The 144179-nt window shown below is 36.5% G+C and overlaps 6 protein-coding genes across 14 annotated transcripts; 3 read left to right on the top strand and 3 right to left on the bottom strand.

Annotated features, from left to right (window-relative positions):
- Nucleotides 1-26064: 26064 nt before the first annotated feature.
- Nucleotides 26065-55594, bottom strand: hnf4g (hepatocyte nuclear factor 4, gamma). 3 transcript variants are annotated; one of them, XM_062985548.1, is made up of 11 exons: nucleotides 55477-55594; nucleotides 46942-47106; nucleotides 42003-42171; nucleotides 39797-39891; nucleotides 36845-36951; nucleotides 35981-36136; nucleotides 35619-35706; nucleotides 35362-35514; nucleotides 29255-29491; nucleotides 28726-28848; nucleotides 26065-28602 (listed from the first exon to the last, which is right to left on the bottom strand). In XM_062985548.1, the coding sequence occupies exons 2-11, from the start codon at nucleotides 47066-47068 to the stop codon at nucleotides 28469-28471; spliced, it is 1389 nt and encodes a 462-aa protein (XP_062841618.1). In that variant the 5' UTR covers nucleotides 47069-47106; nucleotides 55477-55594; the 3' UTR covers nucleotides 26065-28468. The 3 variants fall into 3 exon arrangements, with proteins under 3 accessions (XP_062841618.1, XP_062841620.1, XP_062841621.1); XM_062985550.1 differs by lacking the exon at nucleotides 46942-47106 and adding an exon at nucleotides 42442-42551; XM_062985551.1 differs by lacking the exon at nucleotides 46942-47106 and having other exon boundaries at nucleotides 55477-55593.
- A 3430-nt stretch (nucleotides 55595-59024) lies between these two features.
- Nucleotides 59025-60038, bottom strand: LOC134300793 (probable G-protein coupled receptor 141). The gene has a single exon (XM_062985216.1). It carries the CDS (start codon nucleotides 60036-60038, stop codon nucleotides 59169-59171), a length of 870 nt encoding a protein of 289 aa, XP_062841286.1. The 3' UTR covers nucleotides 59025-59168.
- Nucleotides 60039-67371: 7333 nt separating this feature from the next.
- On the bottom strand, nucleotides 67372-102392 carry pign (phosphatidylinositol glycan anchor biosynthesis, class N). 4 transcript variants are annotated; one of them, XM_062985795.1, is made up of 29 exons: nucleotides 102211-102392; nucleotides 100716-100949; nucleotides 100401-100522; nucleotides 98471-98569; nucleotides 98263-98369; nucleotides 95979-96103; nucleotides 94478-94608; nucleotides 93412-93531; nucleotides 92800-92840; nucleotides 91700-91759; nucleotides 91522-91614; nucleotides 91366-91421; nucleotides 91174-91252; nucleotides 90903-91085; nucleotides 87247-87386; nucleotides 86396-86495; nucleotides 86208-86300; nucleotides 84136-84227; nucleotides 83885-83996; nucleotides 82954-83062; nucleotides 82764-82866; nucleotides 79925-80027; nucleotides 78881-78967; nucleotides 78717-78772; nucleotides 70086-70161; nucleotides 69823-69896; nucleotides 68500-68542; nucleotides 68360-68412; nucleotides 67372-67810 (listed from the first exon to the last, which is right to left on the bottom strand). In XM_062985795.1, exons 1-29 carry the CDS (start codon nucleotides 102219-102221, stop codon nucleotides 67687-67689), a joined length of 2826 nt encoding a protein of 941 aa, XP_062841865.1. In that variant the 5' UTR covers nucleotides 102222-102392; the 3' UTR covers nucleotides 67372-67686. The 4 variants fall into 4 exon arrangements, with proteins under 4 accessions (XP_062841865.1, XP_062841867.1, XP_062841868.1 ...); XM_062985797.1 differs by lacking the exons at nucleotides 100716-100949; nucleotides 102211-102392 and having other exon boundaries at nucleotides 98471-98523; nucleotides 100401-100471; XM_062985798.1 differs by lacking the exons at nucleotides 100716-100949; nucleotides 102211-102392 and having other exon boundaries at nucleotides 98471-98520; nucleotides 100401-100440.
- Nucleotides 102393-104986: 2594 nt separating this feature from the next.
- Nucleotides 104987-119515, top strand: cops5 (COP9 signalosome subunit 5). Its single transcript, XM_062985456.1, has 8 exons — nucleotides 104987-105313; nucleotides 105774-106008; nucleotides 107635-107763; nucleotides 108152-108217; nucleotides 108536-108621; nucleotides 110937-111048; nucleotides 111632-111780; nucleotides 119302-119515. Exons 1-8 carry the CDS (start codon nucleotides 105177-105179, stop codon nucleotides 119390-119392), a joined length of 1005 nt encoding a protein of 334 aa, XP_062841526.1. The 5' UTR covers nucleotides 104987-105176; the 3' UTR covers nucleotides 119393-119515.
- A 6521-nt stretch (nucleotides 119516-126036) lies between these two features.
- On the top strand, nucleotides 126037-136145 carry ppp1r42 (protein phosphatase 1, regulatory subunit 42). 4 transcript variants are annotated; one of them, XM_062985692.1, is made up of 9 exons: nucleotides 126037-126152; nucleotides 128543-128690; nucleotides 129522-129688; nucleotides 130646-130784; nucleotides 131065-131181; nucleotides 132964-133081; nucleotides 133316-133447; nucleotides 133738-133923; nucleotides 135457-136143. In XM_062985692.1, the coding sequence occupies exons 2-9, from the start codon at nucleotides 128562-128564 to the stop codon at nucleotides 135471-135473; spliced, it is 1005 nt and encodes a 334-aa protein (XP_062841762.1). In that variant the 5' UTR covers nucleotides 126037-126152; nucleotides 128543-128561; the 3' UTR covers nucleotides 135474-136143. The 4 variants fall into 4 exon arrangements, with proteins under 4 accessions (XP_062841762.1, XP_062841764.1, XP_062841763.1 ...); XM_062985691.1 differs by having other exon boundaries at nucleotides 126038-126152; nucleotides 135454-136140; XM_062985694.1 differs by lacking the exon at nucleotides 133738-133923 and having other exon boundaries at nucleotides 135454-136145.
- A 2765-nt stretch (nucleotides 136146-138910) lies between these two features.
- Nucleotides 138911-139765, top strand: LOC134301326 (transcription factor 24-like). Its single transcript, XM_062985987.1, has 2 exons — nucleotides 138911-139318; nucleotides 139480-139765. The coding sequence occupies exons 1-2, from the start codon at nucleotides 138917-138919 to the stop codon at nucleotides 139579-139581; spliced, it is 504 nt and encodes a 167-aa protein (XP_062842057.1). The 5' UTR covers nucleotides 138911-138916; the 3' UTR covers nucleotides 139582-139765.
- The last annotated feature ends 4414 nt before the right edge of the window (nucleotides 139766-144179 follow it).

Genomic DNA, 144179 nt, shown 5'->3' with positions numbered 1-144179 from the left:
CATCATGGTCTTGGGCTGCATGAGTGTTGCTGGCACTGGGGAGCTGCAGTTCATTGAGGGAAACATGAATTCCAACATGTACTGTGACATTCTGAAACAGAGCATGATCCCCTCCCTTCGAAAACTGGGCCTCATTGCAGTTTTCCAACAGGATAATGACCCCAAACACAACCTCCAAGATGACAACTGCCTTGCTGAGGAAGCTGAAGGTAAAGGTGATGGACTAAACCCAATTGAGCACCTGTGGCGCATCCTCAAGTGGAAGGTGGATGAGTTCAAGGTGTCTAACATCCACCAGCTCCGTGATGTCATCATGGAGGAGTGGAAGAGGATTCCAGTAGCAACCTGTGCAGCTCTGGTGAATTCCATGCCCAGGAGGGTTAAGGCAGTGATAATAATGGTGGTCACACAAAATATTGACACTTTAGGCACAATTTGGACATGTTCACTGTGGGGTGTACTCACTTATGTTGCCAGCCATTTAGACATTAATGGCTGTGTGTTGAGTTATTTTCAGAAGACAGTAAATCTACACTGCTATACAAGTTGTACACTGACTACTCTAAGTTATATCCAAGTTTCATGTCTATAGTGTCGTCCCATTAAAAGATATAATAAAATATTTGCAGAAATGTGAGGGGTGTACTCACTTTTGTGATACACTGTATATACAGTACAGGCCAAAAGTTTGGACACACCAGCCAAAAGTTTGGACACACCTTCTCTTCAATGTTTTTTCTTGATTATTTTTATTTTCTACATTGTAGATTAATACTGAAGACATCCAAACTATGAAGAATTATGTAGTGAACCAAAAAGTGTTAAACAAACCAGAATATGTTTTATATTTTACCAACTCTACCTCTGCACAACCCAACTGATGGTCTCAAACACATTAAAAAAGCAACAAATTCCAAAAATTAACTCTAGACAAGGCACAAACATTCATTGAAAACCGTACCAGGTGGAAACCTAATAAAGCTGGTTGAGAAAATTTCAAAGAGTGTGCAAATCTGTCATTAAAGCAAAAGATGGCTACTTTGAAGAATCTAAAATATAAAACATATTCTGGTTTGTTTAACACTTTTTTGTTTACTACATAATTCCATATGTGTTCCTTCATAGTTTGGATGTCTTTAGTATTAATCTACAATGTAGAAAATGTAAAAAAAATTAAGAAAAACCACAGGAATGAGAAGGTGTGTCCAAACTTTTGGCCTGTACTGTATATAAAAAAAATTTCACAGCAAAAATGTCAAATATGGCAAAATCAGGTAAAGATCACGTTAATTACTGAACCTTTCAGTCTTGGTCACAGTTTCTTTTTTTAAAGGCCTGTCATTCAGGAGTGGACAGACTTTCTGAATCTGGCTTTTCTCAACTGTAAATCCTGATATTATAGTCCTCCAGGTTTTGACTGTTTTACAGAGCCATTTAAATAAGAGAGCAGGGTGGAAAAGTGTGTCAAGGGTCTGTAACAGATGTCCAGTGGACTTTCCACTCTCCCTTTGGCTAATTTAGCACTATATTGAGCCTTCAGGGAGGATTGATGGTGCGAAAGGAGGGGCCTGCTCTCCTCCACATGAACAAGTCCCAAGAGGAAGCGGCCGCAACTTCCAACACTTTATTACTGGTCAATTTGGAGTCTTCTTTCACTTGGGTGACATGGCTTTGGAGATGTCACAGACTGGCCAATCAATACTTGAAGCTTAGTGGACTGAAGTGTCTGCCACCACAAATGGCAGCAGCTGTGGCCGCACTCACTCTTGACCTGTTTATCAGACGATAATTACTTGCGAAGTGCTCAACATTTGGCTCAGGCTGACCGAAGCACATTAATGAAGACACAAAAAACAAAGTCTTAAAGGTTTAAGTGATCAATCTTTTCCTGAGTCTGACCACTCCATTTAAAATTAAACTGAGATTAAAAACTATTATAGCTTAAGTTAATCATTATGCCCACTAAACATGGCTTATATCTGAACATGCAATTAAAGAATTATTTTGTTTTTACATTCATATATTAAAATTATAATTAGGAAGGAGGTAAGTTTCTTTGTATGACAGCTTTTGGCTGTAACAAGTGAAATGTGCGATTCCCTCCCTCAGAATTTCAAATCGACTGCTATCTCCTGATATTTCTTGCCTTATTTTCTCTGAATGAAGAGAACAAGCAGGCAGCAGTTGTTTTAGCGTCGACTGCCCATGGCTCGATGTTCTTGACTTGTGGTGCAGCAAGGTGCTCAGCATGTAAGCAAGCTAAAGCCCGCAAGCTAGAGAATGTATTGATCTCATGGATTTCCTCCAAAAGATGCGATAATGATACATCATGGCCAGATTTAGCTGAACAAACTGTTAGGGAAGTGTGAAACCAATTTTGAACAAAGAGACCAGCATTTTCAGTCATGATGCCCCAACAACAAGGGGGGAAAAAAATAAGACAGCATAAAACGCTCTTATCTACAAATAATTATTGTATTTGTGTCTAATTAAAGCATGTGCAGTATATAAATCTTGACACTGTAAGCATTTTATCCTATACAGATGCTCAATATAAATGAGACCCTTCTGATTTATATACTTAATAATGCCTTATTTAGATAAATCAGATCAGATTATCAGAGCAGAGCCATTTGTACTAAACAAACATGTCCATAAATTATCAATTTATTATTATTTATTATTATCAAATGTTATCATTATTTTATCTTTTTAAATAAAAGTGATGCTTTTTTTCTTTTAGGTTTTATTTTTAAGTGTATAAATTAAACAATTTTTACTGAAAGGAAAGTAACATTTGGGACATCAAAGATACCTACAACAATCGGTTACGTTATATGACACAATAAATGTGAGGCTTCTGAGTAAAGCAACTAAAAAAGAGTTTAACCTGTTGCCAGAAACTTACAACCAGCTGTTCTGTGGCTAGGGGCTGACTGGCACTCCTCTTTATATGAGAGGAATGTAATTCCTTAAATTCCTTCGATGATTTCTAAAGTTTTTTTTTTATTTAGTAAAATCTATAATAGTAAAATACAAATGACTCTACCTTAATATTGTAATAAAGTAAGGCTTTATAAGTATATAAATCAGAACGGTTTCATTTACATTGAGTGTCCGTATAAATTAGATTACATTAGATTAGATTCAACTTTATTGTCATTGTGCAGAGTACAAGTACAGAGCCAACGAAATGCAGTAGCATCTAACCAGAAGTGCAAGATAGAGATTATTTACATATAATACAGTAAAAAGTGCAGTAGTGACCAGATAAATAAAAATGAAGGTGCATATATTAAAAACAGTAACCAGAAAATGGTTGTACAGTGTATAGACTACTATATAATTACAAGGTGACTACAGTGGCTAAATCAATTAACTACAGTGGCTAAATGAATGATCTTAAATAGAAGAGAGTATATAAGTATAGTGGATAATATACAATATATACAGTACATACATTATTGTTGTGCTTGTGTGATTAGTGCAGTAGTGCCATGTGCAAATTTGCAAATACTGATATGTAAAGTCAGAATCTGTTGATGCATGCTCAATAATCCAGGTACACAAATCCACAAAGTTAAATCAGTTCATCTGGACACAAGTTTGTTGTAGAGATACGTTTCGTCACTCAATCCGAATGACTTCTTCAGACTGAAGAAGTCATTCGATTGAGTGACGAAACGTATCTCTACAACAAACTTGTGTCCAGATGAACTGATTCAACTTTGTGGACTGATATGTAAACAGATGAGATGAATCACTTAAAAAGTACAAAAGTTTAGTGCGATCCAGGGTTGAATATATATATATATATATATATATAATATAAATTATAAATAAATAGTCATAGCCCCACCGCTGCCAGGTTCCCACTGTTGACACTCGTTTGCTTGGATTGTATTTAGCCACAGTTCTAAGTTGCTTTGGATAAAAGTGTCCACTAAATGCCACAAATGTAAATGTCATTAATATTTCAGCAAGTTCCTCATTAATTAAGAAAGCTAAAATATTTATTTATTGTATTTGTTATGTATGCTGGTAATGACAGTGTGATTAAAAAATTTAACTTTGTGAATATAGACTACTCAGATTCAACATAGCTGAACATATAAACCGTATATGTAAAATCCTTCATCCATCTGGTGATACTGTAAGAAGTAGTGAAAAACTGTTTATTTAGATACAGTATATGTTTGTAATAGCTCTCTCGTTTACATAAGCAATGCAGCAAATAATTTCATAAAACATTAGACTTAATTAAAAAGATTATTTCTCTGTTCCACTCTAAAAATATTGCTATTATCCAGCATTAAATATAACAAACTCTTTCATTTTCACCCTAAATTTACGCATCTGTGCTGTAAGCTTCTTAGTATGCCAACATATTACATTTCTGTTAAGGCTCAAGTTTTTTTGTTTTTTATGAAATCCACAATCTACTTTCATATTCCTAGCTGATTAATTTCAGTGATTATTTTTAATTGGTTTCAGCATTAAATGTTCATATTAATTTCAACTACATTTTAATTACTTTGTCAGTTTGTTTTTTACTTTGAATAAAAACATATTTATCTCATCAGTCTGCACATTACAAGACATCAGATAAATAAATTAAATGGAAAAAAAAAATTTTAATAATATTTTATAATTAATTCTTAGTATCAGCAGTAAACATTACTTTATTTAGTAACACAGCCAATACTTAAAGACTGCATGATTCTAAATTAATATATTGCAAGTCTACACTTTTTCTTAAATATTACAAACAGTGTAGACTGGAATAAGAATACAGTAGCCGTCATAATTAAATGCAGGTGATGATTAGTTATTTTATATTACCATATTTGAAATACAATATGATTAAAAATTTATAATAAGTTAATGTATGCCTTATAATAAGCTGGTAATAAGCAAGAATACATTTTAATATAGATTGCTTTTGTAAAATAAATCTAATATTCAGTGTTAGTGTAACCACTTCATGCCAACAGAAAGATTAAATGTGACACATTACAAACAAACCTACAAAATGTCCTTTTATTGCTGGCTAAATTTATTCTTCTTTAAATTTTCTTGTTTCCTCTCTTACAGTGCGCCTGTTGTGATGGCAAGTGTGTACTGTTTTGTGATTTATTTATTTTTTATATATAAACACAAATGGAGAACAGCATGCTGAGAGTTCATTTTGGTGCTGTTATGGCCAAATCAAGATAACAACATATCTTCTCTTACAAAATGACCACAGCATGATACTGCCAGCCAAAATTAATTCCACCTTAGACTCAAGAAAAAGACTTTCAGCCTGTGACCTACTGAAAAAGCCTTGAATATGTATGACATTTACAATTCAGTCTTCCGAAGTTTGGGATTACACGGATAGAAATGTACATCAAATAAAAACATTTTTGCTGCAGCACCTCCCCAAGGCATTGGTATAATGTGTTTGCAGCAGTGTTACACATAGTACAATCGGCACATTTACAAATTTACAATACAAATTTTTATGTTTTAAAAAAGCAACAAACAACGTATTTTTAACAGTCCCAAACATTTGCTTAATTTAATAGTGTACATTTATACTTTCAAGTTTAAATTTTTAACATTAGGGATTGCAAAAACAAAAAGATCTGTGAAAAGTATAATGGTGTTCTTTACTACAATGAGACACCAGATTAATGAAAGTTAGTACATTAGTGTTTGATTAGGTCATTAAAATAAAATCTCCCTAAGTTCATAAAATAATTAACAGCCACTAATGAAGATTCCAAAAACAACAATATTAGAAAATGCATCACATGGTAATAAAAAAAAAAAAAAAGCAAGCCATAGGGTCACAGGGCATTCTTTATTCTGTCATCTCGATTAGACAGAGATGGTAAAGTTTCAGACGATGCCAATGCAAGTCCATCGTAATCATGAAAACATCACATGAAAACGTCTTTTACCATAAGCAAGCTCTGTATCATTAAAAAAAATAGAATTTTTAGCACATAATATTTAAAGGCTTGTGTAGCCATCTTAAAACATTATACATTTAAAAAATGTGAATTACACAGTAACATCTTGTAAAATGGATACCAGAATAATATTTTATGTTTAATAAAATCTTTTATATATATATATATATATATATAAAAGCTATGTCTGCTTTTAACTGCACAGAAAGAAAAGGGAAGCAAAGCTACAACCAAATACAAATTTCAGGTATCCACTGAGTACAGATTTCAGACCACAGCAGTGTCACGGGCACTTGACGTCTCTATTCAGTGTGTAATGTTGTAAATAATTGCAGACAATTAGCATCTTATTAATGATGCTGAAACAAAAGGCCAGCTCCCCTGGCACACATTTTCAGCTTGAGGAAAACAAAACCTTTCTGCTGTTGACAATATGCCATCTGTCTCCAAATCCACAGCCATAGTGAGGCCTCGCACGACACTAATATGACAAGTTGAAACATTAATCGCCCCCTTGGGCTGACATAATTACTACTTCATGTTAATCACCTAACAATTAGCAGCCATCAGTTCCGAGAGCAAATCAACGAATTAGCTGGAGTGATTCTCCCACATGTTCACTGCCATTCCACCCATTCAAAAGCAGCCCACCCTTTAGACTGACACCTTCTGTGCACACAAGAAGGATTCATTTGCACTTGTACCAATTAGGCACTCTAATATTCTTCAGTGAATTAAGAGACTCCTGCATCTTTTGATATTTTTCCTGTCCACTTTTAGAGCTGTAGCTTATACTGTATTGCAGTATTATATATGTATATATGTATATGTATATATAAAACAGTGGCTTAACTTGTATGTATGTATCTATGTATATATGTTATATTATATCTATGTATATAATATTCATTTATATATCATGTATATATTTATTAGTGTAAGATTTTATTAACAGGTTGGTTAGAATTGATAGCAGTCATTGTTTCTGCCTTCCCTTTCTTGCCATTTCAAAATGCCATTTGTCATGATATACATGAGACAATAAGATGTAATAACTTTAAAAATAATTATTACAAATTTCAAGCAAATGTTATCACATTAATATAATTATATTTATGCTAAGCTTGTTTAGGGTATGACATGTTGGTGTCATTTTTGAAACATAAAATGTAAATTCAAAGTCACTGCTTCATCACTCATGTAATGCTTTATTTGTTAATTATTTTTTATATTGCCACAGATATTACGCTCTACTTGGCCTCATCCTGCCCTTAATAATAAAAAATGAAATAAAATGTAAGCCTTATTACATGGCCATATCCACACACATGAACTAGCTTGAGGTGGCAGTGCTATACATCAGCAATATAGTCAGTATTCAGAGTGATGTATTACAGTCCTTATTCAGGACCCCAAGCATCCATATTTATGTCCAGCCAGTTTATTTCATTCGGTTGAATAATCAGTGGACGCCTGACAGGCAGGTGCTAGCTTTAACCGTGACACAGGTCCGATTTAAATGTCAACCTCAGCATCACCAAAAAGTACCTATGGCAATTACTGAAAGGTTTAATGGCATTCCTGTCTTGTTCTTAATTTGCTGAAATTGCAAAATCAATAGCTGCAGTTGTAGTCACCGCTTCTTGTTTTACTGCTTTAAGATAAAGTCTAAGGGAAGACTATCTTCACTTCCAATTTGCAATGTTCAATATCAAGGTGGCTCTTATCAGTGGATTTAAAAAGCAGTGGTTTGGCTCAACCGCAATGTTACACTCCAAAATGTCCACGACCAACTAGCACAACCAAGAACAGAAAACTGGTTAATATTATCTACTGGTTAAATAAAAAGTATGTATTGTTATTAACGATGACCAGAGACCTAATAAAAAAAAAAATTATTTTACAATTGTATTAGACAGGATTACACATAACTACATGTGACTGCAAAATATTACACACATACAGCAGTAGTTTTATTTTGTAAGTATTGATTTCATTCATTAAAATCATCATAATATGTTAGGAAACATTTACACTAAAGCTGTTTATTTAAATGTTTTATTTGAATGTTGCTTGACATAGCACTGTAAAATATTATTAGGCGTTAATATATTTTTGCTAATATTTATTGCAAAGAACTAGCATATGTGACTTTATTTACCAAAATTATTAGACCTACACACAGGTAGTCACAGTATACAAAAATCATACAGAAAAACAAACCCCTAACTTACTCATGTATGGCACTATAAACAGAGGCTGTGTCAATAGTGTGTGTGTGTGTGTGTGTGTGTGTGTGTGTTCAGCCTCCTTGTGTGCCTACAGACTCAGTCAGAACACAGCTGTTTTCAGTTCAAACACAACCTAAAAAGGTTACAAATATAAAGAGCACCGAGAGCTTGGTTTCCTCACTTCCTTCAGAGGATGAGGACGCATTCATCTGCCTGACTCTAAAGCCTACCTACAGAGATCAGCACACTATTTACCCCAAGTATTTTTGGTGTTATGCAAATAAAGCTCTTATGAACTGTGTTCATTTAGCCTGTTTTTAAAAAGACCCTCAGATGTTTTGGCTCAGCATGTGGACCACTAATCCATCTTAAACCCTCCTCGCTCTTAATCTCCCACTTTCATTAGCCAAGATGACCACAGAATCCCACCTTTATTTCTTTTTACTTTCTAATTGCATGTTGATCATATGTAAAAAAAAAAAAAAATTAATTAAAAAAAACTCCCTCTGAATTTTTCAGAGCTTTAAAAAGCAATCAGGGTGCTTGGCCGACTTTGCAGTTGATTGCAAAAATAATTGTACATGTTCCTGAAAAGATTAAAGAAAATTTAATCTGGATATTAAGAACATTATATGTCAAAGTAAAGGGTCAGAACTGGTACAGTTGGAACAGAAATGGATTAGGGTTAAAAAAATTACATAGATTTTTATAAAGCTTGTTTGTTATGACTACTCATTGTTTTCTTAAAACTAGTTTATGATGTCCAAACATTTCTTAATTATGTAACACAATAAAAAGATTCACGGTGGTAAAATTCAAGTGGTCATATTAAAAATACATTTTAGAATGCTGGTGTGATATGGCTGGGTGGATAAAATTACATTTTATAAACGCATGCCACAATGAATATTTACAGCTTTAAATCATAAACACAAGTTATCACAAGTTATCAATAATGCAAAAGTTCAAAAAATTACCCTTAAATTGTCACTTACATTTACCATATAAAAATGGACAAAAACGAATGCATTGTTTACAATTTCCTATCTTAAAATAACTGCTTAACAAAAATCCATTTCACACCTGAATTTCCAGCCTAAAAGAATGTTTGGACAAACACTGCCACCCACTGGTAACTAAAATGTTAAGTAATTATATTACACATTCGAAACAAGAAAACATGCAAATAGCCTGCATGTTAAGTAATACATCTCTCAAGCGCATAAAAGCACATACATGACATGCACATGACGACAAATAAACCCATATCAACAGCAAAATTCAACTGCAACCCAGGACAGCAGGATTAAACAGGTTTCAAACACAATACATAAAATGCAGATCTCTGTAAATACGTTGTGTGTGTGTGTGTGTGTGTGTGTGTGTGTATATATATATATATATATATATATATATATATAGTGTCATATGGAAGCAGTCTTTCAATCAGTGGGTGTAGTAATATTTTAAGAATAATCAAAGGATTATCCGCGAAAGAAGCAAACGAGTGTAAATGTGTTCCTCCACCCTGACTTCTTGATTACACTTAAGCCCATGTAGTTAGGTGCTTTCAATTTCCATATTCACACACACATACACACACACATTTAAAGGGGGTACAAAGGGGGGGCAGCAGCCAAATGTTGCCTGCACCTTTTATTAACATGTATGAAAGGCGCTAAAGGAAACCTACACCCTGTTTTCATTAGCCACATGTCATCTAAAGAAACACAGAAGACATCTTTTTTTTTTTTTTTTTTACCTATGAGTCTCGTGTTACAGTGTGCAGCTGGGCATCAAAAGCCACATACAGGCATATGGGTTTTTATTTAATTTATTTTCTTAACTCAAAATTTTGGCGAGGTCAAAAAACCTTACATGATCCAAAAATAATGCAGTTTATTAAAATTCTAATATTCTCTATATTTCTTGCCTTCAACAAAACATGATTTTATCAATTTTCACATCAGTTTTTGTAATAGTAATGCTGTTTTATTCTGAGCCAAGATATCCCATTTCAGCTGAAGTATCTATTTTAAAAAACCAAGCATATGCATGGTAGTTCACATTCCTCACTGATAATAAATAGTTATTTTGTATATTTTTTAACCATCTGTTTTCACTCAGCCCATTTGCAAATGTTTCTCACTATGGCTAAACAAAGAGGCTTCTTAAATTTTGTTTCATGCAAAAACAAAACCAGATGTTTCTCTTAAAAAAACATAGCATTTAATATTCTAACATTTTATTCACAAACCTATACATTCACTTGGTACTTTTCTGAAAAAAGTATAATTAGCTACATTTTACAACTAAAGTTTGAAGGTTTTAATTTACAGCAAATATCACTTTTTTTAAATGACAGCATAATAATGATTTTTTGTTTGTTTGTTTTTTTTAAAACCTTTTTACAAAAATATCTGGTATATAACTTATATCAAGCATACAGACACAAAAAATGGGCATCACCAGCCATTCCTATTTCAACTCCAAATTTATAACACAATCTTAAAACGCTGCTTGGTTGTTCTTGACAATTTCTGTACTATCAGCTGGCTGGCTGTGTTTGTTAAATCAGTTCGTCTGAAGAATAAGAGCCAGGGTTATTACTATGCAGAGTCCTCAGAAAAAAATGCCTCTGCTGGAGATTTAAACCAATCACCGCCCCAAAATACACGTCATCTCAACAACGAAGCCCCCGACTGCAAATTGCCTCACTTAATGACCACTGGACTGTATTTGTCTGGAGCATCACTCTTCCCTTCATGCAAATGCAAGCCCCATTCTGCCTGACCAATAGCCATGCGTGATGAAGCAATCCTGCCCCATGTGTGATTAAAGATGATGGATCTCCTCGATTGATAAAGAAAAAGCCCAGACCGGCCTGGCGTAAATTTGCACACCTTAAAACGTCAGCCTGCATGACACGCTCACGGTTATAAAAGAGAGAGAGAGAATTAACGTGGCAGAATTAAGCCGAGGGGAATATTGGGGCATCTGTTTAAAGCTGCTCCGACTTCTGTATATTACAACAGCCCTAACCCTTAACACCCCCCACCCCCTTTTTCTGAGCGTGGAATAGTGAGCTAGAACAAGACGTCCCTCATCAGGAACAGCACAGAATTACAAGTGCGTGGAAATTACTAAGCCAGCGCTCCCAGTCATGTCACACACTGAGAGTGAGGTAGCCCTGGATGGAAGAATAAGGAGCAAATGAAAAGATTTACTTGCACTGCAATTACAATGGGAAAGAGATAGGAGAATGAGAAGAATATGATATGATTCATGCAATGGTCGGACTCGACTGACAAATGACAAGACATTCAGAAATATATTTACCAGTGTTTCGGTCCTCTCAACCGCCATATTCACTGGGTGTGTGACTGTGAGTGAGTGTGTGTGAGCTTGAGCTAGCTTCCTCTTGGACCACTAAAGCAGAAGGGGGATAAGATGGTGGGGTGTGTGGAGAGTGTGGGGTGTGTGTACACAGCCGCGGCCCCCGAGATGTGTGACCCACGATGATGGTCGGGAGCCATTCGGTGACCTCCTGCCAGCCGGCCCCTTTCCAAATACCCCCCCATGATGATTAATTCACCCTGCCCTTCACACACTACAGGCTCAGAGATCTGTGCCTCCATGTGCTGCCCCCCCTCCACAACAAATTCTTTCCACATACCCCTTTACCATAGCACACACACACAAGCCATACTATTACACAATAACTCTCCCCTGAAACACACACATAACAACAGCTGTCTACTACAACACACACCAAAGCAAATACACATAAAGAGGTAATGCATGGCAGCAGACCTGACTAATGTAACTGACTGACTTCCATATTAAATTTTTTCAATGTCAGTACAAAGAAATCTTATATGCATTTTTATTTTACAATCAGATCCAATTACATTTTCATTTTTTTTCAGTGTTTTACCATTTTGTGTTGTTTACACTTGTAGACATTACATTAATGACAGAAATGGTAGTTACTCATTACACAAGATTCATCAGTTCACACAAGGTTATGTCGATCACAGTCATGGACAATTTAGTATCTCCAATTTACTTCACTTGTATGTCTTTGGACTGCGGGAGGAAACCAAAGCACTAGTAGTAAACCCACACGGACACGGGGAGAACATGCAAACTCCACACTGAAAGAATCCGGACCACCCACCTGGGGATCAAACCCAGGACCTTCTTGCTGTGAGGCGACAGCAAGAATACAGCAAGAATTCCTGTGAAAGCTTTACTGAGACAGCAGTTGCTGGATTTAGTAGGCAAATCTTTATTAAGTTATTAATTTGTATTAATTATGCTGCTACATTTTTAAGTTAAATGTTGATCTATATTATTTTAATATAATCATCTTTAATTATGCTGTTGCACCAGCATTTAGTAAAATTTTGGTTTTGGTAGTCACCCTGTATGTAGTAACTTGTCAGTGTTACTACATTTGCAAACAATTTATATTTAATAAAAAATAAAATTCTCTTACAGGAACAATGCAAAGGCATTTATCTTAATGCAAAAATTAAGCTGTACATAGTGGTTAGTTTTATTAGCTTTAACATGCTTGAAGAGAGCAACTGCTTTTATAATAATCAGATCAAGATCAGTATTAGCAAATGCTCCATATTAAAGTGAATTTGTAAATCCCCAGGCGTACATTGGCTTGTTTCTTCTCAATCACTGATGTATTAAGTACATGGTATTAAATGTATAGGTTTAAAAATATTTCAGGTTTTTTTTTCTTTCCACAGACTTTTGACACCATTTCCAAAATAAATGTGCTAAAATGTGCAAACTGAACCACTAAATCTTTTTTTTTTTTTTACTAAACATGAAACAAAAATAAAATTATTTTCTAACAGCCAAATTTGATGGTTGTAAAATGTAAATCTTTTTTTCTTTTTTAACCTGACACTGTGACATGAAATCTGGTCATGTTAAGGACAGAGATATGAATGTACACTGGACAGTACACTTCGATGAACGCTATGGCTTGGGGGCCACCAGTGGAGCCTCACAACTGCAGCCGTGACCATGATTTAGGGGTTCATGTGTCAAGCAGCAATATGACTTCTGGGGCTGTATGCCAGTTACTCGAACATTTACATTACCACTTTCAGATTTTTTAAATGGTTTTAATTAATTTAATTAAAAGCATGGTATTTGTAATATTAATATGATTTTAATAGCTTTTCAAGTTCAAAAGGAAACTAAGCAAAGGACATTATAAAGTCTCATGTTGGAAAATCATTTCACTCTCGTTTGTGTTTAGTAAAAGTAAAAATTATTTAAAAAAAATTCAATGGTTCAGTTTGACCCAAACAGAACAAAAAAAAAAAAAAAAAAAAAATTCGGTGTTACTTTTTAAAATGCTCTTAAACGATAGTCCTTTTAAACTTGTTGCTGAGCTCTTTTAATTTATTTTAAAGCTGAAGTCCAGTTTGTGGTGGAAAAGGCAGTTATAGCCATGGGACTCACTGAGTACACAGCATATTAACGTAGATGGCTGTTAGCCCAAGGCAGACAGAGCACATTCTTATAAAGGTCATGAATGTGGGCCATGCAGTCACATGGCCAAACTAACTTTGTAAATGTTATTGTACATGATGACCTGGGAGAAGTGAGCTCATAAGATCTCGAGTGACTCCAAGGTTCCTACGATGAAGGGAACTTTAGGATATGCTAAAAGGTTGTGTGTGTCAGCTTGAATGGGGTCAAATGGCAGGACCTGAAATCAATTCAGATAATCTTCTATGTGTTATCCAAATCTGATTAGATTTCAGAGTAAGTTTGCTATAAGGAGGTAATTACTGTAATTATTGAATAAGTGTTAAATTTGTCAGAGCATCTTTTAGTAAACCTTCTATAAACATTATCTGTATTCAGAAGCACAGTGTGCCTAAATCAAAAAAGAGTGATATAGCTGAGAGAAAGTTGTTAAAATGTATTAGTTTGGAAAGTGTTACAAAGTCATTTGTAAGGCTCTGGTGCCCCATTAAACCACAGTACATTATCCACAAATAAAGAAACATGAAACAGTGGTACTTTCTCATAGAAGTGACCAAAACACTGATATACAAATATAAGAAACATTTACAGTTAAAATTTCTTATTTTTAAGGGGTTGAAATATTTCTGATTGCAACTGTACCAAATAACACACAAACAAAGGTTAAAATTAAACCTAGGGACCCAGGACCCTGCAGTACTCACACTATTTGTTTCATTTTTTTCTAAATGATGATTTATATATTTAATATACTAAATTGCTAGTAAATAGAAATAATAATGGGTAAAATAGTGGTAAAATCTAATAATCAAATTCACTGAAAGAGAAAACACAAATGGTCTGTGTCTACCAACTTCAGAAACTGGAAATTTGAAAAGATTTTAAAAGTTGTGTTGTGTCATATTTAGCTTCAATTTAAAACATGAGGACTTTAGAATCCCCCTTAGCTGGGGACCTCTTCAGTAAAATAATGAGTCACAAGAACTTCTGTTGGTTAGAGAAAATTAAAGAAGGCAGAATTATTATGCTATTAATTTGTTCATATAAGAATGGTTAGAGTCAGTATCATATTTCGTTTATGTTTTCTTAAATTCCCTTACACTGTAGACATGCTAAAAAATACAAAAACATATGTGTAGTTTAATTCATTCATTCACTAATTTTGTAATCAGTGCAAGTGAATTAATTTACCTGAGTTTAAAGACAATAAGCGCTAAATATTAAAAGGACTTTCATTCTAACTGCATGATTGAAGCAACCCTGGACTTGGAAAATAATCATTATTTTAATTAAAAGAAGGTGACATTTACATATTTACATGTTTACTACACATGGACATGATAGGTCAGGAAGGTGGGGAGGTCAGAACACCAGTATGGGGATATCACTCTGACTAAGTAGACATAACCAAGGCCCCAATCAGATCCCATCTGTAGCATCCACATACGCACACGTCAGTGATTTACTATATGGAAAAGAATTGCCCTAGATCTTCATGATGATGCAGGGAAAGCAATATTGGAGGAGGTTAAGAAAATGAGATTAAGGAACAGGTCCCACAGACGAAAGCTCAAGACAGACAGATGCATTAGACTGATGAAAGTGTGGTGCTGATCAGAGTTTGGAGATGAACACTTGTTAAAAAAAGGCAGCAGAAATATAAAAATTGAGTAAAGGAGACTTGACAACAGCCGCAGTGTAATGAAAGCGCATTGTGTTGGGCTAGATTGTATGGAGGCACCTAATCAGATCTGGGATGGTAGAAGGGTGCTGGTGTCATTTGGCATTCTCTTTCCGCTATTGTCATGATGGAGCGGCCTAGGAGACCCGCACTGGATGATGAGTGTCTCGCACGTGAGGGGTGAGGGGAAGTTCATGCGTACGAATGAAGTCCATTTCTGAAGTGTGCGATGAGAGAGGAACACTGCCAGTGTTTTCAATTTACAGCTCAGCAAGATGAACGCATGTCTGGGAAAAAGAAAGGGAGGGAAAAAATTACACCGCCAACAAAGCTTCCTGCAGAGGTGGCCTAAAACATAAAAAGAATGTGCTGGGATGTCACCAGGAACATGCCAAGATGAATTGTCGGTTTGGGCTTCCTCTTTCAAATGCATTAGTCAAATTTTGTGGTCTGAAAGCCTTTCTGAATTTAGCTGTGCTGCCTGAAAAACAGCTCCATCAATTATGAACTGGATTCCCAACTGGAATCAAAGCCGGTAGTTCTACATACAGTGTGAGGGCCTGTTTCTATTTATTTGCTGATTTGAGACACAAACCAAGACTGGGTCATATTGCAGCCTCCTCCAACTCAGCACATGCCGACATACTGCCGCCTCAAATTACCCCAGGCATTCATGCAAGTCCAGAATAACCAATATCAACTCATTATCCTCTAGGTGAGCAGAAATATGATTGGTGGCAAATTAGGCTGTTACATCTCCACCAAGCTGAAATATGGGGCACAAATAAATGCAGTGGGGAAAAGTTACAGCAGGCTTTGACTTTATCAGGGAGCCATACTGGGCTCCAATCTCCCAGTGTCAGGTAGGTTATTTACCTCCTGAGCTCACGCTGCAGCATTGAAGCAGCAAGGGACAATCTGTCCCACAGACATGCCTGACAGTATGCCACACTGAATACACAAACACAGTTTAAAGTCTTCCTGTGCTCTCCCACAATGAGACATACACATGGCATTCTGTTTCCCATAGTGTAAAAAGCATGCATCTGAATGTTCAATTAGCATCACTGCTTATTGTAATGTAGAGACAGTAGGTACCAAAAGGACTCCCACCTCTATTAAAATAATGATGCATTATAAGTGTTTATTTGGTTTTAGGGTTGTGCATGCATACATTATTTAGGCCAATGGAATATGTACTCTTAGTATTACAATATCTAGACCTTTTAAACTATTGGTAACTTGGTAATACAATTATATTTGTACAAACATACAGATATATGCATATACAGTGTATCACAAAAGTGAGTACACCCCTCACATTTCTGCAGATATTTAAGTATATCTTTTCATGGGACAACACTGACAAAATGACACTTTGACACAATGAAAAGTAGTCTGTGTGCAGCTTATATAATAGTGTAAAGTTATTCTTCCCTCAAAATAACTCAATATACAGCCATTAATGTCTAAACCACCGGCAACAAAAGTGAGTACACCCCTAAGAGACTACACCCCTAAATGTCCAAATTGAGCACTGCTTGTCATTTTCCCTCCAAAATGTCATGTGATTTGTTAGTGTTACTAGGTCTCAGGTGTGCATAGGGAGCAGGTGTGTTCAATTTAGTAGTACAGCTCTCACACTCTCTCATACTGGTCACTGAAAGTTCCAACATGGCACCTCATGGCAAAGAACTCTCTGAGGATCTTAAAAGACGAATTGTTGCGCTACATGAAGATGGCCAAGGCTACAAGAAGATTGCCAACACCCTGAAACTGAGCTGCAGGATAGTGGCCAAGATCATCCAGCGTTTTAAAAGAGCAGGGTCCTCAGAACAGACCTCGCGTTGGTTGTTTAAAGAAGCTGAGTGCACGTGCTCAGCGTCACATCCAACTGCTGTCTTTGAAAGATAGGCGCAGGAGTGCTGTCAGCATTGCTGCAGAGATTGAAAAGGTGGGGGGGTCAGCCTGTCAGTGCTCAGACCATACGCCGCACACTACATCAAATTGGTCTGCATGGCTGTCACCCCAGAAGGAAGCCTCTTCTGAAGTCTCTACACAAGAAAGCCCGCAAACAGTTTGCTGAAGACATGTCAACAAAGGACATGGATTACTGGAACCTCTGATGAGACCAAGATTAATTTGTTTGGTTCAGATGGTCTCAAGCATATGTGGCGGCAATCAGGTGAGGAGTACAAAGATAAGTGTGTCATGCCTACAGTCAAGCATGGTGGTGGGAATGCCATGGTCTGGGGCTGCATGAGTGCAGCAGGTGTTGGGGAGTTACATTTTATTGAGGGACACATGAACTCCAATATGTACTGTGAAATACTGAAGCAGAGCATGATCCCCTCCCTCCGGAAACTGGGTCGCAGGGCAGTGTTCCAGCATGATAATGACCCCAAACACACCTCTAAGACGACCACTGCTTTATTGAAGAGGCTGAGGGTAAAGGTGATGGACTGGCCAAGCATGTCTCCAGACCTAAACCCAATAGAACATCTTTGGGGCATCCTCAAGCAGAAGGTGGAGGAGCGCAAAGTCTCGAATATCCGCCAGCTCCGTGATGTCGTCATGGAGGAGTGGAAAAGCATTCCAGTGGCAACCTGTGAAGCTCTGGTAAACTCCATGCCCAGGAGAGTTAAGGCAGTTCTGGGAAATAATGGTGGCCACACAAAATATTGACACTTCAGGAACTTTCACTTAGGGGTGTACTCACTTTTGTTGCCGGTGGTTTAGACATTAATGGCATTATATTGAGTTATTTTGAGGGATGAATAAATTTACACTGTTATATAAGCTGCACACAGACTACTTTTCATTGTGTCAAAGTGTCATTTTGTCAGTGTTGTCCCATGAAAAGATATACTTAAATATCTGCAGACATGTGAGGGGTGTACTCACTTTTGTGATACACTGTACATACATACATACATACATACATATGTACATACATACATAATATATAAGCAAATCAGGGCTAAGACTAGAGCTTTAATGTTTACTGTCTTTGCAATTGGAATAGAGAACTTAATACTATAACCTGTTTTACAGATTTTTATATTTTTCTGTTAAACTGTTCTTAATTTCAGCTATGTTTTAAATTGGAGTTACAGTGTTAATTAATATGTATTCACTGGGACCAGATTAATCAAAGCCTAACCATTACAACTGTATCACATAAAAAAATCGCTTTATTACATTCATAACTGCTTGGACCACCTTCAGCAGCAATGGCTAAAACTAACACTTTCTAAAATGTCACCTCTTTCAAATAACATTGCTTTTACTTCTCATAAACATGACCTTAGCCCTAAACTCAAAGATTTTTTCTTAAAATATTTTGTACAATTTATTCAGTTTTCTCCCATTTAGAGACAACATTTCTTTTCATTAAATCTCACATTTTACTGCAAGGTTTTAATCAGGTAAGACATGCACCAGGTGGAAAAAGGTTTAATATTATTCAAAGAAATAAATAGACCTATATGTCTTTGCCAACAAAAGCTATGCTGCGCTACTGGGGGCAATGGTGAATTGGAAATACATGTATAATGGGTGACAACTGTATAATCTTTACTCTTAATCTTACTTTTAATGTCAGGATGGTCCTTTGCCAGATAGACATTATTAATTTTTAATTGTTTGATACAAGAAATAACCCTTAAGTAGGGGATTTTTTTCCTTCCTAATCGTAATCATTTATTTAAAATAAATAAAAATAATAAACGTTAGTCAGGAAACAATATTTGACTGAAGGGTTTAAACACAATATTTGACTTAGCATCTCTAAACCTTATATAAAAAACTAACAAAGTTGAAAAAAAAACATCAATACTGGGGCTACAAGATTTTTGCCAACGAGATTTACTTTTGTATGCAGAAGCAAAACAAATGATCAAAAAGATGTGTAAAGACCGCAGGTTCCCTTTTTCAACCGACAAAGAGCGTTAAAGAAATTGCAGTCACTGTGAGCCTCTAGTGGCACCAACAGGCAGCAGCAGAGCACTGCAGGAACTACACAAACACTAAAATAAAAGTATGCCAGTGGGTCTTTGTTTGGGACACAATCTTGTTTTGTTTGTTTGATTTGGATTGTAACATCATGTTTTAATACTTTTTTTTTATCTTCAGACCGTGGGTGGAAACTCCCAGAGAAAACCCACGCAAAAAGGACCTGGACCACTCCACTTGGAAATTAAATCCAGGGCCTTCTTGCTGTAAAGCCACAGTGCTACCCACCAACCCACCATGGCAAACATTACAAGCTTTTTTGTTATGAAAGAAGATAAGAATCAATAAATGTTTTAACAATATTTTATTCTTTGTAAAAGCCAGTTATTCATTCATTCATTGTCCGGGAATCAAACCCTGTGCCGCCAGAAGCCAATTAAACATACTTTATTTGAGAACTCTACTTGAAAGGTTTATTAAATAACCAACATTATAATTAATTCTATGGTAGTATGATAGTCATGAAGTCTAATAAATAAGTCTAATACATAATTATTTCTTTAAACAAAGATCTTCAACACTATGTCACACAATTTGGTTATTAATAGAGAAAAATACAACCCCAAATAAGACAAAGTTGGGACAGTATTGAAAATGCAAATAAAAAAACTACATTTACTTTGACTTTTATTTTATTGCAGACAGTATGAACCCAATATACACTGATCAGCCATAACATTAAAACCACCTCATTGTTTCTACACTCACTGTCCATTTTATCAGCTTCACTTACCATATAGAAGCACTTTGTAGTTCTACAATTACTAACTGTAGTCCATATATTTATCTTCATGCTTTGTTAGCACCCTTTCATGCTGTTCTTCAATGGTCAGGACTCTCCCAGGACCACCACAAAGTAGGTATTATTTGGATAATTCTCAGCACTGCAGTGACAATGACATGGTGGTGGTGTGTTAGTGTGTGTTGTACTGGTATGAGTGGAGTTTTTAAATACCTGGTCCATGCACTGTTCACTCTATTAGACACTACTACCTAGTTGGTCCACCTTGTAGATGTAAAGTCAGAGACGATCGCTCATCTATTGCTGCTGTTTGAGTTGGTCATCTTCTAGACCTTCAGCAGTGGTCACAGGATGCTGTCAATGGAGCACTGTTGGCTGGATATTTTTAGTTGGTGGACTATTCTCAGTCCAGCAGGAACAGTGAGGTGTTTAAAAACTCCATCAGCGCTGCTGTGCCTGATCCACTCATACCAGCACAACACACCACCACCATGTCATGGTCTGCAGTGTTGAGAATGATCCACCACCCAAATAATACCTACCCTGTGGTGGTCTTGGGAGAGTTCTTACCATTGAAGAACAGGGTGAAAGCAGGTTAAAAAGTATGTAGAAAAACAGATGGACTACAGTCAGTAATTGTAGATCTACAAAGTACTTCTATGTGGTAAGTAGGGCTGATAAAATGGACAGTGAGTGTAGAAACAAGAAGGTGGTCATAATGTGATGCCTGATTGGTGTATTTCATAATTTGTCAGGTCAACTTCATTTCATTTGTTAATTTACATTGATTCCTTCATTTCAGGCACACTTAAAAGATGTTTTGGCACTGAGAGTACCAAGCGATAAAGTGTTTAATGTGTTATTATACACTGTAGACGGAGAAATATAAAAAATAAAAAATAACACATTTTTCTTACACATTTCTCACACACTGTTGACAAGCTGGAGATCCTCTGCCCATCTTCGCTCCTCAAAGACGCAGCCTTTCGTGGATACTGATTTTTTTTTAAATCACGATTACAATCACCTGTTTAAAACCACATCATCATTTTTTACTACAATACTAGCCCTTAATTGCTCCCATCCCAACTTTTTTAGGAATGTAATGCAGGCCTGAACTGCAGAAATTTAAGCTGACGAAAGATCTTGTAAATCATATGAATCACAGTCAAATTAAATCCTTACAGTAATGATGGTCAAGACACAGAGGGTGTCAATTCTGCAAAAAAGGAAAGAAAATAGATATGCTGATTCTAGCCACTCCACCTCGCTTACAGGCAGCTTATCAAGGCTTAATACCACACAGTCATATGAAGCTGCATGCTTGAAATGAGATGTGTGCCTCGAATACTAAGACTGTGTTTTGTGTACCAATAAGAGCATGCTGCACAGGACGTCTCTTCATTAGGCGGCACAGAATGCTCAGATCTCTTGCATGTCAAGCTTTACAGTTTAACCCCACGCAAGCCTCAACTCCATTATTTAGCTGATTGGAAGGGTATGCTGTGTTTATCTTACACCCGCTTTGCCTTTATGTGAACTTCCTGTTAGATACGCACAGTGTAAGAGGTAGGTGCTGTTGACTACATCTTTTTCGTTTCAAGATATTCTTTAATCTAAAAAACAGCACACACCAAACCTAAATACAGCTTCCCATGAATTTAGAGTCTTTGCTAGTCTAGGTTTAAAATGTTTACAATCTGTGCTCATCTAAAAGATAGCACCTTTCTGAATCGTGACATATTTGTTTTGTATTAGCAATCACAATACCTCTAATCCAGTGGTTCTCAAACTTTTTAGACCAAGTACCACCCATTATCAAACCAAAAGTTCCAAGTACCACCTATGTTTCTCATCACAGAACCACATATGGCACACATTAATTAGGTGTGTGTGTGTATATATTAGTGATGGGAATTATGGCTTCTTGAAGGGAGTCGGATCTTTTGGCTCGGTTCCTTCTAAAGAGCCGTTCAAAAAAATGGCTCTTCGTTCTTCGCTACTAGATAAACTATAAGACACCCCCATATTAATATCAAATTTTGCTACCTTGCCTTAAATGTATTCCTAATTCAAACAACACTTAAATGAGAAAAAAAGATTTATTTCAAAAGGGGAAAAAAAACACAGGGAAGAGACATACTGTGGTTGCATTTCATTAAGTTTCAGAAAAATCCTCTTTTGTGCAGAGATGTGACTGTTTGTTTCTGCTTTAAAACATAAGCACAATGAAATAAGTTTATTTCTCAATTATTTGTCATTATACTACTAGCTCTAGCTCTCTCTCTCTCTCTCTGTGTGTGTGTGTATGAGTATGCATGCGTGCGAGTGTGTGTTTATGTGTGTGGTGTTAGTGTATGTGAATGTAAGTGTGTGTGTGTGTGTGTGTGTGTGTGTCTCGCTCGCTCGCTCGCTCTCCATGATACTAAAAGTGCAGCTCTTATTACGAGTTATGATTAATTCCCTCTACTGATGCGAAGCTGAATGGGTGGATTACAGTCAATAAGAACTGTGCAGAAATAAAAGACTCGGTTCCCTTCGTTCATTTCAAAGATCCATTTCAATAGAATCGGATCGTTCACAAACGACTCATCACTAGTATATATGCAGTTACCACTGACCATTACAGTGAGTGCGCCTGTTTAGCGGAGTAGCCTTGTGATGTCAGGAACAAGGTCAGTGAGATTCAAACACAGATCTGGCTCTGACAAAAGCGTTTCGGAAATTTCGAGATGGAAACCGCGAACTCGAAGTATAGACGTAATGAAGTACGGTGGCTGCGTAACACATTCGTTTTAATTAAACTGATTTTATTAAAACAGAATTATAAGAACTTTGAAACAGATTTTATTAGTAATTTACACATTTTGTTTCATATTTTTTTTATTTATAATTATTAAATTATTTATTTTTTCGGTGCATACAATTACTTTTCCGAGATTATCTGGCGTACCACCTCGTGCTGCTTCACGTACCACCAGTGGTACGCGTACCACAGTTTGAGAACCACTGCTCTAATCAAATTAATAAGACATACCAAAAAGTAAAAATTCATGCTAGATTTCCATGGCACCAAGACTTTATCAGAAAATATTTTACAAACGACATACGCTTGGTTAGCATATTGTGGATAAAGTCAACTGTCAGTTGACTTTACACACTTACACAGTTTATTTTATACAAATAATTTACTGTAAATGTTGATATGTGAACTTTTAATGGTTTAAAAATGGTTAAATACCCCTGCTCAAAATTTAATACCATAGGCTGGTTACATATACAACACATTCTACACATTTTATTTTGCAATTACTGAAATAATGTACCATTGGGCAAAATGCAACAATACAACCCCAAATTAAACACCAACTTTCAAAAAAGTTGAGACAGGGGCATGGGGCATGTTTACCATTATGTTACATTACCTCTCCTTTTAACAATGTTCTGTAATCATTTAGAAACAGAGAACACCAACTGCTGTTGTTGCAAAAGTAGAATTTTATCCCTATTCTTGCACACGTTAGCCACTCAATAGCCTGAAGTTGTCAGCAGCGTTTCTGGATGTCGTCGACTTGCTTACAAAACAACAGCACATTTCATTAATAATTATTTAATACCCAGTTATAACAGCATCAGCTGTTTGGATGTTTTTACCATTTCACAGCGTTTCTGATTCTAATTTTATCAGTCCCTACTTTTTGGTATGTGTTGAAAAATCTATAAATGTAAAAAGGTCAAACATTTTAAAATCTTCATGTTGTTTTTAATACCTGTAAAAGACAGCTAACACGTGGCTGATTTCTGTTTTTATTTGTGTTTAACTTCTATTTTTTTGTTAGAGTTTATACACACTTTCCAAAAAAGTTAACAAGAAGCATTTGTAAAGTCAGGCTTTAAAGCTGAACAAGAGGGCACGGCTCACAATGGATCAAATTAAAAAATTTTACATTTACAAGTTGGTCAGTGAAAACATTAGAAATCTTTACTTTATACACAATTAATAAATGTTCCAAAAAAGTAACAAATAACAGATTCTTGTTTTCATTGCATGTTACAAAATGTCCCAATGTTTGGAGTTTGCATAATCCTTTTTTTAAAGACTTTTTTTGCAAACAATATTGCATCAAAAAAGATTTTCTTGAGTCTAAGTAAGTGATTAAAAACATAAATAAACAGAATTTATCCAAGCAAATTGAAATAACATTTTGTGAGAATAAAAACACGCATTAAAACAGTTAAAAGCAGGTTATGGGAGGGAAAAGAGAGGAGCCTGCATGGTGCAACTAAGCAATGAAGTGTTTTCTATTCATTAAATCATTTAATGATATTATGCATGGTAGAGGGAGAATTACGTAAATCCCTTCCAATCTTTCTTTGAGGGCAATCTGTTTTTTTTTTTTGACAAATTTGACAAATTGGAGATTCACTGTCCATCTTTGCTCCTTAAACACTTTTGTGAATACTGCTTTTGTTCCAAATCATGATTATAATCACTTGTTGACATGATGTGTTTGAAATCACATCACTATTTAGGTTTTTTTAAGTTTACCAGACAAAATCTGAAATATCTTGGGTTTATACTGTATGCAATAAAATAAAAGTAAATATAGTAGGTCAAACTAAAGAAACACTGCATTTTTTTATTTTCCATACTGTTTCTGTACTGTACTGTTTCTGACTTAGTAATAATAAAAAAAATAATAATAATATAACAACAACGTAATAAGAATAGCTTCTGGTGTTCTGATGAGTGGTACACAAAGAAATTCACAAAACCTAGGAGACCAATGTTATTCCAGTTTTCCGTTTTTGATTGATCTGGCAACAAACTATATGGCCTACTTTTTCTTCATATAAGGATTATAAAACACACTTTAAAAATTGAAGATAGGCATCATTTGTGTAGGGAGATAATGCCTACTTTATTTGCTTTAATTCACTGCCTACTACCTGATTAAATTATTAAAACACAGTCTTCTAATAATTTCAAAAAACTATAAAACAGTGTACATAACTCTATTACAGCCATACTTCAATTCTATGCAGATAAGCTGCAAATGTCTCTCCTCAGATTAATCACAGAAGTGCTTTGGTCACATGAATTTTCTGTTTCAGCTTGTTCTGAAAAAAAAACAGACATCAAGTTCTCTGTACCAGAGACGAAAATCACCATTGAGACTGTTATCAGCAAGACCAATATTTGTCATGGTATGTGGGTGCATTAGTGTCCACGGTATGGGTGATTTGCACGTGTGAAGGTACCATTAAAATAAAGGCATACACTGTATGGACAAAAGTTCTGGGACACTCATTCTAATTACTATTCATGTGTTTCAGCCACAACAATTGCTAACAGGTGTAATAATTTATATAAAGCAAATTATATGCTTCAGACTTTGCAGCAACAGTTAAGGGAAGACCCTTTCCTGTTCCAGCATAACTGTGTCCCTGTGCACAAGGTCTAGAAACACATGTAGAAAAACTTGGTTAAAAGAAACTCCCGTGGCCTGCAGAAAGCCCTGACCTCAGCCCATGTGAACACCTTGGAATGAACTGGAACATGTTCATGGAGCATGTTTACCATTATGTTACATTACCTCTCCTTTTAACAATGTTCTGTAATCATTTAGAAACAGAGAACACCAACTGCTGTTGTTGCAAAAGTAGAATTTTATCCCTATTCTTGCACACGTTAGCCACTCAATAGCCTGAAGTTGTCAGCAGCGTTTCTGGATGTCGTCGACTTGCTTACAAAACAACAGCACATTTCATTAATAATTATTTAATACCCAGTTATAACAGCATCAGCTGTTTGGATGTTTTTACCATTTCACAGCGTTTCTGATTCTAATTTTATCAGTCCCTACTTTTTGGTATGTGTTGAAAAATCTATAAATGTAAAAAGGTCAAACATTTTAAAATCTTCATGTTGTTTTTAATACCTGTAAAAGACAGCTAACACGTGGCTGATTTCTGTTTTTATTTGTGTTTAACTTCTATTTTTTTGTTAGAGTTTATACACACTTTCCAAAAAAGTTAACAAGAAGCATTTGTAAAGTCAGGCTTTAAAGCTGAACAAGAGGGCACGGCTCACAATGGATCAAATTAAAAATTTTTACATTTACAAGTTGGTCAGTGAAAACATTAGAAATCTTTACTTTATACACAATTAATAAATGTTCCAAAAAAGTAACAAATAACAGATTCTTGTTTTCATTGCATGTTACAAAATGTCCCAATGTTTGGAGTTTGCATAATCCTTTTTTTAAAGACTTTTTTTGCAAACAATATTGCATCAAAAAAGATTTTCTTGAGTCTAAGTAAGTGATTAAAAACATAAATAAACAGAATTTATCCAAGCAAATTGAAATAACATTTTGTGAGAATAAAAACACGCATTAAAACAGTTAAAAGCAGGTTATGGGAGGGAAAAGAGAAGAGCCTGCATGGTGCAACTAAGCAATGAAGTGTTTTCTATTCATTAAATCATTTAATGATATTATGCATGGTAGAGGGAGAATTACGTAAATCCCTTCCAATCTTTCTTTGAGGGCAATCTTTTTTTTTTTTTTGACAAATTTGACAAATTGGAGATTCACTGTCCATCTTTGCTCCTTAAACACTTTTGTGAATACTGCTTTTGTTCCAAATCATGATTATAATCACTTGTTGACATGATGTGTTTGAAATCACATCACTATTTAGGTTTTTTTAAGTTTACCAGACAAAATCTGAAATATCTTGGGTTTATACTGTATGCAATAAAATAAAAGTAAATATAGTAGGTCAAACTAAAGAAACACTGCATTTTTTTATTTTCCATACTGTTTCTGTACTGTACTGTTTCTGACTTAGTAATAATAAAAAAAATAATAATAATATAACAACAACGTAATAAGAATAGCTTCTGGTGTTCTGATGAGTGGTACACAAAGAAATTCACAAAACCTAGGAGACCAATGTTATTCCAGTTTTCCGTTTTTGATTGATCTGGCAACAAACTATATGGCCTACTTTTTCTTCATATAAGGATTATAAAACACACTTTAAAAATTGAAGATAGGCATCATTTGTGTAGGGAGATAATGCCTACTTTATTTGCTTTAATTCACTGCCTACTACCTGATTAAATTATTAAAACACAGTCTTCTAATAATTTCAAAAAACTATAAAACAGTGTACATAACTCTATTACAGCCATACTTCAATTCTATGCAGATAAGCTGCAAATGTCTCTCCTCAGATTAATCACAGAAGTGCTTTGGTCACATGAATTTTCTGTTTCAGCTTGTTCTGAAAAAAAAACAGACATCAAGTTCTCTGTACCAGAGACGAAAATCACCATTGAGACTGTTATCAGCAAGACCAATATTTGTCATGGTATGTGGGTGCATTAGTGTCCACGGTATGGGTGATTTGCACGTGTGAAGGTACCATTAAAATAAAGGCATACACTGTATGGACAAAAGTTCTGGGACACTCTTTCTAATTACTATTCATGTGTTTCAGCCACAACAATTGCTAACAGGTGTAATAATTTATATAAAGCAAATTATATGCTTCAGACTTTGCAGCAACAGTTAAGGGAAGACCCTTTCCTGTTCCAGCATAACTGTGTCCCTGTGCACAAGGTCTAGAAACACATGTAGAAAAACTTGGTTAAAAGAAACTCCCGTGGCCTGCAGAAAGCCCTGACCTCAGCCCATGTGAACACCTTGGAATGAACTGGAACATTGAGGTGCTCTTGACCAACACCACTGACCAGCCATTCAAATGCTTTTTCGACTGAACGGGCACAATTCCCACAAATATATTTTAAAGTCTCAAGAGAAGCCTTGTTGTTATAGAAGAAAAGACAATATGAATACATACTGAATACTGGGACATATAGTGTATATTTACATTGTAGAGCAAGGTATTTTGCCATCAAGGCAACATATTTTCCTGAAAAGTCCAATAATTTAATTACTAATGAACAAAAAAGAACACTTAAAGAAATCATTAAAATCCCAAGACTGCTTAAAATACATATTTCTTAAATGAGCATGTAAACTTTTTTTTAAACTTTTAACAAATATAGTGTCTTTGAAATACATAAACATATTTGCCATGAATCTTCACCAAAGTCTGTTGAAAATATCTTTTTCACTTAAATGTCACATAACATCTCTGGTCCTAACATTGTCTAAAAGATTTCATAATATATTGACAAATCTAATGTACAAGTTAGATTTTTTCTTGTGACATTTGTATGTCTACAAACATACTGAGCTATAGCCATATATAGCTGACCATTAAAAGGATACAGTTTTAGAACCTAATGGTTTGGCTCAGGAGAGGGTCTGTTGGATCCAGGTTGTGCTGCCATTGAAATAATGGGACTGGAAGAGGCGTTATGGGGCTCCTGGTTCTGAATCTGAAGAGGAGATGGGATTGGGATGTCTGGAGAAGCTGGAAAAATAAGCAAAAAGACCACAAACTTAGATTGTTGCTGTATGGTAATTACAGCAACGATCACTTTTAATATTTTCCAGTTAAACTAACATGATCAAATGACATGTGTGATGATCTTACCTATCTGCTGTGCATGCACAGGCCCTGAAATGGCGCTGATGACCACTGTGTGACCTGTGACTGGATCCTGGGCAAGCTGAGGTTGACTGTGGGCATGGAAGTAAGGCTGATCTGTGGACAGACCTGTGAGGCAATCAATGCTAGATATTAATAAGAAAAGACATACTAAATTAAGGCTTATTTCTATTCCTATTGAGGTGATGACAACAACATAACGAGCACTGGCTGTTTACAAAGTAGAAGGGATTTGCGAACAAAAAAATTAACAACGTTTAACTTGGAGAACATGTAATTCCTCACAGACAGTAAAGAAAGACAAGTCTCCAAGATGTTGCTGTCTGGCACCCATGGCACCCATTCTACTAGCTGTGTTACCATGCTGCCCATTTTGTCATCTATAATCTGCTAGCATGAAACTAAAACGGCATGCTCTTAATAGGTAAGCTTACCAGGTTTCTTTAAAAATTACACTTACAGTAATACCTTGTTTTACCACATTTTTAAATAAATTGCCCAAATACTCACTCACCTCCTAGCAGCATCTCATGTAGCAGGTTATCAATCTTGGCCAGGCCAAAGAGCTTGATAAACTGAAGCTGTTCAATCATCTGCCAGGTGATGCTCTGCAGTGTGGGCAAAAGCAACAGTAACTCACCAAACCGCCCACGGCAGTCATACTGACGGTCGTTGATGTAGTCCTCCAGATTCATCTGAACCTGGTACCTCAAAGTCTTTATCTTTGAGGACTCTCTCAGGCTCTTGGCATCTAAAAATCATACACGGGATTTAAATTAGTTGAAGGAGAGTACAGGTACTAGACATGCCTGGCTGCAGTTCAAGTCTATCTGTCATTGAACATGTATGGTATATTTTATAGTGCAATATATCAAGAAAGAATGAAATATCAGTTTTACAAATTGATGTCTTTGGTTTACGATTACAGAACATGCTGTAAAGGTAAGGTGGTAATAATGATGAACATGGTGGTAAAAAATGCCACGGTCCCAAACTTTCTGGAAGGTATTGCAGCCCTTAGTTTTAGACCCATTGACTTTTTGCTAAATTTATTGTGTTTTAGATTTTATTTTGAATGGGTTTTTTGGAAATTAATCTCTTATTTACAAAAGTATTTAGCCCCTTTTCAATATGTTTTGGCAGCAACTACAGGTGCAAGTCTTTTTAGATATGTTTGTACAAGCTTCGCACAACTGTGTTTGGGCAGTTCATCCCATTCTTATTGGGAGAGCCTCTCAAGTCTAGACTTTGTCTGGGCCACTTAAGGACATATAAAAATTAGACTTAAAGCTACTCTAGTGTTGTTTTGGCAGTAAAGGGAAAAACCTTTACCCCAGCCTGAGTTAATGTGCACACAAGAGGTTTTTTTCAAAGATGTCTCAGTATTTGGCAGCATCAATCAGATTCCTTTCCCTGGCTTATAGCATGATGCTACTGTAACATACGGTTCCTTTTGGTTACCATGTTTCTAAACACACTGTTTTTGTTTTGGTCTCATGCCCCCTTTGTCTCCACCCCTTTCCACTCATTGGTTTTCTTGTTCATTTCCAACTGCTGTTCCTCATTAGGTAATCATTGGTTAGTGTATTTACACAGTTTGTGTCTGCATTTCGGTCATGACCATGATTCTGACCATGTCTTTCTGCCTTCTGACTTTGTCTGTAATTTTAACTGTGTTTGTTTTTTTTCCAGCTATTCCTGTGGTTGTTGCTGTTTGTAAATCTTCCTCCTGTTACAGTCTGTGTTCTTGCCCTGGTTTCTGTCCATGATCCTGTCTTGCTCCTATTTGCTCTAGTCTTTAGACTTGCCCGTTGTCTTGTGTATATACCTGTATGTCTTTGTAGATAGCCTCAGCTTGGCATTAGCATAGGGATTAGCACTTTCTGTGTTCTCTTTGAGAACCTCTTGCCAGTCTCTTTGTACTGTAGTTAGCATTCACGTTAGTATTGGTTTAGTGAGTTCTTGTTTTCTTTTCTGAATTTCTGCTCAGACTTTTTAGACCTACTTCTTGTTCATTGTGTATTCCTATGTGCATTGTTCCTCTCTTGTATATTGTCCTAAAATTTATTCCATTGTTTAATAATCTAAGAACTGTCTAAACTTTTCTTTATTGTTTTAAGAATGATAGAGTGCAAGAATTGTCTGAGTTCCTTGAGTTGATCTAAGAAATGTACAGTGGGGCCAAAAAGTATTTAGTCAGCCACTGATTGTGCAAGTTCTCCTACTTAGAAAGATGAGAGAGGTCTGTAATTTTCATCATAGGTACACTTCAACTATGAGAGACAAAACGAGAAAAAAAATCCAGGAAATCACATTGTAGGATTTTTAAAGAATTTATTTGTAAATTATGGTGGAAAATAAGTATTTGGTCAATAACAAAAGTTCAACTCAATACTTTGTAACATAACCTTTGTTGGCGATGACAGAGGTCAAACGTTTCCTGTAAGTCTTCACCAGGTTTGCACACACTGTAGCTGGTATTTTGGCCCATTCCTCCATGCAGATCTCCTCTAGAGCAGTGATGTTTTGGGGCTATCACTGGGCAACACGGACTCCACAAATTTTCTATGGGGTTGAGATCTGGAGACTGGCTAGGTCACTCCAGGACCTTGAAATGCTTTTTACGGAGCCACTCCTTCGTTGCCCGAGCGGTGTGTTTGGGATCATTGTTATGCTGGAAGACCTAGCCACGTTCCATCTTCAATGCTCTCACTGATGGAAGGAGGTTTTGGCTTAAAATCTCACGTTCATTCTTCCCTTAACACGGATCAGTCGTCCTGTCCTCTTTGCAGAAAAACAGCCCCAAAGCATGATGTTTCCACCCCCATGCTTCACAGTAGGTATGGTGTGCAACTCAGCATTCTTCTTCCTCCAAACATGACGAGTTGAGTTTTTACCAAAAAGTTCCATTTTGGTTTCATCTGACCACATGATATTCTCCCAATCCTCTTCTGGATCATCCATAAGCTCTCTGGCAAACTTCAGACAGGCCTGAACATGTACTGGCTTAAGCAGGGGGACACGCCTGGCACTGCAGGATTTGAGTCCCTCTCGGCGTAGTGTGTTACTGATGGTAGCCTTTGTACTTTGGTCCCAGCTCTCTGCAGGTCATTCATCAGGTCCCTCCGTGTAGTTCTGGGATTTTTGCTCACCGTTCTCATGATCATTTTGACCCCACGGGATGAGATCTTGACCCCAAGGGAGATTATCAATGGTCTTGTATGTCTTCCATTTTCTTACAATTGCTCCCACAGTTGATTTATTCACACCAACCTGCTTGCCTATTGTAGATTCACTCTTCCCAGCCTGGTGCAGGTCTACAATTTTCTTCCTGGTGTCCTTCGACAGCTCTTTGGTCTTGGCCATGCTTGAGTTTGGAGTCTGACTGTTTGAGGCTGTGGACAGGTGTCTTTTATACAGATAACGAGGTCAAACAGGTGCCATTAATACAGGTAACGAGTGGAGGACAGAAGAGCTTCTTAAAGAAGAAGTTACAGGTCTGTGAGAGCCAGAAATCTTGCTTGTTTGTTATTGACCAAAAACTTATTTTCCACCATAATTTACTAATAAATTCTTTAAAAATCCTGTGATTTCCTGGATTTTTTTTTCTCATTTTGTCTCTCATAGTTGAAGTGTACCTATGATGAAAATTACAGACCTCTCTCATCTTTCTAAGTAGGAGAACTTGCACAATCAGTGGCTGACTAAATACTTTTTGGCCCCACTGTATAATCTAATCTATTATCTAAGTTTACCTTTGTTGTTCTAGGAATGATTGAGTCAAAGAATAGTCCAAGAATTACCTTGTTGTTCATTGTTTATCTTATCTAAGAATTGTCTGAGTTTGTGCCCAGTCAGTCCCCTTGTCATCCTGCAGACTTTAGTCGGCTCCCCAGGGTCCTTGCCACAGCAGACTTCAGTTTGCTTTCTGGGGGTCTCGCCACCACAGATTACAGTCGGCTCTCTGAAGGTCTTATTACCACAGACTTCAGGTGGCTCTCCAGAACTCCTGTCATGTCCTGATGGCTTTCCAGAACTACTGCTGTGTTCAGGCAGCTCCTCAGACTCTTTGCTGTTTCCTAGACCCTGAGCCATCCCTGACCAGCTCCTTGGCCCTGTTCTGTCCTCTGTTGGCACTTCAGCCTTCCATCAGACCAAGTAATGTTGAGTTTGCCCCCCAGGGTCAGGACCTCCACCCTTAACAGTTTGTGCATGTCAGGATTTAACACTTAAACATAAACTGTAACATGGGGAACTGTAACATTCAGTTTCTGCTTGTCACTCTGTTCTTGAACTCACTGTTTTTGTTGTAGTCTCATGTCTTCTTTGTCTCCGGCCCTTACCTCTCATTGGTCTCCTTGTTCATTTCCCATAGATGTACCTTTTTTGTTAATCATTGGTTAGTGTATTTAGCGCCTCCTGTGTTTTATTCAGGTTGTCTGTGAGCTCCAATCATATCCCTGATTCTGACCATGTCTTTCTGACTTTGTCCATGATTCTGCTGTTCCTTTGGTTCTTGTTTTTTGTAAAAAATGCTCTTGTTCCACTCTGTGTCTCTGCCCTGGTTTCTGTCCATAATCCTGTCTTGCTTCTCCTCTTCTTTAGCCTTGTTCCTTTTCTTCTGTATCTATGTCTTTGTAGTTAGCCTTAGCTTAGCGTTTCCATAGGGTTTAGCACTTGTGTGTTTAGAGTTTGTGTTTAGATTATTATAGGGACCTCTTGCCAGTCTCTTTGTAGTTAGCATTAGCTTTGGGTTAGTTCAGTGCATTCCTGTTTGCTTGTCTATATTTCTGCTTGGTCTCTTTGTCCTCGTGTTACCCTGCTTTCTGTTCCTATGTGCATTGTTCCTCTATGTTGCGGGCGGCACGGTAGCACTGTCGCTTTACAGTAAGAAGGTCCGGGGTTCCATCCCCAGGTGGGGTTTCCTCCTGGAGCTCCGGTTTCCAAAGTACAGTTTAAAAGACATTCAAGTGAGGTGAATTGAAGATACAAAATTGTCTGTGATTGAGTTTGACATTAAATTCGTAAACTGATGAATCTTGTATAACGAGTAAATACCTGTTCTGTCAGGAATGTAGCCAAAAGTGTGTAAAACATGAAGTTAAAATTTTAATAAACAAATAAATAAATTCCCCTATGTTGCATACTGTCCTAAGAATTATTCCAGTTATTGGTTGTTTAGTAATCTAAGAATTGTCTGAGGTTTTTCCTTGCTGTTCCAATAATTATTAAGTCTAAGAGTATTATAAGAATTATCTGATTTATTCACTGTTTATCTAATCTAAGAATTGTGTTTCTCCTTGGATCATCTTTGTTTTTCATCTCGTGTGTAGTTGTTTTTCTGATTTTTTTTCCCTTTTTTCCCTTTTTGTGACAGCTGTCTTACTGTAGGTATGGTGTTAGCAAGGTAATGAGCAGTGCCTGTTTTTTACAAAACATATTGCTTACTCTCCTGCTCCAAGATTTTTCATCTTATCAGACCAGAGAATCTTTTCCTCATGTTTCCAGTTTACATGCCATTTGGCAAACTCCCTTCTTGCTTAAATATGCCATTTACTCAACAGTGGCAACTACTGTACATTCAAATTGCTATAGGTGGACCCCAACTGAGTTCTGGACACAGCTCAAAGATAATTAAAGCAAACAGTGGAGGTCCACAGAAAAGGGTCTGAATAAGTTTGTAAGTAAGAGATTTGTTTTTGATTGGTAATACATTTTCAAAAATCTTAAACATATTTTTTACATGTCATAGGTGATTAAAAGGTGATGGGTAAAAATGAATCCTATTCCAATTAAAACTCAAAACCACAACCAAAAGTGTACAAAAAGTCAAGCAATCGCAATATTTTCTAAATCCAGAGTGCATGTTTTTTGTAATTTTAAATAAGGTTTTTGCAATTTTCTGCTGCTAGTTTGACTCCATGCCTTTTAGCTCTTTCCACAAATGTTCAATAGGATTCAGATCAGGACTCATAGTAGGCAACTTCTATTTTTCCCCATCCTTTCTTGGGTGCTTTGCATGCTTTGTCATTATCCTGCTGGACGACCCATGACCTGCAACAGTGGCCACTCAGTCCCTTAGGCAGCAAAACAACTTCAAAACATTATCCTGGATATTTCTTAACTATTCAACCAATCTATCTGTTCAATTTTGGGCCAGCTTGAGCCTGTGACCATGTCCAGACCATATCCAAATGATCACCAATCAGTAATTAACTTAATTACTGATTATATAATTATGAATTATAATTTTCTGAGGGTAACAATAGATTTGCCCAAACTGTGTCAATATCTTTGAAGAATGAGCAATCCATTTAAATTCAATGTTTTAAACTTTTTCTTGTGCAAAGGAAAGAAGAGAAAATAAATGTTTTGGTTTTAAGAACCTTTGGTAGCAAATTTGTATATTAATTCTGTGTATACAAAAAAGTCTGTTTACTGGTTTTGTCTTCTTTCCTGTTTTCAATTTAAAATATGTAAAAAATTTGCAAATCATTGCTGCCTGTGTTTATTTAAATTGTACGATCACACAGTTTTTTTGGAATTTTGGAATTGGGTTGGTACATTTATTTGTTGGCTTTGTGTTCCTACATACAAATACCTTTGTATTCACACACATACCAGGGTCGAAGAAAACAATGGCTTTTAAAGCTGCATATTCATTATCATCAATTTGGATGTCTTGGAAGGGTAAGACCAATTCATCCAGAACACGGTTAGCCACTTTGCTAATCTCTGCCTCAGGACTGTTTCTGTGAATAATAAAGCCATTACCTGTGGAAAAAGCAATTAGACATATTTGTGATTGTGGCTAATTGGCACATACTGGGGCTTTAAAAACTTGATCCTGACCAATATTCAATTTAATCAATAGTCACCGAGCAGCAAGATGTCTTTGTATGGCATTGACCTCTTGGCAAGTCCAAGCAGAAGATGTTCCCCGGCATGCGCTCGTAATAAACTGACCTACAGAATTGAAACAGTTAGAAAACTGCCTGAACATTTAGTTCATTTCAAAAAACAATCATTCAAGAAGTCTGCAATACATATGTTAAATCAATACAATAACAATGAATCAAAAATACAAAAATTCTCCACAAAACACACAGCCCAAATAGTAAGCTGAATGCAGGGATAAATTGAGTCAGTCATGTGAATAGCAAATATTGAGCTCAAGCCTAAAGGGCCTGCAATTTAAGCCAAGTGCCTCCCCAATTAGCACTGGCAGTTTGGCCATTACCTGGTCATCAAGAGGCAGTTCGCCGAAGGCCGGGATATATTTAGCCCATTCTACCAGAGCAAGCAGCTGTTGCTTTATAGACTCGCACACGTCCAATATGGTAGCTGATTTCTTCTCTGAGATAATGGTGGAGCTTGCCGGTCTGGCAACACTAATCTACACAAAGAGGAAGTTAGCACATTAAAAGCATTTATTATTACACAAGCTGTTGCCTTGCAAAGTAAACCTTAATAAGTAGTCATGCGGATGATTGGAAATGTTGATGACATTAACTGATGCTCGAGCAGAGACTTAATTCAAAATTACAGATGCAGTCTCTTATCATGATCATCAACCGAGCATAACTAAAATGTTCTAGAGAGGTTTTGTTCTAATGAGAGTTCTTCTTTAATCAGCTTTAAGGACAATTAGAGTCTGTTGGGAATGTCACAGACGGACTGTGTGACTTTCTTATTAAACTTAAATAGCTTAATGGCCAGAAATATGTGGACATCCAAACATAACATTCATATACCATTGTTATATGCCACTGTCATTTCAAACTATGGTTATTAATATGTAGTTTGTCTTTATTTGCTGCTATTTTAGCATCCAATCTGTTAGTAAAGCTTTCTTGTAGGTTTTGAAACATGGCTGTGGGGAATTAAACGCTTGTAATTTTAAAGAAATTTTTAAGGTGAGGTTTTGACATTGAGCAATAAGTCTAGGGCTCACCCTAGTACACTATATGTTTATGGACAATATTAGAAATTATGTACATATACTTTAGGTCAAGTAAAGTTGTTTCCGCTGTAATAACCATAAACTTAGGAACACATGTTAATGTACAACATAAAAGGCATATCTGTACAATGAGAAGCCAACCTGTTGTGAAAGTGACTCTGCCTGTGCCAGTATAGTTATAGGTGGAAGGTCATGTGAGTCAGGTACACTTCTTCTGGAGCTGATACGATCCCTTTCATTTTGCACAGCTGCATAACACACAAAATGTGTCCCGGATTAGCCTAATTAATAACCATGCATTTACATTTTCGACTTACAGAAGTGCTTCCACAGTAATAATTTTCCCACTCTAGTTTAAGTAGACAACAGTCCAGGGGTACAAATATTGCTCAGTTTAAGTGCTCAGTAAAGAGGTGGGTCTTTAATCATCTTTTGAAGACAGTGAGAGACTGAAATGTATGAAGGGTGGGTGGAGGATCAAGACAAGCAAGAATAGTGACTTGAAGGTTGCAGGGTACAGACCATGCTACCAAAGCATGCAGAGAAACAGAAGAAACAGATGGACTACAGTTAGTAACTGTAGAACTACAAAGTGCTTCTATATGGTAAGTGGAGCTGATAAAATGGACAGTAAATGTAGAAACAAGGAGGTAGTTTTAATGTTATGGCTGATCAATATATATATATATATATATATATATATATTCTCCACTATATAGAAGCACTTTGTAGTCCTACAATTACTGACTGTAGCCCATATATTTAACTACATACATTTTTAGCCAACTTTCACCATGTTCTTCAAAAATAGATCCATTCAAGAATGATTCACCACCTAAATAATACCTGCTCTGTGGTGGCCCTGTGGGGGTCCTGACCATTGAAGAACAGGGTGAAAGCAAGCCAAAGAGGGATGCAGAGAACTATTTCAGTCAGCATTCAGTCAGTAATTGTAGAACTACGAAGTGCTCCTATATGGTAAGTGGAGCTGATAAAATGGACAGTGAGTGTAGAAACAAGGAGGTGGTCATAATGTTACGCAAGCGCAGTGAGGCAGTTAGTCACCATTAGCTGTCAGCATCTCTTTGGATGATATTGTTGTTGGTCTACCAGTAAGCATCCCATACGTGACATCTTGGCAACTACAAACTTAGTGCACAGGTAGGAGAGGAAAAAAGAAAAAAAAAAGAAAGGAACATGCCAAAACAAAAATATGTCTATGCAGGTATGTAAAATGAAATATTTCACATGTGAGACAAATCATCAGCCACCACCCTGTTTGTAGTGGATCCCACATAAACCTAAAAATACTGTACTGATATTACCAATGTAAGTATAAAGAAATGGCCAAATTTAGTAGCAGCGAGTAAAAGGGGGGCTACATGACACTGCTTTTATATTTTTGAGAGAACGTTGGCAGTCCAAATGCCAAAGTTACAAGATGGACCAAGTTCATTTGTAAGCAGTGCAACAGAAGTAAAAAAAATTACAAAAAAAACTTAACTCTTACAAAAAAATTTGACAGCCATACCCAAAAACCTATGCATTTCACAGTGCATAGTTGGTAGAGGGAACTCAGAAATCAGTCCAACTTTTTCCTTGATTGGTCTGACCTGATCTTGACCTATGTCTTTATCAAGAAACGGTACCAAACGGTAGCTTTTCCAAATTTACATTTACCTAGGTTTAGAGTATGAGTGTGAAAAGTGTGAAAATGTGATCTTGCCAAGTTCGTGAATAAATACTCACATCATCCAGATATGCCTTACAATCTCAGGCTGAGCATAAGGTTGGGTTAATCAGACATTAAAACCAGGACCTGGTTAATCAGACATTGAATTCCGCCACAGAAGGCCATTACTGTATGCTGCAGAAATGCAGCAGGTGTGACAAAGGCAGAAATATCTGAACTTGGCTAAACCTATGCTATCAACACATTCAGCAATACAAGGAGAAAGAAAATAAGTTAGCCTAGGTAATGGTAATTAATTTCCTGTAGTCTGTACGAAAACAGTATTTTCAGCTTTAGGAATTAGCAGACAAGGTGAACTCAATGTGCTTGAATTTAGAGTGGCAACACCACTGTCTAACAGATGTATAAGTGCTCACTTTGTTGGATTACCCATTTATGCATGTTGTTTAATAGATGGGTGATCCTGTACATCCATCCATCTAATATGCGAGTTTAACGAGGAATGTCTGAAAACAGTTCTTTAAATTAATTGAAAAGAGAAACTAAATCATGAGATTCACGTTTAGTGCGACATGACAACAAAGACAGCAGATTGACCAAAATCAGAAAGTTTGAGAGACGACCATGAGAAATAGATAAATCATGGACTAGGAGGTCATCATCAACTGCACACGAGTCCAAAGAACCTCAAGACAGTACAGGGACAGGTAATACTGAAGCGGCAGGGGCGTAAAACAAAAAATTTGAACCATTAAAAGTAACCTGTTACGACACAGATTTCAGCATGCTGAGAACCTTTGCCAGGTCATTTGGGTGAGTATATACTTTAATTTAGACAAGAAATAAATATGTGCACTTTTGTCACTTTTACCTTTTACTTACAGATAATTTCAAGTATTAGAGAAAGTATAATGTTATAATATAGTATAGTATATAATAAAGTATATACTATACTAAAGTATAGTATATAATAAAGTATAATGTTTTACAAGTTGAAAAAAAGCAAAAAGTGAACATAATTTCCAGTACAAAATAGTGTAACTGCATAACCTTCACAGCATGTTTGCTTTTCATTCTGAATCTTAGGAAAACTAGTCTGAACAAGAAACTGGGGAGGGTAAAACTTTAACCCATCGCCATCTTTAACAACATGCATGCACGGAAAGTGAGGTAGAAAGCACATGATCACCCGTCATAAAAGCACAAGTCAAGGTTATCCATACAATAAGTCACACATTCCTTGTGTATCCAGTGCTTGTTTTTATGGTTAACCTGCTTCAGTGCTAACTCTTTTTACAGTGCTGTTTCTCTTTTTTGTTTATCGCTGTCAAATTGGCACACTTCTTCATTAAATTTTTTATTTTTAGATGTCAGATACTTATCGTGAAATTTTATTATACCTTCTTTCCTCATTCCAGCCCGGAAGCATTTGTGAAGTCTGCAGAAACGGCACTGATTCCTCTTGTCTTTGTCAATAACACACTGACGACTGAACCTGTTATAAAAATATTTTAAATATATAAGACAATTTTGAACACCAAGACCAATGGATTAAACAAGTTAAATAAGATGTGTGGGCTTTAGGTATAAAAGCTGAAGCCACACTGGGCATTTATAGATGACATTGGACACCTCTGAATTTTAGGGTGTGATTACCCTGAAGGTTGTGATGCCCAAACAGTAATGTTTTCCAAATTAAAAAGTGAGTGGAAGTGGAAGTAGTCAGACAGACTCTATTATAAATAGATAAATATTTATTTTGCTTTTCTTCTATTTTTGCTAATTTGTCACATTTAAATGTTTCAGAACTTCTTATTTTAATACAAAAAAAGGGCAACACAAGAAAACACAAAATTCTGCTATTAATTGATCATTCCATTTATTGAAGATAAAGGTTTATTTAAAACCTATATCAGCTATGTTTAAAAAAAAGTAAACCTAAACCTAATAGCTGGTTGTTCCACACTTAGCTGTGACAGCTAGAACCAAATGTTTCCAATAACTTGTGACGAGCCTTTGACATTGCTGTGGAGGATTTTTGACAAAATCTTCTTTGCAGAAGTGATGTAATTCAGCTACGTTGGAGGGTTTGAGCATGATTTTGAGCAAAAGGGCCATGATGGTCTTGCCACAACATCTAAATGATATTCAAATCAGGGCTTTAAGTCAGCCAGTCCAAAACCTTCATTTTGTTTATTTTGAGCCATTCAGAGGTGGATTTGCTTGTGTGCTTGGAATCATTGTCCTGCTGCATAGCTCAACTGACGAGTGGACATTCTCCTTCAGGAATAGAAATTCATGGTTGCAGAAGAAGAAAAAAGACCCAAAGCACCACTACCATGCTTTACTCTGGGTATGGTGCTCTTTTGATGAGACACAGTGTTGTTTTAGCACCAAACATACTTTTCGGAATTATGGCCAAAAGCCAATTATGTCACTCCCAGTAAGAATCTCAGCATCTTCATCACTGCCACCTCCAGCTCTCTCTCTCCTGTCTTTTAGACAGTGCCACTGCCTCCAAGCCATATAACAGCCTCACAACTGTTTTGAAAACTTTCCTTTTTACTCTGGCAGACACCCTGACACTTTTTGCCACCCTACCTTCACTTTCTTCTTCTCTACCACACTCTCAATTACTTTGTACATTCAACCATAAGTATTTAACCTCATCTACCTTTATCACCTCAACTCCGCAACTTAATCACTCTCATTCCTCTCATTTATGCACATGCACATGTACAGCAAAAAAACATAGAAAATAAATGATGTAGTATTTAAAGTAGCAGAATAGTTTTTTTATTTGGGTTACAAGATGATTAAACCATTGGGAACTCAAAAGGGTGTTCCATCGAGAACTGAGGGTTGGTTAAAGATCTAAACAGAAGAGAGAATATCCTGGAGAAACATTATCCATATGGTTGCTAGGTGTCGGAATCGACTTGATGGTTCTTAATAACAATGATCGCCAGCTGATTACAAGCTTGACAATATCATGGACATCTCTAAATAGGAGTCTAAAGAAACCTGCTCTAATTGTGGGAAGGATTCTAGCCAATCTTCAGTACATGTGGGCATAACTAAATTTACACAGTGGTGATTGACTTACATTACATTTACTGGACAAATTTTTTTAAACCAATCCAAGCAACTTAGATTTAAAGACCTTGCTCAAGGGCCCAACAGTGGCAACCAGGCAATCATCAGCCTCTAAATTACTAGTCCAGTAGCCCTTTCATGTATATCAAACAAAGCATGTTAGCCCTCACTCAGGTTGGCAACAAAGAAACTGGAAAATCAATTTAAACTGCCTGTGTTTACTGTCTGTAAAGAGTTGTGCATGTTTTCTGCATGCAATGGTACTCCATTTTTCTCACAAAACCACGCAAAATGTGAAATGCCTACTCTTTAGGGATGGATTCTTGGCCTGTTCCAATTAATAAGAGGCAGGTAATCCGTAAAATAGTTGATAGCTGGTATGCGTATATTTATACATTTGACTCCTTAATTTCTTTTTAAGGGTCTTGACTAAATAACACCACACATAAAATATTCTTAACACAAGGATGTGATATGGGTTAACAGTTTTAGTGATGGAGAATCTTCCACCTGCATGAGTAGATATGGCTTTTTCTGATGCTTCTGCGAAAAAATCCCTTGCAGCCATCACAGCTGGATGCTCCGTAATGCTTCCCTGTGGCCTTGTCCCCGCAGATAGCACAGTTGGAGCTCATATCACTATCCCCCTGGCTGATGCTGGGCTCTGTTGGCATGCTTTCTGAAGATCACACAGCAAACAGCAACCATCACTTCACATACATCAGTAGGCCACTTTACATTTAAAACAACTTACATGTTGGTGTATTGTTAGCACTGACAAGTTCAGAGATGGTTGGGTGGTTAAACAATGAGTTCAAAAAACAGCTTGTGTGTTTTGCCAGTACTAAAAACCCCATGACTTCATTTGTTTGGACCCACAGATCCACAATTACCAGCCTAATATATTCCACCAAAATTGAAATCAGTTGAAACCAGGAGTCCACTTTACCTTCAACAGCTAAGCAAGTCATCTAAATAGGGACCAGTTAGCAGAGCCTTGAGGTTAGCAGTGTCTGTTAAGCATCTATCACACCTCAGCCTGTCCTGCTGTCTCTCAATCTGGTAATGAGATGACAAAAAAGTTCTGCATAAGTGAACAAAGGGTGCTCGGCTCTCTGTTTCACAACCCTCTTGTGAAATCAGGATCGGCATCCCTCTGTTCACCTTCAGACAGGAGAGGAATCAATCATTCCTTTGTGCATCCAAAATCATAACAATTCAACAAAATAATTCCAGCAGGGGTACCAAAGTCTTTTATGCATCTGGGCTCAATGAAATCTGTCTTTAATGCAGAACAGACTTAATTAGGATTTAGCCTGCATGTTTTATCTCACAGACACATATTCAATGTAGTTTGACATCCAGTCATTGAATTTTGATGCACTGAAAGTCATCTCTTTCACTTCACCATATTCCCAATCTGATCCTTCCTTGTTTGAGAATAAAACGATTAAAAATGAATACCACCCATAAAAGCAGGTTTACCATGTCAGTTAGTTTCTGACTGTTTATAGAGTTCATTACATTGAATGCTCTCAGTTTTAAGAAAAAGCAGTAGATGGTGGCAACAGCAAATGTAAATCAATGTAAAAACTATCCAAAATGTACAAAAGTCTTGTACCTTGTAAGCACATACATGCACATTTACAAATACAAACACAAATCGATACACATATTGGCAAATCACATATTTAAAATGAACAAATAATAAAGAAAAAGGGTGCTGAGGTGGCGCAGCAGTCTAATGCTAAGTTCACACTACACAACTTGATCTCTTGTAATCGGTAGTCTTTTAAGTCGTTGTGGTTTACACACTACACAATTGGTCGGCAACAGGGGGTCACACAGTACATAATCGTTCACCAGGAGAAATCCCAAACTACATTTTGCACAAAAACACACGCAAGAATTGACAAGGGGTATAATGATACCATGTTCAAAAATGCATGTTAACCCAATACATTTACAACTTCTCCCCTGAGTTTCCCCTCTGTATCCTGAGTTCTCTTTGGCTGGAGGTCGACACCACACATACTGCCAGTCACATTTATTTATTTATTTATTTATTTATTTATTTATTTATTTATTTATTTATTTATTTATTTATTTATTTATTTATTTATGTATTTATTTATTTATTTATTTATGTATGTATGTATGTATGTATGTATGTATGTATTTATTTATTTATTTATTTATTTATTTATTTAATTTATTTATTTATTTATTTATTAGGATTTTAACATCATGTTTTACACACTTTGGTTACATTGATGACAGAACAGGTAGTTACTCGATACACAAGATTCATCAATTCACAGGTCTTTGGAGTGTGGTAGGAAATTGGAAACACAAGCAGAACATGCAAACTCCACACAGAAAGGACCTGGATCGCCCCACCTGGGGACTGAACCTAGGACCTTCTTGCTGTAAGGTGACAGTGCTACCCACCGCCCCTGCCAGTCACAACCTGATTTGCAACACTTTTCACACTATGTGATTTTTCAGTCGCCGACAGGTCCACAGTGAACAGCGAGCGATCGGTACAGTTCACATAGCGATCGAGAGATGATTTTCGAGCCCTGAGCGAACGCAGAGGTCATAGCATTTATATACAGTATCTCACAAAAGTGAGTACACCCCACAGTGAACATGTCCAAATTGTGCCCAAAGTGTCAATATTTTGTTTGACCACCATTATTATCTAGCACTGCCTTAACCCTCTTGGGCATGGAATTCACCAGAGCTGCACAGATTGCTACTGGAATCCTCTTCCACTCCTCCATGATGACATCACAGAGCTGGTGGATGTTAGACACCTTGAACTCCTCCACCTTCCACTTGAGGATGCCCCACAGGTGCTCAATTGGGTTTAGTCCATCACCTTTACCTTCAGCTTCCTCAGCAAGGCAGCTGTCATTTTGGAGGTGTGTTTGTGGTCTTTATCGTGTTGGAAAACTGCCATGCGGCCAAGTTTTTGAAGGGAGGGGATCATGCTCTGCTTCAGAATGTCACAGTACATGTTGGAATTCATGTTTCCCTCAATGAACCGCAGCTCCCCAGTGCCGGCAGCACTCATGCAGCCTAACACCACCATGCTTGACTGTAGGCAAGAGCCAATTGTCTTGGTACTCCTTACCAGGGTGCCGCCACACATGCTGGACACCATCTGAGCCAAACAGGTTTATCTTGGTCTCGTCAGACCACAGGGCATTTCAGTAATCCATGTTCTTGGACTGCTTGTCTTCAGCAAACTGTTTGCGGGTTTTCTTGTGCGTCACCTTCCTTCTGGGATGACGACCATGCAGACCGAGCTGATGCAGTGTGCGGCGTATGGTCTGAGCACTGACAGGCTGACCTCCCACTTCTTTAACAGCAATGCTGGCAGCACTCATGTGTCTATTTTTTAAAGCCAACCTCTGGATATGACGCTGAACACGTGGACTCAACTTCTTTGGTCGACCCGGGCGAAGCCTGTTCTGAGTGGAACCTGTCCTGAAAAACTGCTGTATGACCATGGCCACCGTGCTGTAGCTCAGTTTAGGGTGTTAGCAATCTTCTCATAGCCTAGGCCATCTTTGTGGAGAGCAACAATTCTATTTCTCACATCCTCAGAGAGTTCTTTGCCATGAGGTGCCATGTTGAATATCCAGTGGCTAGTATGAGAGAATTGTACCCAAAACACCAAATTTTACAGCCCTGCTCCCCATTCACACCTAGGACCTTGACACATGACACCAGGGAGGGACAACGACACATTTGGGCACAATTTGGACATGTTCACTGTGGGGTGTACTCACGCCAGCTATTTAGACATTAATGGCTGTGTGTTGAGTTATTTTCAGAAGACAGTAAATCTACACTGCTATACAAGCTGTACACTGACTACTCTAAGTTATATCCAAGTTTAATTTCTATAGTGTTTTCCCATGAAAAGATATAATAAAATATTTGCAAAAATGTGAGGGGTGTACTCACTTTTGTGAGATACTGTATATGTTGGGACTAAATGAAATAAATGTTTTTTTTCAAGTAACTATATATATTAGGTCTCCTTATTTAAAGTGTTAAACTGTGATGACATGTTTTTAAATACTTATGTTTGGGTTATTTTATTACCACTATCATTATCTGAGAAAGTGGATGCCCTGTGCCAAACTGTATAGATAACTTCCAATCTAGTTAATGACAAACAAGTAGCTTATATAAAAAAAAGTCATCACGCTATGACTCCTCACAAACATACAAGTGAATAATGCAGGACAAAGGGTGTTTAAAATCTAACCTTTATCTAACCTAAAATTTGAGACATACAACATAAATGGTAAAAATACCATACAATCTTGGTAAATCATTTTATCACTATTGCAGTAGACATTCTCATTTCTATAAAGTGGTTATGTAGCATTATGCAACTTCTCGTTGAATTTTAAGCTAATGTAAAAGACATCCATTGTTGTTGGCTTATAATTTGCTTTTAAAGCTGATGGAAAGCAGTCATTACATTTTTCAACATCTATCAGATCTGATGATTGATAAATGAATCCTGCCAAGATGCCTCACATACAGTACATACTCAGACTGTGCTAATAAAGTTCAATTGTTAAAGACATGTACAGTTATTATTATTATTATTGTTATTATTATTATATAATATAAAGTAAAATACAAAAAAATAAAAAATATATATAAATTTATTAAAATGTATATTATTATTATTATTATTATTATTATTATTAATAATAATAATAATAATAATAATAAAACAATTAAAAAATAAATAATTGTGGCAACAGTTTGGTGAAGTTCCAGCAGGACTGTGCTCCTATGCACAAAACAAGGTCCATTAAAACATAGTTTGCTAACAAAGAGCCCTGACCGACAGTATGAATTGCCTTAAAAATGCTCATTTGACTAAAAGGGTACAAATTCCTACAGACACACTCAAAGTTCTTTTGAAAAGCCATTTCAAAAAGGGCAAAGCTGTTATAGCCTCAGAGTGGTGAAAAGACTCTTTTGAGGGTAATTTGTTGTTTTTTATACGACAAAATCTGCTGAGTTATAATATATTAAAAATTAATAATTAGGTAAAGTTTTTGATATCCTTCAACTTCATTACATTGCATTGGAAGAAAAATAACACTATTCCTGTTTTTTGGGCACTTTACCAGTAACTAAATTCATTTTGCGTTTAAGCTCACCTTTCAGTCGAGTTTTTTGCCTCATAGTCCATGATCGTGGACAGTGTCACCTGTGCAGATATTATCCTAAACTGCTTAGACAGTGACTAAAGAATAGTATGAAATTCAGGTCCCCCAGACTACACAACAAGTTGCACCAATGTGCTGACCTCTGTCATTTACAAAACGAATCTAAAAAAAAGACCTATTTACAGACCAGATAAAAGATTTGGGTACAAAAATTAATATTATGTTGTCATGTAACTCACCTACGCTACACAGCATGTCAGTATTCTCAAAGCCCAGCATGCTGTAGGTCAGATCCAGGCCCTCACAATAATTAGCTACATCCATGTTCAGAAAAGATTTTGATTCAGGAACTGAAGGAAACTTCATCCCTGCTTAGCTTTTTTCGTACTGAAACAGGACAGTGCCTATTAAAAAGAATGTTTAGAGTTACCTAAGGGTGTCCATTACTCCAGAGTGCTGATTTGTCCTTCACTAAAGGAGGAGCCTTGTTAAAAACTCCTTACACAATAAATTATATGCTGAACTTATCTGCCCTGTTATCCAAAATTTATCAGAAGGATGAGGAGATAAATCTAGTTATATTGAGCTATTTGAGAGCTACAGTTTAATCTAATCTACAGAAAGTTTAATCTAATCTACAGAACACTGTCATTTACATAATGATGGAATAAACAGAGTGGAAGAATTCAGCATTAGCTATTTTAGGATTTGTATTTGTATTACACTACACAGTTTAACTTATTTGACTTCACAAATGTGTAATATCATAATGAGTCATAGTGTTCAAATCTGTTCAATAAATATAAAAAAAAATAGCTGTATCATAGATTTTAGTGTAGTACTACTCGCACACCATATAATGAGAAGATAAGTCCACACCTGTTACTGAAAATCAAGCATACTTTCATGCAATCTTAACACAGACTGACAGACTGAGACTGGCAGAAAACTGTAAGTGCTGTTATAACACTACATTATCAGACATGTAAAGGTCTAGGAACAAAAACATCTCAGCCTTAAGGTGTTACAGTTGCAGTTAAAATTATCCAACCCACTTTGCAAACTAGGGTTTTTTGTTTTTTTGCAAAATTTACAAACCAGCTGTTTGCAATACAACCCCAAATAAAATAAAAAGTTGGGACAGCATGGAAATCGCAAATAATAAAAAACACAGAGTTTCTTACATTTACTTTGACTTTTTTTTCATTGCAGACAGGATGAACCTGAGATATTTCATGTTTTGTCTGGTCAGCTTTATTTCATTTATTAATAAACATCCATTTCTGCATTTCAGGCCTGCAACACATTCCCAGAAAAGCTGGGACAGTAAAGCATTTACCACTTTGTAATGTTGCCATTCCTTTTCACCACACTTAAAAGATGTTCTGGCACTGAGGATATCAAGCAATTTAGTGTTTCAGGTTTTATTTTGTCCCATTCTTCCCATGTCTTAAGATGTGCAACAGTACGGGGTCGTCGTTGTCGCACTTTTCATTTCAAAATTCTCCACACATTCTCTATTGGGGACAGGTCAGGACTGCAGGCAGGCCAGTCCAGTACCCGTACCCTCTTCTTTCGCAGCCATGCCTTTGTAATGTGTGCAGCATGTGGTTTTGCATTGTCTCGTTGAAAAATGCATGGATGTCCCTGGAAAAGATGACGTCTTGAAGGCAGCAGATGTTGCTCTAAAATCTCAATGTACTTTTCTGCATTGATACCTTTGCCAAGGGCACTGACACAGCCCCATACCATAATAGACCCTGGCTTTTGGACTTGTTGCTGATAACAGTCTGGATAACAGACCTTTCCTCTTTGGTCCAGAGCACACAGCATCCATTTTTTCCAATATTTACATTTACATTTTACATTTACATTTTTAGCATTTAGCAGACGCTCTTATCCAGAGCGACTTACAGAAGTGCTTCTATAGTGAACATTTCATTTCTCAAGTTTAGGAAAACAACAGTCAAAGAACACAAATCTGCTAAAACCTGTTAGAACCAAAGTGCTGCTTTTTTTTTTTTTTTTTTTTTTTTTTTTTTTTTTTTTTTTTAAATGGAAATTTAAAGACCTGGAGTGCTGATTTATCTGACCACAATACATGTTTCCACTGTGTGATGGTCCATCCTAGATGCCTTCGAGCCCAGAGAAGTTGGCACTATTTTACATTTACATTTTACATTTACATTTTTAGCATTTAGCAGACGCTCTTATCCAGAGCGACTTACAGAAGTGCTTCTATAGTGAACATTTCATTTCTCAAGTTTAGGAAAACAACAGTCAAAGAACACAAATCTGCTAAAACCTGTTAGAACCAAAGTGCTGCTTTTTTTTTTTTTTTTTTTTTTTTTTTTTTTTTTTTTTTTTAAATGGAAATTTAAAGACCTGGAGTGCTGATTTATCTGACCACAATACATGTTTCCACTGTGTGATGGTCCATCCTAGATGCCTTCGAGCCCAGAGAAGTTGGCACTATTTTGGACATGGTTAACATAAGGCTTCCTTTTTTGCACAGTAAAGTTTTAAGTGGCATTTGTGAATGTGACTCCATATTGCAGTGCTTGACAAAGGTTTGCCAAAGTAATCCCTTAACCATGTGGTTATATCAGCTATTGTTGAGTGACAGTTCTTGATGCAGTGCCATCTGAGAGATGGAAGATCTCGGGCGTTCAGCTTAAGCTTGCACTCTTGGTCTTTACACCAATGAAATTCTTCCCGATTCCTTGAATTGTTTAATGATATTATGTACTGTAGAGGGAGAAATATGCAAATCCCATTTAATCTTTCTTTGAGGTACGTTGTTTTTAAACATTTCAATAATTTTCTCACGCAAACCAGAGATCCTTGGCCATGTTTGCTCATCAAAGACTTAGCCTTTCCTGAATGCTGCTTTTGTACCAAGCCATAATTACAATCACCTGTTGACATTACCTGTTTGGAATTACATCATTATTTAGTTTTATCACCTCATTACTGGCCCTAAATTGTCCCCTGTCCCAACTTTTTTTGGAATGTGTTGCAGGTCTGAAATACAGGAATGGATGTTTATTAATAAATGAAATTAAGTTGAGCAGACAAAACATGAAATGTCTTGGGTTCAAACTGTCTGCATTTAAATAAAAGTCAACGTAAATGTAAGGAACACAGCATTTTTATTTTATTTGCATTTTCCATACTGACCCAGCTTTTTCTGATTTGGGGTTGTACATCACTCAAGTGAACAATTTAACTAACCAACTAAGTTGTTTCTCTAAATTCAAAACAAAATGCCACTTTTAACTATACTGCAGTCTCAAAATATTCTATCCCTTCATGACAAATGTCTTTAGTTTTTAGTAAAGCACTTTTTTGCTGTTTTTACCTGCTGCAGATGTTATGCATAGCCAGATGCCAGCTTCTGGCAGGGTTTTCTGAAGAATCTTAGCCCATTTCTCATGGGCAATTAACTCCTCCAAGATTTTCTATAGGTTTTAAGTCAGACGAGTATAACTTATTGTTGCATATTTGTCACACTAATATGGTTCAGATCATTAAACTATTTTTGATATTAGACAAAGATTGTCCAAGTAAACTAAATTTTTTTTAAAGGATGATTTCATTTACTGAAAGACAAATGCTGTTTCAGCATCTTAGCCCTACCTGACCCTAATGCAGCAAACCTGACCCTGTTTAGCCCTACCTAACCCTAATGCAGCAAACCACAGTAAGAGCGATTATCCACAAGGTAGAAAACCTTTAACAGTACTGGTTGGCCTACTTAAATTTCCCCAAGAACGCACTGACGACACATCCAGAAGGTCACAAAAGAACCCAGCTGAACATTTTAAAAAATTGCAGGTCTCACTTGCTGTAGTTTGGGACAATGCCACAGCATTTAAATGCACAGGATTTTAAAAAAATATTTGTTTTGGTCAAATACAGGATGGCATACTACCATTCAACCATAATGAATCATGGAAGATCATAACTCATTTAAATTGATCTTTAGTGGGCCCAGGCTGACACAATAAAGAATGTATGTTGTCAAACAGTTCTCACAGGAATAATAACTAAATTATATTAAACACAAATTAACATGGTCACTGTACCACTGTACTTTATCTAAACACTTTTTCAATATGTAATTTTTTGTACTTCAGCTTAACACTCAAAACCAGCTATAAATATTTTAAACTGCATTTGCACAATTTTTTTCTTACTAAATATAACTGAGCCAAGACATGTCTGGCATTCAATGGTTGATTCCTGGGCTAATGTCAATGCCTAATGTAAGGTTTTTTCCATCATAAAGCTTATTGTTAAATAAACAACTTAAGAGAGTGACCATATTAACATAACAGTTAGGCATTACAGTACATCGTAAAACCTTAATATTTTGGAAGGCTGTGGCAAAGGCAGTGTGTTGCAAAGTTCCCCATACCGTTTGTAATCATGTGCAATAACAGCAAATTGCACTTTAGAAAGATTATTTTGGTTTCTAATAACCATGCCATGTTACTGTGTTGAGTTAAAAATTACAAATTAAAGATTTTTTGAGCAAAGTACAGACAATAATATTTAAACCACATCAGCAGTTCTATATAACATTATATAAAAACTTAAAGCGGTTTTAGTGAAATGTTAGGGATAAAATCATAAAAAGAGGTGAGAAATATGTACATTACTTGTAATCTAGCTTGACTAATATTGCATGTTAGCATAAACCAAGCATGTCGTTGTTGAATTAATTTTACATTATTTTCCAAACTATGATTTTTTAAACATTATATAGCTAAGAAAATATTTCTAAACAGCTTTAGGTTCTATGAAGGAAGTTATACTTTAACCAAACAATGAAAAAGCAATTCATTTTAAAAAAGAGGAAGTATTCTGGATTCCTACACAACCCTATTCAATTCACATCCTTAGATCCCAGTTACTACATTAGTTAGAGATAGATAGATAGATAGATAGATAGATAGATAGATAGATAGATAGATAGATAGATAGATAGATAGATAGATAGATAGATAGATAGATAGATAGATAGATAGATAGATAGATAGATACTTTATTGATCCCGAAGGAAATTAAAGCCCCAGTAGCATAATACAACAAATAATTAACAGTACAAAACAAAACAAAAGCAAACAGAAAAGTAAAAATAGAACCGAGTCTTTCTTGTGATTAACATAAAATGAATAACTGGTAACTGTAATGATGCATGAGGTATATTGCTAGTGTAAAAATTGAATAGTAATTAAATTATTAAATTATTAAATAGTAAAGTGACATGTGACAATATTGCACAATGAGGCCAATATAGCCAAATATATACATACACATATACACCCATATACATACATATACACACATGCAAATACATACACATATATACTCATGTACACATATGCAAATACATACACACATATATACATACATATATATACTGTATATACACCTGCACATGCACACAAGTGCATACAAGTGCATACAAGTACGTACACACATGGCTACACTAGAAACCCTCACTCTTTAGCTACAGTCAGCCGTCCCTACCTGGTGGAGTTGTAGAGCCTAATGGCTCTGGGTACGAATGACTTTCTAAGCCTGTCCGTGGAGCAGCTCTGAGACAGCAGCCTGTCACTAAACATGCTCCTCTGTTTAATAATCACTGTATACAGTGGGTGACTGACATTGTCCATGATAGAATAGAGTTTACACAGTGTCCTCTTTTCTGCCACTGTTACCAGTGGTTCCAGTTCAATGCCTACCACTGCACCAGCTCGTCTAATCAGTTTGTCCAGTCTTGCTTCGTCTTTCTTTTTAATGCTGCCACCCCAGCACAGCACCGCATAAAAAAGAACACTGGCTACAACAGATTGGTAGAACATATTCAGGAGTTTGTTGCATACATTAAAGGACCTTAACCTTCTAAGAAAATAGAGCTCTGTCCCTTTTTGTATAGAGTGTCAGTATTCACTGACCAGTCCAGTTTGTCATCCAGTTGCACCCCTAGGTATCTGTAGCTCCTGACAACTTTCACAGCATTCCCTTCGATGGATACTGGTTGCGTTAGTTCATTAGAAGGATGGATTGATGGATGGATGGATGGATGGATGGATGGATGGTCAATCAATTAGATTGGGGTGAACTGAAATGTCACCAGTGAGTCAGGCCTTCTTGTCCAATATCTGTGCCTGACCTTAAAAATGCTTTTTGACTAAATTGGCAAAAATTCCCACAGACACACTCCAATTCCCTGGGAATAGGGAAAAACTCCATATTATTGGCCATTGTTTTGGAAAGGGATGTGGCCATATACAGTGGGGAAAATAAGTATTTGATCCCCTGCTGATTTTGTAATTTTACCCCCTTACAAAGACTTGAACAGTCTATAATTTTTATGGAAGGTTTATTTTAACAAAGAGAGACAGAATATCAACAAAAAATCCAGAAAAAAAACATTAAATAAAAGTTATAAATTAATTTGTATTTAATTAAGGGAAATAAGTATTTGTATTTATAATAAGTATACAAACCAGCAAGAATTCTGACCCCCACAGACCGGTTATGTGCACAAAAGGCACACAAATTAGTCCTGTCCCTGTATAAAAGACTCCTGTCACAGAATCAGTTTCTTCCATTCAAATCTCTCGACCACCATGGGCAAGACCAAAGAGCTATCAAAGGACGTCAGGGATAAGATTGTAGACCTGCACAAGGCTGGAATGGGCTACAAGACCATCAGCAAGAAGCTTGGTGAGAAAGAGACCACTGTTGGTACGATCATTCGAAAATGGAAGAAATACAAGATCACAGTCAATCACCCTCACTCTGGAGCTCCATGCAAGATCTCACCTGGTGGGGTAAGAATGATTCTGAGAAAGGTGAGGTCAGTCCAGAATTACACGGGAGGAGCTTGTCAATGATCTCAAGGGAGCTGGGAGCAGAGAAATGCTGGATATGACCCCAAGAACACCATCCCCACCGGGCATTTCTTTGCCTCCAAACACGGCGAGTGGAGTTGATGCCAAAGAGCTCAATTTTGGTCTCATCTGACCATATCACATTCTCCCAAGCTTTCTCTGAATCATTCAGGTGTTCATTGGCAAACTTCAGACGGGCCTGTACATGAGTATGCCTTCTTGAGCAAAGGGACTTTGCGGGCACTGCAGGATCTCAATCCATTACGGTGAAGTGTGTTACTAATGGTTTTCTTGGTGACTGTGCTCCCAGCTCCCTTGAGATCATTGACAAGCTCCTCCCGTGTAATTCTGGACTGACCTCACCTTTCTCAGAATCATTCTTACCCCACCAGGTGAGATCTTGCATGGAGCTCCAGAGTGAGGGTGATTGACTGTGATCTTGTATTTCTTCCATTTTCGAATTATCGCACCAACAGTGGTCTCTTTCTCACCAAGCTTCTTGCTGATGGTCTTGTAGCCTATTCCAGCCTTGTGCAGGTCTACAATCTTGTCCCTGATGTCCTTTGATAGCTCTTTGGTCTTGCCCATGGTGGTCGAGAGATTTGAATGGAAGAAACTGATTCTGTGACAGGAGTCTTTTATACAGGGACAGGACTAATTTGTGTGCCTCATGGGTACATAACCGGTCTGTGGGGGTCAGAATTCTTGCTGGTTGGTAGGGGATCAAATACTTATTTCCCTTAATTAAATACAAATTAATTTATAACTTTTATTTAATGTGTTTTTTTCTGGATTTTTTGTTGATATTCTGTCTCTCTCTGTTAAAATAAACCTTCCATAAAAATTATAGACTGTTCAAGTCTTTGTAAGGGGGTACATTTACAAAATCAGCAGGGGATCAAATACTTATTTCCCCCACTGTAGTGTATTTACCTACATGAATCAATAAATGAATAATTTCTTAATATATGTAATAGTGTGTACTAATAGACAATTTGTAAAGCTGGGTGAAAGTTAAATTGGGTTATTAAAAAAAAAAATTCAATTAGTAAACAAGAAAAATCATACTGTATTTGACATACTATACAACTGGCCATTAGGCTAATTTTGTCACACTAAAATCCCTGGTGCTTTTTGAAGAAAAATATATATATATATTGTCAAAACATTTAAACTTGCTTTTAAACACGTTTACACTTAAATAACTTGTAGCCATTTGGCTGCTTTTCTTGTTCAAACCTTTTTTTGGTCCATACAGAAAACAAAGATTAAATTACTTTTATTGTCTAAGGTTAATTACATTTACTGTTCATACAAAAAAACAGTACATTATTATATTCACACATTTTGTCTGCAATTTCATATTTAAAGATTATGCATAACGGTTTCAAAGCTCTTTACAACAAAATATCCAAATAAAATGAGTATTTACATCATTAAAGCAGTAAATGTACCCTATATATATTATATCTTGCTACTAGCCTGCTTTTGTCAAGCTGACCTACACTAAGGTCAATATAAAGTCACTACTTATTTTAGTACATCAGCATTTTCTTACAAGAATTTGCTACATGATTTAGACATAGCAGAATATTTTTGGTACACATTATAGGCATCAAATATCCCACTTTGACGTACTTACTACATAGTACATTAGGTAAAGTGGGACATAACAATATGAAATGACGAATGACCGCTGCTCATGTCACAAAGTCCAAAGGCTAACACACTGCACTCATCAACTTATAAGCATGTTCCTGTTTAGCTTAATCTTACTCACTCATTAAAAACAATGTACAAATAATAACAACACAGTTTCCATCTGCCCCTTATATCATGCCTCAGACAAAAAACATCAGCTCTTACCTTTTTCCCAGCCAGTAACAACTTTTCATTGAAAGGACAACTTCTAGTTATCTTGTCAGCAACTGTAGAACTGTGGACATGTTTATGGTTCGTTTGGTAAAACTCAGGGCAATCTGGGACAGACTTGGTGGTGTCAGACCAGCCTCATTAGATCGATTTACTAAACAAACTGAAAGCAGGGTGGAGATGTTAAACAGTAACTAGGCTCAATAAAAAAGCAGCAAAAAAAATGAATAGGTGGCATGTGTATGTGTGAATGAGCGTGTGGTTGTATTTAGGATATTCAAAGAAATTATACATAAATTAAAAACACTTCTTTTGCATCTATTTGTGCAGATATGATCATTTCTAAATTTGCTGGCTTTGAAAAAAATAAAAAATATTTTAGGAGATATATATTAGTTGCTTTAATTTGAGCTAGCACGTTGTGGCAGCAGCCCAGCAAACAACAACTATGCAGGGTAGAGAATGTGTTCTGTGTGTAGCTAGAAATGGTTGAAATAAGTATGTTGATTAAAGTTGGGTAGTAACAAATATGGTATGTTATGTTTATTTATTTACCTACTGGTAAATGGTAAAACATTGCAGATCACAAAATTGAATGAAGTATGAAGGTTTTTACAATGTTGAGCCAAATACACAAAGTGGCATACAACCACTAAATGTGTTTTATTTCAACTTTCTAACTACATCCATACAATATTTACACATTCATTCACTGTCGGTTTTACCACTGCTTTATCTTATTTAGGGTTGTGTGGATCCAATTCACTGTGGGAAGGCAGAAAACTCCCCAGACAGGTTGTCCATAACAGGGCAAAAGAGCATACACACATTCAGACACACACGCACACACACCCAAGGGGACTTTTAGTATCTCCAGTTAACCTGACTGCATGTCTTTGAACTGTGGGAGGGAACCAAAGCACCTGGAGAAAACCCACACAGACACAGGGAGAACATGCAAACTCCATACAGCTGGGAATTGAACCCAAGACCTTCTTGTTGTGAGGCAGCAGTGCTACCCATTGAGCCACCATGCCACCCTCTATACAATATTGGCAAATACAGTGGCAATAGCATGAACAACTTTTTAATGCCAGGAGGGAATTTTAAATTGAGGGAATTCTGTATTTTTGTTCACAATCCTTTTGTCATTTTGTTGCTCAATTAGTAATTACCACACATAAACTAAGAAATGTCTGAATTGTATGTAGGGAGATCAAATGTGCAAATGGTTTTAAGCAAAAATACAAAATTCTTTATTTTTTCTAAAAAGTTATCTTTCAAAAATATTATCCATGCCCCACCTGGCATTAAAACATGGCTTTCTCAACAAACACAAGCACATGGTCAAGTGAATCTGGGCTTTCAACATGGAAGGACAAAAACAGTTGACAGAGCAAACTCCAAGCCATGGGGTCAAAGGAATCATCTGCAGACCTCAGAAACAGGATTGTGTCAAGGCATAGATCTGGAGAAGGGTACAGAAAAATTCCTTCTTCCTAGACTTGGCCGCTCGGCCAAACTGAGCAATCGGGGAAGACAGGCCTTGGCCATGGAGGTGAGCAGGAACCCGAGGGTCACTCTGACAGAGCTCCAGAGTAGATCAACCATCCAGGCAGCACTCCACAAATCACGCCTTTATGGTAGTGGCCAGACAGAAGCCACTCCTTAGTAAAAGGCACATGACAGCCGAGTTTGCCAAAAGGCATCTAGAGGGCTCTCAAACCATGAGAAACAAGATTCTCTGGTCTGATGAAACCAAAATGTAACTTTTTGGCCTGAATACCAAGTGTCACGTCTGGAGGAAACCAGGCACCGTTCATTACCTGGCTAACGCCATCCCTACACTGAAGCATGGTGGTGGCAGCATTATAATGTGGGGATGTTTTTCAACAGCTGGACTGGGGTGACTAGTCCTGATAGAGGGAAAGATGAATGCAGCGAAGTACACCGAGATCCTTGAAGAAAACCCCAGACACAGGTAAATGGGTTGGGAAAACTCACAACCAATTCTGTGGTCATGGGAAATTGGGATCAAAACACAGATAAGAATTGTCACTGAATGTTCTAGTTTACATTCAACCATTAAGGTAGGCTGTGCTGTGTAGTGTAGCTTTCATTTATTCTATCATTTAATTTATGAGTGTTATTTAATGACTGCCATGAAATGTGGCACTTATTTTAAAAAACTTCATAAAATCTAAGATTTTTGAAAAAGGAGGTCGTGAAATTAAGTACCTTTTCCCGTGAATTTAGTGCCTTATTTATAATCAAATAATAAATTCATAATTTTTTCTTTTAGGTGTAATGGCCTAATGGACAAAACTATTTGGCATTTAAGATTCCCATAATTGTTTCCATACAAATGGTGACATTGTTTAATTATATATGTTTTAATTATATATGCTTTTCATCCCCATGTGTTCTAAAATGCTATGGAAAGCACCATTGTATTGCAGATACAGTTAGATACAGCAGAGGGAGCCAAATCCTTAAATTGAATTGTTAGTGGTCTCCTATTTTATTTTTTAAAATCCTGTTTAAAGTGTAGTTTTAAAATAAACGTCGTCGACCGTTTTTACATTTAGGTTTTTTGTTTAACAAATGTCATCAATATGTTTTTATTTAGAAAATTTATTAAATACTTGTTTTCTGAAACGTGCTCTAAAGTTGATTGGTTTTAAAAGGTTGTTGTGGTTTGAAAATCATGTTTAGCTAATTTAGCTAATTTCAGTGTTTGATGGACATGCACCAAAACCACTGGGTTTCGTTAAACACAGACAATAGAAAATGATAATTGCACAGGATTTTTTTTCATCAACCGCTTTTCCTCAGGAAAAGCATATTAACTCATTGACATGGCCAGCAAACAGTCCAGATCTCAGGGCAATTAAAAATGTATAGCACAAATTTGCATTTTGTTTGATGATTACATAATTTTACTCAACACTGAGTGAGTAAAAACATTGAGTGAAAAAAATCTATTAAAAATGTGGGTATTTGTTTGTGGTATGTTTCACAAAGTCAGATTGTTCAGCTACACAAAAAATAGTTTTGTGTAATTTCTGTGATTTGTTTATTTGCTTGGAAGTAAATTAAGTTCGGTGAACATACTGCTAGCATGGTGATTTCATAATTTCATAATCCTATAATGATCCACTTAGTGGTAAAAAGTGTACTGAATATAATAAAAAAAACGGAATTTTTATTTTTTTATTTGTTAAGAATGTTTTAACAAATGTAAATGCAATGTGTGTTGATTAAGTGACATGGATTGAATACATATGCACAAAAAATACACAACTTTTTTACACAGTGTACAAATTCCACCAAAACAACCAACCTCTACCATACCAAAGAGGGAAATCTAACCAACAAAAAGAGAAAGTAAACTAACATACATCAATGAAATTCAAACAAATTATGAACACAAAATCAAGTCAAGATTTTTTGCTCAAATTGTAATTACATAATTCTATGCAAATTTATAAAAGCTGCAGAAATGTGTAATATAAGTCTGTATTTAAGGCTATACACAAGAAGGCCCTTCATAATCAAAGCACAGTTTTTGATGCTCACTTTGATCGAGAAAACTTTAAAAACCATGCCATCCAGTAAACTAACAATTGCTCTCCCCTCTCTGAAATAATTAGGCAGTTGACTGCAAAGAGCAGCATATCCAGCTGTTAAAACCCACACCTCTGACATATTCCCCTCCCTGCGAAAACAAGCAACATGTCAAAGCAGGTGAAGGTTGTAATGGCCAAAAACACCTCATTATCCTGCTCTAATTTAGAAGGGTTTTTTAGGTAGTACATCCGGAACAGGTGATACGGCACTAAGCAAATGAAGATGATAAGGGCAAGGCTGACATTCTTCATCTGGGCCCAGAACTCCTGCTGTCCAAATAAAGCTGGTCCGTGCTTCTTGATCATTGAGTACTGAATGATTGCAAGTACACAGCTCACAATAAAGGACACTAGGACTGTAATACTCGACAGAACAATGTTAGACCAATAAACATCTACATTTCCTGTTTCATTTCCAAACTTGAAGCAGACATTTGGCGTGATGGTATTATTGCCATAATTAGATAGGATGATGGGAGCAACAATTAGCAGGACAAGCCAGATCACAATGCTGACTGCCACAGCATGAAGATTACGGTGGAACTCTATTTGCTCTGCTTTCTTATAGTAATGCAGAAAAGCAATGATAAAGATGATGACATAGATGATAAATACCACATGCATGTGAAGGTGAATCATGGCACTGACCAATTTACAAACAAGTTCAGATAGATTCCAGCAGTTTTTAAAGTAATAGTGGATGCGAAATGGAACAGAGACCAGGAAGATAAAGTGAGCTATAATCAGGTTCACAAAGGCGATGGTGGTCCATGAATGCATGTTTGATTTCAGCACTCCAAACATAAGACCTAGACCCACACTGCCCCCAACAAGCACCACAGTGTAGATGATGACCAAGGCAATCCGATAGGGTGACTTTGCAAAGGGTTCGGTGGTGTTGTTGAGCAGCGTAGCACTGCATGACATAGTGGTTCCTAAAGAGAGGGTGAGAAAATACATTACACATGAAACAGCCCAAACTCTTTCAATGATTTCTGCAACTGTTCTTTTTGTGACTTTTGTTTTATTTTGTTTATTATTTTGCACATATTTCTACATTTTTATTCACTTCCTCTTTTTGCATATCGGCCACACTAATTATACTTAGACTTTCATACAAAATGCCATACAGTCATGACCAAAATATATGTGTGTCTGTGTGTGTGTGTGTGTGTGTGTGTCTATCTATCTATCTATCTATCTATCTATCTATCTATCTATCTATCTATCTATCTATCTATCTATCTATCTATCTATCTATCTATCTATCTATCTATCTATAGACAAAAGATTTAAATAATGAGATGTTTCTTTAATTTGTACTAAAATATAGAAATAACTCCAGTTTATCCTACCAGTTTAAATGGAGAAATGTAAGAAGTGTTTTAATCCATTTGTTGTTGCTTTTTAAAGGTTGCCCAAGTTTTTGTGCATTTTTGGTTTGCACACCCTCAGACAATTTGTTGCACTTATATTTCTCTACGCTCAGTGTGGTATGTGCAGTCAAAAAGATCACATTCCTTTGTCTAAACTGGTCTCAATAAACATTAAATTAAATTAAACAAAATTAAATAAACATTTTAAAAAATAGTTTTTAGAAACGTTGACCTCATCTTCTTTGCTTTAAATAGCCTTTAAGCATTAAACTCTGGAGTGGTCCGGGTCTTTTCGGTGGAGTTTGCATCTCCCCATTTTTGTGTGGGTTTCTTCTTGGTGCTCCAGTATTCTCCCACAGTTCATAAACATGCAGTCGGGTTAATTGGAGCTCATAAAGTCCACCTAGGTATGAGTGTGTGTGTGTGTGTGTGTGTGTGTCTGCCCTGTGATAGACCGCCAAATTGTAAGGGTTGTGTACCCACTGCAACCCATGGTAGGATAAAGCGGTGGTAAAACAGACTATAAATTAAGTATATGGGCAGTGATAGCTCAGTGGTTAAGGTACTGGACTAGTAAACAGAAGGTTGCCGGTTCAAACCCCGCCACCACCAAGTTACCACTGTTGGGTCCCTGAGCAAGGCCCTTAACCCTCAATTGCTCATCGTGTTCCGCTCATTGTGTAAGTCGCTTTGGATAAAAGCGTCTGCTAAATGCTGTAAATGTATATGTAAACTTTTGACTTTAGCTGTATTTGTAAGAGATGACTAAATATTTAGCAATTAGTGACAGATTATTGGCTTCCACAATAAGTGCATCTGTGATTTGTTAATTGTCTTAAAACTACATTTAACAAACACAAGTAAAAAGAAAATATGTCCAGTGTTTTCACTGCTTAACTTTTTTGTATTTTAAAATTTTATGCCTGCAACAAAAGTTGGGACTGAGGCAAAATAAGCATTGGTGAATTGGTAACAGGTCATAGAATCATGACTGGGTATAAAAAAAGGATCCAAAGACTCAGTCTGTAAAAGCAATTTTGAGCCGTGCCTTACCACTGTGTTTTCAACATCATATGAGAATTGTAGATCAGTTTAAAAAAAACATTTTTCCAGTGTAAATATTTTAGGTCTTTCACCATTTACTTAATATCTTTATAATATTGTAAAAAGATTCAGGGAATTTGGAGAAAAAACTCAGTTCTTGTAAGACAAGAATGGAAACCACTACTAAATGGGTGTGACCTTTGAACCTTTAGACAACACTGTGTAAGAAACCGTCATGCTACTGTGAAAAATATAGTCACATGGGCTCAGGAGTACTTCAGAAAACCATTGACACCTAACACAACCTGTCACTACATCATGAAACACAACCTAAAACGACTAAGAACACAAACTGAAACTATAACAAAAAGAAAACACCACTAATCTCCGTCAACTGTCAAGGTGACATCTTTTGAGCACTGATGACTGTTGAGCTACTGAAGTTTCATATCAAGCAAAAACAGAGAAAATTCTTACAAAACTGCAAGTTAGTGTCCACAGTTCCCAAACCATTAGAAAATCCACATTATGAATATAAACCCACAAAATTTATGAATCCACATTCATAAAAAAAAAAGATGATACAGTGGTGTTCAAAAAAATAGCAGTCCAACACCATTAACCTGATAAATCACTGTTGTAAGTAGAAAATATATTTCTACATTGCAAATAATTCACTTGAAAGTGTAGTAGAGTAATGAAAACAAAACAAACCCAACAATTAGGACATGCATGCCGCTCATTCTGAGTAATCGAAGCATTGATTGAAAGGGGTTTGTTCAAAATAACAGCAGTAAGGAGTTCAATTGGTGAAGTCACTCATTCTGCAGAAGAACGGGTGTCCATTTTGGCCCTTATTTAAGGTAGGAGGGAGCAAATGTTGCACAGGTTGGTCATAGCGCATTTCCTTCTGAAATATTGGGTAAAAAGGATTGTTCCAGATATTGTTCTGATGAACAGCGTACTTTGATTAAAAAGTTGATTGTAGAGGGAAAAACATACAGAGAAGTGCAGCAAATTATTGGCTGCTCAGCTAAAATGATCTCAAATGCCTTGAAGTGAAAACCAAAACCTGAAAGATGCGGAGGGAAGTGTGGAACTACTGTTCAAAAGGATCAAAGAATAGCCAAAATGGCAAATACTCAGCCAATGATCACCTCCAGATTGATCAAGGAACATCTGAAGTTACCAGTGAGTACAGAAGATGATTAGGTGAAGCCAATTTACCAACAAGAACTCCTTGCAAAGTTCCGTTGTTAAGAAAAAGACATGTCCTGAATGGGTTCACATTTGCCAAGGAACACATTGACTGGTCCAAAGAGAAATGGCTCAACATTTGTGGACTGGTGAAAGCAAAATTTTTCTTTTTTGGTCTAGTGGCCGTAGACAGTATGTCAGACGACCCCCTGAGCACTGAATTCAAGCCAAAGTTCACTGTGAAGACAGTAAAGCATGGTGGTACAAAATGATGATATGGGGATGTTTTTCATACCATGGTGTTACGCCTATTTATCACATACGAGGGATCATGGATCAGTTTAAATATATCAGAATACTTGAGATCATGTTGCCTTATGTCGAAGAAGAAATGTCCTTAAAATGGGTGTTTCAACATGACAATGACCCAAAACATCTTGGTTACAGACAAACAAGATTGAGGTAATAAAGTGACCAGCCCAATCCCATAGAGAACTTGTGGGCTGACGTCTGAAACGCGTTTTTTTGAGGCAAAACCCAAAAATGCAGAAGAACTGCTGAATTTAGTCTAATCATCCTGGACTGGAATACCTGTTCAGATGTGGCAGAAGTTGGTCGACTCCATGCAACACAGATCTCGGAAACAATTGTTATGCCACTAAATATTAGTTCAGTAATTTAAAGTAAAGTAAAACCTCAAACATTTTTAGTTTATACATACATTTTTATAGAGTTTTTAAAGAAAAATGCTGGCACTGCTATTTTTTTGAACAGCCTAATATTCATTTTTCTTAATTTTCTGTAAAGGATTAACACAAACTGGCTAAATTTTGTTAATGTTTTGATTTAGAATTGAAAGTGTAGTATTTTCAGTGCATTTGCATTTATGGAAATAAAAGTTATAATGATTTTGTGCTTTATTCACTTTTTTAAATCACTGCTATTTTTTTGAACACCACTGTAGAACACGGCAAACACATCTGTGTCCTAACTTTTTCGGGAGCGTTTTGCAGGCAACAAATTCAAAATATGTTTTTATTTACAAAATACAATGTGGTTGATCAGTGAAAATATTGCAAATCTTTGAACTTTTGTTATTCAAATAAAGATTCAAGACAGTTAACAAATTACAGATTCTTCTTTTTTACACTATGTTTCATTTTAATGTTTTACCACCACTTTATTCTGGTCAGAGTTGTTGTGGGTCCAGTTTCCCCAGAATCACAGTGCACAATGTGGTAACACACCCCAGACAGGATGCTAATCTATTGTGGGGCCTATCATGCCGTCATACAATAATCTGTCACTAATGGCTAAATATTTAGTCATATCTTTCGAATACAGCTTAAGTCAAACGTTTACATATACTTCCAATTATAGTCTGTTTTACTGCCGCTTTGTCCCACTAAGGGTCACAGTGGGTACAATACACAGGGCGAAAGGCAGGAAACACCCTGTACCTGTGCATCACAGGGTAGACACACACACACACACACACACACAAACACACACACACACAAACAAGGTGGACTTTATGAGCTCCAGTCAACCCGACTGAGTGTTTTTGGACTGTGGGAGAATACCAGAGCACCAGGATGAAACCCACACAGATGCAGATGCAAACTCCACAGAAAAGACCTGGACCAGGTAATTACCAACTGACAAACAACTCAACAAAGTTATTTGTTGTTGGGATACAGCTACTTCAATTTTAAGAAATGTTTTAAGATCATTTTTTTTAAATAAAATCCTGTGAGAAGGTTCTGTACAAACTAACCAGACATCTTGGACCTAATAATATCTTGCAAAATTCATGCAAAGTGTGTAGTCATTTCCACCCTATGTGCTGTGGTTAAGCTACTCGCACTTTACAGAAGCACACACCACATTTTATACAATTCTATTTATTTCACTATGCTAGTAATTATTTTCTAAACCAACCTATTTTAGCAGATTCACAATACAAATGCAATAATTCTGGTTATCAAATGTAGTAAAATTTAGATATTTACCATTATCAATACAGAAGCTGGGGTGAATAAACAGCACAAGAGGAAGTAGAACTACGAGCTGGTCTCTCAGTCCCATCTTCACTTGCATAAGGAACTGCAATGCTGCCAGCAAGTGCAGATGTAAGCAAATGAATGAGGTGGAAGTGTCTAAGAACAGTTATTGCTTGTCATTCAAGCACAAACTTTTTTTTCACATCCTTTATAGCGTTGGATTCAAATCATGCTGTAATTATTGCAGAGATAAACCACAACAATTTAATTTAGTGCAATGATTATTTAAAATAAAAGTTGGGTAATACTACATACTCTAGAGTGGATATGAAAAAAACCTTTACACCTCTGTTACAATGCCAGGTTTTTGTAATGTAAAAATGAGATGAAGATTAATCATGTAGTACTTTTTCTACCTTAAATTAAATTTAAAAAACAAAATGAAACTTTTAGGAGGGAAACAAATCACAATAATGTGGATGCATAAAAATGCACACCCTTAAACTAATACTTGAAACATTGTATTCTTTTTCTCCTTTTGTGTAGGAGCCTATCAGCATGGAACAATCTTTGCCCACTGTCCCTTGCATCTTCTGTGCACAGTCCTCTTCAGGTCACAACACAAATTTTCACTTGGATTCAAGTCTGGGCTCTCACTGGGCTATTCCAAAAATTTGGTCTACTTCTTGTAAAAGCCATTTTGTTGTTCTTGTACTGAAAAGTGAAATTCTTGACTTAGTTGGAACTGTTCATAATTGCCTCCTCCTCGACTGAATCCCCAGTTACAGCTAAAGAAAAACCGACCCAAAGCATAATGCTTCAGTTTCATGTAATTTAATATCCTTCTTAAATACTTGTTTTCAAATAGATGTTTGGTATATTTCTGCAAAGTATATTAAATTACTGTTTATGTGTGTGTGTGTGTGTGTGTGTGTGTGTGTGTGAAGTTTATCAGTGAAAAAAACCCACTGGAAAACCTTTCTTTCTACTTTTGTCAGTTAAATAAAGATACATTTTCTACTTTTGTCAGTTAAATAAAGATACATTTTCAAATCAAATATTCTTTTTTGTTGCATTTCACAAAATGTTTAAACTTTTCTGGAAATAGACTTTGTTCACATTTAGAGTATTGTTAAGTATTGCTGACCTCTGCCATTGGCATTCTGGCTGCATCTCACATTGAATACAATTGTAATACAGTGTGTTTAAGTATCAGTGCGTTTTAATGCACTATTAAGTGCCTTAATTCATGGTTAGAGACAAAACTACCAAGATATGAGTTTAATAAGGTTAAAAGCTACTTCTCCACTATTTTTTGTTGCAAATGCAAAAAAACGTTGCACTATACATTTTTTAAGACAGGCAATGTTGTGCATATATTTGTTAAATGCAGTATAAAAGCAATTATTGTCATGTAGGCAGAGGAAAAGGATGTGGGAAATACCAGTGAAGTAAAACAATTCAAACTAAGTGAGCTGAAGTACATAACCAAAAGTGTTCAGTGGACCATCACACAAATTAATTGCAATAAAGACTAATAGACTTTAAAGCCTATCCATATATTTTGGTTAAATTGTAAACTGTATGTGAAACGCTTTAGCATACACAAGTAAATATATTTTACACATCGTGGAGTAATAAAATAAAAGTGGTAAATAAAGGCAAAAGACTTTTTATTGGAAACAAATCCAAATTTCAAATTTGGAATTTCCACCTTTCCATAAATATATTCATATACATGTCATATTAAAATGACAATTTTTCTTCTGATCTTAAAATCATTACTAATAAACAATAAAGTAGTATCATACTATAACTTATTGATTTTTTTTATTATAAACAATATGAACCCCGAGGCATGAACCACCAATAATTTGAATCATATTAGTGAAACAACTACATTATATGCACCAATTTAAAATAACCCTTTTACCAATACATTACAAAATACAATTTAAAGAGACATGTCATATACTTAACATAATACATATAATCAAACACTTTATCCTCACCATAGACTACTTTGACACTAATTTATTTTATACAGAGTATTCAAACCAATGTGCACTTTATTGTGTAGTGGCCAGATCTGGACTGGGGACACTGTAAAAACATGTTTTATAGTTTTGTTAAAAAAAAAAACTACTAATTGTCATCAGATGCCTTCTCTCTGCTTTTAATCATCCTTCAGATGTGTCCAGAACTCAAGTAAAGTCCATCAGTAGCAAGTTGAGTTGATTGCACATAGTTTGGAAAGGTACACTCCTGGTTCTATAAGGGCCCACAACTGACACTGAACTGTCAGCACAGAAACCAAGCTACAAATTTCAAGTAATCACCTATGGATATATTGCTATCAAATTGTGGCAATGTTCAGAAATTTTGGATGTGGAGTCTCTCTGGTCTTTTCAGCCTCACAAAATACTTAGACAGTGGATTGACTAGTCTAAAACTCCACATGCCTTGCATTAAGTGTTCCTGGGTGTCTCCACACCCACTGCAACCTTGAACATGATCAAGAGGTCACTGAAAATGAATAATTTTTTTTTCTTTATGTGCTTGACAACTGGAACACATCTGTTCCTATGACAAAACCAGTAAAAAAAATAACATGTTAAAAAAAAGTCCAGTTTAACTGCATTTGTCCTTGATCTGAAACATATTTATGTATCAAATTCATACAAATAGATAAAACACTAATATCTTTCTGTAGGATTTAAAATGTTTTTTCCCCCAGAGTACAGCAGGTCAACTGCTCTTTCAAGTAAAGTTTCCATGACCAGCACTTGCATCCCAACCCCTCATTTGCTTAAAACTTGAGTCAATTTCCAATGGTTACAGCTGTAGACAACAAGTTTACCACTGCTCTCACAAATTTGTCAAGTTAGTCTGGTTTTTGTTTTGTAACGCTAAATATACAGTAAAAAAAATTTTACTGCTTCAGTAAATCAGTCCTTATTTAAAGTGCACTTTCACATTTTGACCGAACAGAATTCTCTTGGAGGTGAGGATGTGTGTCAACACACTTAGCAGCATCAGGAAGATGGTCATGGACATGACAATCACGTAGTGACTAATGCTGGAAACAATGCAACAAAAAATGTTAGATAATATCTTTACACAGTTCTTTTAATAAAAAACATTGATAAAACTATTAAATATAAACTATGGACATATATAGCATACATTTCATTAAGAGGGACCATTTGTAAAAGTGGGACATAGGCTTTTCAGATATATTTTCATTCTTAAAAGCAAATTTTCCCTAAGCATAGAAATAGTCAATTTCAAATCCAGGATTGCTAGTGGTGTCTAACCATGGGGTCACAAATTATACGTTTTAGAAAAATCAATAAACCTTCTAAATTACAATGTAAAAATGCCATTTTTAAAAAGATTGTGCCCCCAAAGCAATTTATGGACATCAAGTTGTATTTGTAAAGCCTGAAATGATAAATATCATTGCTTAATGAACTAGCTGAAAATGTTCTCAACATTTTCTGATGTAAATAGGCATTAAAGAAGTTTAATCTTAAGTATTATGTAAAATTATGCAACATCCTAGTAAGATTAAAATATTGTGTTATTACAAATGTGTCCAACTATTAATGTTTAGCCTAGAACAAACCTTGTTCCTATGTCAAGCCAACTTCCATAGTCTTTAACCAGAAAAAAGAAGTGCTAGAAAAGGAAAGAAATCTATTTAGTGCTTAAGGTTTTAATTTAAAGGACAGAATGCTAATGTTATTTTCTCTCTTCTGAACCTACCAGTGCCATTAAATCAGAGATGACCAGCACGATGAGAAAAAGGCTGAAACAAAAATAAATAAACAAATAAAAAGATATAAATAAACATAAGAATTAACAAAGTGATACAGGTACTGACATGCTCAAAAATGTGTTACAGTTGGTTTCTTCTCTATAGAGAGGATGATTTTCCAGACCAAACAATCTTAATCGTTAAGCACCTTCACAATTGACAACTGAACCAACAATGAGCTACCTTGACGGATAACATCCATGTTTTACTAACACCTTAAAAATAGCATTTTTGACCTTTAAGGAAAAAAAGAAAAAACCCGTCAGGGACTGAATTAATTTTTAAGATACTTTGTAACAGATGCTCCATCCTATCTTTTTCAAAAAGGTCACTCCTGGTTGAATAAAGTGAAGATCTAAGTAAAAAATAGATGTGTTATACTGTTTATATATGAGCTCCAGATCTATAAAACTGCTACATCATCATAGGCTGCACATATTAATTAATGCCTAGTTCACGCAACATGACTTCCGCCCTGATTTTCGTTCGCCGACCAGTCGGCGCTAGATTTGCCGGCTCAGGAGTAACTCGGTGTTCGCTTGGCGATCGAAACTCGGCTCTCAATCGCTATGTGTGAACAACTCGATTGAATTTCTATTATGTCCGATATCTGAATCTGAGTTGCCCGTCTGGCAATGAGTGCTATGTCGAACAGCCAATGAGACCGCAAGATACGGGGGTAAGGGGAAACACAGGGGAGGCATTGTAAAAAGGTGGTACAGGGGCATAATATAGTTTATATCAGAATACATTGGCACACACACAGGTTTTACAGTATTTCTGACCTTATTGTTCTCTACAAAACATCAACGTTGTATTGCAAAAAAATATTTATTAACCTCCAACTCATTATAGAACAATCCATGCCAAAGCCACTCAGATTCATTTATTTTTTTCTCCTTGATTTTACACTGCACATCAGCACACAAACTTTGATCGCTTGCTACTTGATGACGTGCATTTTTGGACGTGGTATCATTAAATCTTTCGCCAGTTCTCGCGTTTGTTTTCGTGACAAAACATAGTTTGGGAGACCAGAGAAGCTCGCCTGCGATTCCAGTTCGTGATAGATCGGGTAGTGTGAAACCCCCTATTGCCGATCAGTCGTGTAGTGTGAAATACACACCGACTTGAAACACTCCTGATTACAGGAGATCCAGTTGTGTAGTGTGAACTGAACAGCTACCTGACGACTTGGAAAGTCATGTAGTGTGAACTTGGCATAAGAGCGGCAGAAAATCAGGAAGAATATTAAATCAGAATCTGTGTACCTTCGTGAGGAAAGCCGCGTTGACACTTGAACACTTTCAAATGTGCACATAACTATTATGAATGGGATCAGAACCTGAAAAACAAGCAATGTGGGAATTGTTTAAAAAATTGAAACGTGTCCAAGTTCATTACAAAGTACTGCTTTTTGTTTCTCACAGTAACCCCAAAGAAAACTTGTCCAAAAATGCAGACTCACAATTTTTTGGACAAAGTTATTCTTAGACTTTGATCTTTGTGAGATGTGTATGTGTATGTCTAGTACCTTCCACATTAAGAGGCCACCCATTAAGAACGGATTGAAGACTGTTAGAAAGCAGTATACAGAGGCTGGGTCAAAACTGTACATTAAAAAAAAAAAAATTTTTAACCGTTACGTATTTATTTTATATTCCATACACACACATACACACAGAGTGATTGATTGATTGATTGATTATATATATATGAGAGAGAGAGAGAGAGAGAGAGAGAGAGAGACTGTTGGGTCCCTGAGCAAGGCCCTTAACCCTCAATTGCTCATCGTGTTCCGCTCATTGTGTAAGTCGCTTTGGATAAAAGCGTCTGCTAAATGCTAAAAATGTAAATATATATACATACATATATACACACAGTCATGCCAAAAAGTTAGGACGCCCCATGAGAACCTTTGTCTTTTTGAAAATATTTAAACATATGAACATTTGAGCTTCAATTAAACAGTATTGAGAGATGGAGCTTATACCATTAAACAAAAAAACTGAAAAAATACTTTGAAACAAGTTGTAAAATGTAATGAACAAAAATGGATTGTGAGGAAAAAGTTAGGACACCTTATGTCTAATAGCTGGTGTTTCCCCCTTTGGCTGAAATAACCTCAATTAGACATTTCCTATAACCATCTACTAGTCTCTGACATTGACTGGGAGAAAGTTTTTCCCACTCCTCCATGCAGAATTTCTTCAGCTCTGTGAGGTTTGAGGGGTTTCTTGCATGCACAGCCCATTTCAAATCACCCCACAGCATCTCAATATGATTAAGATCCGGGCTTTGACTTGGCCATTCCAGAACTCTCCATTTCTTTCTTTTGAGCCATTCCTTGATGGATTTACAACTTGTGTTTAAAAGTAATTGTAAATTTTTGTTTAATGATATAAGCTTAATCTCTCAGTTTTCATGGGGTGTCCTAACTTTTTCACATGACTGTATATATATTGTTTTTTTTGTTTTTTTTTGAACACCACTATATATACACAGTGAAGAAAATAAGTATTTGATCCCCTGCTGATTTTGTAAGTTTACCCCCTTACAAAGACTTGAACAGTCTATAATTTTTATGGAAGGTTTATTTTAACAGAGAGAGACAGAATATCAACAAAAAATCCAGAAAAACTAACATTAAATAAAGGTTATAAATTAATTTTTATTTAATTAAGGGAAATAAGTATTTGATCCCCTACCAACCAGCAAGAATTCTGACCCCCACAGACCGGTTATGTGCCCATGAGGCACACATATTAGTCCTGTCCCTGTATAAAAGACACCTGTCACAGAATCAGTTTCTTCCATTCAAATCTCTCGACCACCATGGGCATGACCAAAGAGCTATCAAAGGACATCAGGGACAAGACTGTAGACCTGCACAAGGCTGGAATGGGCTACAAGACCATCAGCAAGAAGCTTGGTGAGAAAGAAACCACTGTTGGGTCATATCCAGCATATCTCTGCTCCCAGCTCCCTTGAGATCATTGACAAGCTCCTCCCGTGTAATTCTGGGCTGACCTCACCTTTCTCAGAATCATTCTTACCCCACAAGGTGAGATCTTGCATGGAGCTCCAGAGCGAGGGTGATTGACTGTGATCTTGTATTTCTTCCATTTTCGAATTATCGTGACAACAGTGGTCTCTTTCTCACCAAGCTTCTTGCTGATGGTCTTGTAGCCCATCCCAGCCTTGTGCAGGTCTACAATCTTGTCCCTGACGTCCTTTGATAGCTCTTTGGTCTTGCCCTTGGCAGTCGAGTGATTTGAATGGAAGAAACTGATTCTGTGACAGGTGTCTTTTATACAGGGACAGGACTAATTTGTGTGCCTCATGGGCACATAAACGGTCTGTGGGGGTCAGAATTCTTGCTGGTTGGTAGGGGATCAAATACTTATTTCCCTTAATTAAATACAAATTAATTTATAACCTTTATTTTCTGGATTTTTTGTTGATAGTCTCCCTCTGTTAAAATAAACCTTCCATAAAAATTATAGACTGTTCAAGTCTTTATAAAGGGGTAAACTTACAAAATCAGCAGGGGATCAAATACTTATTTTCCCCACTGTATATACAGTATATATATATATATATATATATATATATATATATATATATACAGTGTATCACAAAAGTGAGTACACCCCTCACATTTCTGCAGATATTTAAGTATATCTTTTCATGGGACAACACTGACAAAATGACACTTTGACACAATGAAAAGTAGTCTGTGTGCAGCTTATATAACAGTGTAAATTTATTCTTCCCTCAAAATAACTCAATATACAGCCATTAATGTCTAAACCACCGGCAACAAAAGTGAGTACACCCCTTAGTGAAAGTTCCTAAAGTGTCAATATTTTGTGTGGCCACCATTATTTCCCAGAACTGCCTTAACTCTCCTGGGCATGGAGTTTACCAGAGCTTCACAGGTTGCCACTGGAATGCTTTTCCACTCCTCCATGACGACATCACGGAGCTGGCGGATATTCGAGACTTTGCGCTCCTCCACCTCCCGCTTGAGGATGCCCCAAAGATGTTCTATTGGGTTTAGGTCTGGAGACATGCTTGGTTAGTCCATCACCTTTACCCTCAGCCTCTTCAATAAAGCAGTGGTCGTCTTAGAGGTGTGTTTGGGGTCATTATCATGCTGGAACACTGCCCTGCGACGCAGTTTCCGGAGGGAGGGGATCATGCTCTGCTTCAGTATTTCACAGTACATATTGGAGTTCATGTGTCCCTCAATGAAATGTAACTCCCCAACACCTGCTGCACTCATGCAGCCCCAGACCATGGCATTCCCACCACCATGCTTGACTGTAGGCATGACACACTTATCTTTGTACTCCTCACCTGATTGCCGCCACACATGCTTGAGACCATCTGAACCAAACAAATTAATCTTGGTCTCATCAGACCATAGGACATCGTTCCAGTAATCCAAGTCCTTTGTTGACATGTCTTCAGCAAACTGTTTGCGGGCTTTCTTGTGTAGAGACTTCAGAAGAGGCTTCCTTCTGGGGTGACAGCCATGCAGACCAATTTGATGTAGTGTGCGGCGTATGGTCTGAGCACTGACAGGCTGACCGCCCACCTTTTCAATCTCTGCAGCAATGCTGACAGCACTCCTGCGCCTATCTTTCAAAGACAGCAGTTGGATGTGACGCTGAGCACGTGCACTCAGCTTCTTTGGACGACCAACGCGAGGTCTGTTCTGAGTGGACCCTGCTCTTTTAAAACGCTGGATGATCTTGGCCACTGTGCTGCAGCTCAGTTTCAGGGTGTTGGCAATCTTCTTGTAGCCTTGGCCATCTTCATGTAGCGCAACAATTCGTCTTTTAAGATCCTCAGAGAGTTCTTTGCCATGAGGTGCCATGTTGGAACTTTCAGTGACCAGTATGAGAGAGTGTGAGAGCTGTACTACACACCTGCTCCCTATGCACACCTGAGACCTAGTAACACTAACAAATCACATGACATTTTGGAGGGAAAATGACAAGCAGTGCTCAATTTGGACATTTATGGGTGTAGTCTCTTAGGGGTGTACTCACTTTTGTTGCCGGTGGTTTAGACATTAATGGCTGTATATTGAGTTATTTTGAGGCAAGAATAAATTTACACTGTTATATAAGCTGCACACAGACTACTTTTCATTGTGTCAAAGTGTCATTTTGTCAGTGTTGTCCCATGAAAAGATATACTTAAATATCTGCAGAAATGTGAGGGGTGTACTCACTTTTGTGATACACTGTACATACAGTGGTGTCCAAAAAAATAGCAGTCACACATCATTAAAAAAAAGCGATAGCAAAACATTTACTTGAAAGTGTAGTAGAGTAATGAAAACGAAACAAACCCAACAATTAACACATGCATGCTGCTCTAAGTAATCGAAACATTGATTGAAAGGGGCTTGTTCAAAATAATAGCAGTGAGAAGTTCAATTGGTGACGGCATTCTGCAGAAGAACGGGTGTAAATTTTGGCCCTTATTTAAGGTAGGAGGGTGGCAAATGTTGCACATGTTGGTCATAGCGCATTTCCTTCTGAAATACTGGGTAAAATGGGTTGTTCCAGACATTTTTCTGATGAACAGCATACTCTGATTAAAAAGTTGTTTGTAGAGGGAAAAACACAGAGAAGACATGTCCTGAATGGGTTAAAATTTGCCAAGGAACACATTAATTGTTCTTTTTGGGTCTAGTAGCCGTAGACAGTATGTCAGACGACCCCCGAGCACTAAATTCAAGCCAAAGTACACTGTGAAGACAGTAAAGCATGGTGGTACAAAATGATGATATATATCAGAATACTTGAGATCATCATGTTGCCCTATGTCGAAAAAAAATGTCCTTAAAATGGGTGTTTCAACATGACAATGACCCAAAACATCTTGGTTACAGACAAACAAGATTGAGGTAATCAATCCCATAGAGAACTGGTGGGCTGATATCTAAAACATGTTTATTTGAGGCAAAACTGAAAATTGCAGAAGAACTGTGGAATGTAGTCTAATCATCCTGGACTGGAATACCTGTTCAGAGAAGTTGGTCAACTCCATGCAACACAGATCTCGAAAACAATTGTTATGCCACTAAATATTAGTTCAGTAATTCAAAGTAAAGTGAAACCTCAAACATTTTGTTCAGTTTATACTTTTTCTGAGTTTTTAAAGAAAAATGCTGGCACTGCTATTTTTTTGAACAGCCTAATATTCATTTTTCTTAACTTTCTGTAAAGGAATAACACAAACTGGCTAAATTTTGTTAATGTTTTGATTTATAATTTAAGTTTAGTATAGTAGTGTAGTATTTTCAGTGCATTTGCATTTATGCAAATAAAAGTTATTAAACGATTTTGCGCTTTATTCACTTTTTAAAAATCACTGCTATTTTTTTGAACACCACTGTATATATATAATTACTGATCTGTTTCTCTGCATGCTTTGTTACCCCCCTTTCATGCTGTTCTTCAATGGTCAGGACTCTACCAGGACCACCCCAGATCAGGTATTATTTGGGTGGTGGATCATTCTCAGCACTGCAGTGATACTGACATGGTGGTGGTGTGTTAGTGTGTGTTGTGCTGGTATGAGTGGCAGCAGTGCTGATGGAGTTTTTAAACATCTCACTGTCACTGCTGGACTGAGAATAGTCCACCAACCAAAGATATCCAGCCAACAACACCCATGGGCAGCATCATGTGACTACAGATGAAGGTCTAGAAGATGACCATCTCAAACAGCAGCAAAAGATGAGCGATCGTCTCTGACTTTACGTCTACAAGGTGGACCAACTAGGTAGGAGTGCCTAATAGAGTGGACAGTGGTATTTAAAAACTCCAGCAGCGCTGCTGTGTCTAATCCACTCATACCAGCACAACACACACTAACACACCACCGCCATGTCATTGTCACTGCAGTGCTGAGAATGATCCACCACCTAAATAATACTTACTCTGTGGTGGTCCTGTAGAGGTCCTGACCATTGAGGAACAGGGTGAAAGCAGGCTAAAAAAGTATGTAGAGAAACAGATGGACTACTGTCAGTAATTGTAGAACTACAAAGTGTCTCTATATGGTAACTGGAGCTGATAAAAGGGACAGTGAGTGTAGAAACAAGGAGGTATATATACAGTACACAGTCAAGCAGGAAAGTTTGCACACCCCTTTCACCTTCTCCACGTTTTATTACATTACATAAATAGAATAAAACATTACAAAAATATAATAGATTGAGTTTATTTTTTGTCACAAAATTCTACACAAAATTTACCTGTGGTAAATTCAATTGATTGGACATGACTGGGGATTGCCCACACCTGCCTACATAAGGTCCCACAGTTGATAATGCATATCAGAGCCAAGTCATGGGATCAAAGGAATTATCTGCAGACCTCAGAAACAGGATTGTGTCAAGGCATAGATCTGGAGAAGGATACAGAAAAATTGCTGCAGCTTTACAGGTCCCAAAGAGCACAGTGGCCACCATCATTTAAAAATGAAATAAGTTTGGAACTAGGGCTGGGTGGTATATATCGAATATATTCAATATTACTTTTTACACAATGTTGAAAATGACCATATTTAATATATCGAGTATGCATAGAATACACGTTACCCTTTGAGAACATTTAAAACAGAGCACAAAAGCGCTGCGTGGAATGTTTCCTCCGCGTATGAGCAGGTGGGCATGTGCACGCACACACATGCAAACTGAATCACTGAGTCAAAAACGACTCTTTTCAAACAAATTATTCATTAGAATCGAATCAGGGAGCTGTGCTCTTATCTATGGTAAAGATTCATTCGTTATGCTAACTCAATTTCATTATGATGTCGTGCGTAAACAACTTAATGAATCAGTTCATTTGTTAGAGATTCAGTTGTATAAACCAATCAGATCTCTCTCTTCATTGGTTGTGGTACAAGTGACAGTTTAGTGAATAAACTAACAGTTTCAGCTTTTTACCGCAAAAGCTGAGAGAATAAATTATCTAAAACGGTTTTCATTAGTTAGGTGGACAAATACAGTTAAAATTGTATTTATATATTCTGGAAATATTCTGGAAACATACAAGATGGCCTCCAAGAAGAAATAAAGTGGGTTATATCCCTAATATAACAAACTGATAAATATTTGGTCTCAATTTGAAGAAGAGAAGCTCAGGTAGTTATAGATATACTTTATTTGTCATATACACATATACAGGTGTACAGTACAATGAAATTCTTTCTTTGCATATCCCAGCTTGTTTTGGGAGCTGGGGACAGAGCGCAGGGTCAGCCACCTTACGGCACAGACAGGGTTAAGGGTCTTGCTTAAGGACCCAACAGTGGCTGCATAGCAGAGCCTGGATCAGGTAAGCAGCGGTTAAGATTTTATGCTGCTGTGTGGTTGATCTGGGTCTCGGTTCTGCTGTTTACCATGCGCTTTCACTTTGCAATAATAGCAAAGCATTATCGAACATGAAATGTTTTCGGGATTTTTTTGATGCTCATTTATTAGAAGTAAATTAGACAGCATAAATGTGATTGTGAGATTCTGATGGTTTGTTTAATAGTCAATATGTATATATAATATTAATATTGTCAATATTAATACAAATACAACCTTCATCGTACTTTAAGTACAAATGTAAGTTAACATTACATTGTATTGTATATTGCCACTTCTCAAAAGCATATCGAGATATGACTTTTTTTGTCATATCGCACAGCCCTATTTGGAACCACCAAAAATCTTCCTAGACTTGACTGCCCGGCCAAACTGAGCGATCGGGGAAGACGGGCCTTGGCCAGGGAGGTGAGCAGGAACCCGAGGGTCACTCTGACAGAGCTCCAGGATATCCTTATGGAGATAAGAGAACCTATCAGAAGATCAACCATCCAGGCAGCACTCCACAAATCACGCCTTTATGGTAGAGTGGCCAGATGGAAGCCACTCCTTAGTACAAGGCACATGACAGCCCACTTGGAGTTTGCCAAAAGGCACCTAGAGGATTCTCAAACCATGAGAAGCAAGATTTTCTGGTCTGATAAAACCAAAATTAAACTTTTTGGCATGAATACCAAGCGTCACCTCTGGAGGAAACCAGGCATCACTCATCACCTGGCTAATGCCATCCCTACAGTAAAGCATGGCGGTGGCAGCATCATGATGTGGGGATGTTTTTGTTTTTTTTGCAGCAGGACCGGGACAGCTAGTCCTGATAGAGGGAAAGATGAATGCAGCAAAGTACACCAAGATCCTTGAAGAAAACCTCAGACTGGGGCGAAGGTTTACCAACATGACAACGACCCGAAGCACACAGCCAAGAGAACAAAGGAGTGGCTTCGGAGAAAGTCTGTGAATGTCCTTGAGTGGCCCAGCCAGAGCCCAGACCTAAATCCAATCAAACATTTGTGGAAGGAGCTGAAAATGGCTGTGTACCGATGCTCCCTTCCAACCTGAAGGAGCTTGCAAAGATATGCCAAGTGGACTAGGCAAAAATGTCCAGAAACAAGTGTGAAAAGCTCATAGCTTCCTTCCCAAGGCGCCTTGAGGCTGTAATTGCTGCCTCAACCAAGTATTAGGCTACTTGTGTGTACAGATATGTAACCCCTAAATAAGCGATTCCTGTCAGTAAAATAACATTGCATATTGTATGTGCACATTGTATGTTTGAGGCAAAAAAAGAACAGAACTCAATCTATTATGCAATGAGTCTGTAAATAAATAAATAAAACGTGGAGAAGGTGAAAGGGGTGTGCAGACTTTCCGGTTTTAAAAAATGTGTATATATGTATATACACACACTCGCATGGACAGACAGACAGACAGACAGACAGACAGACAGACAGACAGACAGACAGACAGACAGACAGACAGACAGACAGATAACATAGCTAGATAGATAGCTAGATAGATAGGTAGCTAGATAGATAGATTAGATAGATAGATAGATAGATAGATAGATAGATAGATAGATAGATAGATAGATAGATAGATAGATAGATAGATAGATAGATAGATATGATTAAACTTTAATGGCAGGTAGGATAAAATAAAGCTTGGTTTGTCAGCTCCACTGTTTGGGGCCTGTAATTACCCATCAAGTCAGTTTATAAATGTTATATTTGCATATATTCATTTCAAGCCTTAGGCACATCAGTTTACCTGTTAATAGAAGCAATATTTCCTGTGCCAAAGAAGGCAATTATTATGAAGAATACCTGGTGCAAAGTGTTAAGGCAAGTACAAGTCTAGATTTCATCAAAACTCTTTATATTTAATGCAGTGCTTGTTTGAAATGCAATAAGTGGTAAATATTGCAAGGATACAAAAAAGTATGATCTTCGGATGTCTTCTAAATTCAGCTGCCTGATTCTCGTCAAGTCGATATTTTCAACAAAATCAATGTCTGAAAGCTGCAAAAGCATTTGGTATTATTATGATCAACTTATTAAGCACATGAAACGTTATTTAGTAAAACTGTACTAAATAACATTTTAATCCTTATATATCCTTATTATATATACTGGTTTGGCTATTTTGTAAAACATCAAGAACATTTGAACATTAGCTTTAAAAAAGTTGAAACATATGACATATAACAGCCTAAGAAAAGTGGACCAATGACATTGTAGCAACTGTACAATGTAGGAAAACACCTAACTGTATTTTTTTGACTGCTATTTAGTGACGTCATGCACTAACTAATTTATGCATTAATACAAATTCTTGGGAGTTGACTTTTTTACCTGCTAAAATCAGACGATTCATGGGTCCAGTTTTCGTTCTTTCAGGCTTTTTTAAACAATTTTGAGTCAAATGAAAGTAATTTTCATAAAACTTAGTCATTACATCGGCTTTTCTGTAATTAGTAAAGTGCCAAGTGCATTTATTGCAGATAGCTTGAGTGAAAGCTAAACAATCTTCAAGCTTTAACTGACACATTACAATAAGCAAAAATAATTAGTACAATTAATGTTTACTATTTTTTTTTTTTTTTTTTACAGTTAAGAAGCAGCCTTACAACTGCATAGAGGCTGCTGTCCAATGTAGTGTGCTCATAAAAAGAAGATCAGTGTAAACAGCAAATTTAGCTAATGGTGCAATTATTATCCTATTTTATTTGAAGTTGATGTTGAAAACAACAGTCAGGTGTTCAATAGTAATGATATTTGCATTTTTAATGAATGATTTTTAATGAATGATTTTTTTTCCCCTTAAGTAGTTAAACTATTTTCTTAAAACACACTGCTGACTGCAAATTTATTTAAAGTATATTGTACCACAAGACAATATTACTAATAAAAACATTATTAAGCCTAATATGAAATAATATATAAAGTAAATGAAGGAGAAAACCACAACTGTGTTACCTCTGTCCTGTTAGACAGTCTATGTGTGTCTGTGGTTTCCTGCTCCATGCCAATCCACACAAACATCAACCATGACAGTATGGGAGGAAAAAGGGCCTCATACCTTTACAAAACACAAAGCAAACCACTGCAGTTAGTAAGGCCTACCACATCGTCTGACTGAGCTATTTGTAGGTATCCTGTAACCTACAAAGGTGTCCTGTAGGTCAGCAGAAGCCACTCTCGTCTCACATTGTTAAACATCCTGTTTTAAAAAGTATTACATTAAAGTGAGCTCTATGTGATTTTTCAGCTATAACAGCCACTCTTCGGAGAGGGCTTCTTACAAGACTTAATATGTCTGTGGAAATTTGTGCCCATTCAGGAAAAGAGCATTTGTATGGCTGGACACTGATGTTAGTCAAGAAAGCCTCAATTTATGTTCCAGATCCTTCCAAAGCTGGGGCTAAAGCAGGGGCCAAAATGGAGCTTAAGACAGGGCTCTGTGCAGGCCACTTGAGTTTTCTTTGAACCAAGCTTTTCTACACGTCTTTATAAACCTTGCTTGTGCACAAGGGTACAGTCATGCTGGAACAGGATAATGCTTCCCTAAACTGTTAGCAACTGCTTTTGCAAACATAAGAAGGGGTGTCCAAATACTTTTGTCCAAATAGTATACCTTCTGGGGGTGCCTTCCCTATAACCAGTGGTACTCATACCACAGCAGAAAATACTGCTCCAATGTGTTCTCTTAGTCCAATGCTTAAGTAGCCCAAAAATCTAACCAAGTCAAGTAGAGTAAATAGCCTTATGATATGCCGTGGTGTTTTGGTGTTTTAATTTGGTTATCACTGTTATTTTAACAGCAACAACTAAAATGGGGCTTTGTCAATAGCGATCTAATAAAGCTTATGTTATTTCGTCACTGTAGTGCAGTACAAACATACAGCTTTGTTAGGGCAGGGCTATTTCAGGCTGACTTCCCTTATACAACTCCCATCTCAACCACAGTCAGCACAATGTGACTGTTGAAACATGGCAAGCAAGTGTGAATGAAAAGTCTATTAGCATGGAACATCTTGACCTGCCAATCTATGCCTTCTGTTACTTGCAAAAGCGCTTCAAATCCATCAGACTGCATCTCCTGTGCCAAGCCCCATTCAGGTCCCCACACAGTTCTGGGCTCTGGCTAGGCCATTCCAAAACGTTGATCTTCCTCTTGTAAAGCCATTCTATTGTTGATGTAAAGGTATGCCATTGTCATGCTAAAAGGTGAAATTCCTCTTTATCTTTAGCATTTTTAGCAGATGCTTGAAGGTTTTGTGCTAAAATTGACTGATATTTGGTAATGTTCATAATTTCATACCTCTTGACTAAAGCCCCAAAGCATAATGCTGCTACCACCACGCTTAACTGTGGGATGGTGTTCTTTTGGTGATATGCAGTTGTTCTTTCGCCCAACAAACCTTTTGGAATTATGGATAAAAGGGTTCATCTTGGTCTCATTAGACCATATACTTTTTCCACATGCTTTTGGCAGACATGATGCAAGTTTTTGCAAAGTGTAGCCAAGCTTTGTTATTTTTCTTTGTAAGAAAATACCTCAATCTTGTCATCCTACCCCTCAGCCCAGGCAAATGAAAAATATGCTGGATACAGTACTTGTCAGAAATTCATGCAGCTCCTTTAATGTTGCTGTAGGCCTCTTGTTAGCCTTTAAGACTAATTTTCCTCTTGTCATATAAATTTGAGGGATGTTAAGTTATTGGTAACATTACTGTTGTACCACATTTTATCCACTGTATCCCATGGTGTATGTAATTCCTTGTATTTTTTTTTACTCTTCTCCTAACTGATACCTTTTAACAATGAGATTCCTTTTATATTTTGTAAGCTCTGGACCTTTTGCTGTAAAACACAACTAAGTAAATCTCAGGAAAATCCTACTAGATCAGCTGGGTTAACTAGTCACTAAAATGAATGACAGTTGTGTGTTTGAATGTGACTGGTATATTCTGAGCACAGCCACATTCCCAATTATAAGAGAATGGGCACAATTATGTAACCATGTTAATGTCATTTAGATTTTTATCTTTCCCCTCTCAACAATTTCAGCTGGTTTTTCAATTGAATTGCACAGAATATAGGTGACATTAACTAAATAAATCTGAAATGATCTTGGTCTGATATTTTCCATCACAAAAACCTGCCATTTTAATAGGGGTGTGTATGCTTTTTATAGACACTGTAGCTGTCACTGACTAGCAAAGACCTGACCATATTGTATGACCAACTTTCTATGTACTGTCGTGCCATGGCTTCAAGTTTGACTTTCTGTTCCAAGAATTATAAAAAGCTTGTAGCAGGTGGAAAGGCTTCTGCTTTTAGAGTACATTTTTCACAAAATCAATTTCAAGAATCTTACTTATCATACTTACTTCAAATTTACTTAACATAGGTGTTTAATTTATTTATTTAAAGTAATAAATTAAAGTATTAATTTAAGTAAAAAGTCAGCTATAACTGTGTAAATTTAAAGTGCAAAGCTAAATTAAATAGCCATTTGTAGTTACATCTATTGGGTAACACACTTTGTTAAGCTACAACTTTAACCCTGTGATCTTTGAGAAAATACTTCTCAACTAGATGCTTTGTAGCAGTAATGCTGGAGTTTGCTTTTTAATGAAACAAGGTTGCTTTTGTCATAAATTTTAGTTTTTTATATTTTACTGTGCATAACTTTGTTGTATTTGTAATTACATTATTGTGACAGGTGCTATAAAAATTATACATTGAGTTTCACTCTTTTTACTCTTCACAGTATAGGGAAATGTAGCATTCCCCAAAATATATAGCTTACCCCGTGCTGAGAAGAAGGTACACAGAAATGAGGGACATGAGAATACTCAGCAACCTATGGTGGAGTTTGGTGGAACTCAGCAGAGGCACAAAAAATGATGAAACTATAAGACAAGAAAAAAGGGCAGTCAGATGTCAAATGAAAAAGCAAATAGCAGATAAAAATATATAAAAATGAAGATGTATCTAACCAAGAGTGGACCAGCTGATGAGCTGATTGAAGAGCGGCAGACCTTGCTTAAGCTGCAGACTGAAGTGTGTGCTAGCCAGCACATAAACACACAATGCCACCTGTAGCATCTGCACTCATAACAAGGTTTATACCATGGATATGAAAAAGTAATTTCTAATTGGTCTAATATATTGAGACACCTGTAATATATTAAAGAGCGTAAATATTGCTTAATGCTTATTTTATTAATGCTGTAATCAGCTTCATCCTGGTCAGAGTTTTGTCCCAACACAATTTAGAAACACTTAATGTTTTCTAAAATATACTTTGGGCAAGACACCAGTCCATCAGGAGGCATTACACATTCAATAATTCACATGCGTACCGACAAGGGCCAATTTAACAAAGTAAATCAAACGTCTGCAAGTTTTAGGGATGTGACATGCAAAACTTCTGACAGAGAGATTGGAAGCAAATCGAGCAAAATCGTATTTGAAAATGCCACTCCAACATTCAAATTAGCACAGCAAATCTGAGACACATCAGTGCCACATCAGTACAATAGTCTCTACATTTGATTATAGAATATATTGTCATACCACACTTGGTCTGTGCTGGTATAGGAAATAAATAGTATGCATAAAATAGTATGCAAATTAGAGTTTTAAGATTTTATAAATATAAAATAATAATAATAAAACATGTTGACATTTTGTATAACATTGAAGGTTAGTTATCAAGTATAATGTACTGATTAGAACATTACAAGCAGTACAGCAGTTGGATTTCTATATAGATAACCAAGCACATCTGACAACAAGTTTATACAAATAAGAAAAGTCCAAACATTACACAATCTAGCTGCAAAAGCAATAAAATGGTCAAGTGTATATCTGGTCTTAGAAATGTAGTAGTGCTGGTGATACTGTAAAGATGAAACATAAAATAACCTGGCCAAGAAACAGCCACCTATCTCTTCTATGAAGGCATCCATGTCTGTGTGTTGGGCAAATGTATAAAATTGAGAGTGTTACAGAGAGTGTTACAGCTCCAGCACACAACCTGCACCCAAAGAAAGACAACAAACACACATAAAAAAAAATTAATAAATGCATGACTTAATAAAAGACAAAAATACAAAAATTATGTTTATATGTAAGATAAAGTAATTTTGTGTGATAAGTTATTACTGTGGTCCTACACATAATTGGTGTTGGGCTCTCTTCCAACAACTGGCAGAAGTGGAAACACTGCCAAACACAGGCAGCTCAACACCCAGCTTAATGATCTGCACTAAAACACAGTAACACAACAGAAAAAGCACAGTTTAACACCTTTTTAACCTACATGTGGCCAAAAAACTGTTTAAATTATGTAGCACAGTAGATTAAATCAATGTGGTTGCCACAAGAGAGTAGTTTTCCAAAGACTGCAAAATGCATATTATGTTAATATGAGTAAAAATTCCTTGCTTTTTTAACCTAGCCATTCAGGGTGTGGGTATCAGTACCAGGACAACAAGGCCACACCACATTTGAGATTCAAGTATGAAATTTAGTTAAGCCACCAAACTAGCTTGCCATCTACCTGGTCAAAAGAAAAGAAAGTGGGAAGGCAGTGCCATAAAAAGTATTTAGCATGTTTGGAAACCTTTTAAATGATTTCAAATTATCATTAAAATGCATTTAATGCTTGAAAGCCTTCTAATGTGGATAAATTCTACAAAAAAAAAGTACAGCAATGTAAATGACTAATCTTTAGTCATCAGATGAGTTTGGTTGCAGTTGTTGCTGCTAAAGGTGGCACAACAATGAATTAAGTTTTAAAAAGTGGCATAATTTTTTTTGTCATTAAATTACATTTATGGCCAGACAGTTGAATTTTTTATCAGACGAGAGGACATTTCTCCAAAAAGTATGTTCCAAAGTACATTTATCTCTAGGAGAACAAACATCCTTCTATAAAAGGTATGATGGCTGCAGGGTCCCATGTCCTGGCTTATTTCTTTTGACTTTCCCATGATGTCAAGCAAAAAGGCAAGGAACGGCATGAAGGTAGGCCTTAAAATAATGCCAGGACCTTCAATTAACTAAAATAATGCAGATTAGCCTACCATAAGCTTCAAATGCCATATTATCATTTTCTGGAATTCCAAGCTATTTAAAGGCACAATTAACTTGGTGTATGAAAAGGTGTGATTCAATGGAATTGTAATACAGTGGATTATAAGTAAAATTATCTGTTTGTAAACATTTGTTGGAAAAATTGATTGTGTCAACTTGCTAACACTATAGTTGGTTGACATGCAGTCTGTGGAGGGGATGACTTCAACCTAGGTGTATGTGAACTTATGACTAACTGTAAAACCATTTAGCTTTACAAATATGCAAACAAAAAGGAAACGCAGCAAAAGGTGGCAGCAAACACTTTTCACAGCACTGTCAGCAAGAAAACCCAAACTATCACTTTATACTAGGGTTGTAACGATACACTACCCACGATGTGATGTGTGGCAGTTGTAGCCTAGTGGTTAAGGTACTGGACTAGTAATCAAAAAAAGGTTGCTGGTTCAAGCCCCGCCACTTCCAGGTTGCCACTGTTAGGCCCTTGAGCAAGGCCCTTAACACACAATTGCTTAGACAATATACTGTCACAGTACTGTAAGTCGCTTTAGATGATAGCGTCTGCTAAATGCCGAAAATGTAAATGCGATTCACGATACTGGGTTCACGATAGGATTTTTCCCGATTTTTTAAACTGAAATTGAAGACAAATTATGTATTAAGTTTCCTTTTATTATTTTTCTTAAAAAAAGAAAATAAAATACTGTATTTGTAAATATCTTTTATTTATCTAAATAATGAATGCCCTTTTATTTCTGAGGTAGCTACAAACTATGCAAAACAATTTTGAATTAAGCCCACTTTGGCTGAAAAACCCCGAATCTGGCAACCAGGTGTATAGCGCCAGTGATATCAACCAGGCGAGGTGTATAGCGCCAGTGCCCTCTGCTGTTTAAAGTGAATATCGATTCATTTTACATGTCAAATCGATTTGAATTGTGGAATTTTTTAATCGGTTATTAACTGTCTTGTGGTGCATCATTACATCCCTAGTTTATACTAAGTGACAAGTTGTCTAAATTATTTAAAAAAAAATACAAGAAAACAAATTAACTGCTGTAACGTGTGGCACGGTCCAGAGCCCAGCAACACAATCAAGAACACCAGTACAGAAACCCACATGTTTGAACAGAAATCTCCAATGTCTTACCCTGGCTTTTGTATGAAAACCTGAGACAACAGGCCACAGTGCTAAAGCTATCAGTCCCAGAGTCAATGTAGCTCGATAGAAAAAACTTGCAACCTACAAAAAGAGTAATGAACAGATTAGTAATAACATATATTAAGAAATGTCTATATATCTTTTCAGGCATATAATATCAGTTCTGTCCCACTTACCAGCAGTTCTACCCCAAATGTAACTAAAACCATATAGCCAAGGCATTTGGTAAGTGTCAGGAAAGGAACAGACTTTATAAGTCCAACAAGGATGCCAAACCTGAAATCAAGAGTATTAACAAATCAACAAAAATAATAGCTTTCATGTATTTACCCACCCAAAGAGCTGTCTTAGTTCTCCATGTAGCACAAATTTTAAAGAAAAATAGCCTTCCAACAGTTCTTAAATGCAACCTTCACAAATGTTGAACAAATTGAACAAAACTTACATGTTTAAATAAACAGGTGAAGCTAAAAGTTAGCATACACTTGTAAGGAACGTATGTTATGGCATTTTGATTTGTATGATTTTCTCAACAGTTTTTCTTTTTAGGAACCTTTGTGAATAAAAATTGTCATAAATTCAGAAGAAAAGAAAGAAGACCAGTCTTTAAAATTAGCCTTCAGAAAGACTTTTGTAGTCAGATGAAATAAAGCTTGGTTTATTTGAGTGTTCTGGCATGACAGGACAACTACCCAAAACTCACTTCAAAAGGGTTCAAAAAGGGTAAATTCAGGCTAAAATGAAGCATTGTTAAATGAAACAATTGAAGACTGTCAATACTTGCACTTGGGTGGCACAGTACTCAATCAAGCCAGCCCACCAGGGTTTGAGTCTAAGCTATGCTACTGGCCTGATCAAACATTACATCATCATAACTGCAGTATAAAATTACAGAGGCAGATGTTGAACACTAAGGAGGTAAATTGAAATTAAATGAGTAATTTAACAGAATAGTTTATGACTTTTTATTACAGAAACACTGTGTGTACACTGAGGAAGGGGCTGACAAGGCAAAATACTGACTCACTCTTTAAAGACTGCATACCACACAGCAACAGGCAGAAGGCAGTAGATGTAGTAGGTAAAGGAACTGGCCTGAAGAAGCAGAAAGAGAGAGACTACCAGGCCCAAACACACAAAAACTCTTCTCAGATGTCTTCCTGCCACCTTAAATAACACAGGAAACAGAGCAGACAGGTGACTAAGTACTTGTTTTAAAATAGATCCTGTAAAAAAAAAAGAAAAAAAAAGCCTCACACAATTGTAGTTGAACTATGGCTGGGCAATATGACTAAAAAACCCATATCTAGATATGCTTTAGAGGGGTGGCGATATATACTATACAATAAAAAAAACTTGTAAAAGCAATGTATAATGTTAAACAATCAGTATTTATTTTTAACACCAAAAAGGGCATGATGTATAGCTGTACTTTTCAAACTGTTATCTAAGTTATATTTAAAATGATAATAATAATAAGACAATTGCACACCCAACATACAACTTGTAACTTAAGTAAGGTCGGTTGCTTCCAACATACAAAACAATTTGTACATAAATAAAGATATCAAAAACAGTGTGCAATATAAAATGGAAAGACAGGGAAAGCAAACTGCAAAAGATAATGTTTAAGATGATGAAATGCATTAGTCATGCTGCTACCTTTAGTTGCAATGTTTTTTCTTCATAATTTGCACGAAACTTTACTATGTTGCGTATCATCTGGAAACCCAACCATTTCCACACAACCGACCCATGCACGGTCATTTTTAATTAGATCTTCACTACAGTTTCGTTTTTCTCCATTGCTGACTGACATCAGTTATCAGTTATTTATTTCTAAACATTGCAGTAGGTTCTTCAGGGAAACATTAAGGCAACACGGTGAAAACGTTGAGCCATGTGTTAGCGAAGGAAAACACATGGCTCCAGTGACAACATGAACAAATGAAGTAGACCTGAGTGCACGTGATAAATGTGGTGTGCTAGTGTGTCTGTGTGTATGCGTGCACATGCACGCCCGCACGCCCGCTTGCTCGCTCATGCGCAAGAGTGCGCTGCACCGTTTTTTAAGCTGTTTTAAACCCTAATTTGAACAACTTCTGCATTATTACTACTCTCAAATATATGATTAAAACTGCACACTTTCCACAAACTTGTGCAAATACTTGAGGCAAAATCAGGGCATTTTGTAAAATGCAATCAAATTATAAAAAAAAAAAAAAAAACCTTTAGTTATCTCGGTACAAAAGTATGATTACCAACGTTTTCAAAAAAATACCAAATCCAATATACACCTTTGCATCATTGGTTTGTTTGTTAGGATTTTAAACCTATAAAAGTTTTTTGTACATTTGTCAGTTAATAAAGGTTCAACAGAATTAACACACCACAAGTTCCTGTTTTACTGCATTTTACAAAATGTCCCAGCTTTTCTGAAAACAGGGCTTGTATCTGACAATATGCCAGCAATGTTAACAATATTAACTCACTGGCCACTTGAGTAAGAACATTATACTAATACTGCTTTCAGAATAGCCATGTTGCTTTGTGGCATCGTTTCAACAGTGTTGAAAAAATCTATCTATTTATATGATATCATATGAATAAAACCAGTTTGATATGGCTCAGTGTGTGCCAAGAAAACATTTCTTACCTCAATGCATCACCACTGTGAACATATTTATGCCACATTATGATCCTAACATTTATCATTGCAGATTCATCAGAGCAGGCTAAATTATTTTTAATTTGTACCCACTGTAGTCTCAAAGTACTATTCTTGACTGACAGAGTGAAAGCCGATGTAATTTTTTTGCCATTTAAGCCCATCTGCCTCAAGGTTTGATGTGTTTGCATATTTTTGCTTACTACCATTGTGCAGTGTGGACATTTCAAATAGCACAGGTTTTGCCAGCTTCAACCAGCATCACAATTCTCATCAGACCATCAATGTACAACCCCAAATCAGAAAAAGTTGGGACAGTATGGAAAATGCAAATAAAATAAAAATGCAGTCAATTTACTTTGACTTTTGATTTCTACATTTCAGGCCTTCAACACATTCCAAAAAAATTGGCACAGGGGCAATTTAGGCTTAGTAATGAGGTGAAAAGATAAATAATGATGTGATTCCAAACAGGTGATGTCAACAGGTGATTGTAATCATGGTTTGGTACAAAAGCAGCATCCAGGAAAGGCTGAGTCTTTGATGAGCAAACATGGCCAGAGCAAACATTTCTCCAGTTTGCATGAGAAAATTATTGAAATGTTTAAAAACTGCATACCTCAAAGAAAGATTGGATGGGATTTGCATATTTCTCCCTCTATAGTGCAAAATATCATTAAACAATTCAAGGAATCGGGAGGAAATTCAGTGCGTAAAGGCCAAGGGCGCAAGCTTAAGCTGAACGCCCGTGATCTTCCATCTCTCAGATGGCACTGCATCAAGAACCACTACGCAACAATAGCTGATATAACTACATGGGCAAGGAATTACTTTGGCAAACCTTTGTCAAGCACTACAATATGGAGTTACATGCACAAATGCCACTTAAAACTTTCCTGTGCAAAAAAGAAGCCTTATGTTAACCATGTCCAGAAGCAGTGCCAACTTCTCTGGGCTCTGAGGCATCTAAAATGGACCATCACACAGTGGAAACGTGTATTGGGGTCAGATGTCTTTTTGGAAAAAATGGACGCTGTGTGCTCCGAACCAGAGACGAAAAGAACCATCTAGACTGTTATCAGCAACAAGTCCAAAAGCCAGGGTCTGTCATGGTATGAGGCTGTGTCAGTGCCCTTGGCAAATGTAATTTACATTTCTGTGATGGCAGCATTAATGCAGAAGTACATTGAGATCCTAGAGCAACATATGCTACCTTCAATATGTCATCTTTTCCAGGGACTTCAATGCATTTTTCAAGAAGACAATGCAAAACCACATGCAGCACACATTACAAAGGCATGGCTGCAAAAGAAGAGGATACAGGCACTGGACTGACCTGCCTGCAGTCCTGACCTGCCCGCAATAGAAAATGTGTGGAGAATTCTGAAATGAAAAATGCGACAACGACGACCCTGTACTGTTGCACATCAGTTGCACAAGACGTGTCTGTAAAAAGAATAAGATAAAATAAAACCTGAAACACTAAATCGCTTGGTATCCTTGGTGCTAAAACTTCTTTAAGTGTGGTGAAAAGGAATAGCAACATTACAAAGTGGTAAATGCTTTACTGTCCCAACTTTTTTGGGAATGTGTTGCAGGCCTGAAATGCAGGAATGGATGTTTATTAATAAATGAAATTAAACTGACCAGACAAAACATGAAATATCTCAGGTACATACTGTCTGCAATGAAATAAAAGTAAATGTAAGAAACGATTATGTAACGTAAGTGTATGTGTACGTAAGAAACGAAATGTATGTGTTTTTTATTATTTGTACTTTCTATGCTGTCCCAACTTTTTCTGATTTGGGGTTGTATTTATAGCAAAGGAAATAGCAAATGGTCTAACTAATTATCTTATGGCTAAATGAAAGTGAGCTACCATGTATACATAGTTTTAAACAATATAAGTGAATATAGATGTGATGTTTAGATGCCCAAATTTTGATCTGACAGTGTATACTTGTACGTACTAGTAACATTTACATAGAGCGGTGTCCTATATATTTCCTTACCATATTTATACCTGTAGAAGACTTGTGCAAACTAGCATGGGTCCTCAGGATGACCAGAATTACATAGGACGTCCAACCAATAAAGCCCAAGGCAACACTGCAGCCTAGGAAAAAGCGATCGTAGGTGTGGTAGTAGGACAAGCCTTCCATTGCTTGACCTATTAAATCCTCACATTGATTAATCTAAGGAAAAATTGTTTAGATTTAAAGGTTTCAACATTTGTAACAACTGGGTCAGACTGGGTAAGTAACTTTGCTGTTTGGTACTCACAGCTTCATCAAAATGCCCTTTTTGGATAAGCAACCTTGCATGAATCACAAACTCCATTAAATCAGAATCTGTCAAAGGTCTAAACATTGTAAAAGAAGCAGTAAGAACCCCATCATATACAAGCATTATTTGATTTGTTTTTCTATTATTTTTTTATTATTTCTATTATTTTCATATCACAAAGTACTATACTTGTATGGTGTGAAGAAAAAAGATAAGGTGGTTTTCTTTTTCTGGGTCATCTTTATCTTTAACAGAATAAACATGATTACAGTTGTCATTACATTACAATTCATTACAATAATTAGTCTGACAAAATTATTCTTTAGTGAAAAATAAGGAACTAACCTTAAATTGCTCCAGAATTTGAATAGCATTTGCATACATACACTCAGCTTTGAAGTGCTGACTGTTATTGAGGTAGTCTAAAGGCAGAAGACCCTGCAAATCAACCCACCAGATAAAAAAGGAGAAAGACACAAAAACAAAAAAGATTGTTTTCATTTTGTATTGACTTTAATCTTACCACAGAGTTGAGTGGAATGGGAACCCCAATAAGAGATGACATGAGCGGTGCAATGTCAGCCTGTGTTTATTCAAAACATAATTAACAGGGAAACAAAAAAATAAAGATTAACGTTTATAATCATCATATTGTAATGAAAAAAAATTGCCCCCCTTTTACTTTTTTTCACTAAATGGTTTCATCATAGAAAGACAGGGAGAACATAAGAAGACGAAAAACACAAATTTTAGATAAACTATTAATTATTAAAAAATATGGGTTATGGCACCCATATCACACATTAAATGTTTTTGCTCTCCCAAACTTAATAACTGATTGTGTCACCTTTAGCACCAACAACTGTTACCAAATGCTTCTGATACAAGCAAGTTCTTTTCTTAAATCTTGGATGAGTCACTGATGCCTTCTTGGGGAAATTACTTACATTTACATTTTTGGCATTTAGCAGACGCTTTTATCCAAAGCGACTTACAGTATACAGTCCAAGCAATTGAGGGTTAAGGGCCTTGCTCAAGGGCCCAACAGTGGCAACCTGGCAGTGGTGGGGTTTGAACCAGCGACCTTCTGCTTACTAGTCCAGTACCTTAACCACTAGGCTATAACTGCCTTTACTTATCCACACAAGGTCAACTACTGATGCTTAACTTTCATTTAAAAAAGTAAAAGATAATTTCATAAGTGTATTTTCTGTTTACTTAGGTTGTCTTTTGGCTCTCAGGTGGTACAGTGGTCTAATGCGTTAACCTACCACCTCTAAGATTTAAGTTCTAATTATAAGCAACTGCCCGCATGTTGGAGGAATGCGTGTCAGTCTCAACTCACCTTGGCAGGTGCATGGGTGGTGCAAGGGGCAACGGTAAAAACCTCTCAAAATATTTACTTCTCTTTAGGTTAATTTAAATTACATGCAAATTGTTTTATAAAATGACAGATGTTTATAATTCTACCACCTGTGAGCCCACTCCACAAGAATGTGGAGTGAAGTGCACCCATTGACCCCAATTACACTGGCTGCATAATAGTCAATGGTCAAAAGAGATAATAATAGAAAATCGATTATAAAAAAGATAAAGATAAATTATGTAATATAAAAAGCCTACCTGGTTTACGTCAACTCTTCTGTAGGTCTCCAGTCCCCATTCTAAGATATTTAAAAGCAAGAAAGTTACTGTCAGTCCTCTGTCTATAATAAAGTAAATTCACTGTACAAACACATAATAAAATTACTTTAATAATGACTTAAAAATCGTTAAAGGGAAAATTAAGTGAAATATCAGATGACTAAATATTTGGCTTCTCAGTAAATTGATAGTACACCACCATTAAGGCTTTGAAACAAAGTGGCACAGCTGTAACAGTTGATGCTGTACAGCACAAGAGTGTTATTTCTCTCCTATAGTTGAGGTTTGTGAAGAGTTTGCCATGTTCTTCTCATACCTGTGTGGGTTTACAACCACTTCACAAAAACATGCACAAGGTGAGTGTATGTTGCTGAACAATAAATTGGCATCCTGCCCTGAATGTATTTCTACCTTGAGCTTAATGTTTCCGGGTGCCTGACTTATTGCTACCCTTGACTATCAAGACCTATCTGCATTATTTGATTTCACTTCTGGGAAAGATATATTAAATCAATATCTGTATTGGGTGATACTTTGATCTTTAATAAACATTATGTGCATAGCAAACATTATTTTGTTTAGTTAACACACCTTTAAGGTAGTTGTCATTATAATGTTGAAAAATAGAGGCTTTCTGTGCTGTCTGTACTCCAGCCCCCCACACCACAAGAGGAGTGAGGGTCTCTGAGGGATGACTGGCTCCATGAGACCCTAAAAACAAAAAAGAAAGAAACACACATACATGTGATTTTTTCAATGCAGTCAGTTCAACACACTGATAATAGCAGATATTTAGTTATCAAAATGAACAAGTAGTCTATTGGATCCAGTAGTTAGCCAAACTCCACCGATGAGATTTAAAAACTTGTGAAAAGCGCTCATTGGAGAGTAATAGCTGTTAAAGTCTCAAAGTGGGGGCACATTTTAAGACACATGGTTTTGGAATAGAAGACATCCGACCAGCTCATGGTCATTTACTTTTGGACATATGGTGTATGATTCTAATTGATTGTTTTTAAAGCAACATCTATTTTATAGCAACTTGCTTTTTTTTGATGCTTTGTATATTTTAATTTAATCTTAAAAATCTCATAAATTTTTAATCTTAAAAAATGAATATTTAAAAAAAAAGTGAAACCTTGTTTGGGAGGCAAAGCTTTCTATACACTAATATGACAGCCACTGTCTGGTCAGGTACTCAACAGACATAGCTGTCAATGTCTAAGGAAGGGAAGGCCAAAATAGAGGTAACCTTCTTGCCATTGCAACAGCATGCCTATTACCCTGGTTGAGGTGCCAGCATGAGACATGCAGAGACATGTTCCTCCATGCTTGTAGGGCTTTCCTTAGAAATCAGCCACAGTCCGGTGAAAAAAGGGCCCAGCAGCTTCATATATGTCGAAGGAGGCATACATTAGCCTGTGGCTCCTTGGCCAGAATGGGTGTCATGCATGTGGTAGAGGATGCAAGCATAATGGAGAATGGGATTTAGAGCAGAAAATAAAAGAACAACTTCAGTTCAACTTCTACTTAGTTTATTATAATGTTATTACTATATATATTATTATTATTATTGTAGGAATATGAATAAACAGCACAATACACTATCCCTGTATGTACAGTGATGGCAGCAACACAGGTTTGATATAGACCTTACCCCAGTTTGTCATGCCATGATCAGCAGTGAAAACATATGCGGTTCTGCCATCGTTTCCATAAAACTCGTCCAACACAGAAACAATCTCAGCCACTCCATTATCAACCAGGGCAATGTTATCAAGATACTCCCTAAAAAAGACAAAAATAAAAAAGGGTTAGCATCGTTATTTTTTCCTATTTTTGCCCAACAAACAACTTTAAGATTATTTGGAATATAAATCACGAGCCAGGCTTCCTAAATCAATGACTAACCTCACAAATGCTCTTTGGACTAAATAGGATCCCCATGATATTCAAAATCTTGTGGAAAGTGTTTATTGGAGAGTAATGGCTGTTAAAAGGGCCCAGCAGCTTCCTAAGAGGAGGCATACACTAGTCTGTGGTGCTAATTGGCCAGTGTGTGTGTATTGCATGAGATGGAGGATGCAAGCATAATGGAAAATATTTGAGGAAATTTTGTACTGCAGCTGCAGAATGCTTCAAAACATACCTTAATGCTTTGCAACCACTATATGAAGTCCAAAAAAGATCAAGGAGGGCTGACTGCCATGGGTTTTCCTCTGCAGCCACTTGACTTAAAACTCTATCATTTAATTATGTTAAAATTGAAACCAGAGGTGCCAAGCATTCAGTAATATCACAGTATGTTTGGCATGTTGTAAAACGGCAGGGAGCAAAGGCCAGTTTGAGTAATAAAAATAGAATACTAAAATTCATGTAAATCTTGCAAACATGCAACATAAAAATACAAACCAGAAGCATTTTCATTAGTGGTCTGTTTTTTTGGCCCCACTGTGTATGTCATTTGCTCTTTCCCAATTTCGTCTATTTTCACATAATTGTTGCACTAATATAATATTACATTTACCTCTTTTAAAGAGATACCTTAATCTTAAAAGTAAGGTTTTGGAGTGACCCGAATTTCATTGAGATGCTGTGGCAAGACCTTAAACAGGCAGTTTGTGTTCAAAAACCCTTCAGTTTGGTCAAATTAAAACAATTTTGCAAAAAGATGGGGCCAAAATACCTTTACAGCAATATAACTCTACTCTCTCTACGGGAAGAGAAAGCCAGACATTAATTTTATGCAAAATGTTGAATAGAATAGAATGTTTTTATTAGTCATATACAGGTGTACAGTAGAATGAAATTCGGCACCCCTGGAGCAGAGACGGTTAAGGGTCTTGCTCAAGGGCCCAACAGTGGCTGAAGTGCAGAGCTGGGATTTGAGTTCTCAACTTTTCGATTCATAGTCAAAAGCTCTACCCACTGAGCGCCCACTGTCCCTTAATTTTACAGAGTTATTTGGGCCTAAACTCATCTTAAATTAAATAAAAGACAGTGGAAGCATATTCTGTTGACAGATGAGTGCACAGTTCTACCTGCGCAAACAGAAGATATATGAATAGAAAAGGTATTAGAAGTCTTTGTAAGTAGAGGAGGGGTAATGAATTGACCGAGCTCAGTACAACCTCAACTCCCGTAGACAAAGGACTTACTTCGACATGGGTCGGTGAGCATGTCCGTTGGTATCAATTCCCAGAAGATGAAGAAAAAACACAATCTGATCTTCGTGCAGTTTAGACATGAGAGTTTGATTGTCTTTTGCTGAGCTAAAAAAGGACTGGATGAAAAGGAAAAAAAACACTCTTGAATATTAGCCACTCATACTGTCTGTATATTTTGCACAATGGTTACAGTGTAAATAAATGCACTTGCTATATAAATACCCACATGATCAGTATTTAGCATCTTAATACATGCTGAGCAATAACCTCTTTTTTCTGTACCCAGTTCTTTGATTGGGTTGGGAAAGCCCAAACTGATTTTAGAAAAACACTCATAGAAGCTGAATAAATTTTGGGTTATTCACAGCAGCTGTAAAGTGACATATTAAGACATGTGCACATTAAGAACAGAAGTGATGTGGTGGAAAAATAACATCTGAAATTTGTGACAAGGTCATGACTAGCAAAATTATCTTAATTGATTACAAGCAAAAACGTGTCAAAGATTACCAAAAAAAAGTTTAGAAACATTTCTCCACTCACAAGTGATACGGATTTAATAATTTATCTTTATAAGTTTCTTTGTCTTTATGCATAAAGGGCAAGACCAAAATACTGTTTTGAATGCTTGTGACCATTTATCCCTCAAATGGCACTGCATTAAAAATCAAAATGCATTTGTAATGTTCAATAGCCAGCTTCCGTAACATCACTGAGAGGCGATGGGGTTACTTGTAATGGCATGGGTAACATGTAAAAAGAATGTTAATGCTGATGTTAATGAGGAACTGCAGTGCTTGGTGGCACTATATCATGCAAGATACGCAAACAAAGACTGTCCGATTGACATTAAATTTGGCATAGTTCTTCTGTGTCAAATCCTCCTTCAGGTTCTATGCTACTGGCATCATATCTGGAAAGATAAGGCCCCTAAGTCGTGCAGACATGAAGTACGTCAGCAGGTAGTAGAACCCGCCCACCCAGCCCCACTACTCAAATGCTCAAGCTCAGTCAGATTTGTCTAATGGTGACACCATAGTGTGGCGTCAAGCTTTGATGTCCACATTACCTACCCTGTACAAAATTATTTTCCCATGATTACTTGTCTCATGCCCTATATAGCTGCGCCCACTCAGATTATGAGCTTAATTGCATAATCTGCAAATTCACACACATTTCTGAGAATTTTCTGCTAGAATTTCTATACAGTGCTGTTGCCAGATGCCAATAAAACATGGGTAGAGCAAGCCAATCATAAAGCACACACATATTTAGCTCTAACTTAACTAACTAAAACTTCAGAGCCACATAGTATAGGGTATAAATATGGTGTAACTGCTATGCTAGGTGGGGCTTTAATATGCAAAATAATGTAACGCAAAAAGGATTGTCCAATTAACACTGGCATAGTGGGGCCGTGTCACATCCTCTTTTGGAAATGGTCGAATACTCACGTATTGGGCTACATAGGGTTAATTTGTGCTTGAACTCGGAAATTTACAGTTGTGGCATATATTTATACTTCTTATTTGTTTGGAAATTAAAGTGGATTTTTTGCCCATGTCTGCTGTATACAAAACAGAGCTGCTCAACAGTTTGTGGTCGCCGTTGTCTGATTTTCCTCTTAATGATGCACCGTACATTTTCAAAAGTGGACAGATATACACTGCATGCAGGCCAGACAAGAACAAACACTCAATGTCTACAAAAGCCACACTGTTATAACTCATGCAAAACAAGGCCTGGCATTCCAGTATACCAATATAAGCCTATGCATTAATGGCATCTTCACATCTATGCAGATCACATATGCCATGGCCAAATGACATCACAGATTATATCTGTCTTTTCCAAAAACAAGCTGAAACATGAACTCATCCAACCACAGAACAGGTTTTTACTATCTTTCTGTCCATCTCAAATGACTTTGGGCCAGGAAAAGCTCTTTGGATAATACAGTTTTAAGTTGCATTTCTTGATGCAGCGATGGGCTGACTGTGGTAAGAGACAATGATTTTGCAAAGTACTCCTAAGCCTATGAGGTTGGCTCCATTATGTTCTACTGCTTTTCATATTTACAAAATACAAATAGGTTTGTCAGTGAAAATACTGAAAATGTTTTGTTTGTACTTTTTATCAGGTAAATAAATGTTCCAGTCATTGAACAAATTACATTTTTTAGTTTTTATTGCATTTTTTAAAAAGTGTCTCATCTATTCTAGGAATTGAAATGGTCTATCAGTTAAGAATCCACTACCATAGTATACAGACATACCTTTACTTCAGTGAACACCCAGGTATCCAGTTTGGAGGCGTCAGCGGAGGCAAAATCCTCCATTTCAGCAGGATAGGTGTTTGTGTACATATGGTCTCTACTAGCCCCTAAAATGAATTAAAAAAAAAAAAATGTTTTAGAGAAACAGTCATAATACAGGGCTGCCAAATTTCATTCTGACTGTGTGTGCACATTGTTTTGTCCTTACCTTTAGCAAACATGGGTAGGATGTCAGGGCTTCCCCAGCTCCATGTGTACCTGCTTTCATTAAACACAGAGTCAAATTCAACTGGATTCTCCTTCCAGCCTGTATACACAAAGGGTCAAAAGGGTCCAATTATTCTCACACCCAAAACTAGTCATTTTTAAAAATTATTTACTACCAACCAATAATAGATTTAGTATAACTATGCCTAGAATTCTGTAGCACATTTAAGAATAAAATAAGTAAAGCCACAAAAATTGTTGGCTGTGTCCTACTAGAATTAAAAAAGTCACTTTTTGTTTAATTTGTTTTGTGCAGTTTAATTATGATTTAAGACCAGTTAAATATAAATAAAAATAGCAATTAAAAGAAAATGAAAAAATCCTCTCAATGAAAACATTTTTATAGAAAACTGCAGGTGAGTAATTGAAATAGGTCTTATCATGATTATTACACAAACCTCATTTTAGAAAGGGTTAGAGTACTTTTTTATAAAATGCAATACAATCAAGATATATTGATTTGTTATTTCTCCAACCATTTTTGGGAAAAAAACCAAAGAAATTACTTTTTATGTTTTGGCTGACCAATTTGATTATGTTTTGTAAATATATGCAACTTTTGAATTTGATGCCTGCTGGGATGGAGCAAAATAAAAGTGAAAACTTTATAGAATATAAAAAAAGGATCCACCAAAGGCTCAGACTTTGCAAGCAAAGATGGGTCGTGGTTCACCACTTTGTGACAGACTTCATAAGTGAAATCAGTTCAAAAAGAACATTTTCAATGCAATTCTGCAAACAATTTAGATATTGTAACATCTGCCTTACATAATATTGTGAAAAGAGTTCAGATAAATCTTAAATCTGTTAAATGCTCTCAGTTAGCACTGACTCTCAAACTGGCCATTGTAATCAATATAGCCACAGAAGCTTGAGTTTACTCAGAAAACCGATGCACTTTATTGCTGCATTAAGAAAGCTGTACAGTGGGAACGTGTGTTGTAGTCAGACAAGCATGAGCTTGTTTTTGTGAAAGATGAACGTCAATTTCTTTGTGCCAAAGATGAAAAGGACCATCCAGACTGTTAGCAGTAAAAGATGCAAAAGCCTACATCTGTCATGGTATGGGGGTAACTTGCATATGTGTTAAAGTACAATTGACACAAAGGAGTGTATTGGGATTTTAGAAAGACATATTTTAGAGACATGCTTTCTTTTTCCTTTGTCACTTAAACATTCAACAGAATGAACAATTTATAGATTCTTACTTTTATTACATTTTACAAAATGTCCAAACTTTCCGGTAATGGGGTTTGTATAAGAAGTACTATGCATACTGTGTTTGACAGATATTTTCGTTTTGTGCTATTTTAATGGAATTTGAAAATCGATTCATTAAGTCTGGGTGGGCTTTACAATATTGTTATGAAAAGAAAATGGTCTCCTGCTGTCTGACAATTTACAAATACAGTGTTCTGGAATGCCTTACATCTAATAAGAGGGGTTTTCTCTCTTTAAATGTATAAATAAGAAAACAAAAGCAATATTGTAATGATAATATGTGGTATTTATGTATACTAATGTTATTTTGCATAATAAACAACCTTCATAAAGAGAAACAAAAATCTTATTTGAGCACAAAATTCAAATGGTATTATCTGATGTTGAGACACTCACTCTGTTACTATTATTTATGGTTATTTACCTGGATTTTAAAAATACTGGGCCATGCAATGCAAGAACAATGCAGAAATAAAGGCTAATAATGCAGAAATGTAGTCCAATCCTTATTTAGTTATTTTTAGTTTTTCATGTAAATAGTTTTGGTTCCGTAATAAAAAAAAAAATTACATTAAAATTACATTAAACTCAATTTTTGCAGTCATTATAAACATTTATAATATGACTTATGAACACTTAGTCAGAATTACCTTTGGCTACAGCACTGACATCCTCATAAAAGCCTGCTATCAGGGCAACGTGTCCAGGACGGGACTCTGTGGGCACTCGTGTATGTGACACCCCCCATGTGCCTTTCTCTTGAATTACACTTCTAATTAATGGAAACACAACCATGTCAAGGCAACTCATAGAAGCCAACAGACTAAATTTACATACTGCATTTGCTTAGACACATGTTCAATGACTTTGATAAGCATGTTACAACAATAACTGGGAAAAACTGCAGTAAAAATAAAAAATAAATAAATATTTAAACCACTCAAAGAATGGCCTGTAATCAGTACCTCAAATAAGGAGTCCGTGTTGTCCCATTGCTATATGGTTTAAAAATGCTGTCAGCTCTTAGGCCATCTGCCACAAAGAGAACCAGACGCTTGGCTGGAGGGGGCAGGGGCACATGCTGAGGCGCCATACCATGAACCAAAGGTGATGTGAAGTAAATGTCAAATATGGAAATGAAAAAGACCACATGGACCAGAAGCCCCAAAATAAAGAATGTGATCATATTCATTTTGGACCTGTAAAATAAAAGAGAGCTACTTCTTAGCTGGTCAGGACATGTATACAGCAGGGTAACTAACATCCCAAACTTGGCACTACACAAGTTCATGATTTTTATGATATTTGTTTCAAGTTGTTTGGACATGTTCTCCCATGTAGGTTTCATCTGGGTACTCTGGTTTCCTCACACCTAACGTAAACAAAGCCCCCACATAGATTGGCTACTCTAATGTGCCCAAACGTGTCAAAGCATCTAATTGTGTGGTACCCAATGGACTGCCATCACGTCCAGGGTTTACTTTCCTCTTAGTGTTTTTGAATTAACTTCTGGCTTATCATAGTCTTGATCAGGATGAAGTGGTTACTTAAGAGAACTTTTATAAATCACTTTTATCAATCAAATTTGTTTTCACTTTTTGGCTAGGGACCAAGTGTACTAAAGATACCCATATGGGAGGAGCAAAAAATAGTGCAAACCATTGATTGGCCATGACTGCAATCACAGAATTTAAATTGACTGAGAAGATGCAAGTGCCATAATAAGGCCCAACTGCAATAGATTTTATTAAAGCAACGACGTGGGGGAAAGATAAAAAATAAAACAGAGCTACAGAAAATTAAACAACCATAGTGTGGCAAACCGAAAATCTGTCATGTTTACTATTTACAGTAACGGTCGTGTATTAGCGACTTGTGAAGAATACCATCACAGCCTCACCTCCTCCTTGTTTAATAGGTAAGCTTATGTAATTGAAAATAAACAATAGCAAATTACGTATTTGGATGCATTTCAGATTGCACTGTAGGGTACCATACAATGGCAAAAAGCAGAATCCAAATTTAGGAAAGGAACTTAGATAAACTTAAGATAAAGTACAGGTCACTTGGCAACAGAAACAACCACTAAATTCCTCCTATAAGTCATGTTACTGATATGCCAGCCTTTCCTCCAGCCATGCTTTAAAGATAAAGATCTGTTGTTTTAATTAACCTTGTAGTTTTTAGTGTCTAAAGCCGCAGCGGTTCCATATGTACCTTCAAATGCCAAACCGTTTAATGATACTGAAACAGAGAAAAACACTTGGCTAAAACTTTATACAACGTAAGAATTTGTAAATTGTAAATTAGGAATTGGTAACACAATCACAAACAAGTTTCCATGAATTATAATACAGATATAGTATACAGATTATAGTTCAGACACCACTGGTCGAATTCCATGTTTTAATTAGATACACACGATACACACAATATTTACAATGTATTGTCGTATCTTACCTGTGCCACATTGATAAGTGAATGATTCATTAATGCCTGCTTTACCAATTACCAACTTAAAAAATAAACACCACCGCGAAACATAATCGAAGACTTATTAATTCAATAAGTGTTGTTCACTAAATTTAACTAAATACTTGACTTAATATAGCAGGAAGACACGTTAGTGCCTGCTCACTGCTTCCTAGATGACGCCTGGACACAACGCCTCTCGAAGGATCATGGGTAATGTAGTACTTATGTAGTGTTTATCAATCTTGTTTAATAATGTAATATTTTTCTGTGTTCTGTGCAAACGTATGTGGACCCGACTCATTGTGCCTACCATCACACACGAATTTTCAAAAACATTCTTCAAAATGTTGTGGAAAGGCAAACGTTGTTATAATAATAATAATAATACATTTTATTTATATAGCGCTTTTCAAGATACTCAAAGACGCTTTACATAAGACAAATAATCAAAACAAATACATACACCATACAAATCATAGTACAAAATCTAAATAGTACATCAACATCAAGAATAATTAAGATAAAAACAAAGAGAGCAGCATAAGACAGTTCATTAAAAAGTAGCTAAATTATGTTATAGTTTCGTAACGTCTTTACGTTTTTGCTTAGAGATTTTTTTTACCCTGGTGAGTGTCCATTATGCACCTTTTGCATGCTTTGGATTTTTTTTTCATATTTTAACAGCTTTTAAAAACATGACTTTTAAACTGGCGTTATTGGTTATAGGCTTTACACAATCAAAAAGCGGAAGCATGATAACATTAACAATTATTTTTGCATAATGACAATACATTATAATCAAAATTGTTAAGGCTAAATAGGCAACTGAAATATTTTAGAAGTTAATTTGTTTATTTGCGAATGATTTTACGTTTTAAGTTTTTATTTATTCTGTTTTATTTATTATTCCTATTCATGTCCAATTGATGGCGCCATAGACACATTTTGTTGCCACGTTGAGAGAAAGTCATTTTTATTGTGCCTGTGATATACTTGTCTAAGATCTCTGTTATTATAGGTCCAAGTATACTGTTTAATTGATAATAGGGTACAACAACTTTGCAGTGAGTATGCAGAGAGCTTATGACATCTTTTTTAGAGAAATTCGAGAAGAAATTGAGTAGGCTTCTATTTACTGCAGTAATTAAATTATAAATACCCTAGTAGTTATGTTGAGGTATGCACGTTACTAGACAATAATATCATTTAGCAGACGCTTTTATACAACGTGATTTACAACTGTATATACAGTACAAAACTTAGGAACTTGGCAATAATGGATCTAGAGCAACCTTGAAAAAGTAGTCAAGCCGAGCTACCACTGTCCTTTTAACATAAACCACCCTGAACATTATTTTAATTATTTTTAATATTTCTGAGACGTTGGGACGTTTTGTAAAATGCAGTAAAAAAAAGAATCTGTGAATTTGTTAATTTTCTTGAGTGTTTATTTAGCTAAAAAAAAAAAAAAAGTAGAAAGAAAAGATTTCTGATGTTTTCACTGCATTTAGAATTTGGGACAAAGGCAACATAAGTGAGAAGTTTATGAAATATTCAAATTACTGCATTCCAGATTAAGCAGGTGAATTGGTAACGGGTAAGGAAATCATGATTGAGTATAAAATGAGGATCCACCAAAGGATCAGTCTCTACAAGCGATGATGGGTCATGGCTCACAACTTTGTGCCAAACTGCCAATTGCCAATCAGTTCAAAAGAGCATTTCACAATGCAAGATTGCAAATACTTTAGTCCTCCACAAGCTACTGCTTATAGTACTGTGAAAAGATTCAGGGAATCTTAGTTTGTCTGAATATGTTTGACCTTTGAGCTTGTCACTTAACAAGCAATGCAGCTTGAAACTTTATTACATGACTCTAAGCAGAAATGTCTCAGCATTCTTTGGGCCTGGGTTTACTTTAAATGTTCTGAAAGACAGTGAAAACATGTGCTGTGATCAGATGAGTCCATGGTTCAGAGGGGGAAATGTGGAAGTCAAGGAATATCTAGACTGTTATTAGGTATGGTATGGTGGTGCATCAGTGCCTGTGGCATGAGTGACTTGCATATGTGTGAAGGTACCACTGACGTGGAGGCATATGTTGGAATTTTAGAAAAACACATGCTGCTATCAAGACAACTGCTTTTCCTGGAAGCCTCATTGTGTATACACTGCAATCATAGACACAGAATACGTTTGCTTGACTGGCATGCCTTTACGCAACAATGGACTTGTGAGCAGCTAAAGTCTCATATCAAGCAAGAATGGACAAAAATTCCACTTGCAAAACTGCAACAATTAGTGTCCCCAGTTCCCAAAGAATAATAATAATAATAACAACAACAACAATAATAATAATAGTAACAATAATACAGATGTCTCGTCAGGTTAATTTGAGCTATTAAAAAAGTTCAAATTTTACTTATTCCTAGGTTTCGTATTTAAATATATTTGAAAAGTCTATAACTTTAAACTTGTACACACAGCAAAAAATAGCATCCGCTAAAGTATAGAAGGTACAATTTTACTTTTTTAAGTAAAGAAAGTTATTTTATCATCTGTTGTATTTAAGTATTAAAATACTTAAGATAAACAGAAACTAAACTACCTATAAAAAAGCATTTTTAGAAGGAGAAAAAAAACTATAAAACTGAAGAAAACGTATTTGTCAATAATGGTTTATCGAATATTGAGTCCCTGGAGGGGGAGTTATTAGTCATATCTGGCAACCCTACTCGGAATCGTCGATGTCTATTGAAGTAGTAGCAGTAGCCACTAGCATGTAGCCAGCTAAACTCTTGGATTCTGTAATTAATGAAAACAGCTGTTTGGGAAGCACTTACATATTTTAAGAAGTGTTCTTTAAATAATCTAGTATTTACTTTAGTTTGCATTAAACTACAGAAAATAGGAAAAAGCTAATTTTTGTATAGGAGTGATTAGCTGTAACTATGGCCGGGAGCAGCATAGCACAGAAGACCTGGGAGCTGTCGAACAGCATCCAAGAAGTTCAGAGTATTGATGAAATCTACAAATATGATAAAAAACAACAACAAGAAATTCTGGCTGCCAAACCGTGGACAAAGGAGTAAGTATTACACACATTACAGGCGAAATTGTTATGCTAGAAAGCTGTGTGAAGTCCTGTCTGTGCCGTACTTTACCTTTTAAACGGATTCAAAGTGCAATAGTCACGTTTAGCCATTTTTAATATCAGAAACGATTATGTAATGCAATACATTTTAAAATGCACTTTTACCCCATCACTAAAAAAAGGACCTAAAAAGGACTACTGCATTTCCCAGATTGTGTATTTACTAATACATCATATACCACCAAGGTTATGCCAGTAAGATTTTTGGGTTTTGAGTGTTCCCTCGTGTGATACAAAAACAGTCTAGGTCCAGTTAGTTTGCAAAAAAAATATAATTATTAAAAGCTGGCTCTGTATATTTTTTTTATATTGTGACTGTTCTCCTTTTACTGCTTTTAACACATTTCCAATACGTTTGTTTGTTGCGACTGGTTTTTTTTGGGGTTTTTTGCAGCCACCATTACTTCAAGTACTGCAAGATATCAGCTCTGGCTCTTCTAAAGATGGTCATGCATGCTAGATCGGGTGGAAATCTGGAAGTGATGGGACTCATGCTGGGAAAAGTGGATGGAGAAACCATGATGATAATGGACAGCTTTGCTCTGCCAGTGGAGGGCACTGAGACCCGGGTCAATGCCCAGGCTGCAGCTTATGAGTATATGGCTGCTTACATAGAGAATGCCAAACAGGTAATTTCACATCTTCACATTCAACAGTGAGCATTACTGGGAATGCTTTGATCTTATAGAATGTGTTGTATACTGGCCAATATAAGCCTAAAATTATTGGAACTTGCATACAGTCAACTCTGTTACTGTAAGCATGTCAGTTTCATACCAGTATAGATCAAATATTAAATCGTTCATTGTGGTATATCAGAAGTGGGATTGAGATATCTTTTATGTTCCTAAATGTAGATTGTCATAAGCACTACAAATTCATTTTCACCCTGATCACCTGAAATGTTTTTTTCCTAATTTTTTATCTAATCTTTATTAATAAAATTATCCAAATCTATAAAATTACTATAAACAATGCCTTTTTGTAAGGGTCATATAGATTAACCTAACATTTTCTTAAATGTTATTGAGTGTCTTTGAACTTTGAGATTAAAAAATAAGGGCCCCCACTAAGCACCAAAATTTTACCCCATGAACATACTTCATGTGCCTTGATCCATATTTTGTTACATTATTTTCTGAGTAACTGTGTGTGTAAGAAAGAGAGAGAGTGAGTGACTGTGTAATTACATCATGTACATGGTAAAAACATGCCATGCACCCCTACAGTAGTGAGGCAATAAGTTAAAATAAATGAATGAATCTATAAATATGCCAGCGCTTTTTTTTTTAATTGGCCTTTTATATGCTGACTAAATTAGCAGATTCAACTTCCATTTTATTTAACATTTTAAAACAAGCTGTTTGTTGATTTTTGTTGTTTTTAAAGGTACTTTTGCAAATAAATGTACTTTCGTAAATAAAGTATTTGTTTGAACAGTATTTGCTGAGTTATAGCAAAATGTAATATCTGTGTATGTAGCACACTTTAATAAACAGTCGTAAAAATCTAGGAATATTTATTTTATCTTAGTAATTGTAATGTCTGGGAAAATGGTGGGAAAATGGGAAACAATACAGAACTTTTAAAAAAGATGTTAAACAAAATATACTATGCATTACTAATATTATGTGGACTGTGTTATGTGGACTGTTTTGTGTCTCATACCATATACTATCATTCTAAGTATAATTTTGATTTAGTATTGTCCAGTGGTGTCATTCCTTAATATTGTTTAATACTTATTGTGTTTGGGATGCAGCCTCTTGCCATGACCATACACTTTTTAAGCTTTAGTATGAGGAAGTGTTTAATAAATCTTGGTTACTATAAAAAGTATGAAGAACTGTGAAAACATTGCAGATATGTGCAGCCTAATTTGTATAGAAATCATACATGTAAATAATTTACACAAACACTTTTGCAATGTTTTTTCCAGTTAGTCAAACTTGTTCTGTCTATACCAGAATTCCTTTTTAGCCCATTTGAAAAAAAATGACACATTCAGGGAGAAGTGGAGCTAATATTACTAGAGAAAACAAATCTGCAAATCATTTATAATTATTTATTTTCAAGGTTGGAATAATTAAAATGATACAGTAGTCTTTACTACAGTTTAGTCATATGCTGCTACCAAAAGGTTTTTGTAATGGGAACTTGATGGTTAGTATGTTCGATCCACTTGCATGGTATTTACATCATATTGCTATAAGGATGAATTAAATTAATTGTGTCTAAAATTGTTTTCTCTTCAGGTAGGGCGATTAGAGAATGCCATTGGATGGTACCACAGTCACCCCGGTTATGGCTGCTGGCTCTCTGGCATTGATGTTAGCACCCAGATGCTCAATCAGCAGTTTCAGGAGCCTTTTGTGGCAGTGGTGGTAGGTCTTATAGGGAATTTTTTAATCTCATGTTTATTTTCTATTAGATTAATTTTGTGCAGTACATCCCCATCAGTATGCACAAAGTAAAAAAAGAATGTGAATGATGGTTTCACTGGAGCTGTGGCAGTGATCTATGACCGACCCTGGGATACAAATAGTCTAAGTGACATTTGTAGTGGTGCCTGATTAATGGTTGTTGCTTTTGTAACAGTATACAGTATGTTATTTACACTTCAGTGACATTGTAGAGTTAGTGCTAAGGGCAAGTAATAATTGGGTATTCATAACTAAGTTATTCATTAGATGGCTCTGGTTTGTTTGCTTTGTGGATGACTTACTGAAATACTTCTTCTCATACATCATATAACTTACTTTCTCATAACAGATTGACCCAACACGTACCATATCTGCAGGAAAAGTGAACCTGGGGGCTTTCAGAACATACCCAAAGGTAGTAATATTTTTTAGTTTAAGAATTATGGTTTTATTGTTTTTCTGAACATTTTTACTCAGAATGTTATCTATAAATTACATTTCTAATCTAAAAATCTTTATTCTCAGGGTATTGCAGTCATGTATGGATGTTTACCCAGTTTTGATTATAAATACTTAACTAAAGTACTAAAAGTGGTATTTTGATCCACATAACCTAAAGATGCATCTCAAATGTGGTCTCCAAGCTTCAAAACAGTTCTTAATGACAATGCTTGACAAAGGGATAAATAAAAATAAAATCTGTTTAAATGCATTTTTTCTTTCTGGATGTAAGGGATATAAACCTCCAGATGAGGGGCCATCAGAGTACCAGACTATACCCCTTAATAAAATTGAAGACTTTGGAGTGCACTGCAAACAGTAAGTGTTTTCGTGGTTCAAAATATATGCCATTGTTTATTATATTTTCCTTTAGTCAAGGGTGCATAAATAATTGTATTTTAATTATGATCACATTGCTGAACCTAGACCTGACCAACTGCAGCAACCCCAGATCATAGCACTGCCCCCACAGGCTTGTACGGTAGGCACTAGGCATGATGGGTGCATCACTTTAGCCGCCTCTCTTCCTACCCTGATGCGCCCATCACTCTGGAACAGGGTAAATCTGGACTCATCAGACCACATGACCTTCTTCCATTGCTCCAGAGTCCAATCTTTATGCTCCCTGGCAAATTAAAGCCGTTTTTGCCGGTTAGCCTCACTGACAAGTGGTTTTCTTAAAGCTACACAGCTGTTTAGTCCCAATCCCTTGTCCCTTCACACTGTGTGTGTGAAAATGCTCTTACTTTCACTATTAAACATATCCCTGAGTTCTACTGTAGTTTTTCTACGATTTGATTTCACCAAACGTTTAAGTGATTGCCGATCACGATCATTCAAAATTTTTGTCCGGCCACATTCCTTCCTCGAAGATGATGTTTCCCCACTGTCCTTCCACTTTTTAATAATGCGTTGGACAGTTCTTAACCCGATTTTAGTAGTTTCAGCAATCTTCTTAGATGTTTTCTCTGCTTGATGCATGCCAATAATTTGACCCTTCTGAAACCGATTAACATCTTTTCCACGACCACAGGATGTGTCTTTCGACATGGTTGTTTAACAAATGAGAAGCTACTCACTGCATTAGTTAGGGTTAAATAACTTGTTGCCAGCTGAAACATAATCACCCATGCAGTAATTATCCAATGGGAGGCTCTTACCTATTTGCTTAGTTAAATCCAGGTGGTGACCTTTTTTTTTGGCCAGGCAGTGTATAATCTGATCAGGGTTGTGTCGGGTCTGGAGCCATCTGGAAACATTGTATGTAGGGCTGGGTGATATGACTAAAAAACTCATATCTCGATATGCTTTTGAGAAGTGGTGATATACAATACAATATAATGTAAACTTAAAGTACAGTACAATGGCTGGCCACTGCCCGTATTTTAGCTTATTTTGTTTATAAGTTATTTTAAAAACACAGAATATTGTAGTTCTAAACAATTCTGACTAATTAGTGTTTATTTTTTGTATTATTATGATGCAAATAATAGCCTGTTTTTCAAGGCTAGAACCACAAATGAATCTCTTTAACAAATGAACTGATTCATGGTGTTGTTAACGCTCGACACCATAATGAAATAGAGTAAGCAAAACGAATGAATCTTTACCATAGATAAGAGCACAGTTCCCTGATTCGATTCCAATAAATAATTCATTTGAAAAGAGTTGTTTTTGACTCGTTTACTCAGTGATTCAGTTTGCATGTGTGTGCGTGCACGCGCCCACCCGCTCATGCGTGAAAAAACGCCTGGTGGGCACTGCTTTTAAATGTTCTCAATTGGTAACCTGTGTATCCCAGGCATACTCAATATAACGAATATGGTCATTTTCAACATCGTGTAAAGAGTAATATATAATATATCGATATTTGCGATATACCGCCCAGCTCTAATTGTATGCAGCGTTCTATATACAGTGGATACACCCTGGACAGGGCATATTTTGGGAGGTGGAGGGAAACTCAAGTACCTGAGGTATGGACACAAGGAGACCACATCAAACTTTTCACAGACAGTGAGCAAACAAAATGCTGTGCCACCTTTTCTGTGTAAATCTTCCATTATTCATGTCGCCACCCTGATGCATTTTTGCCAAGGCAATGAGAAAAAAAAACACTGTCCCTCTCTCCTTCACAGCCAGTTGTTTCTTTTCAAGGCTGGCATCACCACCAGTAAGATTTGATTTCAAGAGTTTAAGCCCAACCTCTCCATTGGCTGAATGTGTACATCCATTTATAATAATATTAAGCATCATATATTATTTTATTGATAATCATGCAGTTCTAACAAATTGTTTTTAAATACACTATTTGGCCAAAAGTATGGTGACACCTAATCATGAGCATAATAAAAATGCTTAAAAACTATGGGCATTACAATGTTATAGCCCCCTTTAGTAGCAGTAATAACATCCACTTTTCTGGGAAGGCTTTGCATAATAATTCGGACTAATTTATTTTTAAGTACATCAATGGCCATGTCTAAAACACCTGAACTCAATTAGCAGGGGTGTACACATACTTTTGACTACATCTTGTAGTTATACATATTCAAAAAATATTCAAAAAAGACTCAATGTAATAAACATCATGTTAGATGATGACATTAAGTGTGCATCATATTTTTCATTAGGTACTATGCTCTAGAGGTGACATATTTTAAGTCTTCTCTGGATCGAAAATTACTCGAGCTTCTCTGGAATAAATACTGGGTTAACACTTTGAGTTCATCAAGTCTGCTAACAGTGAGTATTGTTCTTGTGATTTTTTTAGTTAGTTTATTATTTATTTCATTAATCTGTTATTCAGCACATCTAACTGTATTTTATTTGTATTGTGTAAAAAGTTAAATAATAAGGCTGTAATATTAAGAATCCTGCTTAAACTTGGCATATTTATTGGCAAAAATATGTATTTACTCGTTAATTGCTAAAGCATAACTTTGGTACTACACAGACAGATGATATTTCAGCATGTTTTTTTTTTTTTGTGTTCTTTGTATTTAACATGATTTATACCGTTGACAGACATTTTTTCTTGGGCTTTTAACCAACAATTGAGCTTGTGAGCAAAGATCAATTGACTGACTGGAGAGTTATTAAATCATCCACTATATCTTAAGGTTTGTGTCAGAGGCTTTTATTAGTGGCTTCACACCTATGGAGTGAGCTCCTTACCTTTGGCAAACTGCATATTCCAGTTAACAACACAGGTTTAGGCAGTTTAGAACTTCAAAATAATCCTGAAAAGATGTTTTTTGTTTCAGATCCTTGCATTGTGAGGAAAATCTGGTCATGAGCTATTTAATTATCACTGTCCTGTTTGCAGAATGCAGACTACACTACTGGGCAAGTGTTCGATCTCTCTGAAAAGCTTGAGCAAGCTGAGGCCCAGCTGGGGAGAGGTAGCTTTATGCTTGGCTTGGACACACACGATAGGAAGTCTGAGGACAAACTTGCAAAGGCCACACGAGACAGGTAACACAATAATTCTTGTGAATTTTGTATTGTTGCACATTACCTTATTGTGAGTAAAGATAAGGTATATATCACCTTAATTATTTATTTATATACAGTGTATCACAAAAGTGAGTACACCCCTCACATTTCTGCAAATATTTTATTATATCTTTTCATGGGACAACACTACAGACATGAAACTTGGATATAACTTAGAGTAGTCAGTGTACAGCTTGTATAGCAGTGTAGATTTGCTGTCTTCTGAAAATAACTCAACACACAGCCATTAATGTCTAAATGGCTGGCAACATAAGTGAGTACACCCCACAGTGAACATGGCCAAATTGTGCCCAAAGTGTCAATATTTTGTGTGACCACCATTATTATCCAGCACTGCCTTAACCCTCCTGGGCATGGAATTCACCAGAGCTGCACAGGTTGCTACTGGAATCCTCTTCCACTCCTCCATGATGACATCACGGAGCTGGTGGATGTTAGACACCTTGAACTCCTCCACCTTCCACTTGAGGATGCGCCACAGGTGCTCAATTGGGTTTAGTCCATCACCTTTACCTTCAGCTTCCTCAGCAAGGCAGTTGTCATCTTGGAGGTTGTGTTTGGGGTCGTTATCCTGTTGGAAAACTGCCATGAGGCCCAGTTTTCGAAGGGAGGGGATCATGCTCTGTTTCAGAATGTCACAGTACATGTTGGAATTCATGTTTCCCTCAATGAACTGCAGCTCCCCAGTGCCAGCAACACTCATGCAGCCCAAGACCATGATGCTACCACCACCATGCTTGACTGTAGGCAAGATACAGTTGTCTTGGTACTTCTCACCAGGGCGCCGCCACACATGCTGGACACCATCTGAGCCAAACAAGTTTATCTTGGTCTCGTCAGACCACAGGGCATTCCAGTAATCCATGTTCTTGGACTGCTTGTCTTCAGCAAACTGTTTGCGGGCTTTCTTGTGCGTCAGCTTCCTTCTGGGATGACGACCATGCAGACCGAGTTGATGCAGTGTGCGGCGTATGGTCTGAGCACTGACAGGCTGACCTCCCACGTCTTCAACCTCTGCAGCAATGCTGGCAGCACTCATGTGTCTATTTTTTAAAGCCAACCTCTGGATATGACGCCGAACACGTGGACTCAACTTCTTTGGTCGACCCTGGCGAAGCCTGTTCCGAGTGGAACCTGTCCTGGAAAACCGCTGTATGACCTTGGCCACCATGCTGTAGCTCAGTTTCAGGGTGTTAGCAATCTTCTTATAGCCCAGGCCATCTTTGTGGAGAGCAACAATTCTATTTCTCACATCCTCAGAGAGTTCTTTGCCATGAGGTGCCATGTTGAATATCCAGTGGCCAGTATGAGAGAATTGTACCCAAAACACCAAATTTAACAGCCCTGCTCCCCATTTACACCTGGGACCTTGACACATGACACCAGGGAGGGACAACGACACATTTGGGCACAATTTGGACATGTTCACTGTGGGGTGTACTCACTTATGTTGCCAGCTATTTAGACATTAATGACTGTGTGTTGAGTTATTTTCAGAAGACAGTAAATCTACACTGCTATACAAGCTGTACACTGACTACTCTAAGTTATATCCAAGTTTCATGTCTATAGTGTTGTCCCATGAAAAGATATAATGAAATATTTGCAGAAATGTGAGGGGTGTACTCACTTCTGTGATACACTGTATGTGTGTATATATATATATACAGTGTATCACAAAAGTGAGTACACCCCTCACATTTCTGCAAATATTTTATTATATCTTTTCATGGGACAACACTATAGAAATAAAACTTGGATATAAGTTAGAGTAGTCAGTGTACAACTTGTATAGCAGTGTAGATTTACTGTCTTCTGAAAATAACTCAACACACAGCCATTAATGTCTAAATGGCTGGCAACATAAGTGAGTACACCCCACAGTGAACATGTCCAAATTGTGCCCAAAGTGTCAATATTTTGTGTGACCACCATTATTATCCAGCACTGCCTTAACCCTCCTGGGCATGGAATTCACCAGAGCTGCACAGGTTGCTACTGGAATCCTCTTCCACTCCTCCATGATGACATCACGGAGCTGGTGGATGTTAGACACCTTGAACTCCTCCACCTTCCACTTGAGGATGCGCCACAGGTGCTCAATTGGGTTTAGTCCATCACCTTTACCTTCAGCTTCCTCAGCAAGGCAGTTGTCATCTTGGAGGTTGTGTTTGGGGTCGTTATCCAGTTGGAAAACTGCCATGAGGCCCAGTTTTCGAAGGGAGGGGATCATGCTCTGTTTCAGAATGTCACAGTACATGTTGGAATTCATGTTTCCCTCAATGAACTGCAGCTCCCCAGTGCCAGCAACACTCATGCAGCCCAAGACCATGATGCTACCACCACCATGCTTGACTGTAGGCAAGATACAGTTGTCTTGGTACTTCTCACCAGGGCGCCGCCACACATGCTGGACACCATCTGAGCCAAACAAGTTTATCTTGGTCTCGTCAGACCACAGGGCATTCCAGTAATCCATATTCTTGGACTGCTTGTCTTCAGCAAACTGTTTGCGGGCTTTCTTGTGGGTCAGCTTCCTTCTGGGATGACAACCATGCAGACCGAGTTGATGCAGTGTGCAGCGTATGGTCTGAGCACTGACAGGCTGACCTCCCACGTCTTCAGCCTCTGCAGCAATGCTGGCAGCACTCATGTGTCTATTTTTTAAAGCCAACCTCTGGATATGACGCCGAACACGTGGACTCAACTTCTTTGGTCGACCCTGGCGAAGCCTGTTCCGAGTGGAACCTGTCCTGGAAAACCGCTGTATGACCTTGGCCACCATGCTGTAGCTCAGTTTCAGGGTGTTAGCAATCTTCTTATAGCCCAGGCCATCTTTGTGGAGAGCAACAATTCTATTTCTCACATCCTCAGAGAGTTCTTTGCCATGAGGTGCCATGTTGAATATCCAGTGGCCAGTATGAGAGAATTGTACCCAAAACACCAAATTTAACAGCCCTGCTCCCCATTTACACCTGGGACCTTGACACATGACACCAGGGAGGGACAACGACACATTTGGGCACAATTTGGACATGTTCACTGTGGGGTGTACTCACTTATGTTGCCAGCTATTTAGACATTAATGGCTGTGTGTTGAGTTATTTTCAGAAGACAGTAAATCTACACTGCTATACAAGCTGTACACTGACTACTCTAAGTTATATCCAAGTTTCATGTCTATAGTGTTGTCCCATGAAAAGATATAATGAAATATTTGCAGAAATGTGAGGGGTGTACTCACTTTTGTGATACACTGTATATATATATATATATATATATATATATATATATATATATATATATATATATATATATATATATATACTGTATATACACAGTACTTAGAGTAGTCAGTGTACAACTTGTATAGCAGTGTAGATTTACTGTCTTCTGAAAATAACTCAATACACAGCCATTAATGTCTAAATGGCTGGCAACATAAGTGAGTACACCCCACAGTGAACATGTCCAAATTGTGCCTAAAGTGTCAATATTTTGTGTGACCACCATTATTATCCAGCACTGCCTTAACCCTCCTGGGCATGGAATTCACCAGAGCTGCACAGGTTGCTACTGGAATCCTCTTCCACTCCTCCATGATGACATCACAGAGCTGGTGGATGTTAGACACCTTGAACTCCTCCACCTTCCACTTGAGGATGCGCCACAGGTGCTCAATTGGGTTTAGTCCATCACCTTTACCTTCAGCTTCCTCAGCAAGGCAGTTGTCATCTTGGAGGTTGTGTTTGGGGTCGTTATCGTGTTGGGAAAACTGCCATGAGGCCCAGTTTTCGAAGGGAGGGGATCATGCTCTGTTTCAGAATGTTTCCTCAATGAACTGCAGCTCCCCAGTGCCAGCAACACTCATGCAGCCCAAGACCATGATGCTACCACCACTATGCTTGACTGTAGGCAAGATACAGTTGTCTTGGTACTTCTCACCAGGGCGCCGCCACACATGCTGGACACCATCTGAGCCAAACAAGTTTATCTTGGTCTCGTCAGACCACAGGGCATTCCAGTAATCCATGTTCTTGGACTGCTTGTCTTCAGCAAACTGTTTGTCAGCTTCCTTCTGGGATGACGACCATGCAGACCGAGTTGATGCAGTGTGCGGCGTATGGTCTGAGCACTGACAGGCTGACCTCCCACGTCTTCAACCTCTGCAGCAATGCTGGCAGCACTCATGTGTCTATTTTTTAAAGCCAACCTCTGGATATGACGCCGAACACATGGACTCAACTTCTTTGGTCGACCCTGGTGAAGCCTGTTCCGAGTGGAACCTGTCCTGGAAAACCGCTGTATGACCTTGGCCACCATGCTGTAGCTCAGTTTCAGGGTGTTAGCAATCTTCTTATAGCCCAGGCCATCTTTGTGGAGAGCAACAATTCTATTTCTCACATCCTCAGAGAGTTCTTTGCCATGAGGTGCCATGTTGAATATCCAGTGGCCAGTATGCGAGAATTGTACCCAAAACACCAAATTTAACAGCCCTGCTCCCCATTTACACCTGGGACCTTGACACATGACACCAGGGAGGGACAACGACACATTTGGGCACAATTTGGACATGTTCACTGTGGGGTGTACTCACTTATGTTGCCAGCTATTTAGACATTAATGGCTGCGTGTTGAGTTATTTTCAGAAGACAGTAAATCTACACTGCTATACAAGCTGTACACTGACTACTCTAAGTTATATCCAAGTTTCATGTCTATAGTGTTGTCCCATGAAAAGATATAATGAAATATTTGCAGAAATGTGAGGGGTGTACTCACTTTTGTGATACACTGTATATATATACACGTATATATACAGGGGTTGGACAAAATAACTGAAACACCTGTCATTTTAGTGTGGGAGGTTTCATGGCTAAATTGGACCAGTCTGGTGGCCAATCTTCATTAATTGCACATTGCACCAGTAAGAGCAGAGTGTGAAGGTTCAATTAGCAGGGTAAGAGCACAGTTTTGCTCAAAATATTGCAATGCACACAACATTATGGGTGACATACCAGAGTTCAAAAGAGGACAAATTGTTGGTGCACGTCTTGCTGGCGCATCTGTGACCAAGACAGCAAGTCTTTGTGATGTATCAAGAGCCACGGTATCCAGGGTAATGTCAGCATACCACCAAGAAGGACAAACCACATCCAACAGGATTAACTGTGGACGCAAGAGGAAGCTGTCTGAAAGGGATGCTCGGGTGCTAACCCGGATTGTATCCAAAAAACATAAAACCACGGCTGCCCAAATCACGGCAGAATTAAATGTGCACCTCAACTCTCCTGTTTCCACCAGAACTGTCCGTCGGGAGCTCCACAGGGTCAATATACACGGCCGGGCTGCTATAGCCAAACCTTTGGTCACTCGTGCCAATGCCAAACATCGGTTTCAATGGTGCAAGGAGCGCAAATCTTGGGCTGTGGACAATGTGAAACATGTATTGTTCTCTGATGAGTCCACCTTTACTGTTTTCCCCACATCCGGGAGAGTTACGGTGTGGAGAAGCCCCAAAGAAGCGTACCACCCAGACTGTTGCATGCCCAGAGTGAAGCATGGGGGTGGATCAGTGATGGTTTGGGCTGCCATATCATGGCATTCCCTTGGCCCAATACTTGTGCTAGATGGGCGCGTCACTGCCAAGGACTACCGAACCATTTTGGAGGACCATGTGCATCCAATGGCGGTGCCGTGTATCAGGATGACAATGCACCAATACACACAGCAAGACTGGTGAAAGATTGGTTTGATGAACATGAAAGTGAAGTTGAACATCTCCCATGGCCTGCACAGTCACCAGATCTAAATATTATTGAGCCACTTTGGGGTGTTTTGGAGAAGCGAGTCAGGAAACGTTTTCCTCCACCAGCATCACGTAGTGACCTGGCCACTATCCTGCAAGAAGAATGGCTTAAAATCCCTCTGACCACTGTGCAGGACTTGTATATGTCATTTCCAAGACGAATTGACGCTGTATTGGCCGCAAAAGGAGGCCCTACACCATACTAATAAATTATTGTGGTCTAAAACCAGGTGTTTCAGTTATTTTGTCCAACCCCTGTATGTATATATATATATATATATATATATATATATAGATAGAGAGATAGAGATAGAGAGAGAGAGAGAGAGATAAGGTTTGTGTGAATATATATTACACACATTGCTGTGCGTTGATCAGGGTGTGGCTCTCCGTACACAAAGCTGATCCACATATGAACTCGCCTCGTGGAGGTGAAAAGATGCAGTCGGCTACTGCACACGTGTCAGGGGGTGCGTGCCAGTTTCGATCTCCTTAATCAGGATTGGAGATCAGCATAAGTAGAGAGGAAGCATAATACAATCGGGTAATTGGATACGACTAGATTGGGAGGAAAAATGGGAAAAATTCTAAATAATAATTAGGAAAACACTTCACCATCGACACTGTAACACTTATAGCCTTAAACTGTAGGGGTATCAATTTGTCCTGACTGCTGTAAGATATCGGGATGAATTTCTCAGAGCATTTGTCAGGCCTTACCCTAGTGTTGTGTGCCTTGGGATCCACCTGGCACAACACTATGCCCTGCAAGAGTGTGTAGGCAGTTCCTGGATAACTAAGGCATTGATGCCATTGACTGGCACTCATGTTCCCCAGACCTGAATCCAACTGAGAACCTTTGGGCCTCTGAACCTTATGAGTCTGTCTGAAAATGTAGTGAGCTTTCTACATAGACATTATTTTACATCAACCTATGCATGCTCCCGAAGAAGGCAGCAGTCCATGACTGCAAGCTGAAGAGACACTGGGTGATGTAACTGGATACTGACCCAAAGCACACATTTTAATCAGCTCAAGAATGGTTAAAAAAGAAGAAGATTCGTGTTTTGGAATGGCAAATTTAGAGTCTTGACTTTAACTTTTATTTAAATGATGTGGCATGACCTGAAGAGATCTGTGTATCAAGGCATTCCAGAAATATTAACTAAACAAACACATTTGCTGGAAGTAATAGTTTAAATTTTTTAACATTGTGTAAATCGTATATGCAACTACAGAAAACATTAGGTTGATTGATTGCTTAAAGGGGGATCTACAGTTTTTTACATTTAAGGGTTCACTTAAATTTTTTCCTGTAAGTACAGCTGTCTGTATTAGTAGTGTAGGTAGATTGTATTTATGTGTCTATAATTGTGATTTATACAACAATTAGACAACATTTTATTAGTAATCAATGCAGAAATCCAGGTAATTGCAAGGTTTCACTTAATAAATAGCATGGGGAAAAATAAACCACAACATATTTAATTTGTTTCTTTTGAAGGATGTACAGTATTTGTTTTTCTTAGCTCAATCAACAATACATTGTATTTATTCAGGGGTGTCTAAACTTTTGCATAAGATTTTATAATTAGTAACAAATCTAAGACTTCTTATCACATGTATATGTTTAATTATTCAAAAGCTGTTTAAAACTCTGTTATTTTCAGCTGTAAAACAACTATTGAAGCAATCCATGGCTTGATGTCCCAAGTCATCAAAGATAAACTTTTTAATCAAGTTAACATGTCTGCCAACTGACTGCAAAATAAAAAAAAATCTTGAATGTTTGTGAACTTGGTCTTGTTGAGCATGAATGGATTGAAATAAGTACAAACTCTTAATGTATTTACTTGTCAATAAAGCAATATTGTTAAAATTTGAGTTTGTTATATGTTAATTGAATTGTTTTGTTTTAATTTCACTCATTATACAACCCCAAATCAGTAAAAGTTGGGACAGTACAGAAAATACAATAAAAATGCAGTGTTCCTTACATTTACTTTGATTTTTATTTGACTGCAGACAGTTTGAACCCAATATATTTCATGTTTTGTCTGCTCAACTTCATTTAATTTGTTAATATACCTCCATTCCTGCATTTCAACACATTCCAAAAAAGGTTGGGAAGGGGGCAATTTAGGGCTAGTAATGAGGTGAAAAAAATAAATAATGATGTGATTCCAAACAGGTGATGTCAACAGGTGATTGTAATCATTGTTTGGTACAAAAGCAGCATTCAGGAAAGGCTTTGATGAGCAAAGATGGCTAGAGTATCTCCAGTTTGTCAACAAATGCGTGAGAACATTATTGAAATGTTTAAAAACAATTTACGTCAAAGAAAGATTGGAAGGTGTTTACATATTTATCCCTCTACAGTGCATAATATCATTAAACGATTCAAGGAATCGGGTGGAATTTCAGTGGGTAAAGGCCAAGGGAGCAAGCTTAAGCTGAACGCCTCTGATCTTCGTTCCCTCAGAAAGCACTGCATCATGAACCGCCACTCAGCAATAGCTGATATAACCACATGGGCAAGGGATAACTTTGGCAAACCTTTGTTAAGCCCTCCAATACAGAGTTACATGCACAAATGCCACTTAAACTTTACTTTGCAAAAAAGAACCATGTCCAGAAGTGGCGTCAACTTCTCTGGGCTCAGAGGCGTCTAGGATGGACCATCACACAGTGGAAACGTGTATTGTGGTCAGATGAATCAGCATTCCAGGTCTTTTTTTGGGGAAAAATGGACACTGTGTGCTCCGGACCAAAGACGAAAAGGACCATCCAGACTGTTATCAGCAACAAGTCCAAAAGCCAGGGTCTGTTATGGTATGGTGCTGTGTCAGTGCCCTTGGCAAAGGTAATTTACACTTCTGTGATGGCAGCATTAATGCAGAAAAATACATTGAGATCTTAGAGCAACATATGCTGCCTTCAAGACGTCATCTTTTCCAGGGACATCCATGCATTTTTCAACAACACAATGCAAAACCACATGCTGCACACATTACTAAGGCATTGCTGCGAAAGAAGAGGGTACAGGTACTGGACTGGCCTGCCTGCAGTCCTGACCTGTCCCCAATAGAGAATGTGTGGAGAATTTTGAAATGAAAAATGCGACAACGACGACCCTATACTGTTGCACATCTTAAGACATGTTTGCAGAAAGAATATGACAAAATAAAAACTGAAACACTAAATCGCTTGGTATCCTCGGTGCCAAAACGTCTTTTAAGTGTGGTGAAAAGGAATGGCAACATTACAAAGTGGTAAATGCTTTACTGTCTCAACTTTTTTTAGAATGTGTTGCAGGCCTGAAATGCAGAAATAGATGTTTTATTAATTGTTTATTAATAAATGAAATGAAGTTGACCAGACCAAACATGAAATACCTCAGGTTCATCCTGACTGCAATCAAGTAAAAGTCAAAGTAAATGTAAGAAACTTTGTGTTTTATTATAATTTGCATTTTCTATGCCCTCCCAACTTTTTCTGATTTGGGGTTGTATGTAACATAGAGCTGAAACAGGTTATTAAGGTTTGTTACATAAAGTTATTAGGATCTTTTCTTTCTAAACATCATATCAGTGTGAAATATGTGTATGCAACGTTTTTTGCATTTGTTCCTTTCTTTTAAATCTGCATAGATTAAAACCTACATACCATGTGGGCCAGAATCCTCCTGGGGCTTACTGAAACTGGGTGTTGTATCGTGTTTGCTTTTGTGTTGAGTAATTTTTATAAGGGAGGGGGAATCCAAAATTTGTCCAGGTTGAGTATTACTTTGGCATTGGAAAGTGTAGATTTGGTGGTGAAATTAAGGATAAAGCCCCTGTTTTAGACTAATCACATACATTCTATTTGATACATCTATCTGGTACATACATTCATTAGTTGCTAATAACATGGCAGCCTGTGCCTAACTTGTTTGAATGTATTAGGTTCAGCAGTGCTACTGGAATTTCTAAACCAAAAATATAAAGCCAACGATGTCCTGTGATCAGAACGTGTCCACTAATAAAAGACTAGAGAAGAATTAAATCACACAGTGCATCAAAGAAAAAGAAAATAACTCTAGTCTCTTAACTATACAAATACATCTAGTGCTAAAAGGGTATGTTCCTTAATGAGCCCGTTTAAACAGTATTTCAAGATTCCAACAACACTGCTGCATCTGATACACTCATACCAGAACTGCTGTGTCTCATTACCACGCTAGTGTCATTGAAGTAGTGAGTATGGTCAACCATGCACTATAAAAGATAAGATGAGAAAATACTTTATTGATCCCCATAGGAAAATTAACCATGTTAGTTTTATTGGTTTCACACATACTACCTCAAATGGTGTCAGCCAAATGGCTACAGCACTGATACAGCATACAGTGATAATGCGAACAGAAACAGCCATTATAGAAAGGTTATTAGTCTTGCAAAGCAGCCAAACATTTCTGAACACTGTTAATGTTTTTACAGTATTTTGTCAAGCATCACTTGTGATACACAGCTCTAATATGTTTATGTTTATTTTTCCAGTACAGGGAAATTTGTAAAAATTATTGGCTTTGGTAATAATGCTCATACTACAGATTTCATAAATAAGAGACTATGTTAAAATGTATTGCTTTAAAACTAAATAAACTGAAATGTTTTTCTTTACCATTTAGATGGTAATAGTAACTATTAACTTTAAATTAAGATTCTTCTTTAAGCTTAGTAAAGTACAGCATTGGATCGTTCTCAAAAAAAGGGCAAACTGCCCATTTTAACACTTTAACAAAGACCATGAGTACACTGGCTAACAAAAAAACTAGCCGTCATTTACATTCTTACTAGTCATAGCATTACATAACAGAATAACAAACTCAGCCTGCTATATTGGCTCAAATATAAACACAAGCTGCCCTATAGAAAAGTCTTGGTAAGGACAGGACAGGTTGTCTTTACTTGGTACACAATCCTTCAAAAGCTTGAGCTAGGCGTGTCACTGATGCATCACAGAAACAGAAGCTCAACACACTGAGTCCATTCAGCAGGCAGGTCTGTTCTCTGTCGTGGTAGACGCTTAGTGATCCTGTAGTTTCTTACAAACAACAGTTCTGGCACCTTTTTAGCTAATGATTTTTTTGTGCTACATAACATACATGTTTTAATTAATGTTTTAATACTTTGCTGTAGAAAGTGAAAAATAGGAAGGATATATAATAAAAAGTTCATATTCATTCATAATCATGCAAGTTTGTATTGCAGTTTTTAACATTTCACATTACCTTGCTTACTACAGCTCATTTTTAAAGGTGATAAAATTAAATAACTTTCAAAAACAACCAAAGTGTATTTTTTTAATTATTTTAGCTTATCTAAACAATTAAAATACATGTATGTTTTTAACCTAGTACATTTTCTCTTAAAATGTAGATGACCTTTTTTTAAACCCTAGCCAATTTAAAAAAGATATGCTGCACCTGAATGTAAATTTCTAGGTTTCTTTAGATAAGGCCCTTGTTTGAGGGACCCACAAGTAAAAAAAATTCACAGCTTTTCAAAAAGAAGTCCAGACTGCTGTATGACTGCTAAACTAATTCCTGTCTATGCCAGTGCTAAATAATCCTAAAGATTTAAAGAAACACATTTACAATTAGCCATGAATTTGTATTTTTATCACTCTGTAATTACATTAAAAATTGTGAAAGTTGTGAAAATGTGACATCTTAAAAGTTAGTTATAAATGTTAGTGTCTAAATCACACTAGCTAAAAACTAAATTAAATGTTCACACACAAATGAGATTTGCATTAACAAGTGTTAAAAGTCTTAATTAAAAAGGCTTTATTATGCTGTAAAATTTATTAATGGTGCTTTTTACAAAGCTTAGTCTATACAAAGCTTACAACAGTCTATAGTCAATATATATTATATTGTCATATAATAAGTTGTTGTACAAGAGGCACATTAATTTTCTGTGCTGGGACTCATAGTTCAGTCAAAGATAACCAGTTCTCTTTCAATTATGCCTAATGCAGTTTTGGAATTTGCAGGGTATAAAGTGGGAAAAATATATTATAGTCACAATATAACTAATTTACTAAAGCATCACCGCAATGTTTTGTTCAAAGTCTTTCTAAAGGAAATCTTAAACTTTTGTCTAAATAGATTAAAATAATCTTCCCTGTGTACCACACTTGAATTACAAATGAGGCTTGTGATTAACAGCATGTGGGCATTTTTGTGCTTCACTAAAACAATACACAAGTGTAATTAGATTCATTCATGGTATAATTTCCATTTACAAGGACTTTCTTAAATTACTGTAGAATTCTTCTTTATTTACAGAATTAAATGAAAACATGTAACAATGACACATATGAATAGGTAAATTAAAAAAGGTTAAATGAGAAAGGACATCAAAATGATAAGTATAGCTAATAAGGAATGGATATATATCACCAGGTTCCCATTAGACGCCTAGCCTTTAGGACAAATTGCCCTGTGTAGGTTCTTAGATATTTGGTAGCACCAATGTTTACTTTGGATTGTGAAACATTCTCAACGAGCATGGAAGTATGGAGCTGAAACAGGCTGACTTCCCTGGAGAACAGACTGAAAAGGGGGGTGAACTGAGGATCTCATTTCCTCCCAGCCAAGTTTACTGCATGCATAAATAGTGACGAGTCACTTGGTTCAGGAAGCTCATTCCCTGACATTATATAACAACACACGGGTCACTGCATTAGCTCCGCCATGTTACTATTATTACAATACACATTATTACAGGGTGCAATTCAAGCTCACTATAAAAAATGAGAAATTAAAAATCAGACAGAAACTGAGAAAGAGAGGAAATGCAAAAACAAGGCAAAAAGATGCTGAAATTAAAATAACTAAAAGAAACAATAGCTAAACAAAAATGGTAGAATGAAAGAGGGGTAGGCAAGTAGTAAGTAAGCAAGCACATGAAAAGTAGTGTTCCTTCATTTTTTTTGCCAGTGTAAAGGCAAAAAATTAAGGAAGTGCATATGGATAGGGGAGATAAGTGGATTAAAGAAATCAAATTATAGTAAAAGGGTCAGTACAAAAGCAAAAAAAAGAAGAAAAAAGAATTATAAATAGAATATATTTATATAATACTATATCAAATATAATGAAGAGAAAAATAAACATGGAGTAAAAGGTAAAAGCAGGAACTCAGAGTTAAGAGAGAAATACAAAGAGTATGAACGCAGAAAAGAAGTAAATGGAAAAAAAAGACAGAAAGAAATAAAAACAGACAATGAGAAATTAACAGAGATTCTATAAAGAAAGGTAAAAAGAATAAGGAACAGTCCAGAAAAAGACAGAGAAGCAAATGTACAGGTCAAATGAAATAAAAAGCAGAGAGATCAATATATGGAAAACTTCATAGGGGAAAGCAAAACAAATGAAAAAGGGATACATAAGAAATGGAAAAATGCTAATAAACAAAAGATTGTACAGAGCTAAGACTTTCAACTTCTGTGGTTTTCTTTTCACAATTATTTTTGTTTTCTTACTGTACACATATGGAGAAATAACCAGCAGTTATTTTCTGTAATTTTAATTAGACTGACTTATGTACAAATTGCCTTTATTACTGTTATCATCAGCTTTGGATGTTTTATTTTAGTCTGAAATGAAAAAGTATTTTTTTTTTTTTTAATATCATGTTTTACATACTGTACTTTGGTTACGTTCATGACAGTAGAGGTAATTACTGGTTACATAAGATTTATTAGTTTAAGTCTTAATGTTAAACACAGTCATGGACAATTTTGTATCTCTAATTCACCTCACTTGCATGTTTTTGGACTGTGGGAGGAAACCGGAGCTCCCAGAGGAAACCAACGCATATGCGGGGAGAAGATGCAAACTCCACACAAAAAGGACCTGGACCACTCCACCTGAGAATCGAACCCAAGACCCTCTTGCTGTGAGGTGACAGTGCTACCCACCGAGCCACCTTGCCGCCTAATTTTGAAAATAAACACTGCCTATTTTTACATGAAAACCAAAATGTAAACTACCAAAATATTTAAACATATCTTTTTTGACAGTTTTTCCGAGTTTTGCTTGAGAAGTTTACCATTAACATGTGAATAATGAACAATTGAATGTACAGAAAATGGCTGAAGCAATACTTCTTGCATAAAATCAAATCATTTCTTTTTTCATTTTATGTTTTCCTTTTTCATTAGTGCCAGTGATCTGTACCTTATTGTTTACAACGTACATATACGCACGTCTTTTATATTTTTGTCTAAAATAATCTCTATGATATAATTTTGTGTTAATGTAATGGCAACACTGCCTATCACTGTGACTGTTCCAATCCCATTCACTCTATGAATTAATTTTGACTTTGTCGGCTATAGAAGCTTGCCGTAGTGTGTCCATGGCAACGGCGTCTATCAGTTACCGTAAACAAAGACGTTTGGTGTCAAAGCGAAAAGTAGCTTGTTAGCTAAAGTATTAGTGGATTTTTTACAGCACAGTAACTTAATAAAGGTAAGCACATTTTCTGGCACTAAGCAAATAGATGTGTTTCTCAGAAGTTTAATGAATAAGCTTTAGTTGGCCGTAGTAGAGCTTGTGGGCTAGACTAGCGAGTGCGCTCTTTTGCACAATAGTAGTCTTTAATATAAACGTTAGAATTAATATTGTTTTCTAAGCGATATTAAGTTAAACCGTAACGTAACAAAAGCTTTACATATTACTGAAAAATATGTATATTAATGTTTCTTATAGAATGTAATCATGTCTCCGTTTCGTGTTACTATAGAAACAGCTTCTTAATGTAAATAAAATTGTAGCTACAGAGCCAAATCGTCTTCGGAATGTACAAAAAATTCTTATTTTACAAATTATGTTACTATATGCTATAGAATTGTTGGCAGAAACTGTGTTGTTGCTCGGTCACATTGGCCTAGTGGCACTTCGTTTGTATTTGGGATGTAGCTGTCGTTAAGGAAGAAAATGCGTTCTTGTGGTTATCAGCAAAAGGTGCAAGAGCCAACTTCTTTAATGGCATGGGGGGGCATCCATGCCCAAAAGTTTCATTGACAAGAAGTCATATATCGAAACTGTAAAGATACATAAAACATAACAGAATTGCAAAACTGCAACAATTAGTATCTTCAGTTTCCAGATGATTAATACATCTAATTAATAGTACATGAAGCCTTACACAAGGTAAATATGTCTCTGTTCCAACTTTTTTAAATGTTAAAAATTCATTTTTACAAATTACAATTAACAATGTGAGTAAAAACATCTTTTCTTTGTCTTTTTTTTATATGCATTTCACAAAATGTTTCAACGGTTTTGTTATTGGTTTGCAAACAGCACTCAACAAGCTTCACACATTAAAGCTTAACTAAAGCAGAAGGAACTTCTTTTTAAAACTACTGTGATGTTAAGCTGGTTTAACTTTCAATATCATATGTTTAAGTAAGGGGCTAACAAATAAATATAAAATAGTAAAGCCAAGCAATTCAAATAAATCCACACACTCATTGGACAAAAGTGTTCATTATTAAGAGAAGGAAAATGTTATATAATAGTTTTAGTTTTTTTAGTTCTTTTTTAGATTAAAATTAATATTTTGTATCTGATATTTAGAATACACTAATAAATACGTGTTGTGTGACTTCAATATACCATAGCAAAAATTTTAAGATGTCCACTGGTCCACAAGTAAAAAGAAAAACTGGTTCAATGTGACACTACTGAAAGTGGATTTATTAATTATTTTATGTAGGCTACATGGGGGGGCTACTGTAGTTTTTATTGGTTATTATGAAACTGTTTCATAATGCAAATTATTGGGTTTAATTCTGTAATCTATTTTTAATTTTTAACAATGAGTTGAAAAGTCCCTTGAGGAACCCATTGATTTCTTGCAGCTAGGCATGTCATCTTTTTCAATACCTTATAGCATGTAGAACAGACATGCTGTCACAATGTGATGGATATATTATCCACTTTAGAAACACTGCAGTTCGTAGCTTTTTGCTTGAAAAGTGACAGAGCAAAAATATTCATTTTCTTTGTTTTTATTATAGAATAGACATTTAATGTTTTAGTGGAAAAAGAAGTTGTCCCAGATGTCCCAGAGTCACTATTATAAATAATGCAAGCCTCAAGAGAATTAAGTCAGTTTTTCTGTGAATACAGAGCTGCCTTCCCAATAACCCTAAGTCAGGTCACATACTGACCAAGTGTCTAATTCACCTTTGGCCTTAAAGCAGCCTTTTAACAATGATCCTGGGGAACATATGTAATTGAGCCCTAGTTTTGTAAAAAAAAAAAAAAAGGTGTGAAATCATATAGTATTCTGAATTTAACATTGTAAATTTCATTAACTAAAATGCATGTATCGGTTTTTGTCTTTAAACATAATAATAATAACAACAACAACATATTTTATTGTTATCCTTTTACCAACTGTCATGTAAACTAAACCAGCTATAACTCCTACTATTACTCCTAATTTACATTTTGTGAAAAGGCTATTGACCTTTGCTCTGCATGACTATGATTAGCAGAAGTCTTATTTATGTTATTTTTGGTACTTTTCTTCAAAATATATAATATATAAAATTTATGTATATAAATGGTTGTCGATTGTGAATTCTTAAAGTTCTTAAAATTACCACTTTTATGTACAATTTATTTAAATAATTATAGTTACACCACCTAATATTTTGGGACTTTTGGATATATATATATTTATATATATATATATATGTGTGTGTGTGTGTGTGTGTGTGTGTGTGTGTATTTATATATATATATATATATATATATATATATATATATATATATATATATATATATATATTGTAAAATATTTGTGGTGTCAGCTTATTTTGCTGTCTCCTATTCACATTTTGCAGATAAAAACACCCAGCTGTCATGGTCCGACTGACTGTGGAACTGATTGCTAAATCTAGCCATCACTTCAAAAGTAACAGAAGTTTCCTGGAGCATTATCTTAAGAAATTAACACATATCAACTTTTCAAATAAGAATATAGATGATATTGTAAGTAATGTTACTTTGATTTCTAGTCCATTTAAAATACCTTTAAACTTTTCATTTTACATGGTTAACTACAACGTGACTTGCTGATGGTGATGATGATGATGTGATGGAGATATGTTTACCTGGTTAAATGACATGATTATTAAAATGAGAAATGCCGTCTATAAAATGCAGGCTATATATACTACTGCTCTTTAGTGCACTTATTTTACATAGTATTGATTATGCTTCCATTATAATAAATACAGATTTTTGCCTTAACCCTAATTTTGTAGATATAGACAGTTTTTATACCCCCGTCACAGACAACCTATAAACAGGGTCAGTGAGTGTAGCCCATGCCTTGACAGAAAAGTGCTTGCCAACCATATATTTATGAGTTGTGCAATGTCAGTGGTATCTACAATCACACCAGGGTACAGATGCCAAGATAAGCTGGCACTGACTGATCAACAGAGTCAGAAATTGTATTCCTTCAAATTAGCTCCCAGTTTATGAATGGCTTGTAATAAAAAATAATAATAATTTTTATAAAATAATAATAAAAATAATACAAATTTGAAATGTAATTAGTGTCAACTGAGATGTGAATGCAGGCACAAATGTGGCACAAATTAGCACAAATGTGACAATCATTTTAGCTATAGTGGTGTTCCATGATCAGTTTTGCAATGTATCTGGCATTAAAAGTAAACACACTACACAAGTCATTTAAGATAACCATTTAAAATTTAGGACGGTTTACAAAATGTTTGGGGTACTTTAAGTAGTCCGCTTGTTTTAGTTTTGTAATATACTTTTTTTAATTGTCTGTTTTCTATGTTTTTACAGGAGGATCTGTCCATTTGCAGAAACCTTCAAGTTCTTTATTTGTATGACAATCAAATAACACACATCTGTAATCTGAATTTTGCCTCCAATCTTACACATTTATACTTGCAGAACAACATTATAACAAAAATAGAAAATTTGTCATCTCTACAGAAGCTTTCCAAATTGTAAGTACAAAAGGAACAACAAGCAATATTGCTTATGTATTAGCCAACTGAATGTTATTTTGTTATTTGTTTTATAATTAGTGTGTATATTTGTAAAATATTATTTGGCATACAATTAAAGTAATGTCTTAGATACCTAAAAAAGAATAAATGCATAGCATAGACAAAAGTATGTATCAACTGATCTCTCAAATATGCATACTGCCAAGTACAGAAATGTTTAACCACAACAACAGCTCAGATACTAATTGTCTGTTAATTATTTTAAGACTCACTACAAAGTTTCAAACTTCTTTACAAAAACTGTTTGTGTGGCAGCTTTTTGCATTTGGTTGATTTGGCAACACAGTTAAACAAAAGTATTATGTCACCATGCATAATAGTTAAGGTTGGCTGGAGTTGTGTAAGTCAATGCCATTGAACTCTGGAACAGTAGATGTACAATCCCTTGCATGATTAATTACATTGTAGTATTTGGTAAAATGTATAACTTCTTTGTATAATTTCTTTTTTAAAGGTTTGTCCTAGGCTTTACTTCCAGTAGGAAAATCGTTATGATACAGCATGCAGCGTCATTCTAAATTGTATGCCTCTAACAGTTTGGGAAGCCAATGAAATCATTCACAAAAGTTTATAAATAATTGCAGTGTTTTGGTTAAAAAAACAAACTAGAGCTCTAACCTCATCTCCATCCATCACATTAAGGATAAACTGCAACACTGGTGGGGTAACTCCATACTAATGCCCATTGTTTTGGAAAAAGATGATCAGCAAAAACAGATTGATCTATTTTTCAGATGTCCAAGTATTGTTTGCCATACTGTTTATTTAATAATACAGCTTATAATGTAATATTAAATTTATTTTTTAAAAAATGCACATAATGTCAGTGCAATAGTTTTGTTTTGTTTTTTGTTTTTAGTTGTTAACAGTTGAATGCTTGTTTATGTGTGTCAGGTTTTTGGGGGGGAACAGCATTACAGTGGTTGAAGGTTTAGAGCAATTAAGAGAACTGAAGGAACTGCACATAGAGAGCCAAAGACTCCCACCAGGAGAGAAACTGCTCTTTGACCCCCATACCATCCTCAGCCTCTCGGTGAGAAATTCAAGACTGCATGCTGACAAAACACTAGAAGCCTGTTGAGAATTTTAGTAGCATGACAGCATATTTTTATTTATAGGTATTTTTAATTGTATATGGTCTACCATGTGGTGTAAGGCATAATCGAGGCAGATTCATTTTAAAGCTGTTTTTGTTATTTTCTGGCATCTTACTTCAACCAGTTTACAGTCTTGGTTTTATCCAGTGGTACTGCATGTTTATTTATTTAAGGTTACAGTAAAAAGCTTTGATTCTAGCCTGTTCTTTTTTTAAGGAATCATTATGTGTTTTAAATATTAACAACAACAGCATTGATGAAATACGGGATCTGGCACTTCTTAACAAGTTGACTCATTTATTTGGGGTAGACAACCAGCTACATGACATTCAGGTAAAAGATTGTATTCAGTATATGTAAACTGTCAGATTTTACTCATGTAGTTAAAATTCTGCATTGCATAATGAAAGATATGGTAAAATTACATTTTATAGCACTCAATTTTGTCTTCCGCTGCTGAGAGATACCAGATTGCATCCGAGGAGAGCACGTCGCTGTACACGCCTCTTCCGACACGTGCACAGCCCTCTTCTCGCCCCTGCTTTCTGCACAGGCGTCTCTTCCGCTAATCAGGGTCCTTACACAGTAAGAAGATCCCACCCACACATAGTCCGGCCCCCACCCTGCAGATGCGGTGGCCAATTAGTATCTGCTGCAGGCACTGCCAATTATGCCCGCTAGGTGGCGCCCAGCCGACTGGTGGCAACACCGAGTTTGGAACCGAGGAGTTCAGAAACTCAGTGCAGGCGTGCCAGCGGAATATCCCGCTGCGGTTTGTAACCATATAACTTTGATTCTATCAAATTAATGTAGTTTAAGCCTTTAACTATGCCTTTTTAGACAGATTATTTTAAAGATGACCAGACACCCTAATTATTCTTAGTGATATGTTAATTTGAGGTTGTTAATAAAAACTTTAATCCTGCCAATACTTCCTGGTCTAAAGATTTGCTCCTAGTCTACAGACTTGTTTTAAATTATTCAACAAATCAGCGGGGTAGTCTCTGGGGAGCACCTTTGCTGACAACTTAAACAAGCACAACTTAAACAAGTTTTGCACTTTCCTCTGTAGACTCATTTTGCTCCACATCACACATTTGACACTCAACCTTCAGGGTTTTTTTTAGAAGTGAATAACTTTGCGAATGTAGTTTTCATTTGTCTTTACCAATGAAGAAAGTTCACTTTTAAACTTTATTAAACTATTTAATGTACAGGGTTATAAGACTGCTAAAGAAATGTGGACTTAAAAACTACATCTGTGCAATAACTTCCTGTGAGACAAAGAGTCAGGCCTCAGAGCTACTGCTTCAGATAATTGTGATACATGTGTCAAAAAAGCTTTCATGTTTAGCAGATATCTCCTTTAATTTATACAACCCTTTGGCCACTATTGATTCAGCAGAGACAGTACCCAAAGGAATCAATTCCTGTTCTGCACAGTTCACTGAGAATTCAGAAGAAACATTATAGATTTTTAAAAGAGATTATGACAAGCAGTCAGCTGTGTGACAAATGGGGATCTGCAGAGCCTGTTAGTGGCACGTGGCCAGACGGCTGAAGATGGGGGGATCGAAGCACTGGTCAAATACAGGTTCATAACTAGCCATCATTAGTTGTGCGTGGGCCTGAAGGGGACCTGATTCAGGAGTGTATTCAGTGGCATGGGAGAGCAATTTAGTGCTGGGCAGTTCCTAGCCAAAGTCTCTGAGTGACGGCCCTGACACGATCATTTATCAAAGCCTGAGAGCGCATTGCTTGCTGGGGTCCCACTAGAGTTGATTGCACATGGACTGAAAAGTGGAAGCACTTTGGTTGAGACAGGAAGGCAATGAACAATCAGAGTGTGTTCAGAGAGTATTCATATTTTCAGGTGGGATTAATGTGTCTTTAGATAAACATACTAATTGAACTACATACCTAAGAGGGTTACTGCCCCAGGGAGCTTGTTAGTCCACGTGACAGTATTTATTAGAGCAAGGTGAGGTCTTGTTTACTCCTCTATTTTCACAGGAAACTAAAGCTGTTAGCTACACATTTTGGATTTGACTATTGCAGTGTAAATTTTTGTAGTTCTTTTTAGTTCTTCAATAAAATGCAATCTTTCACCTTTAGGAGTTGGAGATCTTGTGTGGCCAGTGGCCATATCTGCATCAAATAGATTTGCGTGGAAATCCAGTTTGTCACAAACCCAAATACAGAGACAGGCTAATAACTGTTTGCCAAAGGCTAGGTAAGTGCATATAATTATAAATTATTACAGAACTGATAATACAGTTTTTGGGAGCTACATAACAAAAACATTAAATACCCACATTTTATTTAAAACACCTATGAACTGTCCTCAGAAAATTGTGTTGAAAATAATTATTCTAATTATTCTATTATTCTGTATATAATTTATAATAGTTATAAACATATTGCTTTAATCATAAATGATTAACATTAACATTATTTTAATACACAGAGGAACTTGATGGAAAACAGATAAATGAGTTATCTAGGCAGTCCCTTATCAACTGGAAAGCCACAAAAGAAGCAAAGAAAAAAGTGAAACATGACAAAATCATCGCTGGACAAATCACATATCCATGTTCTGGTATGGTCATTAATGTTGTTAAATGTTTTGCTGACCTCTCTAATTTTGTATTTTTAAGCACAAATGGAAATACAATAGCCGTCATTATACATTTTTTTTTTAACTTTTTACTGCTGTTTGATGAATTTGGGTATCGCTATATTTGCCTTCCTTTTTGCTACATTTTTTGTTAAACATATGCAGTTCAAGTGTTTTTACAAGTCACAAGCATGTAACTGAATGCACTCATGTTCCTCTTTGTCTTGTGAATTGGGACTATGACAAGTTGTGACTCACTGTTTTCTTTCTAGCTGACTTTCACTTGGGCCCCCAGCATCCCTTTCCCTATAATTTTGCTGGTTTTCTGGGCAAGAGGAATACACTCAGTTTTGGAAAAGCCACTTTGAAAAAAGGTCAAACGGAGCACAGCATAGTTGCAGAGATAAAAGGCATGAACAGCATGTTATTCCCCTTAATTCCTGATGGTATTCGGGATGGTAAGTCATTACTGTGGTTTAAGTATTTCCTTCTTTTGACATTGCCTTTAGTTCCTAATTATTTGGGGTACCAGAGACCCCAATGTAGTTTAAGTAATACATTAAAAATAATATTTCTAGGTTTTTTTTTTAATTATTAAAACATACTTTAAAAAAAATCTCAATTATATAATGATAAACTCTATTATTGACTATAAACATTACAAAATAATAAAATATGTTAAGATTTATATATATTGCACATGCTGTTAAAACAATGTTTTTCATTACAGGCCCTGGGGTCTTATTAGCCCCAAACAGAATGTCAAGAAATAAAAAAGAATGTTTTATCTTATATGAGTTTAACCTACTCATATTTAATATTCTGTTGTTTATATTCTTTCTGAATAAGTTTTAAAATGTGTGTAAACAATATCAAACTATAATAATATGCTTTACATAGTAAACCATTTCCTTCCTCTCTATTGGCTGATAAATGACCTGCTATTTGACAAGTTACATTTCATGGGTTTTAAGTCCCAAGCAAATAAACAGCTTTTACTTGCCTGAGGTTATAAATTTCTTCACTAAGCAGCAGCATGTAAGGTCATTAGCTAGTTTACATTTCGAAAAACTACCCTTTCCCCTTGAGAGCGTAGCCAGTAAGCACTACTTACAGAGGTAAAGCATGGTGCAGATTTGGCTCAACATGATCTCAAAACTGTATTTGGCCCCTGTGCCACAAGTGCTTGTAGTTCTTTAAGGGTATACAGTTATGTGAAATTTTATACACCCAGCCTCAATTTCCTATGTAATTGATTTACTATTAAAAATGTCAACACGTGCCACAGTTACACCTAATACCATTAGACATTTGTCTGCAAATTGTAGTGCACAATTTATTTGCTAAAGTTAACATTTTGGAAAAGATATCAGATATATTACTTTTGTACATGTAACCAACCAAACTATATGTTGTTCCTGTAGATGGTAATCCTTTTGCATAAGACTACTGCCTGTCCAATATTTTAAATAAATGACCTAACAGCTTTGCACAAATCAGATGGTGCAAAGCATTTTAAACTGTGATATATAATAATAATGATAATATATATAATAAATAATATAATGCAAACTGATTAACAGCCAATGAAAAAATACATGAATAAATAAATCAATAAATGAAATACCTACATAATAGTTTAATAAATACAAACATTTACACTGAAATGTGTGCACTACAAAATGTTTTAGCAGGTGTTGAAGGGGATCATTTTAATTTAACTGATGAGGCAACAACAAAACTAAGAAATAAATTTTATCAGTTAATAACAAATTGAGAGGTTCTACCAACAAAATTACATTATGATATTTTGTATTTTTTTGTATTTGTTTAATAGGGGCATATTTAGATGTATAGGGGGCCTGCTCAAAATATTATATACCACTTATTTGATCTTACTTTAAATAAATCTATCAGAACTGTGATTACTGATTTAAAATGTGGAATTGTTTTTGAGTGACTGTTATTTTTGTTATTTACATGTCAAGAAGACAGAAGATCCCTCTGAGTGCAGGACTAATTACTTGTAGGAGATTCATGGCTTTCTAAATGTCATAAAAGCAGCTTTTTATGATGCCCTTCATATCCCACACACTTGTATAACAGTTTGTCGTGAGTGTATGTCTACTGTTATTCACTCTTAGTGAAATAGTCCTGGTTCTCTGTGTATGTAGATGTTTTAGAACTGTTATACACTTGGATTTATGTACACTCACACACTGCTTATATCCTGTAACAGTGTCTATTTGATCAAAAATGCCTCTTAAAACTTTCTGTATTATGGCATTGCATTATATTTGTTTAAAGCCTATTTCTATGTTTAACCTACTAATTCTGAGTGTGTTTCCACTAAAACGTTGCAACAAAATACTATTACTAAGTTTTGTGTATTTTATATAAATATAGTGTAAATGCAATGTACACTGCTATATTATCAAGGTAGATATTTTTCAGATATCAAATTGGTTTTGGTTCTTATTTCATGTTATTTTTGTTATTTCTTATTTTGCTGGCATTCAAATAGTTGCTTAATGCTTTAGTTTTTTATATAACGTTGGCCTGTAAGTTTCCGTTTTTTACATTCATTAATTATCGTCATGTTTTTACTTAGTAACATTAAACATCAGCCACACTTGTTATATAATAAAAGGACAAAACATTGTTTTGTTCGTTTAATAGTTTTTACTCATATCAGTTGTTATACGCAAATGCCCATGATAAATAACACGATTTAGAATTGCTACTTTCATTTCATTTGTTTATTTACTTTACTACTTTACTGTGAATTTGTTGTAGTAGTAATGATAAAGAATTCAAATGGGTAGATATGAATGTTCATAACAAAGGATTATTTAAGTTTAAAATGTACAGTTTATTTAAATATAGTAGCTGAACAAAATACTAAAGGAAAACAACGAAGGTTATACAGCGAATCAAACTGCTGAATACACACCGAGGAGATACTGGGCCATATGCTTGAAACAATCTGCATCCTGTAACTGGTCAGTCCATTAACGAAGTTTTCTAACAACGTCGGGGTTTACTGTTAAAGACTTAAAAGTAATTAGGCAGAGAAGCTTACTTAACCTCGTTTTCTATGCTTCATAATTAGTAGCCTGGAGCGAAAATGTTACTTCATCCTTACAAAAACAATGAATATTAAGAACAGTCTGAAATACACAAGTTATGAATAATTCCATTCATTAATTTCCCGGCATCTTTGTGTGTGGACTCTGGAAAACAGGGTGATTAATTTGGGAGTCTTACAAGAATTTCCTCATACTTGCCTGTTGATTGCAGTGTTTAGGATTTATTTTTTGGCCTTAAATCAAAGTACTTTCTGAGGGACAGGATCGCGCAAAAACGTTTCTTACTCCTTTGTAACAAGCCCAACATCAGCATTAAGTTTAGGAAATACATAACCCTATATCCCTAATGACTATTTTTACAAAATGATAATGATTAAATTATCTACTATTTACACATTTCATATGGTGCCCAAAATATACAGTATATGTTAATGAGAACATCAGTGGCTTAAATGCTGCCTCTGAGGTTGGAGGCTGGTCTCTGCCTAAAGTGTTACGAAAGGGAAAGGAGAGGAACTTTCTTGTGCCGCCCGTGAGTTTTAAAGACTTGTTATTAATTGCAGCAGGGTGGAAAATGTCAGTTTTTTGTTTTCCCAATAAATTAGAGGCTCCTGAGACGTGACGCGCCCAGGTAGGGACCTGGGGGCAGCACTGCGACATAAAAACCCACCCTCTTTAGTAACCGCGGCCAGAGATCGGAACTGTTCACTTCAACGCATGTGTACTTTTATAACACTTCTGTGCAGATAAGCAAAAGGTACGCCATGCTTTATTTTTATATCACTAATTTTAGCACCAAGCTGAATTTTACTTACGTGGCTAGGGCAGGATATTTGGCGATTTGTGAGTTATGTTGCCGTGATCTACATGGTACATGTTATCAGAATTGTATTGATTGCATTGAGAATATCTGTCAGACAGCTCGTGTTGTACATCTATCGCTTTCGTAAAGATCAAATATGCTGCATAACCTTGTATCGTATATAACATGTAAAACATTTGATATTTCTGTTGTGCGAGACAACGTATAACGCATAGATGTGCTACAGATGTGCTAAGGCCATTTCTTAAATTATGTATTTGCGGCACAGTCCTGTGCCATGACTAGGTTTATTCACTCACTGTTTGTTGTAACACCACGTTGAGGAACTAGAAGCTATTTTAGTAGCTAGATTATATAGATGCTTCATATAGTCTTTATTTTGCCAGATAAATAACTATTGATTAAATAATAACAATCAAAAATTTTATTATACAGTTTAGTGGTTATACAATAAGTAATTATATGCAGTTTTAGGTTTTTTCTAATTTGTTGTTTCGCATGGCCATACACTATAGTGCCATTTATGCAAAAGATTGGACACTCCTTCTCAAATTTAATAATTTGTTGATTTAAAAATAAGTTAATATCTACTATATGAAACAAACCTCTATACATGTATTGTTTATTTGCTAAACTTTGCTAAAAAATTTGGGAGAAAACGTATATTGGTCATGTGCAAAATTTAGGGCACATGAAATAGTTGTGTATTAAATTAAGCCAAGAATTAAAACGTGTTGTAAAATCGACAGAAAATGCCATGTTTAGGTTTGTTTCCTGATAAACTGGTTACTTGTTTTCACTTTTAAAGTTAACAAACTTTTAACATAACCTTATCAAAACGTTTGTATAACACTGTTTTTAATCTCGATTTCCTCTGGACAAAATGTTCATCACTGTGCTTGTGCTTTGTATTCTTCACGACGTTAATAATTAAAATTAATGAATTGATTAATTAATAACTTAAAATATTTTTGTGTAACAATCCTTATTATGAAGCAGATACGGTATATCCTAGTTCTATGTCTTCAACAGTTTGCTATACGATTTTGTGATGCAATTTTGTGATATAATAACTTGTTTTGTGTGACATATAAGGTAAGTATTAAGTAGGTCTATTTAGTAGGCTTATGGACAATGTAAAGTTATGTTGTATAGTTTGACATTGTAGTTAATATCTTATTTTATCATCCGAATTGCTCTGAATTCAATACAATAATTGCTTAGTCTAATTTTGTGCGATAATTTGTAAATAATAATCTGTAAAGTTTGTTGCACGCTAATAAAATAGATTACACCAACACAACCGTTAACAAAAATAAAGTAAAACTTACAATTGTAATCATGAAATATATTTTAATTATGCACATGTTCGAATTAAATAAATCAAATGTAAAACTTTTGTCTTGTACAGCTCAGTTTTGAAATTAACTCAAATTTAGTTAGCTTGTAATAAACTGGTATTATAAAGCTTTCCCATATGATTTATTGTTAAAATGTGTATTATTTATGTTTGGAATTGACGGAAGCCAGTAAAGGCGCATGGATGGAACTGGACGTGTGACAGTCATGAATGAAAGTCCCAGATCCAGCCCGAACTCCAGTCCGAGTCCTGACGGGCTATTGGCTGACCAGAGACGCGGGAAAGTGCTTTCTTCAAGCGGGGGTCTAGGTACCAGAGGACGTCCGGCAGCAGCAAACGCAGCGCGGGAGCGGAGCCGCGTACAGACCCTGAGGCACGCGTTTTTGGAGCTACAGAAAACTCTGCCATCAGTGCCCCCTGACACCAAACTGTCCAAACTCGACGTGCTGATTTTAGCGACGACATACATAGCACATTTGACTAAAACATTACAGGAAGATGGCGTGGAAGAAGGTGAAGACGCGAAACGAACTGAAGCATTAAATTCACTTAAAGGCGGCGGATACCTGCATCCCGTGAAGGTGAGTAAATTTTTATTTTTATGTTTTGTCTTTTCGCTAATTAAACTAATTAATTTAAACATGATATAAAAAAAATCTAAGCTAAAATACAGTTTTAATGATGCTATATGCCCAGTATTTATAAAGTTATGACATTGGAGCTGTATCATTTTTCCCCGCAGAAATGGCCCATGCGCTCGAGGTTGTACATTGGTGCCAGTGGCCAGTTCCTGAATAATTCGGGCCAGAAAGACACGCAGGGAGCATCGTCATCTCAGACATAAACTATGCACACAAAACTTGAAGCTTAAAATTATGTTTAAGTTTTTGCAGCGCCAAATATACAGACCACTTTACAACAAAGCGCACATAATTGCAGCGCTTAATATTAGAAAAGGAAATTAAAACAATTACTACTTTTTATTTTCCACCAATTTTATACTGAAATGAGTACAATAGAGAATGAACAGCAGTGATTGTAATGTTAAATGCACGCGGCATTTTAATTAAATTACATTGTAAATACGATTTTAAAATATCAAGTGTAATTTTGTATACTGTGGTTCTCTGCTCTAAGTTCGGTTTTACAATTCCATACATGTTGAAGGTCTTGTGGAGCTGTGTCGGGGTAGTGAGCTGACATGCTTGGTTTGTTGGCTATATGCACTTTCAGTTGAAATAAACTTTGCACTAAACGCATGTGTGAATAACAGAACATTCGTCTTATGAAGAGGTCCGCCAGAATCTCCACAATGGGTATAATAGAAGTCCTGCTTCTTTTGTTTTTATTCTAACTTTTGAATAATGAATGTCAATGTATTTGTGGATTGTAAAGTGAATTAAAACTTAATAAAACTTAGCTTATTTAAACGTTTACAAAAACACTTTTACTCATTTAAAGGTACATTCAGTGATTAAAACATATCTTTAAATAAATAAAATGAATCGAAGTCAAGAATAAATTATCAAGGCAAAAAGTACATGGTCCTAAAGTTGTATTACATATTTACATACACACTTATTCACACACTTTATTTATTATTAATCTGTAACAAAATGGTTAAGGGTAACAGAAAAAATGAACCACCAGACTAAATGTCTAATGTCTAGACAGAATCAGAAAAAAAATCAAACACAAAATATATTTTCTTTAAAATAAGATATTTATTTATTGAAGGGAAAATAATTTTATTTACTGGATGTGTTTACTAAAAGCAGATTTAACCGCAGGGATTTGAAATGAGGCTCTACAGAGCAAACCAGACGGCAATCTAGCAAACAAAAGAATAAGCCGAATCAACGGCATGAGCATGAACGAGTGGGATGAGCCGACTCGATTCAAGAGTTAAATAAAACTACGAGAAGCTAGACTACGAAGAAACTATGAGGCAAGACAGAGTGCTAGGTGGAACTGCAAGTGGAATAGGTATCCCATCTAACTGATCCACCAACACACACGACCACAGGCCCAGGGTTTCTCCCTCAATCCTAACTAAAAAAGGAAAAAAAATACATTGCTTAGAGAGTCGGGTAACTAAACTAAAAAATGCGGCATTACAGCTTAGAAACCAGCTTTGAAAGTCGTTTAGAAAAAGATAAGTGGATACGCGAGAATTCGGATCACAAATAGAGCGGTAATAATGAGCTAACTGCGTTGCAGCTCTAATTGTATTAGAAGTCTACGTACTACACCGGCCTACTTTACCGGCTGTGTGTAATTATTTGCTTTAATAACGCATCGTTAGGGCTGTTGAGCTCTACTATATTTAGTGCAGCTAGTCGTCCCGCGCAACCTCCCTACTGGTGGTTACACGATCTGTTCAACGTAATGGATTTAACTAGCATCACAAGTGCCATCTAGATTCACAAAATGATACCTGTTGGCTGGCTTTCACATAAGAAAAAAAGATCGCATGCCCTTGGTGGTGCTACTTTTTGCAATAAATTATGATGTACCCTCTACAGCAGGGGTGGGGAACCTTTTACCCACTGAGGGCCAGATTAATAATTAGGCCTACATATCTGGTCACGGGCCACAGACTACAATGGCGCAACATACAGCCAAATAATATAGGCTTTATAAATACATGATGCTGATGGTATGTAGTGTTTATATTTGATCATACTTACCTTATCATAATTTCAATGTGACGGTTGTGAATGTTTGGTCTTGACCAGCTGTGGAATATTGGGGGGCAATGACGTCGTGACAACACGCAACTGGCATGTGGCAACATAACTCGTATTTGTTATGTCTGTTGTCTCGTCTAAAGTTTAATTAATTGTATAAAGCCAGGACAATAAAATCTAGGAAACATATGGCAGGCCACATTTGATTGAGCGGCGGGCCGTATACGGCCCACGGGCCGGAGGTTCCCCACCCCTGCTCTACAGCAAGAGAATTCAATAAATTGTCTTACTGGGTGCCCTTCCTATAGAGAAGAGTGCTGCTTTGAAAATGGGATGCAGTGCTGTATAGGGTACTCCTCCTAGGTAAGAAAACATGCCCACATAGGTGATCCTCTAATGGAGAGGCGGCCCTCCATATGATGCAGTGTTGTAAGGGGTGTCCCAATATGAGAATGTGGGGAAGCTAATGGATGCCCCTCCAGTGCAGAAATGATGTGGTGCCCTCACATTGGAATAAATTTAGGAGATAATTTTGATAAGCCTTACCATCTCAAATCACTGGAAGGACATGACTGGTGTGTCATTTTTTTGATGTTGAGGAAGAAAATCTTGTCACCAAACTTAAGGTATTTCAGTTATCATACGCTCGCCCACCCAGCAATGTCAATACTGTGCTAAGGTGTCTTAAAGACAACAATTTGGAATCTGGAAACATATTTTATAACCCCTGTGACAACTGCTTCAGTAGAGCGTTTATTTTCTAAACTGAAACTGATCCAAACCCTGCTCAGAAACTGATGTAGGAAAAGATGGCTTAAAGATCTTCCGCTGCTGTCATTTAAAAGGGATATCCCAGCTAACCATTATAAGGTCATTGACATATATTAACACATGGCCAAAAGAAGAATTCTGTTGAGACTCCATTATCTCAATTCCCTAACTATTAAGCTTCCAAATCATAGCTGTCTTATTGCCATTATCTGTGTGTGTGTGTGTGTATGTGTGTGTGTTTTCTTTTTTCTTTAGTAAAAACACTGTAAACTAAAGGCTCAATGTATTTACACTTTTGTTATAGCCTATGACTGTGACTCAATGACGTCCTGTGGTTTTAGTCTCCAAGTCAAGAATTCTATAGTGTACACTGCCACATTTATGCACACACCACTAAAAACAAATCAGTTTTTCAGCATTACAATTTCCAGTATTAATTATCATGAATATATGAAACAATCAAAAACTTAAGAAATTTAGAAAAGTATACTTTCCAACAAGGCAGTGCATTGCAATACTCCAAAAAGTGCCCTGCAATTGCTAGATAACCCTTTTACATAGAGTGGGACTGTTAGTAAAAATGCTTTAATTTTTGCATGTTTCTTAAATTTCCATTGTTTTTTATTACACTATTATGTTTTTTTAACTGCTTTATCTTGGTAAGGGTCACAGTGGGTCCGGTTTTACCAGCATAATAACCTAGACAGAGCGGAAATACATCACAGGGCTTTGCCCCCACCTCCAGACATAGCCTGTCTGTGTAAATGCCTGGCTGGCAGATAGCACCACTAAGATTGAAACCTAGTGAACCACAGTGCCACCCGAGTGCCTCAATTTTTTTTCATTACAAAAAAAAACAGGATAACAATTTGAGCAAAAAGTTAAATCCCTGTCTCCCAGAATTTCTTAGTATTTGGAATGGCCATATTTTTAACAGGTAAACAAATGGCATATGGCAAATGTAAACAAGCACAAAGTACCTGACAACGTCAATTGCGCTTACTTGCTTTTCAGTACTTCCAAAGAATGTGTGTAGAACAGTCATTTTAAATGATGTTTAACTAGTTTAATAGTGAGGAAATATCTTTGGGTATTTTCATTTTATTATCCATTTCCGTGGATGCATCAGAGGTGCGTGCACTGCTGAGGGCCCAAGACTCTTTCAAAGCAGGCGACAAGGCGTCCCTGAGAACAGCGAGTGCCAAGCTGTCCCGGGCAATCAGAGAAGCTAAGCGCGCACACGGCCAGAGCATCCACAGCCACTTCCAGAAATGCGGTGACACACGGCGCATGAGGCAGGGCATTCAGGCCATCACCAACTACAGGACTACACCACCCACCTATGGCAGAGATATCTCCCTTCCAGACGCACTGAACGACTTCTACGCTCAGTCTGAGGCAGAGAACGCCATGGTGGTGAGGAAGACCATTCCACCTTCCAGTGACCTGGTGCTTCGTCTCACCACAGCTGATGTGAGGGGAACTCTACGCAGAGTCAACCTGCGGAAAGCTTCCTTTCAGACAACATTTCTGGCAGAGTGCTCAAAGAATGTGCAGACCAACTGGCAGATGTCCTCACAGACATCTTCAACATCTCTCTAAGCAGTGCGGTCGTTCCAACATGCTCCAAGGCAACCACCATCGTGCCAGTGCCAAAGAAGTCGTCTGTGTCAAATCCTCAAGTCTCGTAGCACTTCACTGTCATAAAGTGCTTTAAGAAGCTTGATACGAGGCATATCAAAACCCAGCTGTCTCCCACCATGGACCCACTGCAGTTTGCGTATCGCCCCAACTGCTCAACGGACAACGGCATAGCCACCACACTTCATCTGGCTTTTACACATCTGGACAAAAAGGACACATATGTTAGGATGCTGTTCATAGACTTTAGCTCAGCATTCAACACCATCGATCCTCAACATCTGATCGGAAAGCTGAGCTTGCTTGGCCTGAACACCTCTCTCTGCAACTGGATCCTGGA

Source organism: Trichomycterus rosablanca, chromosome 23 (assembly GCF_030014385.1).
Source record: "Trichomycterus rosablanca isolate fTriRos1 chromosome 23, fTriRos1.hap1, whole genome shotgun sequence".
Taxonomy (NCBI): Eukaryota; Metazoa; Chordata; class Actinopteri; order Siluriformes; family Trichomycteridae; genus Trichomycterus; species Trichomycterus rosablanca.
This window is presented reverse-complemented; position numbering and strand designations above follow the sequence as displayed.

Bases quoted from the DNA above. Each gene is read 5' to 3' on its own strand.
- ppp1r42 (XM_062985691.1), top strand. From the start codon at position 128,562: ATGGTCCGACTGACTGTGGAACTGATTGCTAAATCTAGCCATCACTTC. The intron at 128,691-129,521 runs GTAAGTAATGTT...ATGTTTTTACAG, and splicing joins ATAAGAATATAGATGATATT to GAGGATCTGTCCATTTGCAG. The intron at 133,448-133,737 runs GTATGGTCATTA...TTTTCTTTCTAG, and splicing joins AATCACATATCCATGTTCTG to CTGACTTTCACTTGGGCCCC.
- hnf4g (XM_062985548.1), bottom strand. From the start codon at position 47,068: ATGAAGTTTCCTTCAGTTCCTGAATCAAAATCTTTTCTGAACATGGAT. The intron at 35,515-35,618 runs GTGACTATTGAT...CTTTTTCCACAG, and splicing joins CAAAGACATCTTGCTGCTCG to GTAATGGCTTTATTATTCAC. The intron at 28,849-29,254 runs GTGAGTGAGTAT...ATTGCCTCACAG, and splicing joins ACATGAGATGCTGCTAGGAG to GTCTGTCCACAGATCAGCCT.
- LOC134300793 (XM_062985216.1), bottom strand. From the start codon at position 60,038: ATGTCATGCAGTGCTACGCTGCTCAACAACACCACCGAACCCTTTGCA.
- LOC134301326 (XM_062985987.1), top strand. From the start codon at position 138,917: ATGGATGGAACTGGACGTGTGACAGTCATGAATGAAAGTCCCAGATCC. The intron at 139,319-139,479 runs GTGAGTAAATTT...TTTTCCCCGCAG, and splicing joins GATACCTGCATCCCGTGAAG to AAATGGCCCATGCGCTCGAG.
- pign (XM_062985795.1), bottom strand. The intron at 91,760-92,799 runs GTAGGCTTTTTA...GAATAAACACAG, and splicing joins GAAGAGTTGACGTAAACCAG to GCTGACATTGCACCGCTCAT. The intron at 86,301-86,395 runs GTAAGTGGGACA...CTCTTTTTGTAG, and splicing joins CATTTGGGGTAGAACTGCTG to GTTGCAAGTTTTTTCTATCG.
- cops5 (XM_062985456.1), top strand. From the start codon at position 105,177: ATGGCCGGGAGCAGCATAGCACAGAAGACCTGGGAGCTGTCGAACAGC. The intron at 105,314-105,773 runs GTAAGTATTACA...GGTTTTTTGCAG, and splicing joins GCCAAACCGTGGACAAAGGA to CCACCATTACTTCAAGTACT. The intron at 111,781-119,301 runs GTAACACAATAA...TGTTATTTTCAG, and splicing joins GCAAAGGCCACACGAGACAG to CTGTAAAACAACTATTGAAG.